The sequence below is a fragment of the Pipistrellus hanaki genome (genome assembly GCF_964339955.1).
Source record: "Pipistrellus hanaki genome assembly, contig: scaffold_41, whole genome shotgun sequence".
Lineage (NCBI taxonomy): Eukaryota > Metazoa > Chordata > Mammalia > Chiroptera > Vespertilionidae > Pipistrellus > Pipistrellus hanaki.
This window is the reverse complement of record NW_028182292.1, coordinates 160,061-280,212: the sequence shown is the minus strand read 5'-3', so window position 1 is coordinate 280,212 and position 120,152 is coordinate 160,061. Positions and strand designations below refer to the sequence as shown.

Here is a 120,152-nt window from a genome sequence, read left to right as displayed (position 1 = left end):
TGCAGGGCTGCGGCATGGGCACGGTCTGACCCTCCCGCTGGCTCCTGTGGAGAGTTGCCCAGTGTTTGGGGACAGGATAACCCGAAGCTTGGACAACGGGGACTGGTGGGGAGGGCTGGGGGAGGCGACGGACTGGCAGCAAGCAGCCCAGGCAGTGACAGGGAGGGGCGGGGGCCTAGGGGGCTCTGAGCAGGGGCCCTGAGTGTTTTGGGGAGACACTGGCAGGACGGAGGCACATAGGGACAGCGGAGAGAAGGTGTTGGGGGTGAATGGGGTTCCCTGCTCCATGTGGTCAGTACTTACAGGATCCCTGTGTGTGTGTGGGGGGACTCTCAGTGTTGCTGTGGGGTCATCTCTGTGCAGAATCCTGTGGGGAGGGTGCCGTGCAGAGTGGGGGACCCCTGTGTGTGTGTGTGTGTGTGGACTTTGGGGGGCGCCTGGCTGATAGGCATGTGCGGGGCTTGGTGTGCACGTAGGGTTCCTGTGCTGCGAGGTCCCAGGTACGTGGCAGAGGGTTGGAATGGGCAGGGGCGCCCTGTCCATGTGGGGGTGCAGAACACCTGAGCCTGTGTGTGGCCGTGGGGGCCAGCGAGTGGGGCGTGGTTGGTGTAGGTGTGGGGTCCCCTGTGCGCGTGGCTCCCTGTAGCTGTGGGCATCTGGGGGGACGTGTGTGCCAGGGTCCCTGAGACCTGCAGGGCCCAGGTCCTTGCAGGCATCGGTGTGCGGGGGTGCGGGGGGCGGGCCAGTGCGCTCCCAGTCCCCGGGCCCAGCCCCGCTCCGGGTCTGCGCGGTGCCGCGGCCTCCGGGGCCTCCCGGGCCTCACCTGCCTCACCTGCCGCACCGGCCCGGCCTCGGAGCCAGACCGGAAGCTCCGCCCCCCGCGTCGGGCGGGCCCGTTGCCTAGCGACCGAGCTGGAACTCACCCGCCGCCTGGACTTCCGGGGCGAGGGTGAGGGGTCAGATGGGGCCTCGGCGCGGCCTCGGCGGGCTGATGGGGGCGCGGGTCCCCGGCGGCCGCGGCGCGCGGGGCGGGGGGGCCCGGGGCGCGGGCCCGGCGGGCGCGGGGGGCGCGGGCCCGCGGGGCGGCGGGCGGGCGGCGGGCGGAGGAATGCGGGCGCGCCGCGGGTGGGGCCGCCCCGCCCCCAGGTGCTGCCCGGGCAGGCCGGCGCGGGAGCGGGCGGGGCGGGGGCGGGCGCGTGAATCAGGCCGCGCGGCGGGCGGGCCGCGCCAGGGAGTGGCTGCCGGACCGACCGGACCGCGAGGCCGCTGGGCGGCGGTCGGCTCCTGCTGTCCTCGTCCCGAGACCCCGCGCACCTGGCCAGGTAGGCCCCCCGCGGCGGGCGGGGCGGGCGGGGGGCGGTGCGGCCCCGGCGGCCTCCGGGGCGGCCTCCCGGCACCTGTGCGGGCCGCGCGCCCCGAGCCGAGCCGCGCGGGGCCGGGCCGGCGGGGCGCCGCTGGGGACGCCAGGCCCTTGCCCGATGCGGCCCGGGAGGAGCCGAGCGGGAAGGCCGGGCCCAGGTGGACCTGCCGCGTCCCCACTCGGTTCCTGGCTGAGGTCCGCGGCCTGGCTGGGCCGCGCGGCCGGGCCGGGGACTCTTCCCCGGGCGGGGCCCTGGCCGCCGGTTCCCACCTGGCGCGGGGCGGGCGAGGCCGGGCAGTGGGACGTCGCCCAGGCGGCCGCTAACCCCGGGGGTGCACGGCCCGCCCGCGGGGAGCACCCCGGAAACCGCACCACCCTGACCTGCAGGCGGGAGCCCGTCCTCTGGACCCCTCCCCGCACTGACTCCCTGTGCCCCCCCCTTCCCTGGGGACCCGCCTCCGGCCCCTCCACACCGGCCCAGGCCCCGCCCTCAGCCCGCACTCCCTCCTGGGGGGGCGCCGTCTGGCAGTGGACTTCCTGCCGGTCCGGGTCCTTGGGGCCTGGGCACCGTCAGGGTTGTGTCAGGGGTCAGAGGTCAGCCCGGAGCGGATTCGCGCTGAGTCACGGCGGGCGTGGGAAAGAGCCCCTCCCTCCCTGAGGGCAGGCGTCTGCGGCAGGTGTGGGGGGGCACGCGGTTGGGGTTCCCCATTTCCGGCTGGGGAATGACCCCCACTGTCCCCAGTTCAGGGGTGTGCGGACCCCAGAAAGGAGCAGGTCCCTGAGGCTGGGGGATCGCTGTGAGGCCGAGCAGGGGGGTTGAGGGTCCCATGGGGGTCATCTCCCAGCCAGTCCTACCTGATGAGAAGGTCCTTGACCCCATGGGACCCCCAACCCCTCTGTGTGCGCCTGGACAGTCTGTGATGTGTCCCCCAACAGGGACAGTGCCACCAAGCCCAGCAGGGTCAGGCCCTGCGTAACCAGCCCCCCCATACTACAGTACCCCATCACCCACGGTGGTCACATAGAGAGGGCCCCCCACATTGGTCACATAGAGAGGCCCCCACATTGGTCACAGAGAGGGCCCCCCACACTGTGGTCACAGAGAGAGGGCCCCCCACACTGTGGTCACAGAGAGAGCCCCCCACACTGTGGTCACAGAGAGAGCCCCCCACACTGCGGTCACAGAGAGGGCCCCCCACACTGGTCACAGAGAGAGCCCCCCACACTGCGGTCACACAGAGAGGGCCCCCCACACTGTGGTCACACAGAGAGGGCCCCCCACACTGTGGTCACAGAGAGAGAGCCCCCCACACTGTGGTCACAGAGAGAGGGCCCCCCACACTGTGGTCACAGAGAGAGGGCCCCCCACACTGTGGTCACAGAGAGAGGGCCCCCCACACTGTGGTCACAGAGAGAGGGCCCCCCACACTGTGGTCACAGAGAGAGCCCCCCACACTGTGGTCACAGAGAGGGCCCCCCACACTGTGGTCACAGAGAGAGGGCCCCCCACACTGTGGTCACAGAGAGAGAGCCCCCCACACTGTGGTCACAGAGAGAGGGCCCCCCACACTGTGGTCACAGAGAGGGCCCCCCACACTGTGGTCACAGAGAGAGGGCCCCCCACACTGTGGTCACAGAGAGAGGGCCCCACACTGTGGTCACAGAGAGGGCCCCACACTGTGGTCACAGAGAGAGCCCCCCACACTGTGGTCACATAAGAGGGCCCCGCTGCTGGGGTGGGACGGGGACCCTGGCACAGCAGGACCAGCTCACCCCCTCCTGGGCCTCCCTGGTCTGGTCCTGGCGCCCGAGGACACGTGGCCCGGTCTAACGGGGCTGCCGGGGACCGGGCACAGCTCCGCCGCCGATGACGGACACGGCTCCGCCACCTCCCGCCCGGGGAGCGGACCGAGGTGCCCCGGTCGTTGTACACAGAGCGCTGACCCCAACGTGGTCAGGCAGGTGTCACCTCCTGGCCCCGGCCACGCAGCCCCTCACCCACTGCGTGGAGGGTGCGCTGTGGGCCGGCAGCAGAGAGGCCTCCCGGGCACCACACCCTCCAGGCTGGAGCTCGGGCGGAGCAGTGGGCAGGGGTGGGCGGGATGATGGCGGCCACGTGGCTACGGGACGTGAGGTGGGCCCCGAGGGCTGTGAGGTGGGCGCGCCGTGTGGGCGGAGAGGCTCGGGAGCCGGGACGGACGGCCTGCTGGGCACAGCACAGGCTCCGCTCCACCCGGAAGGAAGCCGGGGAACAGGGTGGTGACAGACGTGGCTGGGGCGGGAGGAGGCTGTGAAGTCGCGCTGTGGGGTGGGGTGAGTCAAAGGGTAGGGTGGGTGCAGGTGGGCTGGGGGCTGCGGGTGCAGCCTCGCCTCCCCGGGCTGGACACCTGTGACCGGCTCTGTGCGAGCTCGCCTGGCCAAGCCTGGCAGCTGCCCACGAGGTGGAGGGAGGACGGGGAGGCAGGGGCGTGGCCTGGGGTGTGGCCGCTCGCTTGTCTGCACAGGACCAGGGCCCACAGAAGAGCGTTGTCATAAAGTCAGGAGCAGAACGTGCCCCTCTCAGAGACCCCAGACGGGGTGTTTTCATTAAACCAGCAGCGGTGGCAGTAAAGGGTCACAAAGCAGAAGGTTGGGCCCCCGAGGATATGAGGCGGCCCTGGTGGTGCAGGGGGGGAGGGGGGGTTGCCGCTGGAGTCTGGGCCCCGGGCTCTCCCTGGGCTCTGGGGCAGCAAGGCCCAGGCTGCCGGGCCCTCTGCCGTCCCGGTCTGGGTGCCCGGAAGGCCCCCAGGCCTGGGCGGACGCCAAGCCCAGCCGAGGTCCCTGCCAGCCTTCTGCCCTGGCCCAGCCCTGTAACGTCTTCCCGCCCCTCCCCAGGCCCCCGGCCTCAACATGGCCCGCCGCTCCCAGAGTTCCTCGCAGGGGGACAACCCCCTGGCGCCAGGGTACCTGCCCCCTCACTACAAGGAGTACTACCGCCTGGCCGTGGACGCCCTGGCCGAGGGCGGGCCCGAGGCCTACGCCCGCTTCCTGGCCGCCGAGGGGGCGCCCGCCTTCCTGTGCCCCGAGGAGCTGGAGCACGTGAGCCGCCACCTGCGGCCCCCGCAGCATGTCGCCCCGGAGCCCCCCGAAGGCAGCCCGCCCGACGTGGACATGGACGGCTCCTCGGGCACCTACTGGCCCGTGAACTCAGACCAGGCGGTGCCTGAGCTGGACCTGGGCTGGCCGCTGACCTTCGGCTTCCAGGGCACGGAGGTCACGACGCTGGTGCAGCCACCGCCGCCCGACAGCCCCAGCATCAAGGACGAGGCCCGGAGGATGATCCGCTCCGCCCAGCAGGTGCGCTGGCGGGCGCAGGGCGCAGGGGGCAGGACTGCCAGAGCTGGGCCTCGAGGCCTGGGGCGTGTGAGGGAACGCGTGCACCTCTGGGGGGGAGGGAGAGGCCAGTGGCAGCGAGGGTATCCCAGCGGCCTCCAGGGTCCCTGAGGGCTGGGGCCCCAGGCCGCAGGCTGCCTCTCTGCCTCGGTTTGCTTGTCCGTGGTCCTGGTGGCCATGGCTGGTGCGCAGGAACTCGCATGGTTGGGTCCTCTGCTGCCTGGATAGACAGTGACCTCTAGCCCTGCCCTTGACTGAGCTGGGGGCTTCTTGTCCTCACCGGGCAGGTGGTAAACAGCAAAGGCACCTGCTTAAACCACGGAGACAGGCAGATCAGGTGCTAAAGGCCGTGCCTCTGCCCAAGGGTCAGGAGAGGCCGGCACCTGTAGGGCTTCACTCACCTGCCCCTGCCCAGGAGGCGGCAGCCACCCCAGCAGGACAGCCCTCCTCCAGGAGGACTCCATCATGGGCCACCACTGGCCAGCAGCCCTGCATCCCCTCTGACAGCCCCCTCCTGACCCCACGGCCACACGGGACCCTTCTCCCCTGGGAGACCGGGGCGGTTTTGTGGTGTTTGTGGTGACTCGCAGGCCCCGGGCTTGGCTGGAGAATGGGGGACAGCAGCGGGTTCGCCCTTGGGCCTTTCCCGACCCCCAGGTGGTGGCCGTGGTGATGGACATGTTCACTGACGTGGACCTCCTGAGCGAAGTGCTGGAGGCTGCCGCGCGCCGCGTCCCCGTCTACATCCTCCTGGACGAGATGAACGCGCAGCACTTCCTGGACACGGCAGAGAAGTGCCGCGTCAACCTGCACCACGTGGACGTGAGTGACGCCTGAGGACACGTGGGCGGAGGGGGGCGGGGACACCCTCTACCTAACGGCCTCTCCCTCCGCAGTTCTTGCGGGTGCGCACGGTGGCAGGCCCCACCTACTACTGCCGCACCGGCAAGTCCTTCAGGGGCCACGTGAAGGAGAAGTTCCTCCTGGTGGACTGCGCCGTGGTGATGAGCGGGAGCTACAGGTGCGCAGACCCCTCTCCACGGTCCCTCCCCACGGTCCTCCTCCGGTGGCCATCACAGTCCGTCACCCTTCCTGCATCTTCTCAGACTTGATCCCCAGGCCCTGGCTGTGAGCCCCTCCTGCCCCTGGCCCCGCCCCTCCTCCTGGCCCCGCCCCTCCTGATCATGGCCCCGCCCATCCTGCCCCTGGCCCCGCCCCTCCTGCCCCTGGCCCCGCCCCTGACTCTGGCCCCGCCCCCGCAGCTTCATGTGGTCCTTCGAGAAGATCCACCGCAGCCTGGCGCACGTGTTCCAGGGGGAGCTGGTGTCCAGCTTCGACGAGGAGTTCCGCATCCTCTTCGCGCAGTCGGAGCCTCTGGTGCCCTCGGCCGGGGCCTTGGCCCGCATGGACGCTTATGCCCTGGCTCCGTACTCCGGGGCCGGGCCCCTGATGGCCAGTCAGATGACCGGGGCGCCCACTCCTTTCTCCTTCCCCAAACGCGCGCACCTCCTCTTCCCACCAGCCCGGGAGGAGGGCCTCGGCTTCCCCTCCTTCCTGGACCCTGACCGCCACTTCCTGTCGGCCTTCCGCCGGGAGGAGCCGCGGATGCCCGGGGGCGGCGCCCTGGAGCCGCACATGGGGCTGCGGCTGCCATCGCGAAGGTGGGACGCGGAGGCCGGGCCCGGCGCCGAGCTCGCGGGCCCGCGGGGCTTCTTCCAGGCCCGGCAGCTGGAGATGGACTCCTTCAAGCGCCACAGCTACGCGGCCGCCGATGGCGCTGGCGCCGTGGAGAACTTCGCGGCCGCGCGGCAGGTGTCCCGCCAGACGTTCCTCGCCCACGGGGACGACTTCCGCTTCCAGACCAGCCACTTCCACCGCGACCAGCTCTACCAGCAGCACTACCAGTGGGACCCGCAGTTCGCCCCGGGCCGCCCGCAGGGCCTGTTCGAGAAGCTGCGCGCCGGCCGCCCCGGCTTCGCGGACCCCGAGGACTTCGCCCTGGGCGCCGGGCCGCGTCTCCCGGAGCTGGGCCTGGACGCCCACCAGCGGCTGGACTACGTGCCGTCCAGTGAGTCGCGCGAGGTCCGCCATGGCTCAGACCCGGCCTTCGGGCCCCGGGGCCTGGAACCCAGTGGGGCCCCGCGCCCCAACCTGGGCCTACGCTTCCCCTGCCAGGCAGCGGCGAGGCTGGGCCCGGAGGCGGGGCTGCAGGCAGAGCCCGAGCGCAGGGCGGGGCCGGAGGGGCGGGCGGGGCTGAGGCACTGGCGCCTGGCCTCCTACCTGAGCGGCTGCCACGGGGAGGACGCGGGGGAAGAGGGCCTGCCGGCGCCCATGGAGTCCGAGGCCTATGACGACGACGTGCTGGTGTCCGGGGGCCGGGCGGCCGCCGGGGACCTGCTGCCCTCGTCCTTCCGCGGGCCCTCGGCCTTCCCGGCCAAGGGCTCCGGCAGCGGGGGCGGCGAGGGCGCGGAGCGCGAGGGCCCGGAGGAGGCGGGGCTGGCCAAGCAGGACTCCTTCCGCTCGCGCCTGAACCCGCTGATCCAGCGCAGCTCCCGGCTCCGCTCCTCGCTCATCTTCGCGGCACAGGCGGAGGGCACGGGCGGGGCCGCCACCGAGAAGGTGCAGCTGCTGCACAAGGAGCAGGCGGTGCAGGAGGCGGTGGGCCCCGGGGGCGAGGCCGTGCGCTCCGCGGCCTCCACCAAGGTGGCCGAGCTCCTGGAGAAGTACAAGGGCCCCGCGCGCGAAGCCAGCGGTGCCCCGGCCACGGCCGTCACCGCCTCCAGCCACAGCAAAGCCGTCCTGTCCCAGGCGTGGCGGGAGGAGGCGGGGGCCGCGGGGCCCGAGCGGCGCAGCCTCGAGAGTTGCCTGCTCGACCTCCGCGACTCCTTCACGCAGCGGCTGCACCAGGAGGCCGAGCGGCAGCCCGGGGCCGCCACGCTCACGGCCGCCCAGCTACTCGACACGCTGGGCCGGAGCGGCCCCGGCCCCGACAGGCTGCCCTCCCGCTTCCTCCTGACCCAGGGCCTCTCCTCTTCCCTGCAAGGGCAGGACGGCCCCCCGGTGGACGCGCCCCACTCGGAGCCAAAAGGGAACCCCACCTCGGCCTACCCCGAGCGGAAGGGGAGTCCCACTCCTGGGTTTCCCACTCGCAGAGGTAGCGGGACCGCAGGATTGCCTGAGCGCCAGGGCAGCCCCACCGCCGCCTACCCCGAGCGCAGGGGCAGCCCGGTGCCCCCCGTGCCCGAGCGCAGGGGCAGCCCGGTGCCCCCCGTGCCCGAGCGCAGGGGCAGCCCGGTGCCCCCCGTGCCCGAGCGCAGGGGCAGCCCGGGGCCCCCCGTGCTAGAGCGCAGGGGCAGCCCGGTGCCCCCCGTGCCTGAGCGGAGGGGCAGCCTCACCCTCGCCTTCGCGGGAGAGGCCCAGAAGGCCGGGCCCGCGGAGGAGACGCCCGCCGGCCCCATGGAGGTGCTGCGCAAGGGCTCCCTGCGCCTCCGGCAGCTGCTGAGCCCCAAGAGCGAGCGGCGCGCGGAGGATGAGGGCGGCTTCCCGGCGCCGCAGGAGAACGGGCAGCCCGAGAGCCCCCGGCGGCCCTCGCTGGGCCGTGGGGACAGCACGGAGGCTGCCGCTGGGGAGGAGCGGAGCCCGCGGGCGCGCATGGCCTCAGCCACGGCCAACGCCTTGTACAGCAGCAACCTGCGCGACGACACCAAAGCCATCCTGGAGCAGATCAGCGCCCACGGCCAGAAGCACCGCGGGGCCCCCACCCCCTCCCCGGCCCACAGCAGCCCGGAGCTGGGCCGCCCGCCGGCTGCCAGCGGCCTGGCTCCTGACATGTCCGACAAGGACAAGTGCTCGGCCATCTTCCGCTCGGACAGCCTGGGGGCCCAGGGCCGGGTGAGCCGCACGCTGCCCGCCAGCGCCGAGGAGCGCGACCGGCTGCTGCGACGCATGGAGAGCATGCGCAAGGAGAAGCGCGTCTACAGCCGCTTCGAGGTCTTCTGCAAGAAGGAGGAGGCGGGCGGCCCCGGCGGGGGCGCAGGGGAGGGCGCGGCGGAGGACGACGCCAGGGACAGCAAGGTGGGCAAGTTCATGCCCAAGATCCTGAGTTCATTCAAGAGCAAGAAGTGAGCGTCCCGGCCAGCAGCCCGCCGGGGTCTCCGCACCCCTGCTCCTGCCGGCAGGGCACTCGGTCCTCGGGCACAGAAGCTAGGAACCCGGATGAGCACAGCCAGAGCTCAGCCCGCTGGGGCTCACCCCGTGCCTGCCCTGGCCTCCGCTCTGGGCTGCAGCCGCTCCCTGCCCCCTGCCTCTTCCCGACTGTCTCCTCAGCACCTCTAGCCCCGGGCCCCGCCCCCTCAGGCATCAGCCTCCCCCTCTTTGGGCTTCAGGTCCTCTGAGTCTTCATGCACCTCAGGGACCCACCCCTTTGTGCCTTAGTCCCCACTTCTCTGGGGGCCTCACATCTCAGGGCTTCTATGTCTCAGGGTTCCCCTCTGTGCACCCTCCTGGCTACACATCTTCACTCCGCTGCCTCTCGCCGCTGGGCCTCCCACTGCCTCAGGCCTCCCATCACTTCCCGCGCCGTCCATCTGCCCACTTGCTTGGCGGCCCTTCCTCCTGCAGGGAGGTGGGGCAGGGGGAGTGGGGGAGCAGAGGGGTCCTGGAAGGGCTGCCCTGCCCCCAGACCTGAGCACACCTGGCCACCCCTCCAGCAAGGTCCTCAGCCAGGATGTCAGCTCCAAGCCTCAGCGATGGACGGTGTGGGGCCCCAGCCTCGCGAAGGGTCCCCATGTGCCCTGACGGCCAGTCAGCCCAGAAGGGGCTGGGTGTGGAGTGTCTGTACCTGCCCAGGTGAGGCAGAGGACAGCCTGCTGCACTGAGCCCTGGCCCATGGATGTCCCAGCGGTCCGAGCTCCACCCCGCCCTGCACCCTCTCTCCTCGGTCACCAACGTGCCCTTTTGGCACCAAGTGCTCAGGCAGTCTCCCGCCACAGGTGCTACTCTTGTGAAGTGAGTGTTTCCGCCATTTCTTCTCAAATAGCTTTTGGTTTTTTAAGTGTAAGAAACCCAACTGCCCAGATGGGAAAGGGTTTAAGAAACGGGGCACTGAGCGGAGGCTGCAGTTCCGACGTGGGCGGCCTTCCCACCCCGACAGCTCATGGCCTGGTGACCAAGGCAACCGCCCAGCGAGGGGTGACAGTGAGGACTGGTCCTTGGGTGGCAAAGGTCACGTGGAGCTGGATGAGCTGGCATCTGCTGACAAACGTTCCCGTGCGGCCCGGTGCTTAGGGAGGGCCACCGGGGACCCTCCTGGCCAGCAGAGGCCAGCGGCTGGGGCCCTCTGAGCCTCCTGTCCACACCCCCATGTCTTGCTGAGTGACGCAGCTCCTCAACTGTGATTCTTGACATTTTGATGATAATAAAACACCAGCACAGAACATTCTACCACGTTCCCAAATGGATACAACCGCCTCACTACCTATTGCTCCCTTTAGCCTATGTGCCCGCCCCACAGGCAGGCCCTCAGGTGCCCTGAGCCTTGAGGGAGAGGCTGGGTTCAGGGAGATGGGAGCCGCAGGGTAACACCAGTGTTTGAGAGGACATGGGCTCCAGGAAAGGGGTGCGAGGACTTGGGATCCTCTGAGGAGGAAGGACTGGCCGGCAGGCTGGGGACAGGTGACTTTATTGGAGGTGATGGGGCGGGAGTGGGCGCCTCTGGACAACCCTCCAGGGACTCCCATGGGGCGGGGCAAAGCGGAGGGGGGACTTGGGGGTCAAGTCCTGGGACGCGGGGCGGGGGAGCGGGCAGGGAGAGAGGCTCACACGCGGTGTCCAGGGAGCAGGGGCAGGCGGCCCAGCGCCGAGCGGCAGACGGTGCCGTAGGCCTGGGAGTAGCCCCCGAGCGCGGCCCGTGCGGCCCCCTGCGCCCCCTGCGAGGCCGCGGCGCTGAACATCCTGCGGCCCGGCCGGGCCTCCGCGGGGCGCGCCAGGGGGACCTGCGCGAAGCCGGGGTCCAGGTGAGAAGAAGGGTGGGGAGGGGAGGGGAGGGGAGGAAAGGGGGGGCACGGAGCGGGGAGGCTGGGGAGCCGGGCTCACCCGAGGCGCGCTGGCCGCCCTCGCCCCGCGGCCGGGGTCCCGGTGGCTCCGGACCAGAGCCTGGACGGCCCCCTGCGCGGCGGCCTGCGCGGCCAGGGAGGGCGCTGCGTGCGCGCCGGGCTTCGCCTGGAGGCAGGTGGGGGGTGTCACCGCCGGCCGGTGCTCTGCGCCCAGGAAGGCCCGCAGAGGGTCCCCCGTGCCCGCCCCACACCACCTACCCACGAGGGGGGCTCCGCCGCCGCCCCGGGGGGCCTCTCACCGCTCCCCCCGCCTCGCGGGGGCGGAGGCTGGAGCGGGGGCGCCGAGTGCTGCCTGGGGCTCCGGGCTCCGCGGGGGGCGCCTGTGGGTCGGACACCGCCCGGTGAGGAGTCGGGGCGCGGACGAGGGGGTCCCACACCCGCACTCGGGGCCAGCGCTCCCGTGACGCACCGTGCGCCGGGCCGAGTCCGCGGTTCTGCGCGGGCGGCGGGGGCGCGGCTCCGGGTTGGGGCGCGCACGCCTGGGCCCGGAAGGCGCCGAGCTCCGCCCCCGGGGCCCCCGCGGGCGGCACCGGCGCGTCCCCCTGGCCCGTCTCTCTGGGGGCGCGGCCGCCGGCCCTGCGCTCCAGGATCATCTGCGGAGGGAGGCGCTCAGGGGCGGCCGGGGCGGCGGGCGGGGCGGGGGAGGCCGCGCCCCCGCACCTGGTAGAGGCGGCTGCGGTACTCGGGGGCCGACAGCTGGACTCCTTCGGGCTCCGGGAGCCGCACCTCCGCCTCCAGCGCCCACTCGCGGGCCGGGCAGTGGAACCTGCGGGAGCCCACCAGGCGGGTACGGAGGGGGCGGGGCCGGGCTGCGGCCCACGAGCCCCCGGGCGGCGGCCCCCCTACCTCTGCACGTAGGGGTGCTGCAGGGCCTGCGCCGCGCTCAGCCGCTGGCCGGGGGCGAACACCAGGAGCCGCCGGAGGAGGTCCAGGGCCTCGGGGGGCGTGTCCGGGGGCAGGAGGGTGTCCAGCTCCTGCCGGGGCCTGCGGGCCGAGTCCCGTCCAGTCCGGGTCCGGCCCCCCACACCCGCACCTGGCCCAGCTGCCCCTCTGCCGGCCCCACTAACTGTCTCCGGATCCCCTCCGCCCATCAGGATTTGGGCAGCCTGGCGGGGGAGGGGGGGGCGGGTCCCCGCTGCCCCCACCCTACCACTGGGGCCCTTAGGGGAGCCGCGGTGGCTGGGCTGGGGCCTGGCCTGCTCGGCAGGACACGGAAGCTGCGGGACTTGGGCCCAGCCTGACTCACCCGGCCCCCAGGTGCTGCAGGACGGAGGCCCCGTAGCCTGAGCCGAAAGCCAGGAGGTCTGGGGGGGGGAGGTGAGGTGAGCGCCGTAGGGTGTGAGGTGGGGGGGGATGGAGCAGCCCTGGGAGGCTGCACAGCCTCCCCGAGGTTCCTGGGCCCCTGGCATCCTGCCCCCCAGCCTGGCCTGCCGGCGCCTCCCAGGGCCTGGTGCCCCCCTCCCCCCGGGCCCTGCACGCACCCTCCGGGGCGGGCGGGGGCACGGTCTGCAGGATCAGCTCCAGCTGGTGGAGGGTGGACCTGCCGGGGAACAGGGGCTTCCCCCGGAGCATCTCGCCCAGGATGCAGCCCAGGCTCCACATGTCCACCCCCGGCGTGTACCTGGCGGGGGGCGGGGGGCGGGGAGCGTGGGAGGGGCCGCTCGAGGGGCCGGCCGTGCTGGGAGGGGCGGGAGGGGGCACCTGGGGGCCGGGCCTGAGGCTCTGCTGGGCGGGGGGGAGGGGGGGTCTGCCTGGGAGGGGGCGCCGGAAGGGGTGTCCGTTACCAGCTGGAGGACAGCAGCACCTCCGGAGCCCGGTACCAGCGCGTGGCCACGTACTCCGTCAGGGCCTGGCCCTCCGGGCCCTCGGGGAGGCCGCCCAGCGAGCGCGCGAGGCCGAAGTCACAGAGCTTCACCAGGCAGCGGGCGTCCAGGAGGACGTTGGATGGCTGCGGGCGGAGGTGGCTCAGGGCGGCCGGGCGCGGTGCGCACGGTCGGGGAGCGGTTGCGGGGGTGGGGGTGGGATGGGGGCAGCGGTTGGGGCGGTGGGCCGGGCGCGGCGGCACCTTCAGGTCCCGGTGGATGACGCGGCCGGCGTGCAGGAAGCGGGCGGCCCGCAGCAGCTGGTAGAAGATGTAGCGCTTGTGCACGTCCTTGAGCAGCGAGCCCTTGGCGATGACAGCGTTCAGGTCCGTGTCTGGGGGACGCGAGGCAGTGGGCGTCTGGTCAGCCCAGGTCCTGGGGAGAGCAGCTTGGCCCGCCCCCCTTGGAACCGCTCAGGACTCTGCTGGCCACTGCCCACACCCAGGCCCCGGACATACACCTCCCCTTGGGCCTGCAGGCGGCTTGGGCCTGCTCACTGTTGATTCAGCAACAAGTTTGTGTAGTTATTTTTACTTATTTTGTGCCTTTGCTTTATTTTGATTTTTTTGGATAACCCTCACCTGAGGGTACTGTCCCATTGGTTGTTAGAGAGAATGGAAGGGAGGGGGAGACACGGGGTGGAGCCTGAAACAGAGGCATCGAACTCGGGACCCTTTCAGTCCACAGGCTAACGTTCTTCTACTGAGTCAAACCAGCTGGGGCTGGGTCTCTTTTTTTTTAATTATTTTATTGATTTTTTACAGAGAGGAAGAGAGAGGGATAGAGAGTTAGAAACATCGATGAGAGAGAATCATCGATCAGCTGCCTCCAGCACACCTTCTATTGGGGATGTGCCTGCAACCAAGGTACATGCCCTGACTGGAATGGAACCCGGGACCTTTCAGTCCGCAGGCTGACGCTCTATCCACTGAGCCACACCGGTTTCAGCAGGGTCTCTATCTTATAAAATGAGCAGAAAGAGGAAAGGGAGCTGTGGACAAAGCAGGGGCCTCTGGGATGGAGCCAAGGGGGTCCTGCCCTCAGCCAGGCTGTCCGTCCTTGGGCACAGGACGCCCCACGGTGCGGGTGCTGGCCACCAGGGACCCGGCAGTCGAGGGCCCTTCAGCAGGAGCCAGGCCGCTGGAGGGGGGCTCGGGCTCGGGCGGAGGTGGGGCTGGGGGCTGACGAGGGTCACTCACCCATGAACTCAAGCACCAGGTATAGGTCCCTGTCATTCTCCGCCCGGATCACATCCAGGAACCTAACGATGTTTGGATGGTCCCCAAATTCCTGGGAGAGAGCCAGCAGCTGTGTTCCGGGGCGGAGGGCCCGGCTCCCTCCTTCCGGGGAGACTGCCCCCCGGGGAAGGGGCAGGGGCCTCGGCCACACACCTGGAGCAGCGTGACTTCCCGGAACGTTCTCTGGAACGAGGCAGAAACACACGTGTGTGCCAAGCCAGCCGGGCCGAAGCCTCCTCCCCCACACCCACGGCCTGCCCTGCCCTCGCCCTTGGCCGCCCGATCACCTGGGCATCCGTCCTGTCCCTGAAGGCATCGAAGATCTTCTTGATGGCCACGACCGCGCCAGTCCTCCTGTCCACCGCCTTCCACACGATCCCATAGGCCTGGGGAGGAGCGGGGTGAGCCGCCGGGCCCCACCCCCTCCTCCTGCCCCGGCTGCTGGGAGGGGTGGGAGTACAATGAGGGCCGAGGCTCTGGATGAGGCACCGGCCTCTGCAGGCTGCTCAGGACCCCAGCATCTTTGTAGGGAGGATATGAAGGGGGTGGCAGGCAGCAAGGGGAGATGGAGGCCGGGAGGACTGGGGTCCGGGAGGACCCTCCTCCAGGCACCCTGACCTCTCTCTCACACTCAAATCTTACTGGCTGTTCCTCACACACAGACTCCTGCACAACCCACGTGCTCACTCACGACCACAAACACGCGTGGGCTCACACACGCTCTGGTTCCCAATGCACGTCCACCACGTTTGCCCTCCCAGGCCCGCCCTGCCCTGCCCTGCCCGCTCCAAGCCTGGGACGGGGCCCAGCCCCCAGGGAAGCGATGTGGACCCGGAGACAGAGCCGGGAGCAGGACGGGGAGGGGGGCGGCGGCAGGTGCTGCTCCGGGACCCAGCGCCGGGTCCCTGACGGGTTTCCCGGGCGGAGGCCACGCGGGGGCCGTTACAGGAAACCGAGGCCGCGGGGCTCCGGCGGCGGGGGGCGCGATCAGCCTCGGCCCCCTGAGTCGGGGAGACAGACCCGCCTGGCCTTGCGGGGGCCGCTCACCCCCTTCCCGAGCCGCCGCTTCAGCAGGAACCGCTGCGCTACGTGCGCGTCCACCTCGGCCGAGCACATGTGAGCGGCGGCGCCCGGGCTGCACCAACCGCGGGGCCGAACTGTTGAGCCCCGTTGCCTGGGGAACCGGCGGCGGCGCCTCCAGGGCGCCTGCGCGGCGCCGGGGGCGGGGCCTGCTGCACGAGCCACGCCCCCTCGCCGCCGCGGACCCGCCCGCGAACTTCGCCCCCGGAGCCCCCGCAGCTCCGGAGCCTTCGCCGACGCCGGGCCTTTGACGGCGGCGCCTAGGCCTGCGGGGGGTGGGGGGGGGTCCTTCCACCCCGGCCCCGGAAGGTGGGCTGACAGTTCGGGGTCGCTCGCAGGCAGCCCCTCCGGGCGGAGCTGTTCGGGGTGGGGGTGGAGGTGGTGGTGGGGCCACGCCGTCCCCAGCGGTGCCGCATCCTGGTCTCTGCGCCCCCAGAACCGGAACAGAAACAAACAAAAGGATTAGGGACACTCCCCCTACTCCCCGAAAAGGATGCGGAGTTTCATACAAACCCCCGTGAGGAAGCCGGGCCACACCGATGTGCGGATTGATTATAGCCTATTCTGACCGGAAAGATGAGGAAGAGAGATGATCGGAGGAGGCACGGGGCGCGGCCCCAGCCACGCCGAGAGCGACCCGGAGGCTCCAGATGCTGGTGTGAGGAAAGTGTGCGTTCCCCCGCAAGAAGCTAGAAAGCAAGAAGGAGGAAAGTAAACCCAGCGCAGGCAGAAATGATGAGAAGCAAAGGTAAGAGCCCTGACCTGTGTGGCTCAGTGGAGGGAGCGTCGGCCTGCGGACTGAAGGGTCCCAGGTTCGATTCCGGTCAAGGGCATGTACCTTGGTTGCAGGCACGGAGGTGTGCTGGAGGCAGCTGATCGACGTTTCTAACTCTCTATCCTCCCTTTCTCTCTGTAAAAAAGTGAATAAAATATAGGAGAAGAAGAAGAAGAAGAAGAAGAAGAAGAAGAAGAAGAAACAAAGGTAAGAGTAGGAGCCAGAAATGGAAGGTGTAGGAGCTAGAAAGCCAGTGGAAAGCTGTGTTTGAATTCGTGTGGTGAAGTGCGGCTGGACTGAGGGCCATGAAAGGAGAGTCCGTGCCCACCAAACCCTCCAACCTGACAGGACAGAGAGCCCTCGCTCTTCGCAGCCTCGCGCATGACCCGCGGGTGGAATGGAGGATTCCCTCAGGAGGAGGGTGAGTGGGAAAGCCATGCCACAAAGGCAAAGGGCAGAGGGCAGAGAGGAGGCTGATGGAAAGGAGGGAGGACTGATGGCTATTGGGACAGACTGAGGGAATGAGAGTGGGTCATGGAGACCCCAAGGCCAGGAGTGGGGCTGTGATCATGGCCGCCCCAACCCCTGCTTTCCCGGCCTCCCCCATGCACCCCACGCCGGAGGAGAATGTGGCCAACGAGCAGCATTATCCCAACATCAGTGGATCTCGGCCAAAAACAACCTGCAGAGTGAACGCCATGACTCTTATTAAAGCATATCAATTTTTTAGTGGATATTTGACTCGCCCATTAGTTGTTTTTAAATCTGCTGTTATGTGTTTTATTTAGGGGCTTTATCTTATTTCATTTTATTTATTTTTTATTAACCCTCACCCAAGGATATTTTTCCATTGATCTTTATAGAGAGTGGAAGAGAGAGGGAGACATCAGTGTGAGAGAAACACATCTATTGGTTGCTTCTTGCACGCACCCAGACCAGGGCCCTGGGCCAGGGAAGAGCCTGCAACCAAGGTACATGCCCTTGACCGGAATCGAACCCGGGACCCTTTGGTCCGGAAGCTGATGCTCTTATCTGCTGAGCAAACCGGTCAGGACTAGAGCCCATTGTTTCTACCAAGTCCCACATCCCTGTGCAAATACCCTTGCAGATGTCAATCTTGTCAAAATGTTTTATTTTCTCATTGACTGTTAGTCAAGAATAACTGGTCCTGTGCAGTGGTAACCTTTGGCTTTTTTTAAAAAAAACAACCATATACATATATCTATCTATATCTATCTATCTATATCTATCTACCTATATAGATAGATAGATATAGATAGATAGATTCAGAGAGGAAGAGGGAAAGAGAGAGAGAGACATCAATGAAAAGAGTTATTAATCTGCTGCCTCCTGCACGCCCCGGCTGGAGGCTGAGCCGGAACCTCGGCATGCGCCCTCACAGGGAATCGGCCGCAGCGGCGAGTTGGACAGGCTTGGGCTGGAGGGAACCGTCCCAAATGGCCTCGGAAAGCCCCCACTTGTGGGTTCCAGGTTTTCTGTTTTTCCCTGATTCTAGTTGGTCTTCTGCCAATTTTTTGTAAGTCGGGCACCAATACCGTATTAAAAGTCTGTATCCTTTAAGGCCATCGCTCAGATGCTGTTTTAGGTGACGGGCAATGTGTCTTTTATAATTTTTTAAAAAATATGTATTTTTATTGATTTCAGAGAGGAAGGGAGAGGGAGAGAGACAGAAACAGCAATGAGAGAGAATCACTGATCGGCTGCCTCCGTCACACCTCACACTGGAGATGGAGCCCCAAACCTGGGCGTGTGCCCTCACAGGAACTCGAATCCTGACCTCCTGGTTCACAGGTCGATGCTCAACCCCTGAGCCACGCCAGCCGGACCGTGTCTTTCATATTTTAATGTAAAAATAAACAAAGATTCTGCATTGTCTTGAAGTTTCTGCCATTTTGTCTTTATTTATAAAACAGCTTTTTACACGAAGGAAAATGCCTCCGCTGTGATTTTAAGAGGCGCCGCCGCACATGTCCTGCAGGTGCAGCCGTGGGAGTGAGGTGCTGGGGCCCGACACCAGCCTGCGGGGTGCAGAGGCGGGGCCTCGGGCTACTGCTTCGTCCGCCGGAAGCCCAGGCCGGGTGGGACTTGTGCGGGGCACACCGGTGTCTGGTGTCCACTTTGAGGCGGGGATTTTTGGGGGATTGAATGGGGGAGAGGCTAGTAGGACTGTTGCCCCAGCAACGGGGTGATAGTGGGGGAGGGCGACCAAGTTCTGTCTCCATGGAGACTGCAGGGGCTGAACGCCAACAATACTCGAAGTGGGCGCACCCCGACGGATGGCCACGGTCCCCAAAGAACCCACGAGTAAAGGTTGGCCAACGGGCCCCGATCCCCGACCCATCACACACCCTGAGTTTGCCTCCCCCGACCCTGAGACGCGCCCCACCCGCTGGAGGCTGCGGGGTGAGGGGGACTGCGGGGTGGGGGGGGGCTGCGGGGTGGGAGCTCGGGCTGCGGGGTGGGGGGGGCTGAGGGCTGGGAGCTCGGGCTGCGGGATTGGGGGGGCTGCGGGCTGCGGGGTGGGAGGGGCTGCGGGCTGCGGGGTGGGGGCGCAGGCTGCGGGTTCGGGGGGTCTGCGGGGTGGGGGCGCGGGCTGCGGGGTGGGGGCTCGGGCTGCGGGGTGGGGGGGGCTGCGGGGTGGGGGCACGGGCTGCGGGCTGGGGACGCGGGTTGTGGGCTTGAGGGCTGGGGGCGCGGGCGGCGGGCGCAGGGCCGGGTGGGGGCGCGGGCAGCGGGTTGGGGGGGCTGCGGGGTGGGGGCGCGGGCGGCGGGCTGGGAGCCCTCACTTGTCGCTCTGCCCCAGGCCGGGGCTCATGGCGCCCAAGAAGAAGCTCCCGAGCCGGCCGGCGGAGGGCGCCGAGGAGCGGCTGTCGGAGCGCGCGCAGTACCTGCTGCGCGAGTACCAGCTGCTCACGCAGCAGCTGGACGCCTACGAGAAGCGCGTGGACCAGGTGCTGCAGGAGAACATCCTCCTGGACAGCGAGGCGCTGCGCCTGCGCGACGAGAACCGCTTCTACGCCACCTACGTGAGCACGCACGCGCAGCGCTGCGCCAACGCCACGGTGCGCCTGGAGGACCAGAACCGCGTGGACCTGGCGGAGATCCACAGCCAGCGCGCCGACCTGGAGGCGCTCTACCACGGGCGCGAGGACGGCGTGCGCGCGCAGCTGCAGGAGATGGAGGCGCGCGCGGCGCACATGGCGAGTCAGGTGCGGGAGCTGCAGCCCTACAAGGCGAGTGCGCGTGCGCCACGGCGGGCCAGTGCGCGTGCGCGGGGCGGCGGGGTTAGGGGGCGGGCCGGGCGGGGGGCGAGGGGTGGGCCGGGCGGGGATTAGGGTTAAAGTTAGGGTTAGGGTTAGGGTAGGCTGGTCGCGTGCTCACCGCGCTGCCGCCGCCGCCGCCGCCCCCGCAGGAGCTGCAGCTGGAACAGCTGGCGCGGATCCGAACGCTGGAGCGCGAGCTGCTGCACATGCGCGTCGAGCACACGCAGCTGCTCCACCGCGTCAAGCGGCGCTTCCTGGAGGACAAGGCAGCCTTCGAGCGGGAGGCGCGCCAGCGGGTGCAGTCCATGGGGCGGCGCGCGGAGCGGGAGGCGGCGCGCGCGCTCGTCGCGCACACGCAGTCCATCAAGGCGGACAACGGGCGGCTGCGGGAGGAGCTGCTGCGGCTGCTGCGCCGGGCCCACCTGCTGCACGACATGCGGCGCCAGCTGCTGCTGCAGCGCGAGCAGCTGTGGAGCGAGCACCAGGACACATGGGACCTGGGGCGCGTGCACGGCTGGCTGCGCCGGGGGCCCGGGGGCCCGGAGCTGTGCCAACCGCTGTCTTCCCCGCGCATGGGGTCCTTGGCCTCCGGCACCGAGTCCTCCGTCTCCCCCACGGGCTCCTCGTTGGATGTCTCTAGGAACCCGTCCCAGGTCTCTTCCATCACAGTCTCCAAGGCCCCGTCCATATTCTCGCTGCGTGTGGGCTCCACGGTCCCGTCGCTGCCCTTGCAGAAGGCGGGGCCACAGTTACATTCCCAGGACCGGTCCAAAAAGGACTCCCGAGCGCCATCCTTGGCCTCCCAAGCGCCATCCTCGGCCTCCCGAGCGCCATCCTCGGCCTCCCAAGCGCCATCCTCGGCCTCCCAAGCGCCATCCTTGGCCTCCCAAGCGCCATCCTTGGCCCCCCAAGTGCCATCCTTGGCCCCCCAAGTGCCATCCTTGGCCCCGTCCCGCCCGGGCTTCCGGGCTCCGTCCGGCTTGGGCTTGCGGGTCTCATCCTTGGCCCAGTCCCGCCTTGGCTCCAGGATCCCTTCGCGGTCCTCATTCCGCGCTCCCTCGCAGAGCTCCGCTCCCTCAGCGCACCCTGTCCCTGGGAAGAGCCAGCAGAAGTAGACGGTGGAGACTGAGTCCACAGACTGAACTGCCTGGAAGGAGTTCAGGGTGGAGGAGACCGGAGTGCAGGAAGCAGCTGGTGAGTGCGGTTGTTAATAAAAATGAGACCCCCCCCACACACACACACACCCCTCTGTGGCACGCCTGCAGCTCCGGGGTGCTGACTCCTTTCCAGGCTGCTAGGCGGCCGGATGCCCTTCACCCCATGCCAGCGGATCCAGCATCCCTCCCACCGAGGCTGCTCGCTGCTCCCGCAGGGCCAGGGCCAGGGGAGTCGGGGACGTGGGCCTCCTGCCCACTAGGGCTGCCAGGGGTGGCAGAGACGGGCATGGGGGCATGGGCAGGTGGTGAGGGCAGAAAAGGAGCCTGGGGTGCGTGTGCCTCGTGGTCCTGAGGGCGTGTCAGCTGCAGTGGGAGCACCTGAGAAGCCACCGGTTTTCTGTTTAACTCCTGTGGAGGTTGGGTAATTGTTTTATTTTAATATAATTTCAAATTTAGAGGAAAGTTGCAAGACCAGTACAGCGAAGTCTCCTATACCATTTATGTAGACTCACCAGCAGTTAGGCACTCTTGTGGGGGGAGGGGGTGTGCCGGCCCCCATACATTTCAGATGAGGTTCACCTGGTCGCGCCCCTTCACCTCTACGTCCTATAGTGTGTCCTGCAGACAGGGCCTTTCTCCAACATCCTGCAGCCGATGGTGTGGGTCAGCAAGCCAGTGTGGAGAGCAGTCCTAGCTCGTCCACAGCTGGTGTTGAGGTGGGGTCAGCCGTCCCCACCAGGCCCTTTGGCCGCCCGTTTGCCAGCTGACCCATTCAGTTGTCGGTCCCACTGTGTGCGGCCAGGGAAGATGTCCCTTTGGTGTTGTGCACATTCACGACGGCCGTCCCAGGAGGCCGCCTGGCTCAGGACTGGCCTCAGGACAGCGACATCATCCTGAGAGCGCAGTGTACCAGAGGCAGGGCCTCCAGCCCGGGGATCTGAGGGCCCCAAGGAGATGAGCCCTGGGATGGAACAGCCTGGGGAACTGGGACGGGACCCTGGCCCGCATGGCAGGGGTTGAGAGCACAGGTTTAAGACGCAGCTGTTTGTCAGGAGCAGCTGGGGGGGGGGCGGGGGGGGCGGGGGGGGGGGAGGGGAAGGGGCCCAGGGCTTCCTGTGAGGTAGGAATGCCACTCAGTAGGCATTTGTGTTTCTCCCTGTTGTCACCATGGACTGTAAGAACTTTGGAGCCATTAGTTAGGCCCACAGAGTGTGGTTAGAGTGGCTTGTTGCTGTATTAATAACAGTATTACTTTCCACCCGTTTATCGTTTCTGAATTCTCTTTCCATTTTGTGTTTCAGTTGGACTCCTCCCCCATTTCGCTTGCACCTCTACTTTGTAGAAATCGTACTCGTCTTTCAGAGGCTAGCTGAGAGATGCTGACGTGGACACTTAAGCTCATAATTCGTGAAGATCATATGCCCCTGCCCCCCCTCCCCAAACGCTGTGTCTCCGCTCACCTTCCAGGGTAAGCATCTGCTGGCAGTCACAGTGCCCAGAGCGGCCGGCTCCTTCCTCTGGAAGCTCACCTCCTGGGCAACTGCCATGTGGGGCGGATTTGTGTGTAAGTTACTCTTCAATAGAGTCACTTTGAAAATCTTCTGCTCGCTCCTCGTTCCTCGCACAGCTCTCCTGCTTCTTTCTCTAAACGAGCTGCTCAGGCCCTCGCGGGCTTGGCTCAGTGGTAAGAGCGTCAGCCCGCACACTGAAGGGTTCCGGGTTCAGTGTCGGTCAAGGGCATGTCCCTCAGATGCAGGCTCGATCCCTGGCCCTGGTCAGGGTATGTGTGGGAGGCAACCAATGGATGTCTCTCTCTCTCTCATCAGTGTTTGTGTCTCTTCCCCCTTCCTTTCACTCTCTCTAAAAAACTAATGGGAAAATATCCTCAGGTGAGGACTAACAGCAACAAAAACGTGGGCAGACTTCGTGGACACGTCATGGGGATGACAGGGGTGGTGTGCCCGTGGAAAGGTGCTCAGCCCGCACGCAGGAGGAAAGACACACGCACACACGGGCTGGGTTCCATGTTAGAGGAGTGACAGTGCGTGTGGATGAGGATGTGGAGCAGCTGGGACCCTGGCACTCTGTGGCTGGAGTACAAAATGGTGGTCAGGGTAGAGAAATTTGTTGGCAAAGTTTTTTTAAAATCACCTGAGCACATGCTTCTATTGATTTTTTTTTAGAGAAAGAAAGGGAGGAGGCGAAAGAAACATCAATGTGAGAGTGAAACATCGATTGGCTGTCTCCCACACACACTCCAACTGGGGATCGAACCACAATCTGGGCACGGGTCCCGAGTGAGTCAAACCACGTTGGTGCAGGAAGAACTGGCCGGGAATGTCGATTTTTTTATAAAGTTAAAAACTCAGTGATAACAGCAATTCCAAGTCACTCACCCGAGAGGAACAAAGAGGCATTTACGAATACTTGTACATAAATGTTCATCAGTTTTATTCTCAATAGTCCAAGCTGGAAACTCAAATTTCTAACAACAGAGGAAGAATAAAGGATGGTTTATACAACCGAACATGACTCAGCGAAGAGAAGAGCTACGGAGTCTTTAAAGCATGCCAAAACGGAAAGGATTAGACACAGGATTACATACCGTATGCACCCATTCCTATCGAGTCCTAGAACGAGCAAACGTACCGACGCCGACAGTCTGGAGCTGGGGTGGGATCAACTGAGAGCCGAAGGGAACCCTTTGGGCGATGGGAAGGTTACTTCCCGATTACGGTGGTGGGGACTCAGAGCACGTTAAGACGCTGTACACTTGAAATAGGTGTTCGTACTGAGTGGAGACCGGACCGGGAAGGTGATTGAAATGGGCTGCTGATACCTGAGTCCGCAACGCACGTCAGGTGTGAGCTCCTTTAAAACGCTCATTCCCTCGGCTTCCAGGATTGCCGCCACTGGTTAACTCAAAATGACTCCCTGGGCAAAGCAGCAATTTCACAAGTGGGGGTTTTGGATAATGTTTAGATCAAGGAAATCCAGAGGCCTCACTGGCCAGGTATCCGCTGTGTAGTAAACCCCCTCCTCCTGAACAGCTCCATGCCACTCCCCACCTATGCTCGATTCCCTTCGTTCCATCTCCTCCAGCTGACAAGGGCTCCTCTCCGTGGACAGTTCAGAGGCGACGCCCGCCAGCGCCTTGCTGACGCTCCCACACGGCCAGGAACACGGGTCTGTTTCCAAGCGTCGCTCCCAGTGGGGGACCTGGCCTCCCTACAGACGTGGAATGACCTCAGGTTCTATGGTCTTCCCAGGACTGACCGCTGATCGTTACAGGCTGAAACACTTTCAAGTAATTGACAGGAGCCAGCGAGTAGAAAAGGGAGAGGAGGGGTGAGTTCAGAGGCGGAGTGACGTCGTGTGCTGGGCCCCTGGGCCCGGGGTGAACCAGAGATGCAGACACGGAGTGAGACCGTGCTCCCCGAAGCCAGCGCGTGGCCCTGGCCGAGCTGACAGCGGCAGCGCGAGGGGACGGGCTTCCACTGGCCACGCCTGTGGCTTCGGCTTGAGGACGAGCGGAAGACACTGACTAGCTAAGAAGCATTCCCGCCGCCCAGCGCTGAGCTTCACAAAGCAAGGACAAAACCCAGTGTTTTCAAACAGCAGCAAAGAGCGACAGCGCTGGAGCCGCCCCGTACACAGATGGGGCGGGCTTTTTATTGTCCTGGCTGGACACCGGGGACATAGAAACCAGTCGAATGTGACCGTGTCCACAAAGAATCGGCAGTGCAACGAGACACGCAAACAATTCTCATCTATCGGAGTAAAGGCAGTAGCACGTGCGGAGGGACGGCAGCCGCCCGCGGGGAAGGGGCCGAGCCGGACGTGATGCTGATGGCCTCTGTGTCTTGAGGAGCGGGGCAGGAGAGGGAGAGCACAGGGAGGCCAGGGCGCAGGGAGAGCTCGGACACGAGGGGTGTCGTCAGTGCTGCTGTGGCGCCGAGTGAGGTGGTGGGAGATGAGGCTCCAGGAAGCAGAAGACCTTAGGATGCAGGGAGGGAGCTCGGAAGGTGCCCAAGGACCACAGGGAAGCCCGGCGGTTCTCCGTGCCTCTTCTGACAGATCTCAATCGCTCCATCGCTCTGTTTAGTGAGCGGACATTGTTCTCCTCCAGGGGGCCTTAACCCGGGGTGAACTGCGATTGTGCAGGCACATCTAGAGACCTAGCTCTGGCCCCAAGCTCCTGTGCCTGCTCAGCCAGCTGTCTGCAGGCAGCTCCCCCGAGGACACGGTTCCTGGCCGGCCAGGGAGCATGGCTGCACAGCAGGCGGCGGCCCCACTGACTCTGGGAAACGCTGGTGTGTCCAGAGGCACCTGAGCCACGACACCTGTGCCACCCACGGCCCACATCACGGACGCGGAGCAGAATTACAGTCTGTAGGATCCCCCTGGCTTACAGGTTTCTCACCCAAATGTGCGGGGGTCTCACTCAGGGGAAGCCCCTCCTGAGGAGCACCTCGATGATTTTTAAAGTTGGGGCGACTGTGGAAATCTCTCCCGTACTGACCGCAGTCGTACAGCTTCTCTTCAGTGTGGACCTTCTGGTGCTGAAGGAAGTTGGACCTCTGAATGAACCCTTTCCCACAGTAACTGCACACGTAGGGCTTCTCTCCGGTGTGAATGATCTGGTGCAGCAGCAGCTTGGAGCTCTGGATGAAGGCTTTCCCGCAGTCCTTACACTCAAAGGGCCTGTCCCCCGTGTGGATCTTCTGATGTTCCGTGAGATGAGCTTTCTGCAGGAAGGCTTTGCCACACTCCTTGCATTCGTAGACCCTCTCCCCAGTGTGAATTTTCTGGTGTCGGATGAGGTATGAACTCAGGAAGAAAGCTTTCCCACACTCATTGCACTCGTAGAGCTTCTCTCCAGAGTGAATTCTCTGGTGCTGCGTGAAGTTGGACGTCTGGCTGAAGCGCTTCCCACACTCGTTGCAGACGTAGGGCCGCTCCCCGGTGTGGATCCGCTGGTGCTGGATGAGCTTCGAGCTCCTGATGAAGGCTTTGCCACACTCGTTGCACTCAAAGGGCCTCTCTCCAGTGTGAATCCTCTGGTGTTCGATGAGGTCCGAGCGGTGACGGAAGGCCTTCCCACACTCCTTACACTCATACTGCTTCACTTCGGTGTGGATCTGGTAGTGTCGAATGAGGCTGGAGCTCCTAATGAAGGATTTCCCGCATTCGTTACACTCGTAGGGCCTTTCTCCCGTGTGAATCCTCTGGTGCCGGATGAGTAACGAGCTCTGACTAAAGCCTTTCCCACATTCCTTGCATTCAAAAGGCCTCTCCCGGGTGTGGACACGCTGGTGTCGAATCAGGTCTGAGCTGTGACAGAAGGCTTTCCCGCACTGAGCGCACCTGAACGGCTTTTCTCCGGCGTGCGCGCGCTGGTGCTCCATGAGCTCTGCGCAGTGAGCAAAGTCTTTCCCACAAGCATCGCACACGTAGAGTCCTCCTCCGGTGTGAACTCTCTGGTGCTCAACAAGGTGGGAGCTCTGGCTGAAGGCTTTCCCACACTGGTCACACCTGCAAGGCTTCTCTCCAGCATGGGAAACCTGGTGTCTAACGAGGTCCGAGATAAGCGTCCCGCATGGGTGGGCTTCCCCTTCCATGAGTTCCCTCTGGAGGATGAGGAGGTCTGAGCGCAGGACGGGGCCGCCTCTGCACCCACTGCCCCCCTGGACGGCCTCTCCTGTTTGGATCTTCCAATGAGTAACCGTCACCTGCTTGAAACCTCCCTCCCGAGACGGGGGGCTCTGCCAGTCCAGGTTTCCCAGCAGCCCTCCCAATCCTGGTGCAGAGACCTCCCCGGACTCGGGGGCAGGAGTCTCCGTCACCGTGAGTGTTTCTGACATTGTCCTGGGCGGGTTTCCATTCCCAGAAATTCAGACTCCAGAGTCACCTTCTCACCAGTTCCTGCATCAGAACCTGAAATAAAACAGAGTAAGATCATCATCTGCCTCATTCACAGACAGGAACCGGGTGGGGGTGAAATACCCCTTACTGGGGGGTCAAACCCATAACTCAGGCATGTGCCCTTGACGGGAACCGATTTTGGACAGTCTGCCGGCCGACACTCTAGCCACTGAGCCAAACCGGCTAGGGCTGCATTGACTTTCAGAGAGAGCGGGAGAAAGAGAGAGAGACAGCAATGTCAATGTGAGAGAAGCAGCTTGATTGGTTGCTTCCTGCACACGCCCGGACCAGGTAGGAGCCTGCAACTGAGGTATGTGCCTTCGACCAGATTCAGGACCCTTTGGTCCACAGGCCAACGCTCTATCCATTGAGCAAACCAGCCAGGGCAGTACTTGAGATTTCAGTAGGCACATGGCCACCCAGCCAGCGACTACATTTCCCAGAGTCACCCGAGGCTGGTGTGACCCTGTGACGAAGGTGCGGCAGGAAGAGAGGAACAGCACATGGCCTGTCTCCCCCCGCCCCCATGGGCCCCCCTACATGTGGACGGGGCCCAGCAGCCAGGCTCTGTCGCGCGAGGGGCGCAGCCAGCACCCGCCTGTGGGAAGGAACCGGAGAAATCGAGTTTCCTGTTGGGACACTCGTTCTGAATCCGTTACAGCACGTGAGCCCAGCCGGCCCTGGAGGCAGCGCTCCCCATGACAAGAGGGCTGAACCGAACCCGCTCACGGACCACGCTGCGCTGGGCAGGCCACGGCCACGGTCTGGCCACACAGCTTCCTGCAGGCGGCCCTCGGCCTGGCCGTGACGCAGCCCGAAGGCCACAGCCCCGTGGCGGCTGCCGAGAACGTTTCTCTCCTTAAAGACCCACTGACTTGGTTTAAAAACATCGGCCACCTGTCTCTAAGAATCACTTTAGCTTGTTACTTTTCAAGATAGGAAGGTAAACAATGCTGAGAGAAACTTAAAAACCCTCAGCTGTCCCACAGGTCAGTACTGTTACCTGTTTATACACACTCACCCAGACCTCTCCTTAGTCACCCACTCACCTACACGCCATCTTTAAAGATAAAGATGAGCCCTAGCTGGTGTGGCTCAGTGGATAGAGCATGGGCCTGAGGACTGAAGGGTCCTGGGTTCATTTCTGGTCAAGGGCACATGCCCAGGTTGTGGGCTCAATCCCCAGTAGGGGACATGCAGGAGGCAGCTGATCAAGGATTCTCTCTCATCACTGATGTTTCTTTTTGTCTCTCCCTCTCCCTTCCTCTCTGAAATCAATGAAAAGATTAATAAAAGTAAGTAAATAAAGACGGGACCACACTATGCCCACCCACCTGGGACCTCCCCACCTGCGCCCTGCATTGAGTTCCTCCGATGGATCCTGTGTCCCTGCACCGACCAGGCGCCGAGCAGCACGGCCCTGCACACCCCGTGTCCTGAGGACAGGTGCTCCCTGAGGTGCAGAGGTCGCGACTGAAAGGCATGGGAGCACCTGTAGGCACCCAGCCCCTCCTCCTGGCGGGACAGCTCTTCTGTAGCAGCCTGCAGCACTGGGGCGGGGGGGGGGGGGGGGGAGGGGCAGAGGGGGACCCCAAGGAGAGGCTGCAGCCAGCCGGTGAGTCTAACGGGCACTCAGCCTGGGGAGCTCAGGGCCGCTCATCCCACCTGCGGCCGGCAGAACCGGAACGCTGCTCTTCGCCTGCCTCACGGGTTCAGAACTGGGGGGAAGAGGGGTGCCCCTGGAGCCTGAAGCAGTGATATTCCTTCGCCCGGACCCGCACACTCGCCAACACCCCTCCCGACCTGAAGAGGAGCTGGGACTGTTACTTTATTTGCAGACGAGGAAACGCAGGCCGGGCCAGGAAGGGGCAGTTAGGTCAGGCCCAGGTCTGCTGCCTCCGGTGCCGCGGCCAGGCGGAGGGCTGCTCCCTTTGCGGGTGGCCGGCACCGACGGGGCTGCTTTACCGGCTGGATGGCTATTACTAAAGCAAGCCCACAGTGCAAGCCTCGTCATTGCCCTTAATTTAGGAAATAGGATCTACACGGAGGCGCCAGATGGTTATGCGTTCAGAGATCATCATCTGGCCACTCGGTGTGTATGGATACCTGAAAACAGCTGGCACCTGTGCTGCATCGGTGCAGTTTTTTAACTTCAGAGGAAGTTTTCAAAATCAGGTATACCGGGCTTTGAATAAACACTCAGCTAAACACCAGCAAGCTTTCCATTATGCTCAGCTCCCCTTCTATCAAGAAAAATAAAATTGGTGCTCGAATCCAGGACCCAGGTGGGTGGGCATAGAGTGGTCCTGTCTTTACTTATTTTAAAAATATATTTTTATTGATTTCAGAGAGGAAGAGAGAAAGGGGTGGGGAGGGGAGGGGAGAGAGAGAGAGAGAGAGGAAGAACCATCAATGATGAGAGAATCATTGATCGGCTGCCTCCTGCACGCCCCCCACTGGGGATGGAGCCCACAACCCAGGCATGTGCCCGGAATTGAACCCAGGACTCTTCAGTCCACAACACCCTTCTTTCATTTAAAGAAACCAGATGAGGGGAAAAAAGAGAAGCTAAAGGAAGTGAACAAAAGGAAATAAAAAGACACCATCTGCTGGGTAAAATACACAGGCATTGTACACGCACAGCTGGTGCTCAGGGCGTGGGCAGGCCTCGGAGCTGGAGCGGAAGGAGAGCTGAGCTGGGAGCTCGAACCTGTGAGCAGCCCCGAGCGGCTCGGGTGGCAACGGGAGGGCCTAGAACCCAAACCGTGCCTCTCACCTGGCACTGGTGAGGGGCCTCGGGCTCCCAGGGCCCTAACGAGAGGGAGCAGGAGGTGCGCTTCGGCTGGAGAATAAGGAATACGAGCAGCAGCTGCTGAGAGAGACGTGGGCTGGAGCCGCTCGGACCCTGTGCCCCTGTGCGCCCCCATCAACCTATGCTCCTGCCGCTGCGTGAGGAGGGACCTGTGCGCTGGTGAGTGCTTCCCTGGTTTTCTTTCTTTCTTTCTTTTTTAAATTGACTTATTACAGAGAGGAAGGGAGAGGGATAGAGTTAGAAACATCAATGGGAGAGAAACATCCATCAGCTGCCTCCCCCACACCTCTCACTGGGGATGTGCCTGCAACCAAGGCACATGCCTTTGACTAGAATCAAACCTGGACCCTAGATTCCACAGGCCGACACTCTATCCACTGAGCCACACCGGTTAGGGCTTCCCTGGTTTTCTTACGTCCTTCTCACACCACCCTCCTCATCACCGCCCTCCTCACCACCCCTCCCTGCCCCTCCCCTCCCCTCCCCAACGCCATCCCGCTTCTGCCCCCCGGGCTCTGCCCAGGACGCCAACACCCTTCTTGCTCCCGTGTCCAGTGTCCTTGCACCTGTCACCGTCTAGGCCCAGGCAGCACCGCACAGCCGGACAGCTCCCAGCTCCCTCCCGGCTTCCAGGGCGCCGCCCAGGGGTCAGCTGCTCCCTGGAAGGGGTGCCCTGGCACCGCCCGCCCGCGGGCTCAGGGCTGAGCTGGTTCCGGTCAGGCACCCGCTGCCCGGGTGGCGGCTCCATTCCCCGTGGGGGGGCCGGAGGCGGCCGGTCAGGGATTCTCTCCCCAGGGATGTCTCTCTCTCTCCCTCCTCTCTGACATCAGTGGGAACGTGTACAACGTTACACTGTGATCGGGGCCCCAGCCCCGGCCCCGCGGGAGGAGCGGGGTGTGTGGAAGCTTGGGGAGCCCGGGGGGAGCCCTGGGGAGCCCGGCACCCGCCGCTGCTGTCACTCACCCCCCTGGGCCTGGGGGGCTGCGGAAAGAGGGGTGCTGGGAGCTAGGGCTCGCGGACAAACGCACCTCAGGCCCCGAGGACCCCGCGACCGTGACGTGGCGTGTGGGCCGGACATCAGACAGGGGAGCCTTCAGGGACCCCCTCCCGCACCCGGGCCGGGCCTCCCGCTCACAGGGCCTCGGGGCCCCCGCGGTGCAGCGTCCCCGACAGCTCCTCCGGCGGGGCGGCCGCGGTCCCCGCCGGCCCCCACCGGCCCCCACCGCCCGGCCCGGCCGCGGCAGGGAGGAGCTGGGGCCGCGCTGCCGGGACGGCCGCCGGGAGACCGGCTCCCCGAGGCCCAGGCTCCGGACCCCGTGCAGGGCCGGCCACGCTCCGCCCGCCCCGCCCGATCCGCCCGCCCCGCCTCCCCCGCGGCCCGAGCGGCCACTCACCGGCGCCGGCGAGGAGACAGCGCCCCGCAGCGAGCCCGGCGCCCGCCCGCAGGCCGGCGACAAAGCCCGCAGGCGTCCGCACTCCGCGGCCGGAAGTCCGCCCAGGCCCCGCCTCTGGACTTCCGGGTCGGCTCCAGGCGGCCTCTCGGTGGTCGGGCCTTCCGGCTGGACGAGGCGGGCGGGGAGGGAGGGAGGGACGGAGAGGGGGACGGGGAGTGGGGCGGGGAGGGAGGTCAGAAAGGGGTGCGGGGAGGGTGGGCGGGGAGGGGGAGGGGGAGGGGTCGGGACTGCACCCGGTGCGGAGCGATCTCAGCCTCCGCCAGGGGCGCGGCCCGCCCGGCAGCGGGGAGGGGTCTAGTCTCCCGTGAGCTGTCCACTGAGACGCTGACCCCAGAGGCCCCTTCCTCCAGCCGCCCCGGCCCGTGCGGGCTGCGGAGGTGCGGGGCTGCCACAACTGGTTTGGCTCAGTGGATAGAGCGTCGCCTGCGGACTGAAGGATCCCGGGTTCGATTCCGGTCAAGGGCAGGTACCTTGGTTGCGGGCACATGCCCAGTAGGGGATGAGCAAGAGGCAGCTGATCGATGATTCTCATCGATGTTTCTCTATCCCTCTCTCTTCCTCTCTGTAAATAAAATATATTAATCAAACAAACAATAAAACAACAGGGCAAAGTCAATTATTTACCAGCTTAAGAAGAAGGGTTGTGTGCTGATAGGAAAAAAAGCGCGGAGGTAAGAGAAGTAGTAAGTGAAATGCCTCGATATTAAGCAAAACTGAGCAAATAATTGAAGAAGATCCGCGCTTAACTTTAAAAGGAATTCGTGACAAGTTTTCAAATGTAAACAACTTTGCCTTAAGCCAGCATCCCGGTGAGCCAGGGCGGGTGAAGACAGCTAAGCCTGGGCGCCTGCCCGCGACGGGGCGGGGCCTAAAGATGGTATGGGCGGGGCCTAGAGGTGGTGTGGGGCGGGGCCTAGAGGTGGTGTGGGGCGGGGCCTAGAGGTGGTGTGGGACGGGGCCTAGAGGTGGTGTGGGCGGTGCTTGAGCGATCGTGGGAGGCGGGGTCGAAGGTCGGCGCTGGGGCGGCCTGGAAACGTGCACGTAGGGGGGCGGAGCCTTGAGTAGGGGGGGCGCAGATTGAGCGCATGAGCGGGGGAAGGCGGAGCCCAGGGACCGAGTCGAGGGGCGGGGCCTGGGGGCAGTCCCATGGCGAGACAGGAAAAGGGGCGGGGCCTGCGCCAGGATGGGGGCGGGCCTGTGGGAGGAAGAGGAGGAGCCAGTAGGGAACCCGCCCACCGCGCGTGGAATGGGTCAGCTTGGCTGGCATTTCTTTGTTTTTCTTCTTTATTGATTTAGGTATCACATATGTGTCTTTATCCCACCATTATCCTCCCCCGCCACCCATTGGCTGGAGTTTCTCAGGCGAACTCAGGCATTGGGGTCGCAGCCCCCAGACCAAGACGGGACCACCGTGGGCTCCCGGGTCGGTAGCCAGGTCGGCCGTGGTGGGCTCCACACCAGTCGCGGACCCTGCTCCGCAGTCCGGCCGGCTCTGCGGCAACACCAGGGCCAGTCCCAGCCGGCGCGCCTCGGCTTCTCCGCTAGTAACTGCCGCTCCTCCCAATTGGGGCTGGAGCCTCTCCTCTCGTGCTTCCCACCCTCCCCAGTGGGGTCTCGCCCCGCGCCCCGGTCCGGTTGTAGTCCGAGCACCCTGAGGCCAAGGCGCCGGAATCAGACCCGCCCGCGGATGCAGACCCGGCGAGAACTACATTTCCCAGGATGCCGCGCGGTCCGGGAGTCCACTTCACGGCAGCGCCGCGCGCGCGGCAGGACTCCATGTCCCAGCATGCCACGGGGCACCCGGGCCCGCCCCCCACCTGGCTCCGGCGCGCGGCTGCACACGGCCAGCGCCGGAAGTGGCCACCGGCAGCCGGGCAGGTGTGGTGGAGTGGGTGCAGGTGAGACCCCTAGAACGCCGAGGGGGCGGCGGGAGACGTCGCGAGTCGGGTCTGGGCCCTGGGCGCTCCCTGACTGCCGGGAGCCTGAGGGGTGCTGGGACCCGGGGGCGTGGATGGGTATCCCTGGCGGAGCGGGTCCTGGGGACGGGGGCGGGGGCCCGGCTGCCGGGTCTGTGGAGGGGGCCCGGGGAGGGCTGGGGGCGTGAGAGGGAACCCGCGGGCTCTAGGTGGCTCTGGGCCTAAGGAGGGGTCCGAGGGAGCGGTGGGGCTGGACGCGCGGGGTCTCCCCTCAGGCCTGCTGCTGGGCTGCCTGTGCGGGCGGAGCAGCGGGTGTCTGGGCAGGGCCCCTCCTGTCCGGGCTGGACAGGAGGGGCCCTGCCGCGGGGTCAGGCCTTCCGGTAGGGACTCAAGCCGATTTCCAGGCCCCAAGATAGGGTACTCGAGGGTGGTGGTGCGCCGAGGCTTGGGACAGGTGGAACGTGGGACAGGCGGTCTTGGGTGGGAGGGGAGGAGGGATGACTCGAGCGGGGGGGGGGGGGGGGGCGGGGGGCGGGGCAGCATCCTGAGCCAGCCCTTGGACGGTGGGGGCCCAGAGCCAAGGCAGGGCCCCTGAAAGAGCACCCGGGCGCCTAGGGCTCTGTTGGAGAGAAACACCATGGCCTCACCCTCACACCCTTTGGCTGTCAGGTGCAGCCGCCATGGGTGAGCCCCAGGGGTCCATGCGGATCCTGGTGACAGGGGGCTCCGGGCTGGTGGGCAGAGCCATCCAGAAGGTGGTAGCCGACGGGGCCAGGTTGCCAGGAGAGGACTGGGTGTTCGTCTCCTCCAAGGACGCTGATCTCACGTGAGTGAGCCCATCCCTGGAGCACCCCTCCCCCAGGCCCTCCCCAGACAGAGCTCTGGGCCTGGCGGCCTCCGGTCCGCACCCTCCCCGCCAGGTGGCTGGCGTGGCCTGGGTGTGCACAGCGCTGCTCCCGGGCACACATCCTCCCACACCCTCCCAGCAGCGGGCCCTGACCTGGCACCTCGCCTCGGGGCAGCGCAGCCACCATGGGCCCTGCCCAGCCGTCTGCAGTTCCACAACCTCCAGACGCTGACCGCCCGCTGTCCCCAGGGACGCTGCGCAGACCCGAGCCCTGTTCGAGAAGGTCCGGCCCACGCACGTCATCCATCTTGCTGCCATGGTGGGGGGCCTGTTCCGGAATATTAAATACAACCTGGACTTCTGGGTGAGCTCGGGAGCCAGGAGCCGGCTTCTGGGAACTCCCTGGCTGGCTTCCCACACTCAGTGCTAGGAAGGCCCCTGGGCACAGCTGTGGGCGGAGGGGCAGGCAGGGGGTCTGGGGAGCACTTGGCCTAACAGAACAAGCCGGGGAGCTGCCCTGTAGGCGGGGGAGCTGAGGACACACAACTGGTTCCTGCCCCTGGAGCTTCCAGATGCTCCTGCTCCCGGACCGCTGCCCAGCGGCTCGGAGCCCGGTCCGCCGGGCGCAGCGGTGTGACCTGGGCCCCGGTCTGTGGCATGTGCTCTCGGGGGGCCGGGGGCGCGCTGTAGGGGGCAGGAGGAGAATGGCGCGGTTCAGCCCTGCACCCGGCACTGGGACGGCAGAAGCTCGGACCAGCTTCTGCCCGGGGCCCCGTCGGCCAGGGCCCTCCTTCCAGTCAGCGCCTTCTCTGCAGCCTAGCCACCCTCTCCCTTCTCCCCAGACCAGTCCACATGCCGGGGACCTCATGTCCAATTTCCAGGGGGCAGGTGGGGCCCCGGGAGGGTGGGGACGGGGCAGGAGCGTGGGGTGAGCGCCTGTGGGACGGGTGAGCTGGGCCTCTGAGCTCCTTCTGCCCCTGCCTGGGCAGCCCCGTAGCTGGGGCCCCGTCCTGAGCTGAGGGGTGGGGTCCCCTCCTCCAGGCCCCGGGAAGGGAAGGCAGCCCTGGGAGTGGGACCGCCAGCTCAGGATGTCACAGACGGAGGGGCAGGGTGGCTAGGACCAGCGCCTGTTGGAGGAGCCAGGGTGTGTCCCCACTTCTGTCCCTGGGGGAGCAGGTCGGGGTTGGGGTCCTGCCTGGAGGGGCCTGAGCCTGCCCCCCACCCCCAGAGGAAGAACGTGCACATCAATGACAACGTCCTGCACTCGGCCTTCGAGGTGGGAGCACGCAAGGTGGTCTCCTGCCTGTCCACCTGCATCTTCCCCGACAAGACCACCTACCCTATCGACGAGACCATGGTGAGACCGCGGGCGGGCCGGGGCAGGGCGGGGTGGGGCTGGGCGGGGGTAGAGCAGGGCCTGGAAGCAGCAGTCTCCTCTCCTCCGCCCCTCCCCTACCCCCCCCCCCCCCAGATCCACAACGGGCCACCGCACAGCAGCAATTTTGGCTACTCCTACGCCAAGCGGATGATCGACGTGCAGAACAGGTCCTCCTGGCACCGCCCAGCTGGGCCCGCCATGGATGGGGGAGGGCCCGCGGGTGGGGGGCCCAGTGGGTCCCCCGTGGGGCTCCCAGGCCTCCTCTGCTGGTTGTTCCATCTCTGGGGGGCCCGGGCGGGGTGGAGGGGCAGAGCGAGCGGTGGAGAGCGAGGGCCGGAGGGCATGCCGCGCTCTGCAGGGCCTACTTCCAGCAGCACGGCTGTACCTTCACCGCCGTCATCCCCACCAACGTCTTCGGGCCCCACGACAACTTCAACATCGAGGACGGCCACGTGCTGCCCGGCCTGATCCACAAGGTGCACCTGGCCAAGAGTGAGTGCCGCCCTCCCCACGCGCCCCTGGGGCTCAGCGGGGGAGGTGTGCGGTGACTGGCCCGGCCTCTGACACGCCCCTCCCCGCATGTGCAGGCAGGGGCTCGGCCCTGACCGTGTGGGGCACCGGGAAGCCCCGGAGGCAGTTCATCTACTCACTGGTTCGTGCTGGAGGGCGCCCCGCTGTCCCCCAGAGCACCGCCCCGGCCGGCTGCGGGGTGGGGGAGTGGGTGCGGGGGAGCCTGGGGAGGGGAGGGCCTGGCTGACACCCGGAGGACAGCCACTGGCCCTCTCGGAGCCCCGTGGGGTTTGCTGGGTGCAGCTCTGAGCTCGGCGGGAGGGAGGACTGGATCCGCTGGGGGTGAGCTGGCCAAGGACGGCCCAGAGGGAGGGGTGCGGGCTCACAGGGCTGCGTGGAGGAGGTGACTGGGCCCATGTGGCCGTGACATGTGGCTTTGCCCTGCCTGGCTGCCCAGGACCTGGCCCGGCTCTTCCTCTGGGTGCTGCGGGAGTACAGTGAGGTGGAGCCCATCATCCTGTCAGGTGGGCACGCGGCGGCGGCTCAGGCGGGGGGCGGGCGGGCGGGGGCCGGGCGCGGAGGCTGACCGGGCCCGCCCTCCCTGCAGTGGGCGAGGAGGACGAAGTCTCCATCCAGGAGGCCGCCGAGGCCGTGGCGGAGGCCATGGACTTCCACGGGGAGGTCACCGTATCCTCGGCTCCGGGCCCCCTCTCGGGACGGGGTGGGGGGTCTGACACTGGGACGGGGCTCACCCTGGGAGCTGGAGGACAGAGCCGCCGGGAGAGGCGGGGAGGTTCAGGGCAGGCGGGGCCGGGCGGCCCCTTCTCCTATGGCCTTGACCAGGCTCCCAGTTTGATACAACCAAGTCGGACGGGCAGTTTAAGAAGACGGCCAGTAACGGCAAGCTGCGGGCCTACCTGCCCGACTTCCGGTTCACGCCCTTCAAGCAGGGTGAGCCCCCGCCCCTCACGGCCCTCCGCCCCTGCCCCTCAAGACCTCCGGGTCTCGGCTTCCTGCCCCTGGGCGGCCACTGCCCTGCCGCAGGCCTCGGCTTCCTGCTCCAGCCAGGGGTGGACGCCTGGCAGGGTTGGTCTTCAAACCCTCATTGGGCAGCAGGAAACGGGGTGACTGGGGACCCCAGGAACCCTGCCTCCCTTGGAGGTCGGTGCCGCCCTGCCCTCACCCGCCGCCCCCACCTGCCCCTGCAGCTGTGAAGGAGACCTGTGCCTGGTTCAGTGCCAACTACGAGCAGGCGCGGAAGTGAGGCGGCCGTGGGCCGGCGCCACTGCCCCCAGACCCTGCGGCCGCTCCGCTGGCAGAGCCCAGTGGCAACCCCCTCAGGCCCAGCAGGAGCCCAGGCACTGCCCGCCTCCCACCCCTCCGCAGGGAGGCTCCAGGCAGCTGTCCAGGGGGCCACCGTTCCCGCGTTCCTCAGGGAGACCAAGGCCTGGCCGGGCCCGCACCCCGCTGCTCAGGCCCAGAGCCCAGGTCCTGTGTGTCCACTTCTGATCCTGTCCTCCTGGGAGCCAATAAAGTGCATTTCACTCTGTGCCCGCTGTCCGCCACCCCAGCACTGCCTGTCCGAGCCCGGCCGGCCCCGGGACCCCCCAGAGGCGTGGGCCACAGCAGCCACCTGCGCCCACCTCTCCCCAGGCCCGCTGACTTCCCGCTGTCCTTGTCGCCGCCCAGGCACGGACCCCACGGGCCTCCCCTCCAACGTCAGAGCCTCCCCGTGGGCTCAGCGGTGGGGGTCCTTCCCTCACGCGCCCCCTGCTGTTTGCTTGTCTGGAAACACTGGGAGCTCAGGACCCTCCCGTGTGACCTGGGCACCGGGCTTTCGGGAAGGAAGGCTCTCCCCGTGTGGGGGCTGGGGGTCAGGGGAGGCGCCTGGGACCCGCGCGGTGACAACAGTGGGAAGGAGGCCAGCACCCAGCGGAGGCCTGGACACGCCTGGCCGGATGCAGGCAGCCGTGCCCTGAGCGCCCTGCTTGTCCTGTGTGTACAGAGGAGCGGGCTCCCAGCCCATGCACACAGAAAGGTCCTCACGAGGGTCAGCCGCGTCCTGGCCGGAGCGGGCCACACTGCAGGGCAGTCTGTGAGTCAGGCTGGGGAACAGCAAAATCCACACCAACCGCGATGGCGCAGCTTCAGCCCTACTTTCCCCATTAACGGGACACGCACTGCCAGGCCCGGCCCTGCTCCCGGTTGGTCTCCACGACGGGCCCTGGCCGCCAGGCACTCGGGGGCCCCCGCTCTCCTGCCTCCCCGCTGCCCGGCGGCTCCGGGCTCCGCAGCGTCCCCACGAGGGACACCACCGGGCACGGACCTGCGGGACAGGTCGGGGAGGCCCTTCCCCTTTGAACGGGGCTTCTCCAGCCGCCCTTAGGGAGCAGGGCCTGCGCTGCGCACACCCGCCCGGGCCCCGGCCGCCGCCGCTCTCCTGCAGGACCCGGGCTCCCGCCGGCGCGCTCCACGCGCGACTCCGGGGCCCAGCCGGCGTCCCGCCCACGCCACGCCCACCGGCTGTCTGACGCCAAGCTCCGGCCAATGAGAGCGGAGGGGCGGGACGCTCCGCGAGCTGTAGCGCGCAGAGTCCGACGGGAGGGGGCGGGGCGTGCCGTCCAGAGAGCCAATGACGAGGGCGGCGCGGCGTAGCCATTGGTGGGATGGGGCGGGGGCGGGGCCTGGGGCGCCGGGTCAGTGTGATGGCGGCGGTAGCTGCTGCGAAACCGGCCTCTCGGCGCGTGGGCTTCGTGGGCGCGGGCCGCATGGCGGAGGCCATCGCGCAGGGCCTCATCCGAGCAGGTGGGAGGCCGCGGGCGCGCGGGGACGTCCGGCGCCGGGCTGGTGGGGGAGGGCCGGGCCTGCCTGGCCGAGCTCACTGCCCACGGGGATGGGTCCCGCCGGACCTCCGGGCGGAGCCTGGCAGCCCGGGGCCTGCACGCTGGGGTCCCGGGGCGGATTGGGGCGGGCGGACCTGCCCTCGGACCTCGCCTCCCCGCTGAGAACAGCCGGAGTCGCTGCCCCCACAGCACCCACCAGCCGTGGCCGTGGAGCCCGGAGTGCCGCTGGGCCGGACGGAAAAGTGCGAGGGTAGCGAGTACAGCGTCCTGCGGGTGTGGAGGTTTGGCCCTGACAAAGGAAAAGGGATGTCCTAGTGAGTTATGTGTGGAAGGGCACTCTTCGGGTTAGGTAAGAGACAGCACCCTGACCTTACCTGAGCGGCCTCCTGGCCTCACGTGACAACGAGGCCACGCAGGTCCACGTGGAGCCAGTGTCCTCTCCTGGGGCAGCGCTGCTCATCGCCCTGGCCTCTGAGCCCCGATCCTTTTTCCTGTTTGTACGCCAGCTTCCCTCCCTGTGACCCTACAGGACCTCTACCTCTCCACCAAGGACAGGGGGGCCCGTCATCTCCTGCGGAGAAACTGGTTCCCAGCAGTCTCCCCGCCTCCCAGTCACTAAAGCCTTCTCCTGGGGAGAAGGGCTGGCGCCCTGCCTGTAGCCATAGCCACACTGAGGCCAGGGGTCCAAACCGGCACACAGCAGTTCACTGCGAGTCCCAGGTGTTGTGCCTGTAAGGCCATCCGTGTCACCTGCCCCCCGGGGCGCTCTGCATTCCGTGTGGAGCACAGCGGGCATCACAGCCACAGTGCGTCCGCTGTGGCTCAGGTGTGGGGTGCGCATCTGCGTCTTGTTAGAGGTGACGGACACCAGCCTCCCCGGGCCGCGCTCCACAAACAGGTGTTTTCTATCAAACCAACAGCCTCTGCGTGGAGGTCCCAGCACAGGAGCACCCTCTCCCAGGGCAGCCAACCCCCACTGGGCCTCCCTACCTTCATGTCCCCCTGGGGTCTGTGTCCTCACAGGAGGAGGCCAGCAGGGCCTCTGGACTCGGAGCAGGAGTGCTGGGTCTGCCACGTAGAATGCAGTGCACCCGCTTGCCCGGTCCTGGCTGCACGGAGCACCTCTGCTGAGCACGTGGGTGCGGGGAGAGTCTCAGGCAGCCCAGGGCCATCTGCAGGGAGGGGCGGGCCAGCCCGCTCCTCCCCACCTTCTCCCCCACGCCCCCCACCCCCTCAGTAACACTAGCCCTTCGCCTTTCTCTCAGGGAAAGTGGAAGCCCAGCAGGTGCTGGCCAGTGCACCAACCGACCGGAACCTCTGTCGCTTCCGGGTGAGCCGGGCCCAGCTCTTCTGAACTGAGGCTCCCTCTGGGACCCGGGCTCGTGGCTCCTGCCCCTCTGAGCCCCCCTTCTTGGGGCCAGGGAAGCACGGCCGGCGCAGCTCACGTTTGAGGCAGGCTGGGCTGGGCTGGGGAAGCGGAGGTCAGAGGCCAGAAGGAAAGTCAAGGTTGTGGAGGGCCATGGCAGAGTAAAGGGCAGGAGCGGGTGGTGTGGGTGGGTCGGCATTGGGAGGGACCAGGAAGCCTGGGAAGGCAGGGTGGCCTCCAGCCAGGAGGGCCGGGTCTCGGTAGGTGCCCACTTACCCGCCCTGGTCCCTGTGCGCCCGGTACAGGCTCTGGGCTGCCAGACCACCCACTCTAACCAGGAGGTGCTGCAGGGCTGCTCACTCGTCTTCTTCGCCACCAAGCCCCACGTCTTGCCCGCCGTCCTGGCAGAGGTGGCCCCAGTGGTCACCCCTGAGCACATCCTGGTGTCTGTGGCTGCCGGGGTCTCTCTGAGCTCCCTGGAGGAGGTGAGTGGCCCATGGGGAGGGGGCGATGAGGCGCCAGCCTGGGCTCAGCATTGGGGGGGGCAGTGGCAGCCAGCCTGCGGAATGGCCGGGCGGCTCAGGGCGGGTGAGGGAGGAGGAGGGAGCCTGGCTGTCGCGCCCGGCTCTCTGACCACAGCTCTCTCCCGCCAGCTGCTTCCTCCGAACACACGGGTGCTGCGGGTCTCCCCCAACCTGCCCTGCGTGGTCCAGGAGGGGGCCATGGTGCTGGCCCGGGGCCGCCACGCGGGGAGCGGCGAGGTGGAGCTCCTGCAGACGCTGCTGGAGGCCTGCGGGCAGTGCGAGGAGGTGCCTGAGGCCCAGGTGGACATCCACACGGGCCTCAGCGGCAGTGGCGTGGCCTTCGTGAGTGTTACCTGCCCCTCCCATACACACACACACACACACACACACACACACACACACCCGCCAGCCATCGGCCAAGGCCCTGTAGCCGCTCCTCCCTTGACGTGACGGGGTGCTCCCCACTGCCCCCGAGCTCGCGCCCCCCCCCATCACTGCCCACCGGGGCCTTTGGGCTGGGCCTCGGCAGACCTGGGCGCAGGCCTCGGCTCTGGGCCTGTCCCTGAGGGTCCCAGTCCTCTCCCGCCGGGGGCTGTGCCCAGGAAGCATTGGCTTTGACCCCGCACCCCCACAGGCGTGCGTGTTCTCTGAGGCCCTGGCTGAAGGCGCCGTCAAGATGGGCATGCCCAGTGGCCTGGCTCACCGCATCGCCGCCCAGACCCTGATGGTGAGTGACGGGTCCGGGGACGAGGGAAAGGGCGGGGGCCTGTAGCAGAGGGGCGTGTGGCAAAGCTGCGCGGTGGAGGGAGGAAGCAGGGGCTCCCAGTGCCGTCACGCCCCGCTCCTCTCCCCAGGGGACAGCCAGGATGCTGCTGCAGAAGGGGCAGCACCCAGCCCTGCTGCGGGCGGACGTGTGCACGCCGGGCGGCACCACCATTCACGGGCTGCACGCCCTGGAGCAGGGCGGGCTGCGGGCAGCCACCATGAGCGCCGTGGAGGCCGCCACCTGCCGGGCCAAGGAGCTCAGCAGGAAGTAGGGTCCCCAGAGTCCCCCACGCCCTCTCCCAGCCCCTCTATGGAGGACGGGTCCTCTCTGACTGCGGGAGCCTCGCGCTGTGCCTGCATCCCACACGGGGACGCGAGGGGCAGGACCGGAGGGATCCCTGAGCGCCCAGCCCCTGGCACGGGGTCTCCTGGTGATGGCCACCACCCAGGGGCGTGGGCTCCAAGGCCTGAGCACTGGTGGTGCTGGTCAGGGGCGGGCCTGCCGCTCGGCAGAGGCCCAGCAGGGCCCCGGGCACGGGAGCAGCTTGGGGTGGGACTTAGGCATCTGCACGAGGCCTGCTCCCTCAGTGAAGCCCGTCTGCCCTGTTGGTGGGGGCCCCTTAGGGGGCAGCGTCAGGGTTGGAGGATGGGCCTGGGCCAGAGGGGACCACACAGGCTTCAGCTGGCAGGGCCCTCCCGAGACCCCGAGCTCCGGGCAAGGGGCAGGTGTCGCTGGCTCTGGTGAGCCCTCCGGTCACGTGCTGAGGACCCCTGGCCTGCCTGCAGGACCCGGCCCTCCATGTCCCTGAGCAGACTGCCGGGCTGGGCACGGGCCAGGCGCGCTGTGGGCCTTCGGTGGGGTGCTGCAGCTCTGCCCCACGGCTCACCGACGCCTCCGCACGCCAAGCCCAGAGGCGGGTGCTCCCCGGGCTCCCACCCGTTCCCACTGCACCCACCAGCGGGCTTCAGCCCCCGCGCCTACCTGTCTGCCACCCGCCTCCGGGCAGCCCCCAGGACGGTCCCCCCCCCCCCCATTCCTGCCTGCCTTCGGTCTGCCCTGGGCCTGCCTCCTGCCAGAGGGTCTGCCAGAGTCCGTCTCAGAGGAGGGCTTTCTCTGCTGGAGGGAATAAAGTCTGTCCTGCAGCTCGGAGTGGCCGGTCCTTAGCGGAGGCGGGAAAGCCGACTCCCCATCACCCCCAGCATCCGGCCACGCGTGGCCTCACAGCCCTGGGGCCCAGGGTGGGCTCGTCCTGCAGCCACAACCCCCTGGAGGGCACATGGATTCAAGGGTGGGGGGGCGGCCCGGTCTCCCCTTGTCCCCCCGCTACAGTGGCTTTTCCCAGGAACTGGTGCATTAACGGTTTCTCCTTTGATCCCTGTGGTCCCATTTTATCCCCTTCCGCTTTCTCAGCATAGGAGGTGTTTTATTTTTATAAATATATTTTTATTGATTTCAGAGAGTAAAGGAGAGAGGTAGAAATATCAGTGCTGAGGATCATTCATTGGCTGCCTCCGGCATGTGCCTGACCGGGACTCAAACCCTAACCTGGTTCATAGGCCAACACTCACCCACTGAGCCGCAGCGGCCGGGCCCTGTGGGGGTTTAGGCCCAAGCACTCGGTCAGAGCTGCACAAGTAAGACTAGAGCAGGGATGTGTGACGTTTATTATAAAACCCCCTGGGCTCACCCGAGAGGGTGAACTCCGCCTTCAGCGAGGCCAGGGGAGAACCCTCGAGCAGGCAGCCCACAGCACCCTTGGCTACGGCACCCTCACCCAGGCCAAGCTGCCCCGCCCTGCCCCCACCTGGGCTCTTCACCGGAGCCCGACCTGCACCCACGGGCTGGGTCCCCGGTGATGGGCTCCCGCTGGAGGCACTCCCTCCCTCTCCCACTTCACTCGGCGTCTCATCTGCTGCTGCCTCTGCAGGGCCTCTTCCCAAGCATGGCGCCCCTAGGCAAGCAGTGCCCTCCCTCCCCTGCCCACTGCCAAGCCCATGGAGGGGCTCACCTGACCCGGCTGCTGTGGGAGCAGGCAGTGCTGTCAGGACTGAACGGACGCAGGCTGATGGCTGTCCCAGCGCCTCCAGCTGCAGGGAGCGTGCGATCCGCCAGGCGTTCCCAGCTTCAGGCCGGGTGCGAGGGACTGGAGCCGCTGCAGCCCCGCCCCGCCCTCACGCTCAGGTCGTCACAAACCGGGGCAAGCTGGTGCCCATGGTAAACAGCGAGGGGCAGGCTGTGGAGTGAGGTCACACCTGGGGTTCATTTCAGCTTTAGCTGCCAACCCGGGGGTCCCCACAGGCAGCCTCCGGCAGGTGCCCTATGATGTCACACGGAGCTCAGCCCAGGGCAGACAGAACCACAGGGCCAGGCACCTGCAGCCTCCGTCCTAAGGCACACCCCATGCCTCCGTTTGGGAGGGGACACCTTTACAGGCTCCATGAGGGCATCCCCTGTCCCCCAAAACCACAGCCTCCAGACTCTGCATGGCCTTCAAGCTAGCTTCTCAGCCCCAGGCCAGTGTGGGCCGGCCTCGCTTTACCCAGGACCCCCAGACCGGCCGAGCCGCCTCCTCCTGGGGCGCAGCCCTGGCTCCCACTCAAGAAACCTGCCACGGCCTCATGGGCGCCAGCACCCCTGCACAGGCCCACGGAGGCTGGGAGCCTTGGGGCCTCAGGTGCACCCTCGCCTGCTGCCCTTCTGGGCAGTCTGCCTCCCCACCCCCAGCGGGCTCCCGGCCCCAGGTCCCTGTCAGCAGGAGCCGCCCTCTAGGTGTGCGGCTCCACAGCGGCAGGGACTTTAGTGAAATCTGCTCGGGGGCGCCCTCTGGCGGCCTCCCCAGGGGCAGCCATTCCACAAACACCCGGTCTGCAGCCTCTGGTCACCAGGATGACAGGGCCGCACCAGGACAGGCAGCACCTCTGCGAAGGCAGCTCCCAGGAGGGACAGGGCAGCAGGCCCCATGAGAGCTGGGCTGGAACGCAGGAAGCTTTCCTTCCCTTTACACCGCCGCCCAGAAGCCCAGGTGCTGGCGGGGGCCCTGCCCAGCCGTGCCAGCTGCCAGCAAGGGGAGGCACCTGGGGGTAAGGCACTGCAGGGTGGTTCCGTGTGGCTGTCAAGAGCCTGTTCCGGCCCTGGGCCTGGACAAAGTGGCTGTGGCTGCTGGGAGGGTCCAGCGAGCTTGTCCGGTCATTGGCCAAGTCTCCAGGCCCAAAGCCAGCCGCATGCCAACCCCCCGGAACAAGAGAGCTGCCCGGAGAACGCATGTTCTCGGGAAAGTTAGGAGTCCCAGTGGACGGACACTCCTGCTGCGTCCACATTAGGAGGCCTGCGTGCTGGGCACTGTCTCCCAGACCCGGAGCGAGGCTCGACCCAGGCCGGGACTGACCCCCCCCATCATCTGTAAAAATGGCCCTAGTGTGACAAAAATAAACCCCACTGAGAAGCCACAGGAACCCACAGCACCGAGGCTCAGGGTGGGCAGACAGCCAGCCCGTGCCTTGTGCAGGCATGGGGAGAGCAGGGTGTGTGTGTGTGTGTGTGCTGCTGGGGTCCTGGTGGTCAAGTGAGCGGTGCCGTGTGTGCAGGAGCCAGTGTGCAGGGGAGGGCTCCTGGCTGAGCCCAGACCTCCCAGCTCCACCGGCGGGGAGCGGGAGCAGGGGCCTCTCTTCCCGCTTCCCCGGAGACGGGGGGGGGGCAGTGGAGCAGGACAACCCTTCACCAAGAGCCCACAGAGTCCCTGTAACCCCCAGCCCCGGGTGGCCACTCCGGGGAGGGCAGAGGGGAGACTTGCCTCTCCTTCCAGGTGCGACAGGACCAAGGTCCCTGGGGCCAACAGGACTGGCTTGTCACACCCCGTGGCCGGGGGCTGCGGGGGCGGGCCCGATGCTCCCCAGCCTCCTGGCTGTGCTGATCAGGCAGCGCAGCTGCACCAGGTTCAGGGGCCCCACCTCCCCGGGGTCCTGGCTCTCCAGCCACCGGAGAGCCGTCTCCAGACCCCGAACTGCCTCCCCAGCGGTGGGCGTGGCGGCCGCCTCCTCCTCCTCCCCGCCCTCCATGACGGAGGGTAGGCTGCCCAGGGACAGAGGGGCCACAGGGGCCAGTGTGGGGGGCCGGCCGGGGCCTGCGTCCTCCCCGCAGCCCTCGGGCAGCCCCCCCTCGCTGTCCAAGTGCAGCCACTCAGCCACCTCCTCAGGTGCCAGGCGCTCGTAGGCCAGGGCTGCCAGGCGGCTGAGGTCGCTGAGCACCCTGCTGTGCTCGGCCTGCCCAGCCCGCCGCCCGCCGCCCTCCCCTGCCTGCCGCTCGAAGGCGGCTCGCAAGCCCAGCAGCCAGCACCGCTCGATGCTGCCGGCCTGCACCAGGTCCCAGGAGAGGCCGGCCAGGTGGAGCATGTCCCTGAGCACGAAGCTGCGGGCGAAGTCCAGCGGGGAGCCCCCGGCGCGGGCGGCCAGGCGGAGCAGCTCCCGCCGGTACAGCCGCTGGAACGCAGCCCCCACGCCCTGCTCCAGCGGCGCGGGGCCGAGCGGCCGGCCGCTGTCCTGGGGCAGGAACAGCACTCGCACGGCCCCGTCGGTGGTCCGCAGCTCCTCCGGGGGCCCCAGAAGCTCGGACCGGAACCTCCGGGGGGTGTCTTCCCTCTCCTCCAGGGCGGGCGCCCCGGCCGGGCTGGGGCAGGGCGGGCGGGCCACCAGCAGCACGGCCCTCTGCTGCAGGCAGCGGCGGCGCAGGTGGCGCCGGACGCCGGGCACGAACTCCTCGAAGAACCAGCCCCGCAGCAGGGGGCGGCTGAGCCAGGCCTCGGGGCTGTAGCGGTAGGAGGCCCGGAGCTTGTCCCGGTTGTGGTGCCGAAGGCTGGGCGGGTCTGGCAGCTGCCCGATGACCAGCGGCTTCAGTTTGTGGCTGCCGGTCAGGTTAGCGGCCAGCAGCACGGTCACCCGGTCGCCCCGCCAGCGCCGGCTGCCGTCCCCCGCGCCCAGGGGCGCAGCCTGCTCCGGGAGCGGCCTCCAGTAGAGGCCGGTGACGTTGGCGTTGTAGATCTGCTCGTCGCCGTAGGCGCCCTCGGCCGGGGGCGGCGGGGCCGGGGCGCGGGCGGGCCGGAGGACGGCGCCCGGGGGCGGCGGGGTCTCCTGCTTGACCGGCGGGCCGAGCGCGGGCCCGGCGGCGGGCGGCTCGGCTTCGCCGTAGATGCGCTGGCTGGAGATGCCGTGGCGCTTCTGCCAGCGCCAGAACCAGCCGTGGCTGGCCTTGAAGGTGCACTCGGGCCCGTAGATCTGGCGCGCGAAGGCCTCGGCCTGCGCCTGGATGAGAGGCCCGGACAGCGGCACGCCGTGCCGGCGCAGCGCCAGGAACCACGCGTACACGGCGCGGTCGATCTCCTCCTCGTTGGCCAGGCGCATCTTCTTGCGCTGCGTGCCCGCCTCGCCGCCCAGCTGCTCCAGGAACCAGCGGAGCTTCGGCTCGTCCTTGAGCCAGCCCCGCAGCGTGCCGCCGGGCACGCCGAAGTCGCGGCACACGCTGGCCTGCCGCTCGCCACCCTTGACGCGCTCGATGGCCTGCAGCTTGTCCTTGATGGAGTAGGCCTTTCGGAAGGCCATTTTCACGGCCACGCGGGGCCGCGCGGCGGGGCCCGGGGCGGGGGCAGGAGGCTGCGGCGTCTGCGCCGGGCGCCCGGGCGGGGCGTGGCGGCCGCGCCGCGGGGCCGGGCCAGCCAGAGCGCCCGTGGGGTACATGGAGGCGGCGGTGGGGGCGCGGGAGCCAGAAGCCCGGCCGGCCGCGCGGGGCGGGGCGGGGCGGGGGCGGGGCTGACTGCGGCCCTCCCTTTTGTCTCCCTGGTACGGGAGGTGCGGGGGGCGGTGCAGGCAAGCTTGCCCCGCCCCAGCGTCCCTGGGACACGCCCCCGCGCATCACTCCGGCCCGCCCCCAGCGTCCCTAGGACACGCCCCTTGCGTCACTCCGGCCCGCCCCTCGTGCGTCACTCCGATCCGCCCTCGTGCTTCGCGCTGCGCGCGCAGCCGGTCAGTTCCGCCCCATCCCGACGAGTCCATTGAGCCCACAGCGGAGGGGGGCCGGGTGGGTTGAGGTCCGGTTCCCAGCCGTTTGCTCCGGCTCCTCCGGGGGCGGACACGCTGCGTGGGCGTCTCCCTCTGGCTTCCGTCTCTGCAGCTGCGGGGAGGGTCGCGGGGCGGACCCCGGCGGCGGAGCGGGGCGGGTGCACGAACCGCTTCCCCTGCGTCTCCGTCCGCGTGGCGTGGTCGGTCCCGCGGTCTCATTTCCCGTGCGCGCCCCGGCGGCCTCCTTTCCTCAGCCAGCCCGCCGCGAGCTCTCCCTCCGGCCGCCGCGTCCTTGGCGTGTGAGTACCGTGGCCCGCGCCGAGGCCGCCGCGCCTGCCGGGAGGCCCCGGGGCAGGGGACGGGCGGCCGGGGCAGCTCCGCGCCGTCGCGGGCCCGGGCGCCAGTGCCGGCCTGGGGGCGGTGGGCCCGGTGCGGCTCCCGGGCCGGCGCAGAGGGGCGGGGCGCGCGGCGGGCGTGCGGGGCGCCGCTGGGACCCAGTCCGGGTGGGTGACCGGCGTGCGCCCCGCGTGGCCGGGCCCGTAGCCTCGGGCCCAGCACGTGCTCACGGAGCGCTCACCGTGCCGGCCGCCCTCCTGGGAACCGAGGCGGCTTCCGAGAGGGGAGGAGTGAGGACGTGCCCGCGAGCGGCCGAGACCCACTGGTCCTCCGAGCGTGACCGGGTCTTGGCCTGGACCAGGAGTCGGGCCGGAGGCGAACCTGACGGCAGCCTGGGAGGTGGCGCCTTCCGTGACGAGCGGGCACTCCCCCGTGGGGCGGAGTGGGGGCGGGCCCACGGCGGCTGCAGTCCGGGGCTCCGGAAGGAAGCCGCCCGGCGCAGTGGTTGGTCCCTGCCTGCGGGAGCCGTGCACACGGACCCGGGCCTGGCCTGGGCGTGGGGAGCGCTTGGCCAGGAGACTGACCAGCTGTGCCGGCTGGGCTCCCCGAGCCAGGACGGGGCTGGCTCCAGTGCGAGCCTGTCCTGAGCCTCTGCGGACAGAGTGTCCCAGGACGTGCCTTCTCAGGGCCCTGGCACGCACTCCGGGGCAGGCTGGGCGCCGCCTTCCTCTGGGGAGCCGGCCGGGGCTCCGGCGTTCAGCATAGGTGGGCAAGCTTGCTTGACTGGGGTTTTTGTAAACTGTGGCCTGAAGGCGATGTTTGAAAAAGATTAACAGAAAGAATCCGTCCAGAGCGTCACTTGCTAGCGTCAGCATTCCGGGGGCTGCAGGCAGGAGACGGGCCCGCGCTGGTGTGTGAAGGTGACGTGTGTGTTGGCGGTGGGTGGCAGCCGACATTGATGCCAAGTACAAGCACTGGAGACAGATCCCCAACTCCTCACCCCCTCGGAGCCTTTCCCTTCGCCACTCCTGGCTCGCAGCTACATACGAGGCCTGGACACGCACACACTCGTGATGTGTACGTACAAGGGTGGAAGCACAAGCACGTGTGCCTCCTGGAGCTGCCCCAAGCGAAGGGCCTGGCTGGTGAGCTGAGCCCACAGCCCCACCAGCTGTGGTGGTGGAGCCTAGGGAGGGGGAGCTTGCAGGCACAGTGAGGCCTGTCTGGCGGACGCTGTGGACAGCTCCACTGTGCAGCGCTGGTTCAGCCTCGCCAGCCAGGGCCTCAGGATGGGTTGGCCTTTTTGCCTGGGGCCGAACTGCCCAGGAGTGGGGTCAGAAAGCTTCTGAGTAGGAGTTGGGGCTGTGGAGCGCCCCCAGAGGAGGCAAAGGGCGTCCTATCTGCCTCCTGTCCACACAGTTGCCCCCCTGCTTGGCTGTTCTGGAGCATCAAGGCTCCGGGTGCTCCCTGCGGGGGTGCTCCCTGCCCGCAGGAGGATGCTGCAGACAGCCAGGGCCCATAGAAAGCCGAGCTGCCTGCAGACCCCGCCCGCCACCGCCCCTGCCCCTGCCATTCCCACTGACCCCTGGGTGTGACGGGGGTGATGTGGGAAAGGCTGCCTGAGGCTGGGGAGGGCCCTCCCTGAAACCTTCCTCACTAGCCCAGCGTGGCTCCCAGCACCTGGGCACAGCTCTGAGGCCACGCCCCCGCCTCCTGCCGGACCCTCCAGAGGCAGCGTCCTGGGAGGAGCCGCTCCCTGGCTCCGAGCTGGCACCACAAGCACCGCTTTCCCAGCTCCGCGGAGGCGGGAAGGCCGGGCCCAGCGGTCCCTCTCGGGCAGCCCCAGGCGCGAGAATGTCACCAAGGGGGCCTTCTCTAACCAGGACCAGCTCTGCTGGGGGCACCTCTGCCCCGGGCCTGGCGGCCAGGCGGCGCCTCCCTCTGGGCCTCCCAGGCCGCAGGCCTGCAGGCTCGGGCAGCGTGGCGGGCGGTGCCCCTTTCCCGGAGTCCGTGTGCTCGGGGAGGACAGGACCACAGCGGGGACAGCCAGAGTTCAAGTCCGTCCTCGCCCCGGTGTGGCCGGCATTTCCAGCCGCAGCCCAGCCGGCTCCGTCCTGGGAGTGTAGGGTGCGAGCTTGTTCTCGGAGGGGAGTGTCCCGCCTCCAAGTGGCTATCTGCCCGGAGACATGGCGTTCGGTGGGGGGCCCTTGTGGGCCGCAGGAACGGGTGTTGAAGGAGAGGTGGGCCCTGTGTCGCTCAGCTGTCCTGGGGATCTGGCTGCAGGCAGGGGCCCGGGATGTCCCTCTGGGCGCTCGGCCCCATCCCAACACCGGCTCCATGCCCAAGGGCCGGCTCTGGGTGCTGCTCCTGACAGGAGTGCCCTCTCCCCAGAGCCACCTGCCACCCTCACCTCAGAGGCCGGGCAGTGGGTGTGGCTCCTGCGGGGAGCCTGCCGGGAACGTGCCGTCGCAGGCCAGCTGCCCCCCTTGGTCCCGTTCTTGTCAGTGGGCCCCATAAGGCTCCTGGGGTGTCCCTGCCCTCGGGGACCTGGGTGGCAGAGCATCTTCTGGAGACGGGAGGCCGGTTCTTGGGGCTCTGGCACTGGGGGAGAGGTCTCCTGTCTGTGCCCGAGGGCCTTGCAGAGCTCCTGGGGTGCAGCACTGGGCTGGCTGCTCCCGTCGGGGATGCGCTGACAGCCCTGTCCTGTGCTCAGGGCAGGGAGACTGTCCCCGAGACGGCGCTCTGGTGACTAAAACGCGCGGCCTGGGCCTTGTCCTCTTGTTCCGCACCCTCGGGGGCCGGGACAGGGCTGCGCTGGACTCCCCTCCAAGCTCCAGGTGGACAGTGGGCTCAGGCCCCCGCAGAGCAGACGGGAAGGTGCTCGGGTGCGCCTCCCGGGAACGGCCGGCCCCCGTGTGCGGGGCCTGGGCTGGTAGAGCTGGTCTCCTGGCTGTCGGCGCTGCTCCTCCAGCACCCTCCGCACCCGCCTCGGCGAGCAGCTCTGGAAGGGCCTCAGTCTCTGGGCGCCTGCCTGCCGGCTCTAACCTTGCTGCTTTCTCTCCATGCTGCCCTAGGAGGTCAGAGCGAAAGTAAGTACTGCTCCTGCCCTGTGCCCGTCACCTGAGCGGAGCCCGCGGAGGCCCGCCCTCCACCTGCTCCGCACCCTCGGGGCCTCCCCGGGCAGGTCGGGGTCCAGCCCCCCCAGACCTCGCCTCAGCCTCGTGCCAAGTTTGGGCGTCCAGAGAACTGGCTTCCCCTGCCCTGAGCACAGCCTGGTCTGGTGTCGGGGGCCCAGGAAGTGTGGAGGCCAAGAGCTGTGGCAGGGCTTGGGCACTAGGCTAGAGGCCAGCCTGTGGGCTGTGCCAAAGGGGCCAGGCATCAGAGGTCAGAGGGCACATAAGCCCTGCCTGGTCGTCCTGCTGCCCCGTCAGGGACAGGGCGTGATGTCACAATGCCCTGCCTCCTGGGCGCAGCTCCTGCCTCCCACCACTGCCTCTGCTGCCAGCCTGGCCTTGGTGAGTGCTGGGCAGGGAGGTGCCAGGGGACAGCCCCTGACCTCGCTGGAACCTCGGAGGCTGTGGCATGTGCCGTTAAAGGCCCCCCACGAACCCCTGCGGGGGGAAGGGGCACGCTCCCCAAAGTGCTCGGCAGGTGTGGGGCTTGGTCCGCATGTCCATGGGGTAGTTGAGTCCGGTTTCCGCTTCTGGGTGTTAGGAAGGGCTGTGGGTCCCAGGTGAGGGGGGGAGGGTTTGCCCTCCCGCTGAGAGGCTGCCCTGCCTCTGGAGACCTTGCTTCCGAGGCTGAGGGCCTGCCTGGCACTGAGGGCCACTGGTGGACGGTTGCTCAGGCTCCACCAGTGACCCACAGAAGCAGGGACAGGAGGGTGTCTGAGGGAGGGCTGCTCAGCCCTGGCAAGCTGGCATTGGATGCTGGTCAGGAGGCCTCCCTCTGCTCTGGGGGGAAGGCTCAGAGTGAGCAGGGACCACCCCCCGCCCCCGCAGGGCTTTCTGGGTCTGAGCTGCTCCCGGCGGGGCCCACACCCCTCTGTTCTTGCTGAGTGGGGGCTGCCTCAGGTCTCCAGTCTGGTCCACAGAGTGCCAGCCCCCTTTCCCCAGCACCACGCCCGGCAGCAGAGCGGGGGAGAGGGGATGAGGAGGGAAGACGGGGAGGTCGTTGCCATGAGGGTCACCTCCATGAGGATGGAGGGGCTCAGGGCCCCCACCTGCCCCCCATGTGCCCGTACGCCACGATGGGCCGCCTCCGAGGCGCCCGTGCTTCCTTTAACCCAGCGCCTCGGGGTGGCCGGGCGTGGCACAGGCCGTCCAGTTAGTTTCAGACCAACAGTCACTGCCCCGTGTGAGCGAGCTCCGTGTCTCGTGGGACAGCTTCCTGTGAGGGCGCTCACGCGGGGCAGATGGCGGGAGCGCGCTGGTTCGCATCCTGTCGGGTTCTGGGAAAAGGTATCCGAGGTTCGGAAGCCATCTCCAGGCCCCGCTGGAGAGCGCGGTGCATGCTGGGCTAGAAGTTTTGCGGCTAAAAGAACACAAGTCCTCACACACACACCGTGCACGTCACTCACGTCCTCTTCACTGAGGTCCCGGCGGGTCCGACGGGGCCTGCGTGGTGTGTGTGAGGATTTGTGAGGGAAGCGTCCACAGCTCCTCCGGCGAGGCCAGGCTCCGCGGGCGGGGCGGGCACTGGCCGCGGGCGCTGTGCTCATGCCTTCTTGTGCTTGCTTTCCCTGCTGCGCGAAGATGAGGAGCGGAAAGGCCTCCTGTGCCCTGGAGACCGTCTGGGAGGACAAGCAGAAGCATGGGGAGGCTGAGCGGCGCTTCCACCAGCACCAGGCCGCGCGAGCCCCCGCCGCCCCGCCGCTCCCGGCTCAGGTGCCCGCCGTGAACGGCCCGGGGCAGGAGGACGCCGAGGAGGCCGAGGCCCCGGGCGGCGGCGGGGCCAGTCCCCGGCAGAGCCACCCCGGCAGGCAGCCCCTGCAGAAGAAGAGGAAGCGCTCCCCGAAGAGCCGGCTGGGCAGGCCAGACCTGGCCCTCGTGGGCCTCTCGGCCGACCGCGTGTGGCTGGAGAAGCCGCTCTTCGACCAGGCGGAGAGCTCCTACCGACAGAGGCTGGCAGACTTGGCCGCCCAGGCAGCCCCGCCACCGGCGCTGGCCCCCAGGGGTCCTTGCACCCACGGAAGCCAGGTGGCCTGCCACCATGTGACCTGGGGCATCTGGGTCAACAAGTCTGCCTTTGACCAGGCCGAGCGGGCGTTTGTGGAATGGTCTCAGGCTCTGCTGCTGGCCACCGAGGGGAGCAGCGGGCAGGGGGCTCCTGACAGGGGCCCGCAGGCACCAGCCGTGGCCCTGGCCCTCACCCACCAGCCCTGCTCACCAGCCAACGGCCAGCCCCCGCTGGGCAGCCTGCAGGCGCTGGTGCGGGAGGTGTGGCTGGACAAGCCCCGCTATGATGCAGCCGAGAGGGGCTTCTACGAGGCCCTGTGCGACGGCCACCCCCCCGGGAAGGTGCGCCTGCAGGAGAGAGCCCGCCAGGCCGAGAGTGCCAAGCGGGCACGCAGGGACCGGCGGGCCCGCAACGCCACGGGGAGCCGGCGGGCCGAGCTGAGGCGGGCCGAGGCGGGGCTCCCTTCGCCCGCCCTGCCCTACTGGTACTTCCTGCACAAGGATGCCGAGGCGCCCTGGCTCAGCAAGCCCACCTACGACAGTGCTGAGAGCCGCCACCACGCTGCCGAGGCCCTGCGCGTGGCCTGGCGCCTCGAGTCCACGGCTCTGGTGCACCGGCCCAGCGCCCGCTCTGGCCCGTCCATGTCCAGCCTGAGACCCAAGTAGGAGAACCTTGCTGGACGGGTGCCTGGGCCGGGCCGCGTGCACCCCTCCCTGTCCCACCCCGCGAGCTCTTCCCGAGGCCCCTGGACCCGCTCAGTTGGGTGCGGGAGTGGGTTGGGCAGTGCAGCCTCCAGGACAAGCCGTTTTCCTGTGAGATCGCTGAGCATGAGGCTCCGGGCTGAGTGCCCCCTGCAGGGTGTTCGTGGGGAAACTCCTCGGGGCGTCGGAGGCCCCGCTCCTGGAGTCCAAAGGATGTGCCGGGCGAGGCAGGCTTCCGGCCTGGCCTGATGGCCCGGGGCCGCCTCCAGGACAGCTCCCCTCAGTGCAGCCCTGGTCTGTGGAGGGCGGTCAGAGGCCTGGAGGGGTGGGAGGGGGGAGCGCCCAGCGCCTGGCCAGGAAAGGGGTTCCCAGGCAGGTGGGCAAAGCGACGATGGACACTAGGGGCCCTGTGGTGTAGGGGCTGGGCCAGTGGGACGTGCAGAGGCACCTGGGTCTCCAGGGAAGGGTGCCAGCCTGGCCCCCGGTCCCCATGGGAGCCCCTTTGCTCTGCCCCTCTGAAGGGTTGATCTGATGGGTTGACAGGACTGGCCTCGTGAGGGACAGGGCACGGCCCATCGTGGAGGAGGCGGGCATGGGGCCCGAAACCCAGTTCATGGATCTGGCTTCTCATGGGGGAGACCCACTTCCTCTTGTCAGCGCGAGGCACAGAGAACGGGTGGGGTGGGGTAAGGCGCAAGAAGGCTCTGCGGGCCCAGGTCTGAGCAGCTGCCCACCTCGTCGGGCTGCGGGGACGCAGCAGAGGGGCGTCTGCCCAGGCAGGATGGGCACGGTGGACAACGGCAGGGCGTGGCCCGGCCGAGCTGGCTCGCCCAGGTCTAGCGCAGTAGTTCTCAGCCTTACTGACCTCGGAACCCTGGAGAGCTTTTGTTTGTCTGGCTCCTCCCCACGGGCAGAGGTGCTGCTGGTGTGCGCTGGGAACATGGCGCGCTTGTTGCACATGGAGGGGCGTCGTGAGAGGCCGTTTTCCTGTGAGATCACTGGGCAGGCGTGTGAGATCCTTAGTGTCTGCTCGGTAGGCGGCAGTGGCATCCCGCTGCCTGTGTTCGGGTGTGAGTGTGTTGTCAGGTGTGCTTGGAAAAGGGGGCCTCGGCATCCCCAGAAGTTCATGGCCACACTGAGCCGCTGGTCTTTGGGACGGGCCTGGGCCCGGGCCTGTGCGCAGAAGGGAGCGGCGTGGCTGGGAACAGGTGGTGTGGACGGGGGCTCCCTGCTCTGCCGGTGGGGCCTGGAGACCCTGCACCTTGGGCATCTGGGCTGCGAGAAGGGGCCTGTGCAGTCCAGGTGGTCAGCCTCTCCTTTTCCTCCCAGCAGGAAAATGGCCACAAACTTCCTGGTGCACGAGAAGATCTGGTTCGACAAGTTCAAGTACGATGATGCCGAAAGGAAATTCTACGAGCAGATGAACGGGCCTGTGACTGGCTCCTCGCGCCAGGTGAGGGTGGGCTTGGGGCGCTGGGAGGCTCCTCCCCAGGTGCTGGAGGTGGGGTCTGTCGAGCGCCCGGCTGCTCCTGGGGTGCGGGGCCTGCTCCTGGCTCAGCGCGAGGCAGCACGCGTCTGCTGTCTGTATGAGGCCGCGGGGAGCACAGCACACGCAAGCCTGGGGCCGAGGCCACGCCGCAGGGCTCTGCACCTCGCGCATCTCGCTGCCGCTGAGCTTCCGTCCGCCCGCCTCGTCCTCGCTCTCCACTGGAGGGACATAGGGTTCCTATTTTTTTTAAAAATTATAAAAATTTTTAATGAAAGAAAAGACTGGTTCTTTCTGCACTGTCTGCAGGAGAACGGCGCAAGCGTGATCCTCCGGGACATTGCGAGAGCCAGAGAGAACATCCAGAAATCCCTGGCCGGAGTGAGTACCGCGGCCGAGCACCCAGGCTGGCGCTCCGCCGCCCTCATGCCACAGCGCGTGACTCCCCAGTGCCGCTGCGGGCTTTGCCCTTGAAGCAAAGCCAGGCGAGGCTGCTGCCCGGGCACGGTCCTGGCCCGGACCACAGCAGCCTTCCTCTGCCTCCTTGCTGTGCTGCTCGCCTGCTTGCTCGCGCACAACTGGGTCTCCCTCCTCCTGCTTGCTCTGCTGAGGGAAGCCTCCTTCCCTACTGGGCCTTGACCTCCCCAGGGATCACAGGGATCACAGGGAATGGAGTTCAAATCACAGAATGAGCACCTTCTTGAGTTTGAGGCCCAGGCAGGGCCCTGCAGCCCACCGCGCTTCCTGGTCCCAGATGGGACCATGGCCACTCTGCCTGCCTGGCTGGGAGGTCTGTCCCTAGGAGGCGGCAGGCCTCCTGGTCCACCTTCCTGGCCAGGGGGCCCGGGCCTCTTTCTCCCTCGGACCTGGGCGTGTCCGGCCCTGAAGGCCACGCGTCCGCATAGCTGTGCTCCTGTGGAGCCTCCAGGGGGCGTCATTCCGCATAGCTGTGCTCCTGTGGAGCCTCCAGGGGGCGTCATTCCGCCTTTTCCAGCTCCTAGGAGCTGCCCACTCCTTGGCCTGTGGCTCCTCACCAGCAGTTCATGACCTGCTCCTGTCTCATCTCCTCCCTGCCTTTCTCTCCTGTGGACCTGGGGGTGACGCTGGGCCCACCTGGGTAACCCAGGGTCACCTCCACCTCCCCTACCTCATCACGTCTGCAAAGTCCCTTCTGCCATGTGAGTCACCTGCCTGCACAGCTGGTTCGGGTGCTGGCCACAGGCTGGGCAGCCCAGGCAGGTGTCCCTGGGAAGTGGTGCCACCGCCAGCTGCCCAGCAGGCCCTGCATTGGGCGTGACCCCTACTTGCCTTCTACCTCCCCCGGGTGAGCCGGGCAGACACAGGCTCTGGTGGCACCAAGAGCGCCTCCTCCCCCCGCTCGGGCCTGGCTGTGGGGGCAGCTGCTGGGTCCTGGTCTTGGGGCAGCTGTGGTGTGCTGCTGGGGCTTGGGTCACAAAGCACCACCGACCACAGCGTAAGCGTCGTTTGATTTTCTCACAGTCTGAAGGCTGGAGTCCACGATCAAGGTGTGTGCAGGGCTGGTTCCCTGCAAGGCCGCACTCTTTGGCCTGCGGGTGGCCGTTTCTCCCATTGTCTCTGCATCCTCTCGCCTGGGTGTCCTCTGAGGACACCAGCCAGTGAGCTAGGACCACCCTAATGACCTCAGTGTGACGGTCGCCCCGTAGAGGCCCTGCCCCAGAGCTCCGGGTGTGAGTTCATGCTGGGGTGGGGCGGACGGAGTCGGCGGGGCGAGGGCATAGTCTTACGGAGAGGACTGGTGACGTGCAGGGCTGGCACCAGTGACCTGCTGTCTTCCCACACTTACCTACCACGCAGCAGGGCTCCAGGCACCAGCCTACTGCCAGGACCCCGTTCACTGGCTCCCGAACTAACCCTGGGAGAGGAGCCTGCGGAGCTGGGGCCGGATGAGTGAGCAGGCGCGGAGCGCTGGCTTCCGTCCCTGTGTGACCCAGGCCATCGGAGGTCTTGGAGAGAATGGCGTGGGCCATGGCTAGTGATGGCGGTTTGAAACTGGGCGGCCCAACCGGGGCTGTCCTGCCTGGACTCCTGGAGCCTATCCGTAGAGCAGTGGCTTGTCCTGTGGCTGCCTGGGTGGGCCTCAGGCCAAGGTCTTGATCCTGGTTGGACACTGGAGGGGGGACAGTGGCCCTGGGGAAAGGGCCAGGTGCACTGTGTTCCCAAAGCCGTTCACTTGTGCGTGACTCAGGTGTGAGCTGGGGTGCCCTGTGGGTGAGCTCCCTGGGCAGCTCTGTGTGGGCCGGACGGGCCAGCGCCCCCTGCGCAGACCTAGTGAGCCGGGCACCGTGCGGGCTGGGGGGACCGAGAGGAGGACTGTCCTGGGCTCGGGCAGGCTCCTTCCTGTCCCATGGGCCCCTTGGCTGCTCTCCCCTCCCATTTCCACTTCAAGGCCATGCTGCCCAGTCCTCCTGAGACCACAGGCCAGGCTGCCCCTGGGACTGTCAGTCCTGCTTCCCTCACACCGGGCAGTGGCAGTCATGGCTCTGAGCTGCTGCCCTGGGCCCCTGCTTCCTGCTTGGTCCTGCAGCCACCCTATCCCCACAGGGCGGCCGCCTCCCCTCCTGATGAGGCCTGGCAGGGGACTACTGCCGCCCGGTGTCTCAGGCCTCCTGCCCAGCTCGGGGCTGTGCCGCTCCGTGGCTGTGGGGGCCTCAGAGTGGGGTGGGCCACGCCCTCACCGCCCCCTGCCTTGCAGAGCTCAGGCCCCGGAGCTTCCAGCGGGCCCGGCGGAGACCACAGTGAGCTCGTCACCCGGATCGCCAGCCTGGAAGTGGAGAACCAGAGTCTGCGGGGAGGTGAGGCGCTGGGCTCGGTGGGGAGGGGTGGGGCCGGGCTGCTGTGGTCTAACCAGCATCCCCCGCACCCCGCAGTGGTGCAGGACCTGCAGCAGGCCATCGCCAAGCTGGAGGGCCGTCTGAGCGTGCTGGAGAAGAGCTCGCCTGCCCACCGGGCCACTGCCCCGCAGACCCAGGTGAGCGCCCACACCTGGCCCAGGGGCCTGAGGGGGAGAGCCCGGCCGGGAGCCGCGCCTCACCCCTCCCCTCCCCTCCCCTCCGCAGCACGTGTCGCCCATGCGCCAAGCGGAGCCGCCCAGCAGGAAGGCGGCGCCGGCGGCCGCGGCCGAGGACGACGAGGATGACGACGACATCGACCTGTTCGGCAGCGACGAGGAGGCCGACAAGGAGGCCGTGCGGCTGCGGGAGGAGCGGCTGCGGCAGTACGCCGAGAAGAAGGCCAAGAAGCCGGCGCTGGTGGCCAAGTCCTCCATCCTCCTGGACGTGAAGCCCGTGAGTGCCCGCTCGGCCGCCAGCCCGGGTCAGGGTCGCGGGCTCAGGGAAATGTGGCGCGAGGGGGGCAGGGGGCGGGGGTAGAGGGCGCTGCTGTGCGGCCCCCCCATGGTCTGTGGGCCCCTGACCCAGCCTCTCCTCCCTCCGTTCCCCAGTGGGATGACGAGACGGACATGGCCCAGCTGGAGGCATGCGTGCGCTCCGTCCAGCTGGACGGGCTGGTCTGGGGGGGCTCCAAGCTGGTGCCCGTGGGCTACGGCATCCGCAAGCTGCAGATCCAGTGCGTGGTGGAGGACGACAAGGTGGGCACCGACCTGCTGGAGGAGGAGATCACCAAGTTCGAGGAGCACGTGAGTGGGCAGGCTCTTGGGGGGCAGTCCTGGGGGACGGGGGGCCTCTGGGAAACGGCCTCACCTGACCATGCTCTCCCTTCTCCAGGTGCAGAGTGTCGACATTGCGGCTTTCAACAAGATCTGAGCCCCAGCCCCAGCCCCAGCCCCGGCGGCCCTGCCACCATTAAAGACTGCAATTCCCTGTCTGGCTCCTGTCTGGTCTGGGCCTGTGGGCGGGGCGGGGCGTTCAGTGGGCTGTCAGTCCTCCCCGGGGGCCATGGCCATGCCCCCTTGGCCTCTGCACAGCCTCCCGGTGGCGGTGGCCTCACCCCGCCTGCCCTCTGCTCCGTCTTTGGGCCTGTGTTCACTCACCCACCACGTGCCACGTCCTGTTCAGGCTGTGGTGCCAGGAAGAAGGCCGGCCCTTCTCTCATCCTGGGGCCCAGGAGGCCCCCAGCTCTCCCCTCGCCCTCTGCCTCCTTGCTGTTCCTGGCTGAGCTGTCTCTGTGGGAGCAAAAGTACCCACCTCAGCTGTCCAGGAGAGAGGCCCCAGGCTGGCCTGGCCCTCCTGTGCCCAGGCACTTGCCCAGGTCTGACCTGTGTGAGCCCTGCCTCCCATCCCTGGCCCTCATTCAGCCCTTGGAGGGCACCTTGCCCTGCACACTGCCTGGCAGCTCCATTACTGGTGGATGGCGGCCTGGGGCAAGTCCCATGCCACTGTCCTGTGGGGTCCTGCCTGTTGCCGCACCCCCACCCCCTGCCCCATCTACCGGCGCGGGTGCCACTGGGTTTCACAGGGCTGGCCCATCCTGCTGGTGAGCGCTGCTCTCGGTATCAGAAAGGGCTGGGCTGCAGCTACTCCGGTTGGATCTGCCCCTTGGGGGCCCTGAGGCTCCCTGTATTACAAGGCCCCTGTGGTGCCCGCTGGGGGTGGGCACCAGGCTGGCTGCTTCCTGAGCACAGGACGCGCCACACCTACGAGGAGCCAATTGGAGCACCTCCACCTGCCCCTCCCCAGGCCTGGGTGGCTCCAAGGAGGGGCGGGGACAGTCCAGCAGGGGGTGGGGTCACCTCCGCCTTAGGCGCCCTCCCACCCGGCGCACAGAGCCGGGGGAGGCCGGAGGGGACCGCGCTCAGGGTGCTGAGGAGCTGGGCTCCGGGGACGGGGACACATGGCCCCCTTCAGCCCGCTCGGGCCCAGGGGACTCCGGTCCAGAGACCGGCAGCCCCGCCCCGCCCCTGCGTTGCCAGGAAAGGCGGAGGCTTCCCGGGCGTCCTCGCCCTCCGGGAGCCGGTTCACTGGGGCCAAAGGCGTGACGGGCGGGCCCGGCACCGCTATTGGGGGGGCGGGGTCACGTGGGCCGGCGGGGCGGGGAGTCCAGAGTCCGGCCGGGCGCGATGGCGGCAGAGCAGGACCCCGAGGGGCGCGCGGCGGCGCGGCCGCTGCTCACCGACCTGTACCAGGTCACCATGGCGCTGGGCTACTGGCGCGCCGGCCGGGCGCGCGACCCCGCCGAGTTCGAGCTCTTCTTCCGCCAGAGCCCGTTCGGCGGCGCCTTCGCCCTGGCCGCCGGGCTGCGCGACTGCGTGCGCTTCCTGCGCGCCTTCCACCTGCGCGACGCAGGTACCCGGCCCGCCCGCCGCCGCTCCCCGCAGGCCTCCCGCCCCGCGCGGCCCGCCCGCCGCCGCTCCCCGCAGGCCTCCCGCCCCGCGCTCCCCACGCGGCCCGCCCGCCGCCGCTCCCCGCAGGCCTCCCGCCCCGCGCTCCGCACACGGCCCGGGTGGGGACCCCGGTGAGCCCTTCACTGCGCCCCGATGAGCCCCACGGCCGAGGAGGCGGTGCCGCCCGGGGAGCCGCCTCGGCCGCGCCCTCCCAGCCCACGCGGCTTCTGTCGCCCCCAGACGTGCGATTCGTGGCCTCGGTGCTGCCCGCAGACACTGACCCCGCGTTCTTCGAGCACCTCCGGGCCCTTGATTGCTCCGGGGTGACGGTGCGAGCCCTGCCCGAGGGCTCCCTCGCCTTCCCCGGCGTGAGTGCGGGCTGCGCGGGGCGGAGGGGGGCCCAGGGAGGCGGGGCGGGCCCGCTGACACCCTCCCGCAGGTGCCGCTGCTGCAGGTGTCGGGGCCGCTGCTGGTGGTGCAGCTGCTGGAGACGCCGCTCCTCTGCCTGGTCAGCTACGCCAGGTGGGCCCCGCACCCCCACCCCCGGCGGGGTGGCCCGGAGGGCCGGGGCTCCCGGGAGGCCGGGCCTTTGGTGGTGGACGTGGCATCGCTCGGCCTCCGGGGGGCCGGGTCGTGGGGCCGTCGTGAGCCTCACCAAGGTCCCCTCCTGCCCTCCCGCAGCCTCATTGCCACCAACGCGGCGCGGCTCCGCCTCATCGCCGGGCCTGAGAAGCGGCTGCTAGAATTGGGGCTGCGGCGAGCGCAGGGCCCCGACGGCGGCCTCACGGCCTCCACCTATAGCTACCTGGGGGGTGAGGCCGGGAAGGCAGGGGAGGGGGGCGGAGAAGGACCCCCGCCTGAAGCTGCCTCTGAAGCCCCCAACGCTGCCCGCTGCCACCAGGCTTTGACGGCAGCAGCAACATGCTGGCGGGACAGCTGCGGGGCGTGCCGGTGGTGGGCACCCTGGCCCATTCCTTCATCACCTCCTTTTCTGGCTCTGAGGTGCCTCCGGACCCGGTCAGTACCCTTCTCTCCCCCCTGAGCTCCAAGGGCATCCCCCAAGGCCAGGCCTGCGGGAGGGGGGTCCAGTCCGGGCCCCGGAGCCGCCTGGCAGATAGCTGGTGTGGCCCCGGGAAGGTGGCAGGCAGGCGGCCTCGCCCGGGGTGAGCTCTGAGCCTCCACCCTTCGCTGATCCCTCTCCCCAGACGCTGGCTCCGGCAGCTGGCCAGGGCCCCAGGGTGAACCTGGCCACCCGTGTGGAGGCGTGGCTGGAGCGCGTGTGCGCCCACCTGGGGCTGGGGGTGCAGGACCCGCACCCCGGGGAGCGGGCAGCCTTTGTGGCCTATGCCCTGGCCTTCCCCCGGGCCTTCCAGGGCCTGCTGGACACCTACGGCGTGAGGAGGTGAGCCGGGCGCCCACCCACACACAGGGGGGGCTGGCGGAGAAACGGCAGCACCCTGACCCCTTGTCCGGCCAGGAGCGGGCTGCCCAACTTCCTGGCGGTGGCCCTGGCCCTGGGGGAGCTGGGCTACCGGGCCGTGGGCGTGCGGCTGGACAGCGGGGACCTGCTGCGGCAGGCCCAGGAGGCCCGGGCGCTCTTCCGGTCCGCGGCGGCCCAGTGAGTCCAGGGGCCCGTCTGCCGAGAGGGCCCCTCAGGGTTCGGGTGTAGAGGTGGGGCAAGGAGAGGGAGGGACCCTGTCCCCTGCCCCCGCCCCCGCCCCTGGCTTTCCCACAGTGAGGACATCTGGTCTGGGCCTCCCTCCATGGAGACAGGGCTCTGCGTGGTCACGGCGGCCCGTGAGGCTGAAGCAGTTCCTCCTGTGGGAGGGGCGTGGCCAGGGAGAGGAGTATGGCCAGGGAAGGAGGGATGTGACCAGGCGGGCGTGGCCGGGGAGGGAGGGCGTGGTCATGAGACGGGCGTGGTTATGGAGGGAGGGCGTGGCGAGGGAGATAGGGTGGGGCCGGGAGAGGGGCGGGGCCGGGGAGGGAGGGCGGGGCCGGGGAGGGAGGGCGGGGCCGGGGAGGGAGGGCGGGGCCGGGGAGGGAGGGCGGGGCCGGGAGGGAGCCCCGGTGAATCAGGCACTTCTGAGCCCCGTCCCAGGTTCCAGGCACCCTGGCTGGAGTCAGTGCCCATCGCTGTCAGCAACAACATTGATGAGAAGGAGCTGGCGCGGCTGGCCCAGCAGGTGGGGCGGGTGGCCCAGCAGGAGGGCCTGGGCCTGCGGAGGGGCTGAGCCCACAGCCCGTCCTCTCCCCCTTCCAGGGCAGCGAAGTGGATGTCATCGGCATTGGCACCAGCGTGGTCACCTGCCCCCGCCAGCCCTCCCTGGGCTGCGTCTACAAGGCAGAGCCGGGACGGGGCGCGGGGGCGGGCGTGGGCGTCCTGGGGTGGGGAGGGGCCCGGCTCTCAGCACCCTGTCCCTGCAGCTCGTGTCCGTGGGAGGCCAGCCTCGCATGAAGCTGACCGAGGACCCCGAGAAGCAGACCCTGCCCGGCAGCAAGGCCGCCTTCCGGCTCCTGGGCTCCGATGGTGAGGCCCCCACCTCTGGGTCCCCCTCCACGCCCAGGACCCCCCCATCATTCTTGGTCCCCCCCCCAACCCCTTACAGGGTCTCCGCTGCTGGACCTGCTGCAGTTGGCGGAGGAGCCGGCGCCCCAGGCCGGCCAGGAGCTGAGGGTCTGGCCCCGGGGGGCCCAGGAGGCCTGCACCGTGAGGCCGGCGCACGTGGAGCCACTGCTGCGGCTCTGGGTCCAGCAGGGCCAGGTGACGCCGCCGCCGCTTAGTCTGCACCTGCGGCCCACATCCAGCCCTGACCCTGACCCTGACCCCAGCCCCTTCTCTCCCCTCAGCTGTGCGAGCCCCTCCCGCCTCTGGCCGAATCCCGAGCCCTGGCCCAGCGCTCCCTGAGCCGGCTCAGGCCCGCCCACCGGCGGCTGGAGCTGCCCGCCGGGTACCAGGTGGGTGCAGCGCCAGCCCCGGCTCCCGGTGCGCCTCCGCCCCACGGCCGCCAGCGCTCCTCTCCCCCTGCAGGTGGCGCTGTCGGAGCAGCTGCGGGCGCTGGTGCAGAGGCTGAGCGCCGGCGCCTCCCCTTGAGCCCCGCGGAGCTGCCCGAATCAACACGAGTCACTCTGTCCCCACAGCGTGTCCCGTGTCATTTCTTTTCTCTGGGCCTCAGAGGGTGCATCAGAGGAGCGGCCATGCTCCCAGGAAGGCCTGCTGAGGCCGGAGCTAGGCCTCCAGAGCTGGGCCCCGGGGGGCCCGAATGAGGCTGCACAGGGCAGGGCGCAGGGAGCTGGGGGAGTTCCTGGGGGGCTCTGGTGTGCCCCGGGAGTTGGGGAGTTCCTGGGGGGCTTGGTGCCCCCCCGGGAGTTGGGGGGTTCCTGGGGGGCTTGGTGCCCCCCCGGGAGTTGGGGGGTTCCTGGGGGGCTTGGTGCCCCCCCGGGAGCTGGGGGGTTCCTGTGAGCTTTGATGCCCCCCTCCCCCCCCGGGAGTTGCTGTGGAGGCCTCACCCTGCTGGAGGCTCAGCAGCAGGGGCCAGGGGTTGGGGATGAGCTGCCAGGTTTCCTGCATCAAAGGGTGGCCTCGGGCTCCCACACGTCTGGGGCCCCACCCCCGGCTCTGGGTCAGCGGGACCCACGCTTCCCACGCCAAGGAGAAGCCCAGCGCCTCCATCATGGCTGCGCCAGCCCCCACCACTCTGCCTGGGCGCCCTCTGCCTGGCCGCCCTCTGCCTGGCCGCCCTCTGCCCGGGGCTCTGGCGGCCTGCCTCGGCAGGCCAGTGTCGGTCCTGCTGGCTTTGCAGCTTGGACTCCAAAGAACTGCTCAGGCCCGGCTGGCGAGACGCGGGGGCTGGTCATCCTCCTGTGACCCAGGAGGGCGTGGTTCTGTTCCCGGTCCGGGCACAGGCCCGGGTTGCAGGCTCCATCCCTAGTGAGGCGTACAGGAGGCAGCCGGTCAATGTTTCTCTCTCCCTCTCCCTCCGGAATCAATAAAAGGATAAGAAAAACACAAAGGGCCAAAACCGGTGTGGCTCAGTGGTAGAGCGTCGGTCTGCGGACTGAAAGGTCCCGGGTTTGATTCTGGTCAAGGGCATGTACCTTAGTTGTGGGCACATCCCCATTGGGGAGTGTGCAGGAGGCAGCTGATTGATATTTCTAACACTATCCCTCTCCCTTCCTCTCTGTAAAACATCAAAATATATATATTTTTTAATTTAAAACACACACACCCAAAGGAACTGCTCAGGAGTGGGTCTGGCCTGCAGGGCACAGGGAGGCCCAGGCCTCGCCAGCCTGGCCAGCAGCAGGGGCACGGGCGGGCGGGCGTGGGGAGTGCTGCCGCTGCCAGGTATTCAGCCCAACCAGCTCCGCCGGCTCCGGCTCACTGGGCAGTGCCCGCCCTGTCGCTGGGCTGAGGTGACAGGGAGAGATGGAGACACAAACAGCTGAACCAGGTCCCTACAGGTCACCACTGCCCGGCTGTGCGCCCACTTCCCAGGACCCTGAGGTCCAGCCCTGGGGGAGGGGCACCTCACTGTCCAGGCCCCTGAGGGTCACCTGCCAGGCGGGGGAGGCCTGCCCCCTTCCCTCTGCCCAGGGCCGTGCCCAGCTCCGAGGCGGAGGCCGCTGTCCGTCCCCCTGTCCCAGGATGTCCAGCTGGGTCAGAATGCAGTGATTCAGCCGGACCTGACTCCGCCCGGGGCTGGGCCTCCGCGGGGCTGTTCACACCTGCCGGTCCCCTGCCCCTCGGGCTTGAGGTCAGGGCCCTCCCCTCCAGAGGGACCACCTCCTGGGAATCAGGGCCCTCCCTGGGCCCCAGGGGCAGAGCCAGACCCACCTGCGCAGGCTTTAGGCCACTCACTCCGGCGGCCGGGCCACTGGGTCTGTCCTGGGGCGCCACGCCCGGGGACACCGGGTGGCTCCCCACCCCCCACATACTTGGAGGAGGCTCACACACCACGCCCCCGGCCCCGCCCGCCGCCCCGGCTGCTTCTAGGTCAGCTCGGGCATGACTTCCTGGGAGCACCCTTGGCAGGTGCTGTGGCCGGGCCTGCTGAGGGCTGTGCGGCAGCCATGGCCGGGGGGGTGTGGGGCCGGGGCCGGGGCCGGGCCCGGGGAGGCCCCGTGGGGGCCCTCACCCTGACCGCTCTGGCTGAAGGGATCCAGGCCAACCAGGGGCAGCCCGCCAGACCCCCTCCCAAGGGCCCCGAGCCCCGGCCCGAGCCCGAGGCGCAGCCTGGAAGTGCAGCCGCAGCCACCCCCACGGCCGCCCCGGAGCCCGGCTCCCCTCCCCAGGGGCAGGAGCCGGCCCCTGAGGGGCCCCGGCAGGTGAGCGGGAGGGAAGGAAAGCTGGGGGCTTGGGGGGCAGTTGGGAGCAGGCATGGGGGCTGCCCTGTCTGGGGGGTGCAGGGACTTCATGAGGTCGAGGTGGGGGGGTGGGGGGGGCCGGGAGGAGGGCTGGGAGAGGCGAGAGGACTTCATACACACACACACACACACACACACACACACACCCCCGCCCGCTCCAGGCCTCCCCGAGCGCCTGGGAGCAGGGGGCCCTCGCTGACCTGGCGCTGTACATGGCGGCCTGCCTGGAGGAGGCGGGCCTCTCGGGAACACAGGCCACGGCGCTCACTCTGTCCTCGGCCCTGGAAGCCCGGGGGCAGCGGCTGGAGGACCAGGTGAGCCCCCAACCCGTCCTGCCCCCAGGCTCCCGCCTCGCCCCCTCGGGGGGTGGAGTGGGCAGAGTGGGCGTCCGGGGTCACAGGCCCGGTCACTGACATGCCCCTCACGCCAGGTGCAGGCCCTGGTGCTGGGGCTGCTGGCGCAGGTGCCCAGCCTGGCCGAGGGGCGGCCCCGGCGCGCAGCCCTGCGGGTGCTGAGCTCGCTGGCCCTGGAGCACGCCCGCGACGTGGTGGTCGCCCTGCTGCCCTGCTCCCTGCCCCCGGACCGGTAACCCCGCCCCCCAGGCTGCAGCTCGAACCCTCCCCCTGGGGCTTCCTCCCCTGCCCACGCGCCGGCGGAGTCTGGCCCCCGTGGGCGGCTGTGGGGGGCTGGGGGGGAGCTCACCCACCCCCACTCCGCCTCCTCTATCCGTGCCCCCCCCTCGGGCCTGGGCACGGGGCCCCTGGCTTGCGTCTGGACTTTCCCCCTGGTTGGCCCTGGGCCCTGGGGTCAGCGGGCTGAGTGCCGACTGTGCCCAGCGCCCTGGCCCTCTGCTCTAAGCGGCTCCAGAAGGTAACTGGTCACAACTCTCCACGGGACTGCGCTGGTTTTTCTAAAAACCCTCACGTGAGGGTATGTTTACAGATGAGAGGGGGCGGAGAGAAACATCACTGTGAAAGAGAAGCATCGACCGGTTGGTTGCCTTCCACCTGTACCCCAGCCGGGGGCAGGACCCACAGCCTAGGCTGTACCCTGACCCGGGATCGAACCCTCAGCCTTTCCCTGGTCACAGCCCGGGGGATGCTCTGTGGTGTCCAGGGCGCAGGAGTCTGTCGCCGCAGGACGGCTCCCGCTGCCCCGCCCCCGCCCGGCGGCAGCACAGATGCCACCGAGCTCGTTCCTCTGGAATTGGGGCGCACGTGGGGCGGGCGGTTTATGGGCTCCTCCCCTGCTGGCCTCTCAGGGGCCACCCCAGGCTGACCTGGTGCCCCCGCGGGGACCCTGCCTCACCAGCCCCGTGCCCGCAGGGCGGCGGCCGAGCTGTGGCGCAGCCTGAGCCGGAACCAGCGCGTGAACGGGCAGGTGCTGGTGCAGCTGCTGTGGGCGCTGAAGGGCGCGGCGGGACCCCAGCGGGAGGCACTGGCAGTAGGTGACCCCAGCCGGCACCGCGGGGCCGCCGGCCAGGCGGCAGGGGCCGGGGCTGAGGGGTGCACATCTGTAAGGAGCCTGGCACCGGGCCGGGCTGAGCGGGCGGCCTCTTCCACAGGCCACGCGCGCCCTCGGGGAGATGCTGTCCGTGTCCGGCTGCGTGGGCGCCACCCGGGGCTTCTACTCGCACCTGCTCCTGGCGCTGGTCACTCAGCTGCACGAGCTGGCCAGGGGCCCAGGCTCCCCCGGCGCCCACAAGGGGTGGGCCGCCTGTGACCGGGGACCACCGCACGGCCACTCCAGGTGCGGGCGCGGGGGACGGGAGGGCTGGCCGCGCCCTCTGCCCGCCGGCCGCCCGCCCGCCCTCACCGCCCTGTGCCCGGCCTCCAGCTGCGCCGTGGAGGCCTTGAAGGCCCTGCTCACCGGGGACGGCGGCCGCATGGTGGTCACCTGCATGGAGCAGGCGGGAGGCTGGAGGCGGCTGGCCGGAGCCCACACCCACCTGGAGGGAGTCTTGCTGCTGGCCAGGTGCGGGGCGGGGGCGGGGCGGGGGGAGCCGGGGGTGCGGGGAGCTGCTCGGATCGAGGACAGAGAGGGACAGTGCCCATTGCCGCCCCCAGCGCCATGGTGGCCCACGCGGACCATCACCTGCGGGGCCTCTTCGCTGACCTGCTGCCCCGGCTGCGCAGCGCCGATGACACCCAGCGTCTCACGGCCATGGCCTTCTTCACCGGGGTGAGCCTGAGTCTAGGGGATGGGGGGACGTCGCCTTGGTCGCCGGCACCGGCCCGCCAGTCGCTGACCCCGCGCCCCTGCCCAGCTGCTGCAGAGCGGGCCCACCGCGCGGCTCCTGCGGGAGGAGGCCATCCTGGAGCGGCTGCGCGCCTGGCAGCGCGACCCCGAGCCCACGGTGCGCTGGCTGGGCCTGCTGGGCCTCGGCCACCTGGCGCTGAACCGCGGGAAGGTGAGGCCGGGCGGGGCGGGGCGGGGCGGGCGGGCGGGGCCTGCGGCTGCAAGCTCCGCCCACGACCCCGCCTCCGCAGGTGCGGCACCGGCGGGCGCTGCTCCCCGCGCTGCTGGGCGCCCTGGGCGAGGGCGACGCGCGACTGGTGGGCGCCGCGCTGGGCGCGCTGCGGAGGGTCCTGCAGCAGCCGCGGGCGCCCGTGCGGCGCCTGAGCACCGAGCTGGGCTCGCGCCTCCCGCCGCTGCTGGACGACGTGAGCGCCACCCGGACCCGGGCCCCGCCGCCCGGCCTCTCCCCCGGGCCCCGCCCCCGGCCCCGGCCCCGGCCCCGGGCCCGCCCCGGGCCCCGCCCTCCAGGCCCCTCCCCTCCCGGGCCCCGCCCCCGGGCCCTGCCCGCCCCAGACTCCCCCAACCCCCCAACCCCCACCCCAACCAGGCCCCGCCCTCGGGCTCCAGGCCCCCGGACCTCGCCCCAGACGCCGCTCGGAGACCCTGTCCCCGCCCCGCCCTGACAGCGCCCTCCCTCGCAGGCCAGGGACCCGGTCCGCGCCGCGGCGGTCGGGCTCCTGGGGACGCTGGTGCGGCGGGGCCGGGGCGGGCTCCGCGTGGGCCTTCGAGGGCCGCTGCGGAAGCTGGTGCTCAGGAGCCTGGTGCCCCTGCTGCTGCGCCTGCACGACCCCAGCCTGGATGCTGCCGAGGTCAGTCCCCCCAGACTGTCCCCGGCTGCCGCCCCTCTCAGCCCCATCCAGTCCCACCCTCCTACCTCTCCCAGCCCCTCCCAGCCCCACCCTACTGCCCCTCCCAATCCCACCCAGTCCCACCCTCCTACCTCTCCCAGCCCCGCCCTACTGCCCCTCCCAGGGGCAGGGGGGGACTTCCTCACGGACCTGGGCGCAGGTTCCTGGGCTCCCCGTTCCTGGGGCTCCTGCCCTGGACTTCTCCAGCCCTGGCACTGGCCACACCCAGTGGCCTCTGCCGCCTTTCGGACCCTCCCCGCCTCCCGTCCCAGAGCTCCGAGTGGACGCTGGTGCGCTGTGACGGCGCCCTGCGCTGGGGGCTGCTGGAGGAGGTGGTCACTGTGGCCCACTACGACAGCCCCGAGGCCCTGAGCCGCATCTGCCGCCTCCTGGTAGGTGGGGGGCGTGGCCCACTCACCCCCCCTCCCCGCCGGGTGGCGGCAGGTCTAAGCCCCCCGGCCTGACCGCTTGCGGGGCACGCCCCGGGAGACGCAGCCCGGCCGCCCTGCCCCTCTCCGGCAGAGCTGGCCCTCCTGCCACGAGCCCTCTGTCCCCAGGTGCGGTGGTACCCGGGCCACGTGCCCGGCTTCCTGAGCCAGACCCAGGGCTACCTGAGGAGCCCGCAGGCGCCCCTGCGCCGGGCCGCGGCCGTGCTCCTGGGTGAGCACCGGGGCGCACGGTCCCTGCGGCGGAGGGGAGGGCGGCGGGCGCGGGGCCGGCTCTGCCCGCCGGGCGGGGGGCACTCACGGGTTTGCCTTCCCCAGGCCTCCTGGTCCACCACAGCAGCCCCCACCGCTTCAGCCAGGACCTGCTGGACTCGCTGTTCCGCGGTGGGTCCCCGCGCAGGGTGTGCGCCCGGAGCGGTGGAGGTGCTGGGCGGAGGGGGTGCCGGCGCCAGGGTCCTGGGCGCGTGTGGCCCGGAGAGCCCCCGCCCCGCCTGAACCCCTGTCCCCCCCTCCCGCCCCCGCAGACCTGGGGCAGCTGCAGAGCGACCCCGAGCCGGCCGTGCTCGCCGCGGCGCAAGTGTCCTGCCAGCAGGTGGCGCTGCTGGCCCGCGCGCAGGGCCGGGGGCAGGGCCCGCGCTTCCCCCGCCTCCGCCTCCGCCTCCGCCTCCGCCGGCGCCGCGCCCGCCCCGCCCGGCCCCCGCCCGTCTACCCCGACAGCCCCTTCCAGCGCCGCAGCCGCGCGGGCCGCTGGGGCTGCTCCCCACCCGGCTGAGCCGGCCCCAGGCCCGCCGTCCTCCGGAGCGTCTGGGCATCTCTGTGGGCAGCCTGGGCCTGGGCCTGGACGCGGGTGTCACCCCCACCCCAGCCCCTGCAAGGCCTGCTGCACCGGACTCCTCGGAGGAGCTCCCCCCTTTACCCCTCCCCATGGCCGCACTCCTGAGGGAATCAGCGCCATTCACCCTCAGCCCTTGCACCTGGGGCCCACCTGTCCCTCGGGGCCCGGTGCTCTCCCAGCCCCAGGCCCGGACCACACCTGGCCGCCCCACTGGGCTCTGGTGGAGCCGAAGCAGCCCCGGGAGCTGCTGCCCGCGGCGCTGCCTCTTCCTGGGCCTCCCTGGCCTCCACTCCCTCCTGCGGGCCCAGCTGGCCACCCAGGTCCCGCCCCAGGTCACAGCGTCAGACCCCACCGAGCTCCTCCAGAGGACGCCACGGACATCCCAGGCAGGGTGCTACCCCGGGGTTCCCGTGGGGCGCTGGCCTCTGCACCCGGACCAGACTGAGCCCGCTGGCTGGCTGCACCCGGACCAGACTGAGCCCGCTGGCTGGCTGCACCCGGACCAGACTGAGCCTGCTGGCTGGCACCCAGCGCCCTGCATGGGCTGAATGAGGGAAGCAGGGCGGATGGGCAGGGAACCCTCTGGCTCTGGGCAGGGCAGGTCCCTCCACCCAGATTGCCCCCCCCCCCCAAGCCCCTGCACCGCGCTGAGCTGCTGCCTCAGCAGGCCTGCGACTCACACAGCCTGGCCAGCTCAGCGGGCCTGCGACTCACACAGCCTGGCGTCCGGGAGGCCTGGGGCCTGGCCCACCCCGACGGAAGGTGTCTGAATTAAACACGCGTCATCAAAGGGGTCCCGTCCGGTCCCCTGTCTAAGGCCGGGTCTGGGCCGGCGGAGATGGGGCTGGGGGGGTGGGGAGTAGATAAGGCCACGTGTGGGCAGGACGGGCGGGGGCTTGGGGGGCTTTCCCCCGGCCTCAGGCAGCGTCCCGGGCCCAGATTCCGAGTCTGCAGTGCTCACCCACGGCCCTCCTCACCCACCACTCTCCTCACCCACAGCCCTCACCCACCAACCCCCCTCACCCACCGCCCTCCTCACTCACCCACCGATCCCCTCGCTCACCGCCCTCCTCGCCCACCGCCCCCCTCACCCACAGCCCCCCTCACCCACAGCCCCCCTCACCCACCGCCCTCCTCACTCACCCACCGATCCCCTCGCTCACCGCCCTCCTCGCCCACCGCCCCCCTCACCCACAGCCCCCCTCACCCACAGCCCCCCTCACCCACTCACCCACCCACTGCTCTCCTTACCCACGGCCCTCCTCACCCACCGCCCTCCTCACCCACTGCTCCCTTCACTCACCCACTGCTCCCCTCACTCACCCACTGCTCTCCTCACCCACTGCCCTTCTCACTCACTGCTCGGAGGCCTGGGCTCGGCCCCGCCCTGGCTTTTTGCCTTTGGGGTAGCCCACAAGGGTTCCCGGGGGGCCCCTGGTCCTGGAGGGACAAACGGCCGGAGAGGCCTCGAGCCTCTTCGTGTGGGTCCATTTCCAGGGGCTCCTGTCCCGGGCCTGGCCTGTTGGGGGCGCTGTCTTCTGTTCTCATGTTGGTGCCCCTGTTGGGTTGGACCCCGGGGTTGTGTGGGGTTCCTGTCCCAGTGGAACCCAGGGCCCCCTCGTCGGGGGATCCTGAAGCCTCAGCCGCGCGGAGTGCAGGCCCGCGAGGGGAGGAGGGTGCGCCCCGCGGAGGGCAAACGCCCGGCCGACCAGCTGCCATCTGTCCTCACGGCCACTCCTCCACGCACTGGCCCAGCGCCTGGGCCCTGTGACCTCAGCAGGTGTCCCTGAGCGAGGCACAGCCGGAGGCTCTGCTCCCTGCCTACCCAGGGGCCTCAGGCAGCCCCAGGAGTGTAGGGTCTGTGCACTGCTCACCACACACACGCACCCCAGCCCCCTTTGGGGCCCCTCAGGCTGAGGATGGGCCCCCTGCCTGCAGTGGTGTGTCCTCAGGTCCCTGAGGCAGGGGGAGAACTGCCCCCCACCCACCCCCATCTTCTCGGCCCGCACGCTGGGGAGGGGCCAGGGCAGCACGGGCAGGCCCTCCTCGGCCCCACGGCCACCGTGTGAGGCCTGGGAGACGCCTGGTCTGGCCCCACATCCCTCCCTCTCCTGTGTGAGCAGGTCCCCACCGCTGCCCTCTGGGGTCTGAGCCCCTCAGAAACTCGACGACCACCTTCCCTTTGTGAGTCACCTTTATTGACTCCCCCCAGCCCCCCAGCCCCCAGCCCCGTGGGGAGCGGCCTCGCGGGGCTGGGCTCCATCTTCCCTGCCCAGAGCTGCCGGGGGGCAGGCCGGCGGCTAGCAGAGCCGGCTCAGCTTCAGCAGCAGGGCCAGGCAGGCGTAGAGCGCGCACGTGGGGCCCTGGGCCTCGGGCCTCCAGCTCGCCTGGGGGGCGTCCGCCCGCAGCTCTAGGCCGCACTCCTCCAGCAGGGCCCAGGTGGGCACCTCCGGGCCCCAGCTGCTGCCCAGGAGCTCCGGGGGCAGGGACAGGGCCACGGGCTCCTGCCACGGGGTGGTCTGCTTCAAAAGGCTCTCCACCTGCCGGGACAGGATGGGAGGGGTCCCTGGAGGCCCAGGCATCACCCCCTCCAGGAGGTACCCAGGCCCCACCCAGCCCAGTTCGTGTCGTCGTCGTCGTCGTGTTTCCCCCCCCCCCCTCCCGCCCCGGCATCTGGGCCTCTCACCAGCTGGAAGGGCTCTGACAGGGCCTTGGTCTCCAGCGCCTGGGCCAGCAGCGCGTGCTGGGGTTCACTCAGCACTGCGGAGAGACCGGGGTGAGGGGCGCCGGGAGGCCCGCTGGGCAGCCCGCACCCCTGCCAGCGGCCCGCCCGGGCCCTCACCTGCCAGGGCTCCCAGCAGGTAGGCGACGGGCCTGGCCAGGTCCTCCACCAGCTCCCCGGAGCCGAGCACCAGGCACTCGAAGATGTTGCCGAAGGGACCCTGCAGGGTGTCCACCTGCCCGCAGCTCAGGCCCTGCTCCAGCTGCGGGCACAGGGGGGGCGTGAGCCTGCCGGCCAGGGCAGACCCCGGCCCCCGGCCCCCGGCCCCCGCCCCAGGGGCTGCTCACCGCCTCCTCCAGGGCTTCCAGGGCCTGCTCGTCCCGCAGCACCCGACTCAGGGCGCCCAGCAGCTGCTGGCACAGCGGCCTGGCCATGCTCTCCAGGTCCTGGGCCCAGGCCCGCACCTCCGCCTGCAGGCCCGGGAAGTCCTCCGAGGGCGCCTGCCGGTCCTCCTCCAGCCCGTCTGTGGGGACAGGGCCGGACTGCCTGGGCGCCACGGGGCCCAGAGCCCTGCTCCGCACGGGGGGCCCCCGGGAGGAAGAAGGGGAGCCCACCAGGTGCCCCCGGCTGGTCAGGGAGGTACTGACCTGATAAGAGCTTGAGGCGCTTAGCGATGGACCTTAAGAAGCCGGGGGACGGTTCCTGGGGCTGGCCGCCTGCTCGGCGGGGAGAGCGGTCAGCACAGGGAGCGGCCCGAGCCCACCCCAGCCCTCTCCCCCAACACGAGCCAGGGCAGGGGGGCGTGTGTGTGTGAGTGTGTGTGTGTGTGTGTGTGTGTGAGTGTGTGTGTGTGTGTGTGAGTGTGTGTGTGTGTGTGTGAGTGTGTGTGTGTGTGTGTGTGTGTGTGAGTGTGTGTGAGTGTGTGTGTGTGTGAGTGTGTACATGCCCCCTCAGCGTGTATGTGTGTGTGTGTGAGTGTGTGTGTGAGTGTGTGTGTGTGAGAGATGTGTGTGTGAGTGTGTGTGTGTGTGTGAGAGTGTGTGTGTGTATGTGTGTGTGCAAGAGTGAGTGTGTGTGTGAGTGTTATGAGACTGTGTGTGAGTGTGTGTGTGTATGTGTGTGTGCAAGAGTGAGTGTGTGTGTGAGTGTTATGAGACTGTGTGTGAGTGTGTGTGTGTGTGTATGAGTGTGTGTGTGAGTGTGTGTGTGTATGTGTGTGTGCAAGAGTGAGTGTGTGTGTGAGTGTTATGAGACTGTGTGTGAGTGTGTGTGTGTGTGTATGAGTGTGTGTGTGAGTGTGTGTGTGTATGTGTGTGTGCAAGAGTGAGTGTGTGTGTGAGTGTTATGAGACTGTGTGTGAGTGTGTGTGTGTATGTGTGTGTGCAAGAGTGAGTGTGTGTGTGAGTGTTATGAGACTGTGTGTGAGTGTGTGTGTGTGTGTATGAGTGTGTGTGTGAGTGTGTGTGTGTATGTGTGTGTGCAAGAGTGAGTGTGTGTGTGAGTGTTATGAGACTGTGTGTGAGTGTGTGTGTGTGTGTATGAGTGTGTGTGTGAGTGTGTGTGTGTATGTGTGTGTGCAAGAGTGAGTGTGTGTGTGAGTGTTATGAGACTGTGTGTGAGTGTGTGTGTGTATGAGTGTGTGAGTGTGTGTGTGTGTGAGTGTGTGTGTGTGTGTGTGTGTGTGTGAGTGTGTGTGTGTGTGAGTGTGTGTGTGTGCATAGCTCTGGCTGCCCCATGCTATGCAGGAGGTGCCTCAGCAGCCGGGAGCCTGTCCCATGCCCAGGCCGGGCTGGGGGTCCCCAGGCCTCACCTTTTTGGGGCGGCTGGAAGGTCCTCCTCTTATTGTCAGGCTGGAAGAGGATGTCTGACGGCCAGGAGGGAGCAGAGGGGGTGCAGGTTGGCCGAGGCTCTGGCCTTCCCTTCACCCCCTGGGGCTCCCCTCCCAGTCCCTCAGTGCGCCCCAACCTCCCACACACCCGCCCACACACCCGCCCAAGACCCCCGGAGACCCCCGGAGACCCCCAGAGACCCGCCCCGCCAGACGCCTGCACCCCGCAGCCGGCGTGGCTCTTCCCGGGCCTCCCTGCGTCTTCGCCCCAAGCCCAGCTCACCCCATTTCGACCCGTCGATAACCAGCTGGGCCACCTGGAAGGCGAGGATGCTGCCCTTGGGGATGGTGACGGTCCTCTTCCGGCTCAGGTGGCCCTGGCCCTGGCCCTGGGGGCAGAGCTGGGCTGAGAGGCCGGGGGAGGGGGGCGGCCGGATCCACCTGGACCAGGGCCCTGCCCCCCCCCCGCCCTCCCCCGCCCCCCCCCCATGGGCCGCGCCCACACCTGGAAGCACGTGGCTCCAGGCACCGAAAACCTGCCCGAGCCCTCCTGCCTGCGGGTCCGGGTGACCTCCACCTCCTTCTGCGTCTGCAGCACCTCCGTCACCACAAACACGTCCACCCCGCGGCTGCGCAGCTGCTGCAGGACCTTGTGCTCCGGCTGCCGAAGGCGCCTGCGCCGAGGGGTGGGCGGGGGTTAGGGTGCACCCTCTCCGCACCCACCGGGACCCGCCTGCCTCCCCGCCCGCAGCCTCCTGTCTCCCTGCAGGATGCCGGGTCCCGGTGGCTGAACTCCCTCCCTGGGTGCTCCCACCAGAGCTTGGGGGGGGGGTGAAGGTGCCGGGAGGAGGGACATGGGGACACCCCTCCCCGGGCAGCTCACGCGCTGCTCTCTCCCCCAACCCCCTGAGTTCACGTCAGTCTCCGCTTTGAGGTAACAGCCTCCCGGTGTCCCCGTGTGGCCCCGTATCCGCTCCCCCCAGCAGCCCTGCCTCCTCTGCCGTCCCAGCAGCCCCTGCCCGCCCGCCCCCCGTGATCCCAGGCCACGTGGGCTCCCCAGGGCCTGCCCCAGGTCTGGGGCTCACCTCTCCTGGAGCATGTTTTCCCAGACGTTGGGGTTCACTTGCAGCCCGCACACGTCCATGGAGGCGCTGGAGCTGCCGGACATGGCGGCCCCGCCCGAGAACCCGCCCTGCCCCGGGCCCGCCGTCAGCTCCACATGGCCCTGCAGCTGCCCGTCCACCGCGTCTTGGAATTGGAAGCAGCCAATGCGCTGGATGTCTGGAAGGAGACCGAGCTGAGGCCCTCTGCCGGCCTGCCACCGGCCTGGGACCTTTCTAAAGGAGCCGCCCTCTGGGGACGCAGAGCCCGAGGCCCGGGCGGGCGGGCGGGTGTGTGTGTGTGTGTGTGTATCCGCCATGGGTACTGGCTCGGGGTCACGGCAGGCGGGGAGGGGGGAGGTATATCCGCCATGGGTACCTGGCTCGGGGTCACTGGGCTCCAGGATGTCCCTGAGGGACAGGTTGATGCCCCTGTAGTGGGACCTCCAGAACCAGGAGCTGGGCGGCCTCCGGCCCAGCAGGCAGTAGGGCTGGAAGCTGGTGGAGCTCCGCAGGCTGTCCACGGGGACCAGGTCCCGGCCCTGGTCCAGCTCCTGCACCACGCTCTTCACCACCTGCTCGAAGGCGGACGCCATGCTCCTGGGCGGGGGCCCGCGGCTCGGGGCTGGGCGAGGGGAGAGGGGGCAGTGGGCGCTCGGATGCCTCCAAGGACCGAAGCCGCCCGCACGGTCAGTCCTGGGCGTGCTGACGGGCAGGACCCGGCACCGTCCCCTCCATCCCTCCAAGGAGCCGGGGCCCTCCGGGGACCGTTTCCCACGTCCCTCAGCGGGACGCCCAGGAAAGCCCTGGACGGGCAGTGAGGAGCGGTCAGCTTCGGGCCACACCGCCGGCTGCCACCACCAATCCGCCCAGAGTGGCTTAGGGCCACCCCGGAGGGCGGGCAGGGCAATGCTCTGTCTGCTGTAGCCACGGTCTCCCTGGCTGGGGTGTCCAAAGGGTGGGGGGTGGGGAGGGGAGAGGGAGAAACAGAGTCTCTGCTGCCGAGATGCGGCTCAGGGGCCAGCAATCCGGCTCCTCTGTGTCCAGAGCCTCACAAGCCCCTGGTGGAAGGCTGAGGCTCCAGGGCTCAGAGACCACGGCAGACCTGGGCCAGGCAAGGGCCCTCCAGGACCCCCACCCCCGCGCTCTGGCTGGTGAGGGGCCACTCTCCAGGGCCCGGGCTTCCCCAGGTGGGCCTGAGATTGGGGGGATTCCTCGGAGGGGGCTGGGGCCAGGCATCCCCGACCCAGTGAGAGCAAGCAGGGCCCGGGGGTGCCAGGGGGCGCAGCTCACCGTGACCTTGACCTTGGCGCCTAGGTTCTGGGCGCAGGAAGCCTAGTCGCGGGGGCCGGGGTGGCGCGGGCCGCGCTCTGGGGCCGCCAAAGCGGAGCGCTCCGCGGGCCGCGGCGGCCGCGGGGCTCAGGACCCAAAAGTGAAACTTGTAGCCGCGCTGGGACCGCCCAGCGCGGCCGGAAATGACCGGCCTCGCCCCGCGCCCGCCGGCTGAGCTTCCCGGCGCGGCCTTTCCAAACCCCGGGGCGCGCCCTGGAGGCGTGGGGCGCCGCGGACACCTCTCCGGTGCTGTGCGCGGCCAACGGCACATCAGACCGGGGAGGGCGCGCACGGGGGCGGGGCGCCGGGGTGGGGGTCCGGGCTGGAGAGGGAGCAGGAACCGGGCGGGACTTGCCTCTGGCGGTGGTTCCCCAGCAAGTGAGACCGTGCCCCCGCCCACCAGTTCCTCCTCGGGGGTGTGTAGCCTGGAGATGAACCGGGAGATGAACCCGTCACCTCGGCCTGCACCCAAGGGTGGATAGCAGCCGCCCGCCCGCCAGCCAGCGCACCCGGAAAGGAGCGAAGTTCTGGTGCCTGGACAGCACGGAGAACTCAAAACACCACCCTCACCCCCGGCCGGTGTGGCTCAGTGGGCAGAGCGTTGGCCTTCGGTCTGAAGGGGTCCTGGGTTCGATTCCCGTCAAGGGCGCATGCCTGGGTTGCGGGCGCCATCCCCAGGGTGGGGCATGCAGGAGGCAGCCAATCCATGATCCTCTCTCAACATTGATGCTTCTATCTCCCTCTCCCTCTTCCTTCCTCTCTGAAATCAATAAAAATGTATTAAAATAACAAAACAAAAAACCACACCACCATCCTCAGTGAGAGAAGCCAGCTCAGAAGCCAGCAGAAGCCACACACACAGCAAGAACTGGGGGTTTCCGGCGGGGGGTGTGTGTGTGTGTGTGACAGCTGTCGGGGCGCGGCTTCTTCGGGGCCCTGCAATGTCCCAGCCTGCGGTGAGGGTTGCACAACCCTGAGGATGCCAGCACCCACGGAGTCGGACACTCCCCAGGCGTGAGCGGCGGGGCGCCGAGTGCCCTCCTGAGGAGGCTGCTCTGAGACCAAGCAGCCGGTGGCACGCTCCAGGCCCCACAGCCTCCTCGCACCCTGGCGGTGGTTCCCCAGCAAGTGAGACCGCGCCCCCGCCCACCAGCTCCTCCCTGGGTGCGAATCCTGTCTGGTGCAAGGCAGCGCCTGCACCCCTCTGCCTGCTCCACCCCTCGCCTCTCGCCCCTAAGCCAGGAGGACACTGGGGAGCCCGCACGAGGCAGCTGGCCTACACTGCTCTGCCCTGTGCTAGGTGCCCGCCCCCCCTGTCCCCCCCGCCCCCTCTCCCCCAGGGCGGTTGCTGTGAGCCAAAAGGTGCCGTCCTGCCCTGGCCTGTTGCAGTGACTGGAAAGGCTGATTCAAAGGGGATGCTGTCGCCTTGCTGGCGTGGCTCAGTGGTTAAGCTTCAACCTAGGAACCAGGAGGTCACGGGTTCAGTTCCCTGACAGAGCACATGCCCGGGTTGCAGGCTCCATCTCCAGTGGGGGGCTTGTGGGAGGCAGCTGATCGATGGATGTTTTTCTATCATCATTGATGTTTCTCTCTCTCTGCCTCTCCCTTCCTCTCTGAAATCAATAAAAAGGTATTACCCGCCCCCGCCCCCCCCACCCCCACCACAATGTGACATTGTCTTGTGCAAGCAGAAGTCTGAAACTGCTGGGTACGCTGGGCAGGACAGGGCAGGCGAGGCCCTGGGGGTGGGCGGGCAGGCGGCTGGCCTGCTCCGACACCTGCCTGTGGTTTCTCCTCCTGCTGGGGGCCCAGGGGAGCAGGCCTGGGGCTGAGCGCCGCCAGCTGAGGGCCTCTGGGGCCGTGGGTGCCCCTGCAGCCTGGTGAGGGGCTCCCAGCTCTGGTCCAGCCCCTGGAGCCCCTGGCGGGTGTGAGAGGACATCCTTGTGGTGGTGACAGAGACTCCAAGAGCCTGAGGAGAGCTGAGTGTGAGTCCACAAGTGTGTACAAGTGTGAATGCTGCATGCACACATGTGCATTCATATGTGTGTTGCATGTGCATGTTTGCGTGTGTGTGTGTGTGTACCTGTTGGGGGCTGCATGCTGGATCCACCGGAGGGTCTGCCTCCTCCAACCACACCTGCTTCTCCCTGTTTCCCGGGCACGGCTCCGGGTGGCCTGGGTGCCGCGGGCAGGAGGGGCAGCCTTCTCTGGGTGGCCTGGTCCGGCTTCCAGCAGGGCTGGGACCAGCCGGTGGTTTTTCTGCCCGGCCTCGGCTGTGGGAGAATTGGGTGGAGCGGGCACAGAACAGCGTGCCAGGCAGGTGCCATCCACTGCCTTAGGCGGTGACCCCGGCTGCCACTTATGGTGACAACCCAAACAAGAAGCACCGCGTTGGCCGGGGCGGTGCTGCCTCCCCCCCACAGAGGACAGCCGTAAGGGGGCCGCTGGGGAGGAAGGGAAGGAGGGCGGCTGGGTGCGCTGCCATCCCTCCCAGGCATGCAGGAGGCAGCCAGAAGCCCTGGGGCACCCCGTGTGGTGTGAAGGTGGTGGGTTGCCCAGGGTGAGGTCTGGCCATCTAGGTGGGGTGCGGAGCTGAGGAGACACTGTGTGTGTGGGGGGGAGGCTGGGAGGCTGGGAGGGGAGCTGGCTCTAAGGGAGAAGCCACTGCCGCCGGCCCCTCTCACCGGCCCCGTAGGGCGCTGGTGACCGGCCAGGCGCGCTGGGAATGGGGCCGGGCGGGCAGGGACCTGGGAGGGCGGGCAGGGCGTTCAGATCCGGCGATAACCCGGTGCGCTGGGGGGAGCGCGGGCCGCGCCGCGGGGAGGAGGGACAGCGCTTCGGAGGGGGGTCGCCCCCGAGCCCGGCCGGGACGGGGCGCGGAGGCCGCAGGCTGAGGCCTGGCGGCGGGCAGCCGGCGCCCGGAACCCCGTAAGCTTCGAAGGAGCGCCCGGCGGGCCCGCCCCGGACCCGGACTCGGAGGCTCGCGGGCCGGGAGGTCCTGTTCCGCGGGGCCTCGGGGCGGACGGAGCTGCGGGCCGCGGATTCCAGAGCGGCCTCGGGAGCCCCGGGAGCCGCAGGGGCCGCCCCGCCCCGTCCCCCGCCGCCGGCGCCCGGTCTCCCGGCCCCGCACGCAGAGCGCCCTCCCGGCTCCGGCTTCCCGGCCGGCGGTGGGCGCGCGGAACCAGCCCGCCCGCTGGGCCCGGGCAGGGGCTCCCTCGTCCCGCCTCAGGGCCGGGCCCCGGCTCCGCCCCGCGGAGAAGGCGCTGCGGGCACCGGCAGGGCGACCACGCTTCGCCGGAGGAAGGATGGCGGAGGGTCCGGTGCGACTCCCGCCACCCTCCGTCCTGGTCCTCAGAGGCCGTGGGAATGCCCTGCCGACGGAACCGCTGGCTAATAACATTTTCTATAAAAACATATTTTTATAAATTTCAGAACGGATGGGAAAGGGAGGCAGAAACATCAGGGACCAGAGAATCGCGGACTGGCTGCTCCTGCACGCCCCCGGGGGGCCAGCCGGCCGCCGGGCACGTGAACCCTGACCTCCGGTTCACAGGTCGGCGCTCCGAGCCCCGCCCGCGTCTTCCAGGAGGAGCTCGGGCTGAGTTACGCCGGGCGGCGGGGGTCGGTGCGGCAGGAGATGCTGGGGTGAAGGACCTGCGGGGCCTCGAGGGCAGTTCTCTCCCAACCGCCCCCGGCTCCCGCTCCGTGCGGGACGCGGGCGAGGGGCACCCGTCAGGAGCGGTCCCAGCCTGCCCACCCCCTGCCCCTGCGAGCCCGGGCGCGGGCTGGGCTGGTGAAGGCGGAAGTGCAGACATGGGGGCAGGCGGAGGCCCGGAAGGGCTGCGCTGCGACTCGTCCCGGGCCCGCGGCGAACGAGAGCCCCTTCACCGGTGACCGCCGCGGCCTCTCCGCCCCCGCCCCGCAGGGCCGGCTCCCTGGCCTTTGCTCTGCGCATGCGTGGCCTGCAGGCGTTGCCAGGGCGACGGCGCGTCCCTGGCGACCCGGAGGCGGCCGGGCCTGGCTGCAGTGCGCAGCCTCGGAGCCTCTCGCGCCCCGCCCGCCCCGCCCGCCCCGCCCACAGGGAAACGGTCGCGCGGCGATGACGTCGCGGGGGCCTGGCCGGGCGTCGCGGACTCGGGAGATGGAGGAAAAGGAGCTGTTACGGCAGCAGATCCGCCTCCTGCAGGGTGAGCCGGGCCGGGCTGGGGTGGCGCGCCCCTCTCTTCCCCTCACCTCAGCGGGGATGTTCTCCGCCCGCCCGCGGTCTCACAGCCGGGCCGGGCTGGGCCGGGCGGGGCGGGGGGCGGGGACCCGAGGGGCTCCGGGCCTGCGGGGTCAGCCCCTGCCCCGGCTTCGTCAGGCGGATAACGCGAGCCTCTCGGGCGCTGCGGCGGGGCGGCGGGGCGGCCGCCTAGTAACCGGCGGGAGGCGGCCCCCCATCCCCGCGGGTGGGCGCGTCCCGGCGCCGACAGTGGGCGGAGGTGCCGGTGGCAAAGTCGCTCCCGCGAGGGCGGGGCCCGGTTTCCACGCGCCTTCCCTCCGGACATCACTCACTCCAGATCCGGCCGGCCCTGGCCTCGTTCTCCAAACTTTTGAGATTTCAGACCCAGGTCGGGCTTTTTATCCCTAACCCCCTTCTCCCCGCCCTCAGGCTGTTTCCACAGAGAAGACTGAAGTGTGTATGGGGGAGTCTGGGTGTGCTGGCCTTTGTGGGTCGCCTCTTGGGCTTCCGTCATGCCTGCCGCAGGCGTCACGGATCTGGGAGGGAGAGGGTGGTGCCTGGGGCCGGGGAGCCGGCTGTTAGCTGGGCTGTCAGCCCCGAGCCCCCGGCTGCCTCCTGCACCGGACAGTTGACCAGGGGCCTCCTTGGAAGGGCCGTGTGGTGGTCAGCCCACTGCCCTGGGTTCTCCCCGCTGGCCAGGCCTCACGTCCCTTGGGGAGGGCGCTGTGACATTCCTGTCGGGTGTTGAGTGCCCAGCGCTGTCCGTCATCTTCGCCCATTGTCCTGTGTAGCCGGGGGGAGCTTGTTAAGGGTCTTGCCCCAAACCCCTCTCCACCAGCGGGCAGCCAGGGGGCCTCTGTGGCTGGCCGGCCCTTTCTTGCCGAGGCATTGCAGTATAGGCCTTGTTGGTCTTTTCATACTAAGTGACATTGCTCTTTTTTTTTTTTGAAAAAAAATATTTTTATTGATTTCAGAGAGGAAGGGAGAGGGAGAGAGAGATTGAGACATCAGTGATGAGAGAGAATCATTGATCGGCTGCCTCCTGCACACCCCCTACTGGGAATCGAGCTCACAACCTGGGCATGTGCCCTTGATTGGAATTGAACCCGGGACCCTTCAGTCTGAAGGCTGATGCTCTATCCACTGAGCCACACCAGCCAGGGCTTCAAAGGATTGAGGACCCAGAATAATATTCCCAGCAAAGAGGGAAGGTGATGCCACAGGGGCGCTGGCTCAGGGTGGGCAGCCGGAAGCAGGACTGAAGCAGATCTGAGGGGAAAAGGCTCATGGGAAAGACAGGCCCAAGAGGTTCAGGCTGAAGTGTCGGTGGGTCTCCGCCAAGGAGGGGCTCGGGAGAGATGGGGGTCTATGAGGTGCCTCTCCAGAGACTGAGCCTCCGGGTCAGCCTGCGATTCTGTCTCCTAGGTCTGATTGACGACTACAAGAACCACCACGGCAATGCCCCCGCCCCAGGCCCCTCCGCCACCTCCCGCTGGCAGCCGCCCGTCTACAACAGCAGCAGGGCCTTCGGGGCGCGCTACCCTCGTCCGAGCCGCAGGGGCTTCTCCACGAGCCACGGGCCTGCGTGGCGCAAGAAATACTCCCTCGTGAATCGGCCCCCGGGCCCCCTGGACCCCCCTGGCGACTCCCTGAACCCGCCCAGTGATTCCTTGGACCCCCCCGGGGACTGTGCCGCGCAGCCCCCCCTCGGGGCTGGAGGCAGCCAGGACCCCACGCCCCAGCAGTATGTCCTGGAGAGGCAGGTCCAGCTCAGTGCTGACCAGAGCATGGTCATCAAGATCAAACCTCCGTCCCAGCCCAGCGCGGCTGGTGCCGCAGGTGCCCCCCGGGGCTCCTCGGCAGAATATGAGGACCCTCCTTGGAGTGACCGCCAGCCTCGGGGAGGGGAGGGCGAGCCCTCTGGCGGGCAGCGTCCGCCCGCGAAGCCGGGAAGGGCCAAGGGGGCCTACAGCACCGAGGACTGCCAGCTGGTCTGCCAGAAGGAGGCCGGCAAGCCCCGGGTGGTGAAGTCCGTGAGCAGCTTGAGTGACTGCCCCTCTGAGTCCCGGCGCACGGTCAGCGAGAGCGCCATCTCCGTCAGGGCCCGCCCCCCGCCCCCCCACATGCCCCAGCGCGGCGGCAGCGGGGCCCTGGCCGTGAAGGCGGGCTCTCGCCCTGTGGCCAGCTGTGCCGCCCAGCTCCTGGGAGACCGGAGAGCCGACGCCGGCCACCCAGACCAGCCGGCTCCCTCTGGCTCCGCGGCAGGCCCCACCAGACCAGCTTCTGGACTCAGGGAGGCCCCCGAGGCCTCGCTGCTTGTGTCCTGTCCAGCCAACAAGTTCCGGAAAAACAACTACAAATGGGTGGCTGCTTCGACGAAGAGCCCCCGGGCCCCTCGCAGGGCCCTCAGCCCCAGAGCCGCTGCGGAGAACGTGTGTGCCACGGAGCGAGCCGAGAAGCTGCAGCCCAGAGCCGACCCGGAGGCCAAGCCCAAGAAGCCGGCCGCGGGCGCCACGGGGGCCCTCCGCAGCAAGTACAAGTGGAAGGCCTCCAGCCCCTCGGCCTCCTCCTCCTCCTCCTTCCGCTGGCAGGCCGAGGCTGGCGGCAAGGACCGCGCCCCCCAGCTCCCGCCAGTCCCTTCCCGGTCCCCCCCGGGGGACAAGCCGGCCGTGGGGCCCAGGGGCTTGAAGCCCCCCTTCAGCGAGACCCCTGGGCTCTCGGCTTACAAAGTGAAGAGCCGCACCAAGATCATCAGGAGGCGGGGGAGCGCCACGTACGTGTCCCAGCGCCGCGGGCGCTGTGTGGGCAGTGGGCTGGGCTGGCACCTCCCTGCGGTGACTCAGCTGGTGGGAGGGCCGCCTGCCCTGATGGAGGAGGGGAGGGAAGCATCACTGCCCCTCCTGGTCTCTGCTTGGCTGAGCCTGAGTGAGAGGGGAGCTTTGTTGGTAGGGATGAGGCCGGGCTATGCTGAGTGCGGGGGCTCAGCAGGGGCGGGACTTGCCTCAGGCCCCAGCCAGGCAGGGCACGTGGAGGCTGGTGCCAGCAAGCCAGCCCGCCCGCCCTTCTGTTAGAGGAGGCTGCTGGGCAGCTTCCGGTCTGGCACGGGGTCTCTGGGCAGGAGGCTCTGTGCCTGGCCGGTGCTGGCTAGACAAACGCAGGGTTGTTGTGGTGTGTCTGCAGGAGGAGCTGTCCCCACTGGGCGGAAGGCTGCCCCACGGTGGCCACGTGTCCCCTCCCAGCCTTCACCAAAGATGGCACGTGGCCTGGGGTCAGGTGGCTGCTGCTGGCCATGCAGAGGGCCTCCCTCTGGCCATCAGACATGGCGCTGCCCCCCCCTCTCTGAGCACCCCTCTGCAGGTCCTTCTTACCGTCTGACCTTGGTCTTTGACCCCATCTGGGTGGTGGTGGCCTCTGTCAGGATAGACAGGAGGGAGCTGTGGGAATGGCGCCTCCTGTGGAGAGGGCTGGGGATGCTGTGGCAGCTCCTCTGGACACCCCGTCTCCTCTGCCCCCACCCCAGCTCCGCTGGGGGCTCTTGGCCTGCGGAGGGGAGGAGGCGGGGCCCAGGGATCGATCCTGGGATCCTCCTGCCACGGCTGGGAGCCTGCAGGCCTGGCTCGTGCTGAGGTGGGAACAGGGAGCTGGCCGGGCGGGCCTCCCGGGAGTATCCGAGTGGGCGGGGGTCGTCCTCCGTGGGGGCCTGTTGAGAGCTGCCGGCTTTGTCTCCGCAGCCTTCCTGGGGACAAGAAGAGCAGCCCCCCGCCAGCTGCCGCCGCCAAGAACCAGTTCAGCCTGCGGAGGAGGCAGGTCCTGCGGGGGAGAGGCGGGCCCGTCCCGAAGAAGACGCCCCCCAAGGGCCTGATGCAGGTCCCCCGGCACCGGCTGTGCTGCCTGCCCCCCGGCCGCGCCCCGCTCCCCACCAGGGAAGGTAGGAGGACAGGAGGGGCCCTGCGAGGGCTCCGGGAAGCCTGAACGGCCCCGCTGGCCCAGGTGCATCCCTGTTGGTGGAAGGAGGGGGAGGTGGTGAGAGGTGGCCGCCCAGCCATCCTGAAGGAGGAGCGGGCCTGGAGGGTCGGCTCTGCCCTCTGAGTCACTGGTGGGGAGTGGCCAGCCTGAGGGAGGTCGTGGGCGTGGCCCGGCTGTGAGGTGCTGGCAGTGCGGCGGGGGTGGGGGGGTGGGGGGGGTGGGGGCTGCTGGCACGGCGGGGCTCGTGGTGGAGGTCTGGGGACGTGGGGAGTGGGCAAGGGGGAGGCAGGGTCACTGGATCCGCCCTGGAGAGCCCAGGCTGCACCTGGTCCTGTGGGTCCCCTTCCCCACCTTGGAGCAGCGGGGAGTGTGGTGTGCTTGCCAGGGCCCAGTGGTCGGCAAACTGCGGTTCTTTGGCCCTTGAGTGTGGCTCTTCCACAAAATACCACGGCCTGGGTGGGTCTGTTTTGAAGAAGTGGTGTTCGAAGAAGTTTAAGTTTAAAAAATTTGGCTCTCAAAAGAAATTCCAATCGTACTGATGGTATTGTATTTGGCCCTGTTGACTGATGAGTTTGCCGACTGCTGTAGCCAGGCTGATGCCTGTGAAATAACGGAGGCAGCAGGGTTTGGGCCGAGCCGCGTGGCCCCAGGGAGCTCGATTGGGACCTTCGCCCACTGAGCGGTGGAGGTACCCCCCTCAGGGCTGTGCTGTGCCACGCCAGCCGAGGGCTTGACCTGAGCTGAGGGCCCGTGGGGAGCTGCCACCAGAGGGCGGCGTGGGCCCCAGAGGGAGGTGAGGGCAGGCTGCGGGGCTGGTTGCCCACCTGCCCTTCTTTGGCTGCCACGCCGTGTGCTGTGGCGAGTGTGGACTCGGTGGCAGGTGAACGGGCACAGGGAGCCCATGTGGTGCAGGTGGGGAAGCCCAGCCCCAGCCCCAGCCCCACGGCCTGCCTGCCGTGCGGCCAGGTGCCCAGCAGAGGGCGCACTTGCCCCTCTTATCCCTGGGTCCGTCTTTTTTCTGGTAATTGATTGCCTAATTTCCTATTTATGTGAAAGAAAGCAGATATCAAGTAATTTGCAGCAATAACCTGCTAATGCGGGGCCAGTATCGAAACTCCCCTGTTCATTTCAAGTGGCAGATAAAACACGAATCCATAATTATCCTCGCAAATTGGATTGTTTTAAATAACCAAAAGGCTGCGGCCGGAGAAGGCCGTCCCATCTCCCTGGAGCTGCTGTTGCGGTGTAATTGCCGCGTTCAATCAGTTCCCTGGCATTAGAGATTCCATCACAATCAACATTAAGCTTTATTCATTGTGATGGCTAAGAGCCGGGCCATTTCTCCTCTTTTTCTTAACTGGCAAAATTAATCAGGGAAAAGATTTTAAACATTTACCCGTGCGAAAGAGGTCAGCTCTGCCACTATATTGCTCAGCAGATAAGGGGCTAATAAAAAGAAAATTGAATTACTAATGATCACCAGGAACAGAGTGTATAAAACCTGGCAATCGCCGGTTCAGGGAGAGGGAGAATCAATTTTCCTGGGACAAGGTGTGCTCATTTTTTATTTTGGCGCATATTATCAGCAGTTTAATTTGAGAGGGCATAAACAGGAGGAAACAGTTAGGGAATAATGAGCCCGGAGGTGCAGAGCTGCAGGATATATGCTGTACACAATTTATTTGGCACAACAGATAATCACTTTAATTGAATTCAAAACTGCATTGTTCAGCAGGCTGGGCCGGGTGGTGAAGGTTCCCTCCCTCGCTCCCCTCGCTCCCCGCCCTCCCGGGGCCTGGCTCCTGGGCTGAGGGCTCAGTCAGACTTGGTGGGGGGCCTGGGCCACCACGTGCTCAGGGAGCTGAGGGCCTCTTGCCTTCCTCTGGTCAGCTGGCCTCTTGCCTTCCTCTCTCCCTTTCCCCTGGGCTGTCCCCTGGCAGCTGGGGGCGGGAGTGGGTGCCCGAGGCGGGCCGGGCGCTTGCTGACGGCGGCACAGGGGCCCGTGGGCCTGCCTCGGGTGGGCAGGCCGGGAGGAGGCAGGAGAGGAGAGCCTCTCGGAGGCCTCAGCAGCGGTTTCCAATTGAGCACCCGTGTGACTGTGGCCATCAGCACCCAGCCAGGTGCTCGCTGCCTCCCAGCCCCACGCGGGGCCGACGCAGTGCGGCGCCCAGGGCTTCAGGGCCCGCTCCCAGCGCCCCCTCTGGTCTCGCTGGGCCCAGCGCTGTCCCTCGGGCCCCTGATGGCACAGCTGCCCCTGTGCCCTGAGCCTGGCTCCTGCTCCCAGGACAGCCCGAGAGCTGTGTTCCCGCCGCTCCGTGGGGCTGGCGCCCACCGGCCCCTGGGCCCCCGGCTCAGGCCTTCATGGCGACTCCTGCAGCCAGTGGGCGGCGCGTGCATGGAGGCCACGGAGAAGCCACGGTGGGCAGTGTCACCAGCTCCCAGAGGCCCCACTGCCCCAGACAGGACACTGGCCATAGCCACCCTCCTCCGGCCCCTGCCTGTGGTCTGTCCACCGGCTCTCCTGGGCCCTCCTGTGGTCTGTCCACCGGCTCTCCTGGGCCCTCCTGTGGTCTGTCCACCGGCTCTCCTGGGCCCTCCTGTGGTCTGTCCACCGGCTCTCCTGGGCCCGGCCCTCCCTCCTGTGGTCTGTCCCTCCCTCCCCCAGGCAGGGCTGGTGTGGCCATACCTCCACGTGGCTGTGGGTCTTGGTCCCCTGGGGACAGCGCAGACGTGACTGGGTGGCAGGGAGAAGACGGGCTGGCCGGGAGGCGGGGAGGAGTGCCAGGCTGGCAGGGCTTCCCGAGGCCCAGAGGAAGGAACCTGGGTGCGGGCGGGGCTCCTGAGCCGGCGCAGGCGAGTTCCGAGGTCTGGGCAGGTGTCCACTGAGCGGGACTGAGCCGGCAGGAGGGCCCCAGGTCGTCTGGGGCCAACTTCCTGCCCCACCTCCCACAGGCTGCCAGGCCTCCCCGCCCCCGCCCCCGCCCTCTGCGCTCTCTGCTCCCTCCTCTGGCGGCCTGGGAGGGTCTGTATGGACCCTGCACTGTCGCATCAGTGCTGCTGCTGGGCTCTGGGCTCTCGGGAGGCGGGGACAGAGAGCCACGCTGCTGGTTGAGTGATGGCTGTGCCAGACCCTGCGCCCAGGCCATCCTCTCCCTGAGGCGGAGATGAGGCTGCGGGCCCTGGGCCTCCCCGTGTGGGCAGCAGCCTGCATCTAGGTGTGGGCCTGTGTGCCCTTGTGTGGCTTGCTGGGCACTCCTCCGGGGCTGTGCCCCGCCCCAGGCTCCCTGTCAGTGCGGGCTGAACACGGGGCATCGGCACTAACGGGGCAGGTGGGAGCAGGGGCGCTTCTCTGTGTCCGCGAAGCCCTGGTGAGGCGGCGGCCCGGGGGGTGAGGGGGCGGCCCGGGGGGTGAGGAGGGTGAGGCAGACCCTCTCCCTGCCTGTGACCGAGGCTCCGGGGCCAGCTGCCTTTGGGAGCGGGAGCGCAGAGCTGGGGCCGGCTCTCACTGCAGCGTGCTCTGCCTGGGTCCCCCTCGCTTCCCGCCAGGCCGTCACCTGTCTTTGGGGTACGCTCCTGAGCCTGGGCGTGCTGGGGCTCCCTGCTCCCCCAGTGTGATGGGGAAGAGGAGGGCACCCACCCCCACAACCTACAGCGGCTGTCGGAGCAGACCACCGTCTACAAGACGGTGCGATCTGGGGTCGGGCGTGTGCGGTCCCGCTCCTGCTCTGACCCAGGCCGTGCCGCTGGGGTGGGTGCGAGGGGTCTCCATCGCCCGCTGACAGGCCTGACAGCCGCGGCCGCGCGGGCTGACAGCGCTGTCGTTAGACTCCAGGTAGCGTGGGAGCGGCTGACACGTTGTTTGTCACGGAGCTGCCTGCCGCCAGCCTGCGGTGTGGGGCTCAGGTGACGCGGGCCCGTCGGCTGCCGCTGTGACTTGATCATCGGTAAGGGCTGTCAGGCTGATGCCGGTCGGTGGGACAGCTCGGCTGCAGGAAGGCGGTGCTGAGGGCCTCCGGCTTCTGGGCAGCGGGTGGGCGGGAGGAGCCGTGAGGGCGAGGCCCGGGCCGGGCAGGCTGCTCCTCGTCCTACCCTGGAGGCCCGGAGGGTCCCCCACCCCTCTGGGAAGCTGTGTCCCCTTCGCCCGCGGGAGCCGGGTGCCCCCTCACCTGTGAGCCGGGTGCCCCCTCACCTGTGAGCTGGGTGCCCCTCTCACCTGTGAGCTGGGTGCCCCCTTGCCTGTGAGCCGGGTGCCCCCCTCGCCCACGGGAGCTGGGTGTCCCCCTCACCTGTGAGCCGGGTGCCCCCTCCTGTGGAGCCGGGTGCCCCCTCACCTGTGAGCCAGGTGCCCCCTCGCCTGTGAGCCGGGTACCCCCTCGCCTGTGAGCCGGGTGCCCCCTCGCCCGTGAGCCGGGTACCCTCTCACCTGTGGAGCCGGGTGCCCCCTCACTGGGGCAGCCCCCAGGCACAGGCCAGAGGCTCTGATTGCAGCAGCGCTTTTCCGTTTGAAGTGCCGGAGCCGTCGGCAAGCTCAGGAAAAGCAAGTGATTTATTAGACTCATAAAAATTCATGCTTGCGATCCCAGTCATCCCGTCTGAAGCTTGTTAGAGCGCGGTCCCTGGCAGCTCCCGCCGTGTTAGCGGGCGGGGGGGGGGGGGGGGGGGGACACACCACGCCTCCTGCGTTGGCTGCCTTCGAGGCTCCTTGGGAATGGAGGGCCGTGCAGGCTCACTCGGAGTGACTGGAGGGGCGGGCGGCAGGGCTTTGCTGTCAGCGGGCTCTGCTCTGGCAGGAGGGGCGGAGGGCAAGCCCTGTGGCCTGCGTGCTCCGCCCCTGCTGCCCCTGCTGCCTGGCGGGGCCCGGAGCAGGGCTCTAAGGCTGGCGGAGGGCAGCAGGGGAGGCGAGGTCCGCGGTGTGTGCCCGGCGGTCTACAGGTGTGGCCAGGCTGGGTCCGTGGGAGTGGAGCCCCGCCCTCTGGGCCTGGCGGGCAGTCCCTCTCCTTGCCTGAGCTCCGTGTCCAGCTGTGCACCCGGGAGCGCCTGCCAGCCCGCCTCAGCCCCGGACCTGAGTGACGGGGAGCATGTTTACGGGGCCGGGTTCGGTGTGGCCTCAGACCGGGCTGAGCCGGACAGCCTTTAGAGCCCTGTGGCGGTGAGGTGGGCAGTGGGCAGACACGGGGCCCGGCCAGGTGGCTGTTGGTAAAACGCGACTGGCAGTAACTGGAGAAAGTGGAATGGTGCTGGGTGGAGGCCACCGCATTGGCCCGCCCCCTGGGGGACCGGCCGGGCACCCCTCCAGGCTCTCCATGCCCGGCCCCATCGGCATGTGGGGTGACAGCTGGATGCGGGGAGACTCGCTGTGGCGCCCCGCTCAGCTGGTTTGGGAGCAGTGGCCACGGCAGCTCTCTGCACCGACGCAGCTCTGGGCTCTCCTCGTTGAAGACTGGGATCAGTCATTCCTTCTCTCCCGTTATTGCCCTTGAAGCTCCACGAAAACCTGGACTCCCTCTCGGCTCCCGCTCCTCAGGGAGACCCTGAGGGCCGCGGCCTCCCTCTGATGGCTGTGCCTCTGCCCAGTGCGCTGGGGGCCGGGACCCTGCCACCCGGGGCTGGTGAGAGGGCAGTGAGTGCTGGGGGCCACACAGACTGCCTGGGCCCTGGCGCCGGCCGGCCGGCCTGCCTGCCGGTCCCAGCGGCTGCCCCGTGTGGGGGCTTCCGGGAGCTGCAGGCTCCTCCCGCGCCCAGGGCGGGCGGGCGTGGGAACCGGGGCCGGCGGGGCGCGCGGGGCGAGGCCCGCTGATGGATGGGCTCATACTCCGTCCCACACGGTGCCAGCAGTTTGTGAGGCTCGTCTTCCACTGCGGTAGTAAAGTTTTTAATTAGGAAAGCTAATGAGATCGATCAGTCATTAGAAGTGACCTCTGCGCGGCGGGCGGAGGCGGTGTGTGCGGGCCTGATAACGTGCCGGCCGCGTCGGCAATAAAGGCGCAGAGGGTTTGATCTGAGTGAAACGTGCCACGGGGATACATCATGCGGAGAAAAAAATTAGAGCCCTGGGAGTCTGTGATGAAGGGAATTAAACCAGCATCCTATCTAAATAACATGATTATCTACACAGACCCTCAGCCGGCGGGCCGCGGGCGGGAGGAGGCCTCGCCTGGCACAGATGCCCCGCCTCTGCCCACCTCTCCCCACCGATGGGTGCCCGGCCGAGCTGCCTGGTGTGGGCGTCTCCGGGGAGAGCCCTGAGGAGCCCTGTGCTGGGGTCTGGCAGGGAGCCCCTGGAGCAGAGCCCGAGGTGCTGTGCAGGCAGTGGGGGCCGGGAGAGCCACCTCAGGACAGCTGGGCATTAGCTTAGTGGCCTGGCAGTGCAGCGGCACCCGAGGCCGTCGGCCACCAGACGTGCTCCTCGAAGCTGTGGGGACATCGCCAGCATCAAGTGGAAGGGTGTGAGCCTCAGCAGGAAGGAAGCCGGTGTACGCACCCTGCATCACCCAGACGCGGCCAAGTACACAAACCTGCACCCCCAGCCTCCCGGACCGCCTGAGGGACCCTGGGTGCAGCCTGGGCTTAGGGACATGGTGGTGCTGCTGAGGGCACCAGCCCCCTCCCCCCCCCCCCCCCCGCAGCATCCCGGGGGCCGGCTCAAGGTTGAGGCCTGCGCCCAGCTCTTCCTGGAGCCCAGCTGCTGGGCTGTGGGGCGTGCACAGCCTCGGGCGCCGGGCTGCAAAGTCCCTGCCGGCCTCCGCTGACCGCCTGTCAGTTTTCTCCGCAGCCTCCAACCTGAGTGCCCTGCCGGCCCCGGCCACCAGCAAAGTGATCAAGACTCGATACCGCATCGTGAAGAAGACCCCGGCGTTGCCGTTCAACACAGTGCCCTTCCCCCAGTCCCTGCCTTCCTGGCGGACCCGGCGGCTCTCCCTGTCCAGGTAGGAGGTCCTGCCTGGGCTCCTGGGGCCGGGCGGGAGGGGCTCAGGGCTGCAGGGGGCCTGAGGCCGAGGGCACTGAGCTTGCCATCAGTCTCCAGTCTGCGGCTGGCGAGCCATCTGCTGGCCCTGGAGGCTGCGGTACCCCGCAGGAGGCACTGGCGGTGAGCGCTGGGCCCTGAGCAGCCCTTTGGGACCCGTGGCCATCTTGTCGGCTGTACACTGACTGCTGAGGGCGGAGGGAGGCCTCAGCCCGCCCACGCCACCCGCCTCGGTTGAGTGTGGTGTCTGCCCCTCTGAGACCGCCTGGCTCGGGCTGTGGCCAGAGGGTGCTCCCTCGGCCTGCGCAGATGTGGGCACACAGCCTGCCCTAGGCACGGTGCCCGCGGCACCCATGCTGCCCACGGCCCTCCTCCCGCCCCGCCGAGCCTCAGGGCGCCTGGCCTTGCCTGCGGCTCCGGGGCCAGAGCTGGGAGTATATTTTAAGTTAATTTTACTGCACTTTTTGTAATATTTTTGTTTTAAATAGATTTATAAGCATCTTGGGGGCTATTTCTACAAATTTATGAAGATAATTTTCACTCTCTCGATAAGGTTAAATTTACACCTGCTATTTCCATATTAATTCACAGTGCTAAGTGGGTCTAATTTTCTTCCGTTCTTCTGTCTGGTGCGCATGGCCTTTTTCCTAATGCAATTTCCCCCTCACTAAATCACTGTGATCGGGAGTCAGGATCGAGCTGAATTACCTTAAATTAATTTACTTAACAAGAGATCGTCGTGAATGAGGTTCAGATTTATTGGTTCTTCCTCCTGCCTCTCCTCGGCCATAGGTATTCCCGCCCACCTGCTGGCCAGGCCCCGCCTCCGGGGTGGCCCCGGGGCCTCTCCTCCCAGCCTCTGAGCACCAGGAAGGGTTAGGCTTTGGTCCAGCTGGGGCCTGATGGGGGTGTCACTGAGTAAGTGGCCAGCTCAGTGGGTGAAGGTTACTGGGGGAGGGCGGTGGCCTCGGGCACCCCAGCAGTGCTGCCCTGCTCCTCAGCGGAGCTCCAAGCCCTGAGGGTGGCGAGCAGCCTGGCCCCGAGGAGCCCGTGTGCCCTGCGGGGAGGTGTGTGGGGTGCACGGGGAAGGTGGATGGGGCTCCCGCCTCAGTCGCCTTGCTGTCTGGATGCCCTGGCTCCTGCAGCCTTGGCGTGGCTCTCAGGCCTCAGACCCACCCCTGTGGGAGGAGGCTCAGTGGGCCTCCCTCGCCCTGATTGCCTCCCCAGGCCTGTCTACCCATCAGCAGGGACCCGGGACACAGCTGAGCGCAGAGCCCGGGCCTGCAGGGTGGGTAGTGCAGGGTGCCAAGGACTGAGTGCTGCCAGGGGCTGGGCTTCTTTCGCCAAGGTCACCTGCGTCCTGGCCGGAGCTGCCTGCTCAGCACAGCGGCTGCTCGCCAGCTGCCCAGCCCGTCGGGCGCACACCAGGCTCGGCTCGTCAAGGCAGCAGGAAGGGCCTTCTCCAGGGCCAGTGGCCAGTCTGATGCCCACCTACCACTGCCTCAGCTTCACCAGAGGGAGGCTCTGCAGCTGATCGGCAGTGGCCCAGTCCCCGATCCCTTCCCTTGACTGCTGCCCTGTGCAGCTGCAGGCCTGAGCTCTCCAGGCAGCCTACGGCCCGGATCCGGGGCCACAGGAGCTGGCCGGGCCCCCAGGACTCCAGACCACTGCTGCCCAGACTGGCCCTGGTGCTTGGGGTCTGCCAGGCCTGGGTCCGGGGGGCAGCAGAGGGCACCCCAGGGCTGAGGCTCCTGAGCGGGGTTGCATGCTTCTGCTGTAAGATTTGTGGGTTTGCCTGCGTCCTCGCTGGCTCCGGCAGGTTCATCAATCTGACGGAGGCTGAAGTGTGACTTATATCCCTAAGCCGCCTGTCGCTTTCTTTCTCCTCAAATCCATCTGACGTGAAAGTGGGAAATAAGCAGCGCGCAGGAGCCGCGGCGCCCGAGCTCTCCGCGGGCTACAAATGGGCTGTCACGGTGCTGCCTCGCCGCCGCTCCGTCTTGTCCCACCTCGTGTCTGTGGGGGTCGGGTCGGGGCTCTGGCCCGAGGGTTTGGGCTGCCGTTCCGAAGGCTCTGAAATGCTTCTCCACAGTGGCGTCTCGTTAAGGAGGAGCTCAGCCAGGGACGTGCAGGTCCCCCGGAGCCAGGTCCCGCCCGCCGGGCCGGCCCCTCGCCGGCATGCACACCCCCTCTGGCGGCCCGCGAGGCCGAGCCGGGCGCCGCTCCACCACGTGGGGGCCGGGCGCCGTCACAGGCCCAGACCGGTGGCTTCCGGTGCGTCTCTCAGCTGCGCAGGCTGGAAGCCTCGGGTCGGCGCCAGGCCAGTCCTCCCGGCTGCACACGGCCACCTCCTCGCTGGGCCCCTCCCGTGAGGACCCTAAACCTTCACGGCCCACTCACCCCCTCATCCAACCCTAGTCACCTCCACGGCCCCACCTCCAGATTCCATCACCCAAACAGGAGTTTGGAGACACCAGTCCGTCCACAGCAGGGTGTCCTGTGGGGATCAGGCCGTGGAGCTGGCTCCCACCGCCCGCTGCCTGCCTGGAGGCGGTGTGCACGAAGGCCCAGCAGCCCGCCGGGTCCGTGGGAGTGCCAGGCACAGAGGGCGGCCCGACGGTGGAGGCACGTGGCTGGAGAGCCCAGAGCTGCAGAAGGCAGAGCAGGGTCGAGTGCAGGGGCCGGCCCAGCCCCGGAGCCTGCTGGAAGCCACACATGGCAGTGCCAGCCACCTCATGGGGCACCCGGCTGCCCATGGGGCACTCGAGGCAGACCTGCTCTATGGCTGCTGGCCTCAGTGGACCCAAGGCCGCCCCTCCCCGCTGCAGTGCATTGTGGGCAGTGGCTCCAGGAAGAGCCACCCAGACAGCGAGGCTGCCCGGCGGGAGGGCACGAGGCGGAGCCAGGGCCGCTGCCAGGGGGAGGGGAGGAAGGATGCCTGTGTGCACCCTGGGACTCCGCTCAGGCCCTGTCCCTCTCCTGATAGTTTGTGCACTTAACTTTTTGGGGTGACTGTTTTGATGCACGTTTGCACTTCACTGGGGTCACTGACCGGGTACACCTGGTCCCCCTGCTCCTCACACCCCCTCTCTGTTCGCCCGATTTCTGGGGAGAGTGGAGACTCGGTGCCCCTTGACCAGCACTGAGTGTGGTCCCGATCAGGAGTGCTGCCCCACCGCTGGGGTCATAGTCACGGTCACGCCTCTCCAGCCTCAGCCCTCTGTCTTTGGGGAGCAGAGCCCGGTGCTCCGTGCAGTGCCTCTGGGCTGTGGGCATTCTGGTGGCGCCGGTGTTCGCGGTGTCGGCCCAGCCCGGCCCTCCTTGGGCGTCACCGGCCAGCCCGCCTTGGTCGGTGTCTGTGCGCGATGCTGTGACCCAGAGCCCGGTGTACCCTGCAGGGGCACCGCGTCTCCGAGCCCCCCCTTCCCTCCCACTGCACCAGCCACTCCACAGGGCCTGGCCGCAGCCGGGCGCTCGTGTCTGCCCCTGTGTCTGTCCTCTGCGTGGTCGCTGGAGCTGCTTCCGTGCTGAGTGTGGTGGACGGGCCGCCGCTGTGTGCACAGGCTTCTCTGCGGCTGCGCGGGGCCGAGCGCAGGCCTGCGGCCGCCCGTGCGAGGTCACGTGGAGCCGCCGCCCCCACGGCCTTGGAGCCTGTCCCGCGGCGGCCGGTGCTGCTGCCCCTCGGTGCCGCCTCCACTTGCTGTGGCGCTCGTCGGGCTCAGTTTGCATCCCCGGGGACCTGTGCTGTGCACGTGGCCGCTCTCCTGGGACAGGCCTCGGCCTCTGCCCAGTCCAACTGGGCGGGCGGTTTTGTTTCTGGCAGGAGCGAGCTCACCATGAGAGCCTGTGCCTCCATGTCCCTGCCGAGCCGGCCTCCTGCTCGGACGAGGCCTTGCTTCCTGGCAGGAGACTGCGGTGGGTGTGCCCGGGCTCAGCACCCCGGGGCCCCTCCCTCAGGGTCTCACTTGCCTGGTCTCTGCTGCGTCCCGGCCTGCTGCGGGCCGTGCCCTGGGACCCGGAGCCAGCGGGGAGCCTGCCCCGCCCAGGGCGCGTTGGTCCCTCACCAGCCCCGTGCCCGGCCTGGTCAGAGCGTGGCTTGCTCCCGCCGCTGCCGATGGGGAGCCGGCCGGAGCACCTGTCCAGTCCCTGCTGCCCTCGCGTGGCGGATCGTGAGGGAGCAGGAGGGGACTTGGAGCGGAGCTGACCTGAGGGGACGGGGGTGAGCGGGGTCTGAGCTTCGGGAGAGCCGGTGGCGGGGTGACCCCGCGGTGCTAAGGCAGGTCTCCGGGCCGGCGGGACGGCTCCCCAAGTGCCGTCAGAGCTAATGTGATGGCCTCGTGCCGTGCCCGTTTTTATAATTCTTTATTTTATGGAACAGGACAGGGAACTTAGTGACTTATTACTATTCATTTCGCTTCAATGCAGTAAATATTGATTCAGTTGGGGGTTTTCAATTTAAACTGCTCGGCGATTATATAAAATATTACCGCCTGTGAGATTATGCTTACCGATCCCTTCGGCTGCTCATTAGGGAAGGCGTGCGCGGCAGCCTCTGCCTCCATCACCCTAATGGATGGCCGCGCCGCCATCCTGCGCGGAGGAGCGGCTGCCTGCGGGGCCTGACAGCCGGGATGCAACTCTTCATTTGGAAGCCGGTTCAAAGCGCCCGCCGGGGTTTATTATTTCTGTCGGAGGCGGGCAGGCCTCTCCTCACCTGCCTGGCTCCTGCAGGGCGTGAGGGGGCCGGGCTCAGTGGGGATGTGGGGCCTCAGCCTGCACCCCCTCTGTGGTCTGGAGGGGCGGGAGGGGACAGCCCTGGGGCCGGCAGGGGCCGGTGGGCGTTTCCTGAAAGGAGCAGGTCGTCCCGTGGTTTGCCCGGGGCAGCAGGCTCTGACCACAGGAGCCTCGGAGGTCCCTCTAGGTTGTCCCCGCGGGACACCAGGCCTCGGCTGAACCCGGGCCCTGGCCACGCCGTGCCAGCACCGAGGGCCTCGTGTGGCCACGAGGGTGCCCCCAGTGTCCCTGGGGATGATGAGCAGATGGCGCTGAGAACACTGCCGCCTCACAGCCCAGCACCATCTTCAGCTCCCCTCCTGGTCCAGACTGAGTGTGGTCCCGTCCACGTCAGCCTCCAGCCTGATTGCCCAGCTCCTCTCCCCTCTCGAGGTGTGTGTGTGTGTGTGTGTGTGTGTGTGTGTGTGTGCGCCGCGCCCAGGGGCCTGGGGACCATGCCAGAGGGCTCCAGCAGCAGGGCTCCCCGGCCCTGGCAGCCTCAGCGGCCTGGCCACTGCCTCGTCCCAGTGTCACTCTAGGGCTCTCTGGCCCCGAGGCCCAGGAGGTGTGGCAGCCCCCAAGGAGGCACTGGGCCTCGGCCGTGTCTGTCCCCTGTGTGGCTCTAGTGCCCCCCCTTCTGTACCTCCCCCTCTCCCTGCCGTGTGTCCGTGTCCTCCGAGACGGGGCTCTGGGTCCCCTCTGCAGCTGCAGATACCCCGTGGGGGCCAGGCCAGGTGACCCCTGCCTGCCCTTCCTCCGGCCACCCTCAGCTGGTGGGCAGCCCTCCGCCAGTGGGACGGCCCGGCTCCTGCTGAGCCTGGGGGGGGAGCCGAGCCAGCGGCAGGTGCAGGTTTATGTTCCTGACTTTCCCGCAGTCAGCAAGGTCCCCGCTGCCGCCCACGCCCCGAGCGCCCCGCGGTGTAATTTGCGGCGAGTGTCTGCGGGGCCGCGTCCACTTCCCCAGTCAGCACTTAATTGGCAAGGCCCTGATTTAGCAGCGTGGAGCCTCCGCCGGAAAGATGCGTGGATAAATCACAGCCGACGCCAGAAAACAGATATAATCTCAGCGTTAACTGCATTAATAGTAGCAGGAGCCGAATTAAAAAGGCCATAAAGCACCGGCCGGGCATAAATGATGGCCGGCCTCGTCCCCTCTGCACTCCCGCTTCCAGCCCCTCCCACCCTCCCACCAGAGGCCCCGCCCACCCGGTCCCAACCCTGACACCGCCCCCTCCATCCCCAGTGGTATGTAGGGCTCCCTGGAGAGTCGGGCACCTTGCACCGCCAGCTGCCACCCACTCTGTGCCCCTTGGGTGGCCCTGCCCGCAGGTGCTGGCCGGCCACGGGCCAGCCACAGCAGTGCCGCCTCCGCCTCCCCTAGGTGGCCTGGGCCCTGCCTCCGTCCGCAGCCGGGAGACTTCTGGAGGAGGGGCGTTGGGTGTCTGTTAGGTTGGCACCACTTGACCACCACGTAGGTCCCAAATCACTCGCCCTCATTTTTGGGGTTTCCTCCGGTGGGACCGCCCCTCCAGGACAGGCGGTTGGCCGGCAGCGCCTCCGTGTGGCCCCAGCTGGAGCTCTGGGCAGCTCCGCGGGCTCCCTGGCGGGGGGGCGGGCGGGCGGGCGGTCCGTCGGTCCATAGGTGCGTGGCGGTCTGTCTGTCCGTGCTGGCGTGTTTGTGCTTCCTGGTCACCAGCCCGCACCGCCCTTTTACCTTCTCTTTCTTCGGCTTCTGCTTTGCCTGAGAATTTTTAACAGGATTTTTACGTTTCTGTCTGTCATTCTTTTCCGCCGGTGTATTGATCTGCTTAGAACAGAGGCACCTCCTCAGGGTTCCGTGGGTTCCGTTGTGTTTCTTCCAGTGCTGTGGCTCCATGTTGACCTTTAAAACTTTAACCTGCTGGGAATGGGTAAGCTGAAGCTCACCCGGGCCGGCTGCATCCTGACCTCGGGGTGACTGTCGTAGGGGTCACGGGGGAGGCGGGGGGGCTCCAGGCGGAGGGGCAGGGCAGAGCAGATGGTGGCTGTGGCTGGGGGTCCAGCCCAGAGGGAGCTGGAGAAATGGGGTGCAGGCAGCGGGCCCTTTCTTGGAGCCCAGCAAGGGAGGGGCTTGTCCCGGTGGGTCAGGCCTGGTGGCACCTCAGCAGACCCGGAGGTGAGGACAGAGCCCAGCGAGGGCCCAGGGGGCGGGGAGCCTGTCCGGGCAGCCGAGGCGTCTGCAGACAGCTCGCTGCCTGGCTTCTCGGGCCGTGACCGCCAGGGCTCACACCTGTGGGCTGGGTCCTCGCATCCTGGGGTGAGGCTCGGCCCGCCCGAGGCATCGGGATGGAGGGTGAGGGTGCTGTGTGGATGGGCTGCAGGCCTGCGGGCTGGCTCCTCAGGCAGCGCTGTTGTGGGAGGGCCGGTGCCGATCCCACCGGGACTGTCCCGGGAGCGGGAGCGGGAGCAGCCGGGGCCTGGCCTCCCGGGAACCTTCCGTCCCCGGCATGCCCGCGCGGAGCCCTGCCAGGTGCTGTGGGCTGGGCCTGGCGGCGGCGGCCTCAGGAGCTCCCTCCGGAGCAGGGGACGGTCAGTGCAGGCCTGGGCTGGGACAGAGACAGAGGGTGGAGAGGGAGCGAGGAAGGGCCACAGGCTGAGGGGGTGACACTGCCCCAGCCCCTCTGTGCGGCCCCTCGCGGGGCCATTTCGGCCAGTGATGCCTGGTTCTGCAGCTGCCACACCAAACACCGATAGCGCCGGCTGGAATGGACGTTTAAAGTGTCATTTTGTGGAGAATTTTGCTTTCCGTCTGGTTGTTTATGAGGCTCTTACAGGGGGAGCTTGTAATGCTCCATCGATCGGAACACCAATCGCGTGGCTGTGAGCACACGAGCCCAGCCCTCGGACGGAGCCCAAGAGTGATGGACGCAGGCAGTCCGTGTCGCCCGCCACGGCATGTGGTGTGGCTGGCAGGGAGCCCAGAGGCTCCTCCGCTCCTCACCTGGGAGAGGTGGGCCTCCCTCAGGAAGGAGCGGCAGCTGGGGGCCTCCCGGTGACCTGCGGGGCCAGCTCCCAAGGTCACACAGCCCCATGCTGCTGTCCCAAGGTGGCGAGAGGGCGGAGGCGGCCCAGAGAGCCAGGCGGCTGCAGGGGCGGCCCTCACCTCCAGGCTGCAGGACCTTCTGCCAGCACCGCCCCGCAGACCACCCGCAGGGCCTCCTGAGCGAGGCCTGAGCCGCTGGCTGAGGGGCTCTCCGAGGGGTGCGGTTGCTCCGAGCTCCAGCCACTCTGCCGGGCAGGTGGGCACAGCTGCACCGGCCCTGAGCGGGCCCAGGAGGGGCGGGCGGGCCGTCAGCGTTTCTGGGGAGCTCGCTAAGCTGCAGCCGTCACGGTGGCGCTGCCTGACCTACTTGGGATTTGCTGTGCGGAGCCGCCTCCGCTTCTGCTGACGGCGCACTCCCTGCGCCTCCACCACGCGCTCCATTTCCTGAAACTGCTTCCCCGCCTGTTTTCTCTGCTCCCCGCCAGCCTGCCCCCCATCACCACCGCCTGGGCCGCCTGGCCACTCCCTGCCCCTGCCCAGCCCAGGGCCCAGGGCCCAGGGCCCAGGGGGGTCGGAGGTCACATTCCCCCTGGGAGCCGGCTGAGCCCCTGCCAGCACGCGCCCCTGCGGCCCCGGGTCTCCCTGTGTGCGGCCGGGCCTCCGCCCACCCGCCACCACGCTCCTGTCCCTGTTCCCGGGGCAGGCCCCGCCCTCGCTGCCCGAGGAGGGTGCCAGGTGCTGATGGGGCTGGTGTGCTGAGCTTCGAGAGGCCTGGGGACCTCGGGGTTAAAGGAGCAGAGCCCAGTGCCCAGGCCCGGCCGGGCAGAGCGGTCCTCCCGGCGTCTGCCTGAGGTGAGCCTGCACACCCTGCCCTGGTCCCTGGCTTCGCAGCGCAGCCTCCTGTCCTGCCCGGCCCCTTCGCCCTCCTCGGTCCCTGCCCTGGCGTCTCCCACTCCGCTCCCGGCACGGCCTGGCTGTCCCCGTGCTCATGGCGGGCGCCCGGGGCCAGCGGCCGGAGCTTCCCCGCTGCTCCCAGGGAGGGCGCGTGGCAGCTCTTCTCTTTAGCCCTGCGTTGGTGGTGTGTCTGCTCCCCATTCCTGCCCGTCTTCACTTAAAATGTTCTCTCCCCCCACCCCTTCCTGCCCCCGGGGTGAGGGGAGCCCAGCCTCACCGGTGTAGTCAAGGTTATGGTGATAAATCCTGGGCCATTGTCACTTCATTCGGAGTAAATTGGCTGCCGCTTTCGGGCTGAGGGAAAGATAATTTGCTGTAGTATTTCAAATGGATTAGAAATGGATTTGAAGGGGAAGTTCATGCCTCCTATTACAAAGGCGCGAAAGAGGACCCTCTTAAGGCACAGCTCCCTCCCTGGCCTTCATTATCCACGCTTAATACCTTTCCTATTTCCCAGCGTTAATGAAATTTCCCGGCGGCGTGGCCGGGCCGAGGGGGAGCCTGAGATGTGAGGCTGCTGTTGTAGAAAAGGAATTACGGGCCCTGGGCGAGGGCAGGGGCGCCGGTCCGCGGCCTGCTATTATCTCGTTAGCTTCCTCTCCGCAGCCTTCCCACAGGCTGTCCTGGCCATCTGGCCACCGTCACTGCGGCTGACGCCCGCCCGCCCCCGTCCCAGCCCAGAGTCAGGGACCCGCGGGGAGGAAGGACACAGGTGGTCGGGCACGGGCAGCTGGGCTTTCCCCAAGGCCCTGGCCAGCTCTCGGCCAGTTCTGGGTGACGCCCTCCTCGGGGCAGCCTCCTGGCACCTGCAGGGACGCCCTTCCCCAGACCCCGCCGGCCTGGGGCTCAGCCGAGCTGCCCTGGGACGGGCCCCAGCTCCTGCAGGGGTCTGCAGGCGGAGAAGCCTTCCCTACGGCTGCCCTCTCCCCTCGCCCTGGGCCTGGCTGAGGCCTCAGGAGAGCCTGGAGGGCTGGCTGCCCCCCAGAGGGTGCCCACGCGCCCGCCCTCCCCACCCATCCTCGCCTCCGCGGGCCCCTGGGCCGGGCCGGTCCCTGCACGGCCGTGTGGGACTTGGTTTAATTAAGGGAAACGGGGTTAAGTGCTCCAGGCGGACAGCCTCCGAGCCTCCGCCGGAGCTGGTACTTACTCCGCAGCTTCGTCCCGGTGCCGGCCTCTCCCGAGAAGCCCCCAGCTTGCAGACGGAGAGGGGCGCAGGCTGCATGGGGGGGTGGCGGCCACACCCAGGAGCAGGGCTGCTGACCCAGCACCTCAGTTCTGGGTGCTCGGACGCCCCCAGGCTGCCTGCCCGCCCACACTCATCACATCCCCTGTAGGGGCGCCCTCCCTGGCTCCTGCGGCCCCCGTGGGTTGGGGTCCCTGGGCGAGTTGTGGGGCCTCAGCAGGGCTTGAGCCGCACCCTCACCCTCCGCCTCCTGGCTCCCTGGTGGGCTGGGGCCTGGGGGGAGAGGCTGCGCATGCTCCTTGGCCAGGAGGCAGGGGTGCCGTGTCTTAGCTGATGTGGAATTAAGCTCCATTTGCGTAAATAGTTACTGTTGGGATTTGTCCTGAGGCAGGTCAGCCAGGACGCTGCAGGCCCCGCGCCTGGGAGCCCGTGGCCGATCCCTGCGGCCGTGGTGCCTGCGGGCCGACCGCAGTGAGGGTGTCAGGCCTCCTCCCAGGGCCCAGGCGGGCCTGGCTCGGGGTGTGCGTGCTGGGGGGAGGCTGTCCCTCCCCGCGACCCCTCTGGCTCAGAGCCTGCTTGGTGGGTGGGAGCAGGGCACAGAGGCCTCCGCCTGGGGCCTGGGGCACTGCTGACTGGCATCTCCCTTGTCTGCAGGTCCCTGGTGCTAAATCGCCTGCGCCCGGCCCGCGGGGGCGGCAGAGCCCAGCTCGGCTCCCCGCGCTGGCGGGACCGAGGCTACCGCTGTATCGGAGGCGTGCTCTACCGGGTGACCGCCAACAAGCTCGCCAAGACGCCCAGCCGGCCCAGTGCTGAGGGGGCCAGGCCCCTCCTGCGGACAGGTAAGGCCCTGAGGCCCCCCAGCCCTCGCTCCCAAGATGCTCCTGGCCCCCTTCTGAATGGGTGCTCCCTTCTGTGTGGGTGCTCCCCCTTCTGAGTGGGTGCTCCCTTCTGAGTGGGTGTTCCCCCTTCTGAGTGGGTGCTCCTTCCAAGTGGGTGCTCCCTTCTGAATGGGTGCTCCTTCCGAGTGGGTGCTCCCTTCTGAGTGGGTGCTCCCGAACCCCAGCAGCATTCCCCACTGCTCAGTGCCCACAGTGCCTCATCGCTGCCCGATGCTGGGCGAGGGGAGTGGTCCCTGACGCCGTGTTTGCTCCTGGACGCGGGCACGAGCAGGTGTGGTGGACAGGGCGGGCGAGGGAGCACGGGGCGGGCCTGGAACCACACTGGCTCCGCCTCCCCCACACACGGGCCGAGCGGGGGGATGCTTCGCTTACTGTGCATGGTACCTCGAAAACGCCTGGGTTTTGTCCCACTTTTACCTTCTGCCAGAAGAAAGGGCAGGATTGCAGGCGGGTGGGGCCGCAGCACCCACGGAGGGGGCCCTGCGTCCAGCCCCAGGGAGGCCCCAGGTGCCACCTGGGGAGGCAGGCAGAGCCCTGGGGGGCCGGCGCCGGGGCACTGGGGTGCTCCCTTCCCCCGTCAGGCCACCTGCGGGATAGAATTGTCGCTCCTCACAGCATGGTGGCCACACTGCGCTGCTCCCCAGATCGGCCCTCCACCCTCTCCCTACCCCCAGCCTCGGGGTCTGACCACCGGTCCCAGAGGCCCCTCCCCACAGAGCTGCCCTGCAGGCTGCGCTGCCACCTGCTGTCCAGCCTCTCGGCCTATGAGGGGCAGGCCCTCGGGCAGCTTCTCGTGTGCCAGGAGCTTCGGCTCAGCAGGAAGGAGCAGCCTCCTGGCCCTCCCCCGGCCTCTCCTGTCACCGTGGCTTCTGGCGTGCAGACCCGCCCGAACCCTGGGGCCAGGCCCTTCCTTCCTGGGCCCAAGGCCTGCCCTCCACAGGGCCCAGCCCCAGGGCCGCTCCCATGTGCCCTGGCCTGAGACCTGGGTGCACCGGTGTGGCTGTGACGGGCACCTGGCTGGGCCTCGTGCAGTCCCGGCCCCAGAGCCGTGGGTCCCTGCGGTGGGGCAGAAGCCCGTCCCCTGCCAGGGCCACCGTCTCAGCCAGGGCTGCTGGCCAGCCCCAGCCCCAGAGCAGGGCAGCGTGGGCAGGCTCCTCCGGGGCAGGTCTCAGTCTGCATGCTTCTCACCCATGACCTGTGACCTGTGGCATGCCAGCCGCACGATAGCTGCTTTGAGGTCACAGAGAGCCTGACTGGGCCCCGCACCCCACCCCTGCCTCCCTCCCTCCCAGACGCCACTCCCTGGGGCTCCCCCGTCACCAGAGCCAGGCCAGGGTTCAGTCTTCCCCCAGGGGCACTGTGCCGGGCGCCCTCTGACCCGGAGCCGGAGCCGCAGGGCCCGGAGGGGGGGGCTGTGGCTGCCGCGTCTATTTGGGGAAGATCCTGGGAAGCGCGAGTTCTCTCGAAGGCTCCGCACCTCCTGCTCCCAGGTCGGGTTTCAGTTGAACTTTTCAGCCCTCGCAGCGCCCCCGGCCCTCACACCAGCCACTTGATGTGCATTTTTAACACCCAGAGCTCTGCGAAGGTGCCTCCTGTGCCTGGCAAAGCGCCGAGCCCGCACTGCCTCCCCGAGAGCAGACGTGGGGGAGTGAGCCTGCCCTCAGGAGCCAGCCCGGGCCCGGCCGGGCGCGGCCCGAGCCCGCAGCGCTGGCAGGAGCAGGCTGTGCCCGCGGCGTCGGTGCAGCCTGGTGGCGGCCCGGACGCACCGCCCCCGCCCCGGCCGGTGCACACACCACGTGCCACGCGGGCCGGCCGCAGCCCTCAGGGCGGTGTCCCAGCCTGGGAACCGGCTCCACTGGGGCCCTCGGCCCCTGTCCCCCTCGCCCTGCCCGCCCCCTGCACCACCACCAGCCCGCTGCCGCGCAGAACGCTTCCCCTCATGGGGTCCTGCTGTTAGCCTTGGAGACACCCCTTTATTTTTTTATTTGCAAACGTTTCCATCGATTTTAGAGAGGGAGGGAAGGGAGACATGGGTGTGAGAGACAAGGACCCGCTGCTGCCTCCCACACACCCACCGGGATGGGCCGGGTGCCTGACTGGACTCAGACCAGCAGCCTCCAGGTTGGCCCAGCGGCCAGGGCACAGACCCTTTAGACTGGAGGAGACTGATGCGCGGCGGGTGTGTGTGTGTGTGTGTATGTGGGGGCTGAGGCGGGGCACTCGGGCTTGCACAGGCTGAGTGGCAGTCAGAGCTCGCATAGTGGTGGGGCTCAGAGCTGCAGAGGCGGGCCGTGGAAGGTCTCCGGGAGGGCACCTGGGGCAGCCAAGCCAGGAAGCAGCCCTGGTCCTCCCTCCGGCCCTAGGCTTCCTGCGGCGTCCCTCTCCCCCGCCGGTCATGTCAGAGCTGCCCCGAAACGATCTGTCTGGGAGGGGACCCCGCAGGGCGAGCCCCGCCCCCGCCCCCGCCCCCGCCCCTCACACGTCCGCTTTGGGGGCAGCTGCCCTTTGGGAGCCAGGCCTGTTGTCGGGGCCCCTCACGGTGGGCCCGCTCCCCAAGCCACAGCCACGCCCCTCCGTCTGTGTTTCACTCCCTTTAAGTACACAGCCAGGGCATGTCCAGAGCCCCGGACAGAGGGGCCAGCGCCAGGATGGCCCTGGGGAGGCGGGGCAGACCTGGCCGGAGCCCAGCCTCGGGAGGGGGTCTCCAGAAGGGACTGAGCTGGGGGTGGAGAGCCAGGGGCCTGTGCCCAGCTGTGGAGCGGGCAGAGCCCAGGGGGAGGTGGGCCTGACCTGCCTCTTCCACAGGCCGGCTGGACCCTCCTGGCAGCTGCAGCCGCTCCCTGGCCAGGTACGTCCCGGGGTGAGGTGGGGTGGTGGGGCGGGGCTGTGCGCCTCGGTCGTCTCACCGCTCCCTGTCGGCAGCCGGGCCGTGCAGCGCAGCCTGGCCATCGTGCGGCAGGCCCGGCAGCGGCGGCGCCGGGCGGGGCAGGAGTACTGCATGTACTACAACCGCTTCGGCAAGTGCAACCGCGGCGAGCACTGCCCCTACATCCACGACCCCGAGAAGGTGGCCGTGTGCACCAGGTGAGCGCCTCTGGGCGGGGGCGGCCCGCCAGCCTTCTCCGCCCGCCCTCACCCTGTCCCTTCTCCACAGGTTCCTCCGGGGCACCTGCAAGAAGACGGACGGCACCTGCCCCTTCTCCCACCAGGTCTCCAAGGAGAAGGTGCGCCGCTCGGCGGGCTCCCCAAGGGGAGGGCTGAGCCGGGCGGCTGGGAGCTCGGGCTGGCAGTGCTGGCGGGGAGCCGGGAAGGGCCGAGGGGGCGGCGGCCAGCGCTGCTGCGGCAACAGCTTTTCCCCTTGAGGAGCTCGGGAGAATCAGCGTTTCCCCTAATGGCGCCCCGGGCTCTGCGAGCGATCTGGAGGCTCACATCGAGTTTCGGGTTCATTAGCTCGGCTGCACAGCCGTGCGCCCGCTGGCTGACGTGGCCGCGGCGTCTGAGCTAATGTTCTGTGCCTCGTGTGGGCGCTGTGGGTGCAAACAAGGTTAATTGAAACGAGAAGGCAGTTTCTTCCGGATAACGGCCGAGCTGACAGCGAGGCGGAGCTCCGCCTGGCGTGGAGCTGGCTTCATTATCCTTTTTATTAGAGCTAATTTGGGCTCTAGATCAAAAGCCACATTAAGGGATTGTCTGCAGCCCCCACCGCCGGCCCTCTCCCCTCCGCGCTGCAGTTAAAAGACAATTAGAAGCAAATTCGCACGCACCGAACGCTTTGTTTCTCTGCTCTCCTTCCTCAGCCCCCTCCCGCCTTCCCCAGGAAAGTGGGGAGCCAGTGGTCTGCCTGGGGTGCTGGCCTGCCCTGGCAGAGACCCGAGGGGGGACCCCGAGGCCTGTGTGGCTCCCTCAGGACAGCGGGCAGCAGGGGGTCCCAGAGAGGAGTCACTGGAAACGTGGCAGCTGCCAAGATCAGGGGGGTCAGGCCTCAGTTTCCCCAGTGGGAAGCAGGCGGCTGTGCATCTTCCTGTCCCACCGTCCGTCCACCCTTACCCAGGAGGGCGGGTCTCCAGCCCAGGACCCCGGGGTGTCACTCCTCAGGTCACTGGGAAGCCTGGGACTGGCAGGTGCTGTCTGGGCGGCTCCGGAGGCCCCGTCTCGGTCCTGAGCCCCCTGCTGGCCCTGCTGTGGCCGCACCGTGTCCCCTCCTCCTGGGCCAGGACCTGTGGAGCCCCCGGCCACAGTCGTGGGGCTCATCCCTGGCTGTGGAGCACATGGCAGGACCCCAGAGTCAGGTGTTCACCTGAGAAGTGGGGTGCAGGAGCTGTGGCCTCGGCCCTCACTGCCGCCCCCTCCCCACAGATGCCCGTGTGCTCCTACTTCCTGAAGGGGATTTGCAACAACAGCGACTGTCCCTACAGCCACGTCTACGTGTCTCGGAAGGCGGAGGTCTGCACCGACTTCCTCAAAGGCTACTGCCCGCTGGGCGCCAAGGTGAGCCCACGACCCGCAGCCCACGCTGGCAGCCCGTCCTCTCCCCCTCCTTCCCGGTGTGGGCCTGGGGGGGAGGGGCTGGTCACCGGCGCCCGCCTCGGCGCCTGCTGGGCTGAGAGGCGGAGGCTCCGGGCAGGGCTGGGCGTGGGCCAGGGAGCGTGGTCAGAGCTGACCCTTCCTGCCAGCAGGCCGAGACGGTCCTGACCGCAGTGGACAGGGCACCGGAGGCTCCGGTGTGGGGTCGGCGGGGGGATGGTCGTGAACATTCCCGATTCTGCGGAAGAGCTGCTGCTCCGCAGGAAGTGCTTACGGAGCCCCTTTCGGCGCGGGCGCCGCGGCCCATGATGGATAGCGGCTCGTAATTATAGATGGGAAAGCGCTGAGCAGGCCGCGGGCGAGCCGGGCCCGGGAGGGTTAACTCGATTCTCTAAATAATATGAGAAGTGCTGAGTGGGCACCTCCCGCTGCAGTGCCAGCCCGAACGGGCCCCAGAGAGTCTGTAATATTCCCCGGATCACGGGAATGTTAACCTTGCTTCCTGGAGCCGCGGCGTGTTAAAGAGCCGGCCCTTTTCTGGGAACGATTCCGGCTGTGCGGGCTTCGCTGGGCTGGGCCCCGGCCACGGGGCAGCTGACCCGCCCTCCACGGTGTGCCCTCACCCGTCACTCAGTGTGCTGTCAGCCTTCTGCTCCTGCGTGTGTGCGCGCGCGTGCGCTGCGTGTGGCGGGGAGACTCCGCAAGCCACTCCACCACTAGTTCCACAGCTGCTGTGCTTGCCCTCTGTGTGCAAAGCCGTCCTCCGGTCCCTGGTTTGTGGTGGCGCTCGCTCAGGGAGAGCTCGGCTGGGTTTGCATCCGTGTGGGCTCTGCAGGTTACATCCATCACCGCCCTGTCCACTTCAGGCATATGACCCCGCCTGGCGTTTGGGGCACTGCAGGTGCTGCAGGCTCATCTGGCTCTCCCACTGCAGCCCTGCCCCCTCCAGCCCTGCCCCCTCCAGCCTGCACCCTCCAACCTGCACCCTCCAGCCTGCACCCTCCAGCCTGCACCCTCCAACCTGCACCCTCCAGCCTGCACCCTCCAGCCCTGCCCCCTCCAACCCTGCCCCCTGCAGCCCTGCCCCCTCCAGCCTGCCCCCTCCAGCCCTGCACCCTCCAACCCTGCAGCCCTGAACCCTCCAGCCTGCACCCTCCAACCCTGCCCCCTCCAGCCTGCACCCTCCAACCCTGCCCCCTCCAACCCTGCCCCCTCCAGCCCTGCCCCCTCCAGCCTGCACCCTCCAGCCCTGCCCCCTGCAGCCCTGCCCCCTCCAGCCTGCCCCCTCCAGCCCTGCCCCCTCCAACCCTGCAGCCCTGAACCCTCCAGCCTGCCCCCTCCAGCCTGCCCCCTCCAGCCTGCACCCTGCAGCTCTGCCCCCTCCAGCCTGCACTGGCCGCTCCTCCTGGGGCCTGGCTCCTTCCCTGTGGTTAAAGCCCTCAGTCTGGGTGCCAGGTGTTCCTGCTCCCCGGTGCAGAGTGGGGACATAGCCGTGTGCGCTCCTGTGAGTGATCCCATGGCCCCTCAGCACAGAACTCAGGTGGCACTGCCACTGCCGCCGGCCTCCCCCCCCGCGGCCTCCCCAGACCGCCCTGTTCCTTATGCTGCCTGGGGCTCCCCGCGGTGAGCCCGCCCTTCTGCCTCTGGGCACGGTCCTCTGGCTGGTGCTTGCTCTCTGCCTTGGCCCGTTTTGAATTGGGAATGAGCATGTTCTGGAATCATCCCTCAGAGACACGATCTGCGAATCTTTCTCTTGCTCAGTGAGTCGTCTCGTCATTCCCTGTGGCTCCTCCTCTGCCCCCCCCCCCGTCCCCCTCCCCCGGCCCCGGGGTGCCCTTAGATGCAGTCTGTCTGTCGTTGCTTGTTTTGGTGCCAAATCCCAGGAGTGCTGGTCAGACTCAGCGTCCTGCAGCTCCCGCCCTGCCGTGTGAGGGTCCTCGGCTTTCTCGTTGGCTTTGGTCTGTGGTGTGGGGGCCACCTCGCCTGCCTGTGGGGTCCCGTTGTCCCAGCACCGTTTGCAAAAAGACGGTCCTTTCCCGCTGACATGGCGCCCTTGTTGGGAGTCCGTCGGCCGTTGGTGTGAGGGCTTATCTCCAGGGTCTGTTGTATCCGCTGGTCTGTCTGTCCTGATGCTGGAGTTTATTGCTGCGGCTTGATAAGAAGTTAGAGATCAGAAACGTCAGTCCTTCCAGCAGTGTTCTTTTCCCCGAAGGCTTTGCCTCCTCCGGATCCTGAGGCTCCCTGTGGATGCTTTTGGATGAGTTTTTCTGTTTCTAAAAAAGCAAAAATACAAGACGGCCTTTGGGGTTTGCAGGAACTGTGGGTTCACCGTGGGTGGCATCGTACAGGAGCAGGTCTTCCAGTCCAACCGAGGCGCGTCTGCTTTCATCGCTCAGCAGAGTTTTGTAGTTTTCAGTGTGCAAGTCTTCGGCCGCCTTGCTCAAGTTTATTTCTTTTTTCTTTTTTCTTTTTTTAAAAATATATTTTATTGATTTTTTACAGAGAGGAAGAGAGAGGGATAGAGAGTTAGAAACATTGATGAGAGAGAATCATCGATCAGCTGCCTCTTGCACACCTCCTACTGGGGATGTGCCCTCAACCAAGGTACATGCCCTTGACCGGAATCGAACCCGGGACCTTTCAGTCCGCAGGCCGACGCTCTATCCACTGAGCCAAACTGGCTTTGGCTCAAGTTTATTTTTAAGTATTATAAATTCATGGGGGGGGTGGTAGTGTCCCTCAGCCCTGTACCCTCTCCAATCTGGGACATCCCTCTCACAATCCGGGACCCCTGGCTCCTAACTGCTCCCCTGCCTGCCTGTCTGATCGCCCCCAACTGCCCTCCCCACTGGCCTGCTCACCTCCAACTGACCCCTCCACCAGCCTACTTGCCCCCAACTGCCCCCCCCCCTTGCTGGCCTGTTTGCCCTCATGGTTTTGTCCAAAAGGTCTCTTGGCCTAATTACCATATTATCCTTTTATTAGTATCGATGAGAGTTTTGAAATTTCCTTTTTACATTGTTTGTTGCAAGTATGTGACAACGTAATTATATGTTGGTTCTATATCCTGGAACGTGGCTGAATTTACTTACTGATCTCACAGTTATTCTGCGGATTCTTCTCTGCTAACAGAGATAATTTCTTTCCTTTTTATTTGGATGCCTGCTATGTTTTAATCTATTTTTGCCTCATGCTCTGCCAGACTTGCAGTACTATTTGGAAAAAAAGGGGCAGAAGGGGGCGCCCTTGTCCGCTTTCTCGCCGCAGAGGGAAAGCTCCCAGCCTGCACTCTGGGCGTGGGCCAGTGAGGCCTTTGGAAGGCCTTGGTCGTGGCAGGTGCTCCCTTCCCAGATTCTCGTGTGTTTGGTGTTTTTACCATAGAAGCGTGAGTCCTGTCCAGTTGTTTTGCTTCGTTGAGATGAGCCTTGAGCTTCCTCCTTCCCAGCTCCAAGGCGCCAGCCAGCCAGCACTGAGGCGTGGCGGGATTGCTCTTTGGGTGGTGAGCCGTCCTCCTGGGAACCGAGGGGATGGGTCGGCTCGCAGATTGCTTGGGCCGTTCAGGGTCGGCCAGCGTTCCTCAGACCATCAGTCTCAGAACTGGGAGTTCCGTAGGATTCACCCGTGAGGCCGGCTGGTGGCCTTTCTCTGCTCAGAGCGGCCTCCTGACCTCAACGCCTCTGGAGCGCTGTGGCTGCGCAGCGGCTGGCGCAGTGAGCACGCCGTCGGGCCGGGGAGGAGAGAGGCCTTCTCGCTGCAGTGTCTGCGGGGACGGCTCTCCAGCGTTCACGCGGTACTGGGGACGGATGCTTGTCTCTTCTGGGTCTGATTTGCTGGAGGTCGGTTCAGGCAGGGCCTGTGGGCTCTCGCCCCGTGTGATGGCTGCTGGTCCTGGTGCCGCGGGGCCCGTGGGGGACAGGAGGCCAGTGCAGAGGTTCTGGGTGGACCACGGGTCTGCACTCGGTTCTGGGCGGGCTCGGCCGGCCCGCAGTGTTCTCCTCCAGCCCATCTCTGGCGGGTCCCGCTGCCTGCCACCACGTGAGGGGCAGTGGGGTGCCCAGGCTCGTAGCATCTGCCCTGCCCACAGAGCCATCTGCAGGGAGAGGGGGGAAAGGGCCGCTCAGCTGGAGGAGGGCCCACGGCAGGGCAGGCAGGTGGCCTCAGGGTATACGTAGCCGCCCTGACAGCCGAGGTGGACGGTGTGCGGCGGCCTGGGGACGCCTCCCAGGCCTCCAGCCCAGGTCCATCATCCCATTCCTCACCCGCCAGCCTTCCTCCAGGAGGGCGGCTCTGGTCGGGAGGAGGGGTTCGCACCCCGAGAACCCCCACCCAGCCCAGCAGGGCCCCCAGGCCCTCGGTTCCAGCAGGGCGGCGCCCTCGCCATCCGGTGCTCAGGGCATGTGGAGAGGCTGCAGCTGGAGCCCGGCCAGGCTCGGAGCGGGAAGGCTGCCCGCCGGCGAGGCCCCAGCTGTGCCCTCTCCCCCCAGTGCAAGAAGAAGCACACCCTGCTGTGCCCCGACTACTCCCGCCGGGGCTCCTGCCCCCGGGGCGCCCAGTGCCAGCTGCTCCACCGCAGCCAGAAGCGCCCCGGCCGCCGGGCAGCTGCGCCCCCGGCCCCGGAGCCCAGCAGCGCGCCGCCCAGGAGCAGGGCCTCCACTGGCCACGGGCCCAGGTGAGGGGTGCTGTGGGGAAGCTCTGGGGGCATTCGGGACCCCTGGGGAGCCCTACATCCCGCCAGCTCTTCTGGCTCAGGCCCTAAAGGAAGCTCCCGGCTGGACAAGCCAAGGCATCCCAGCCCCGATCAGCTAGTGCGGTGCTGCCAGCCCCCGCCCGCCCCTGCCCTGCCCCTGCCCCCTCCCCACCCCCGCCCCCGCCCCGCCCCGCCCTGCCCGAGCCCCAGGGAGGAAGGTCCTCAGCCATGACGCCCTCTCCCCGGGGGAGGGCAGGCCAGGTGGGCCTGCTGAGGTGGGGCCTGTGGCTCGCCTGCCCGAGGGTGGGAGCCTTGCGAAGAGGAGGGTGATACCTGGTGGCGGGGGAGAGGGGGGGACAGGGGAGGACGGGGGGCGGTGCTGGGAGGGACCTCCAGGTGGCGCCTGGCAGGGCCTCCAGACGCCCTGCGGAGCCGCCCTCACGCCCCTCTCCCTTCTCCCCAGGAAGCCCGCGGCCGCCCAGCGCCCCGCCAGGCAGACGCCCAGCTCCCCCGCCTCGGAGGCTGCTGGCCCGGCCTCCCCTCTCCCCTCCGCTTCAGCCTGCCCCCTGCCTTCGAAGGCCCCCTCCCCCTCCCCCTGCCCCTCCCCCCCGCCCTCCCCCTCCCCCTCCCCCTCCTCAGACCGGGAGGAGCCGGCACTGCAGGAGGAGGCCGCCCCTGCAGGGAAGGGCCCCGGGGGCCTGTCCAAGCTGCCCTCCTTCATCGCCCTGCAGTCCTCGTCCAGCCCGGGCGGCCAGCCCAGGGCCCCGGCCAGCAGGAGCCGCCCCGCCAAGGACTCAGGTAGGCCGGCCCGGCCAGCTCCGCGCACGGCCAGGGTCTTCGGTGCCGCAGCTCCAGCGCGGCGTGCCACCTGCCGCCACGGGCGGGCGGGCCGCGGTGGGTGCGCAGGCCGCGGCTGATTTAATTAGGAAGCACCCATTCTGCTAATTTGTTCTGGAAGCTGGCGCACGCTCCGGAGCCAACAGATGCTCCGCTCCCCGGTGAGCACTTGGGCCCGGTAATGGCTCCACTCAGCCTTGTTGAGGAGAGAAAAGAGGGTTTTATGGCTGCAAACGGCCCTTCTGTAAACATCTTACAGCTCTCCGCGCGTCTGAGTGACGATAAACCCCACGCAGCTCGGCGGGCTGCAAATGTGCGACCATACGGCCGTCATTTCATTGTCGTATTTCACGGTCGTAACGTTAATGGAAGATGCTTGCCGCAGCCTCCCTAGCAGCTCCGTTGAGCACGCTCAATCGCGGATGCGGAGGAGGGGCCGCTGGGAGCTCTGCCACTTTTATTTTGTAAATCAGGAACCGGCAGCCCACCCAGAGCCCAAGGAGGCAGGCAGGGCGCCCCAGCGGCCTCTGCTCTGCGGAGCTGGGCGGGGAGGCCCGGGCAGGAGGCCACCCAAGCTGCCACAAAGCAGTGAGGCAGAGGCCCGGGCCCACGGCTGGGCTGACTCTGGCTGGCGCTGGGCCGAGCAGGTGGCTGGGGCCTCAGCCCTGAGGGGCCACCGAGAGGCCTGCCCTTGGGGGCTGCGGAGGCGTCCGGTCCTCAGGCACAGCCGAGGGGCTCATGGGAAGGGAGAGGCCCCGCGGACGACTCTCCGCCCTCTGGCTGCTTCTCCTGAGCACAGGCTGCCCCGTCCCTGCACGGACCTGGTGCCCTGCCCCGCCCAGCCCGCGGCTCACACACTCCTGGCTTTTCCCGGAAGGTGCAGCCCGTCTGGGTGTGCCCCCGTGCTCCAGCTCCGCCTGCCCCTCCCCCCCCCCTCCCCCGGCCGCGGGCACTGCTCCCCTCTCCGGGGCCACAGGGGCCAGGCCTGCCCCCGAGGGACAGCTGGGTCCCAGGTGGCCTGTCGGAAGCCGCTGCCCCCGTTCCCAGTGCCCCTCTGTGCCCGCCCTCTCCGGGAGCTGGGGGCTGGCGCCAGTCAGGGGCTCTTGGGCCTGACCTCTGCCCTTCTCGGAACAGGGAAACCTCTGCACATCAAACCCCGGCTGTGAGCCAGGTGCCAGCCCACGCCTACCTCCACCCCTGGGCGGACAGGAAGGGGCTCCCCGCCCCCGCCCCGGAGGGCTGCTGCCACGAGACGCCCTGGGGGCCGCAGGGCCATCGTCCGCCCACCCAGCCCAGGCCTCCCCTCCCTCGGCTGGGCCCTGCCTGGCCGGCCCCTCTGTACCCCGCACCTCCCACCCAGCACACGCCCCCGCCCTCTGAGGTGGGGCAGTGGTCACTGCACCCGAGCCTCACCCAGGACTCCCGCCTGGCACGGGGCCACCAGCCAGCTCCCTGGCGGCATTCACGTTCAGCAATAAAGGTTGTCCCACGTCTGCTTGGCTGCCTGTCTGTCGCCTCACCACAGCTCTCGGTGGCCGCTGCCCACGGGGCCCTGGGAGCCTGCGGGACGTGGAGCCCTGGAGAAGGGGCTGGCCACAGACCCGAGGTTCAGACCTCCCGGGACCACTGCTCCGGCCCTCATGGCCACGCCCCTGTGCCCGGGGACAGGCCCAGGGACCAGGGCCGGGGCTGCAGCAGGCTGGGGTGAGCCCCCCGCCAAGCCCTGCAGAGGCCCCGGCAGCTCGGGGGGGGCCGGGCCGGGCAGGGGCCGGGCAGGTCGGCAGCCTGAGGCGGAGGCAGCTGGTGCGGCCTGCGCACTCCACGCTGCTGGTCATTGGTGGCTGTCCCTGGTCACGGCCGGGACCCGCCTGCACCCCTTCCTCTCCCCACGCCCTGGGGCGCCCTTGAGCTGTCCTTGAAGGGCGAAGCCTTGACAGTGGGAGGGGCCGGGTAACTGCTTCCTGCCTGGACAGACGAAGGACAGACGGCTATTGGCTTGGCCATCTCTGCCCCCTCCTCAGTGAGGGCAGGGTGCGCGTGCCGCCCCCAGGTGCCAGGTGTGTCCACTGGGCAGCTGACCTGCCTGACGGACGCCTGACCCCCCACCCCCCACGGCCCTGCTCCCCAGGCCAAGGCTTTGGGACTGCCAGTGGGAGGCCTGGACAGAAGGGGGACCCAAGACCCCCAGTCAGGCTGCCCGCGGACAGCATGGAAGGCTCTGGAAGGCCTGGGCACTCAGTGGGAGATCCCGAGGTGGGCGGGAGCGCAGGAGGCAGTGCCTGGGGAGGAGGCGTGCAGCTTTCTGTACAACGTCCACGTCGCCTACCCCCGCCCCAGCTCGGGAGCTGCGGCCCAGAGACCGACATGCCCTCCTCCCCAGCCCCTTCCCTGGCTGCTGGCATCACAGCCCTTCCTGGCGGAGCGTCACATTTCGGGTGGACCCTGGGGGCCACTGTCTTGGTGGAAGCTGAGCATGGGCCTCAAGGACCTCGGGGGGCGCGGATGGGGGCTCAGCTGGTCCGCCAGCCTGACCCCTCAGGACAAGGGGAGGCACTTGGGCAGACTGGGGGGGGGTGGCCCCAGAGCCCAGCGTGATGGGGGTCCGTGCCCTCAGCTGGAGACCAGGAGCTGGAAGGAGACCCCGGTGGGCCTGGGGTTGGGCTCCTCCAGCCCGGCGCCAAGGGGCAGCCCAGTGCCAGCCTCTCCCCGCCAGCCGGCAAACACTTCGCTCCTCTGAGTCAGGGGCCTCCCCCTGGACACTGGGGGCTCTAAGGGGCGCCCCAGGCCCTGTGATGCTTCTGTGTCCTGGAGTCTAAACACCTGGCTTGCGGGCTCCATCCTGCCTCCCTTGCTGGGCCATCCCGCTAAGGGGGCTGGGCCACCCGTGGTCTATTAGGCGTGGGTTTCAGCCCCAATGGTGGGACATCTTTATTATAAATTACAGATGTTTGAACAGAACAAGGAGCAACTCCGTAGCTGAATGCCTCTAGTGGCTTTCTGCCTGCGTCCCTCCTCACTTTTCTTCTTACGCATAAATACTTGGAGTTAGTGTTGCCTTTTTACACAAGTCATACAACAGCCGGAAAGAGGATGGGGAGCCGGTCACTCCCAGTCAGGCCCCTCTCCCCCATTGGCCCTGGGGGGGGGGGCAAGGGGAAGGGACCCTCACCCGCTAGGGCGTCCCTGGGCCACCGACTGCACCTTCAAACCTCAGGCCCCCGCGCCCTGCTCCAGACCCCGCCTGGTGGGCAGCTGGGGCCGGGTTCCTAATTGCCGAGCCCCACCCCTGAGCCGCCGGCCCCGCCCTGGCCCTGGAGCACCCGCTCCTCTGTGCCCGCACCCTGTCCCCGGAGCACCCCCTCGGCGGTCCCCTCCCCGCCTGTCCGCACCCTGGGTCCCGCCGCCAGGGTAAAACTTGGTGGACGGAATTCCTGAACCCGCCTGGACCGCGCGCGCCCGCCGGGCCCGTGTCCCGGCGTCGGGAGGCCGGGAGGTCCCCGCACGGCCACGCCAGCCGCGGGACGCTGCCTCCGCCATCCGGGCAGCGCCGGGAAGGGGCAGCTGGGTCACGGCCAGCGGGGCTGTGCGGGGACCGAGGCACCAAGGGGCACCTTCTGCTCCCCGAGACTCCCCGGGCGCCCCGTCGCGGACGCGAGGGCCCAGAGGCCGCAAACCGGTGCCCACACCCGGCGGCCCTCTGCCTCGCGCCCCCGCGCCCCCCGCCGCTGCAGTGCCCCGCGGCGGCCACCAGAGGGCCCTGCTCCAGCCCTCGGCCCGTCACCACCCTTTCCCACAGCTGTTCCCCGCAGGAGATTGACAGCTGGGATCCGGGTTGCCATGGGGATAGGCAAATGAGGGCGGCGGGTCTGGGACTCCTATTGGCCCGAGGGCGCGCGTCCCTCCCAAGGAGGCGGGCCCGGGCGCCGGGCTCTATAAAAGGGGAGCGCTCGGTGCGGCGCTCGGCCTTGGAGGCGGGGCCGGCCGAGCGCGGGCGGAGCGCCCGGGAGTCCCTGCAGCCCCAGGCGGCGGCCGCCCCGCCAGCCGCCGGCCACCTGCCCGGGCGCCGGAGGGGGACGGGAGCGCGGCCGGCCTGCGCCCGCGGTGACCGGGGCGCGCTCGCGGCCCGCGCCGCCCCAGGACCCAGCCGCGCGGCCCCCGCTGCCGAGACTGAGTTGATCGCGCGCGAAACTTTTACACGCGCGCCCGGGGCCGCAGCCGGGAGCCGCCCGTCCCTGCCGCCCGCGGCCGCCCCGCCGGGACCCAGCGCCGTGGCGCTCGGAGCGGGGAGAGGCCCGCGGCCCCCCCACGCCCTCCCTCGGGGCACAGCCGGGCGGGGCCGGGCCCCGGGCGATGGCCGCGGAGCTGGCGATGGGCGCCGAGCTGCCCAGTAGCCCGCTGGCCATCGAGTACGTCAACGACTTCGACCTGATGAAGTTCGAGGTGAAGAAGGAACCCGCCGAGGCCGAGCGTTTCTGCCACCGCCTGCCTCCCGGCTCCGTGTCCTCGACGCCGCTCAGCACGCCCTGCTCCTCCGTGCCCTCCTCGCCCAGCTTCTGCGCGCCCAGCCCGGGCGCCGGGGGCGGCGGCGCGGCGCAGGCCGGGGGCGCGGCGGGCGCGGCGGGCGGGGGCGCGGCGGGGAAGCCGGCGCCGGAGGAGCTGTACTGGATGAGCGGCTACCAGCACCACCTGAGCCCCGAGGCGCTCGGCCTGACGCCCGAGGACGCGGTGGAGGCGCTCATCGGCAGCGGCCAGCACGCCGGGCACCACGGCGCGCACCACCCGGCGGCCGCGGCGGCCTACGAGGCCTTCCGGGGCCCGGGCTTCGCGGGCGGCGGCGGCGCGGGGGACGTGGGCGCGGGCCACCTCCACGGCGCCCACCACCACCACGTGCGCCTGGAGGAGCGCTTCTCCGACGACCAGCTGGTGTCCATGTCGGTGCGCGAGCTGAACCGGCAGCTGCGCGGGGTGAGCAAGGAGGAGGTGCTGCGGCTGAAGCAGAAGCGGCGCACCCTCAAGAACCGCGGCTACGCGCAGTCCTGCCGCTTCAAGCGCGTGCAGCAGCGGCACGTCCTGGAGAGCGAGCGGAGCCGGCTGCAGGCGCAGGTGGAGCAGCTGCGGCGGGAGCTGGGGCGCCTGGCGGAGGAGCGGGACCGCTACCGGGAGAAGTTCGAGAAGCTGGCGGCCCGCGGCGGCCCCGGGGGCGCGGGCGGGCCCGGCCTCCCGCGGGCGTCCTCGCCGCCGCAGGCCGGGCCCGGCGGGGCCAAGGGCGCGCCCGGCTTCTTCCTGTGAGCGCGGCCCGGAGAGGCCCAGCCCCCGGGGCCAGACTCTCCCGCCTCTCCCCGCGCCCCCGGGAGAGGCCCAGCCCCCGGGCCAGACTCTCCCCGCGCCCCCGGGAGAGGCCCAGCCCCCGGGGCCAGACTCTCCCCGCGCCCGCCGCCCGGAGAGGCCCAGCACCCGCGCCATACTCTCCCCGCGCCCGCCGCCCGGAGGGGCCCAGACCCCGGGGCCGGCCCCGGGCGCCCGCTCCAGGCCCTCCGAGGGCGGCGGGCCGAGGCCTCCCCGCGGCGCGGCCCCTCGCCCCGCACCGGCCCGGGGAGCGCAGTGACTTGGGGGAAAGCGGCTCCGGGGCCCCACGTGCACGCCCGGCCCGGCCCGGGGACCCGCCCTCCTGTCTCCCCTCCGGTCCTCGCCCTCTTTACGGCCGGAAGCGCCTGGTTCCCACGGGTGTGTGTGTTCCGCTCGGTGACGGGGGAGAAGGCCCCGCAGAGGCTCCTGCCCGCGGGGCCCCCTCGGACTCCGCTCCCCGCATGTGCCCCTCCCGCCTGCCCCCTCCCCTCCCCCGCCCGCCTGCCGCCTCCCCCGCCTGCCCCTCGCCCTGTCCCGTCCCTGGGAGGTGGGCCCGGAGCCTGGGCTGCACCCCGTCCCGCCGCCCTCGGACCCGCGCCGCGTCCCCCGCACCAGGGAAAGCATCCTGTTTACCTTCGGAGAAGTGCGAGAATGGCCGCGTTCCTGCAGGGAACCAGAGGTTTGGCCTGGCCTCCCGCATGGGGTGGGTGAAGTGTCTGTTTTCACTTGTTTCCTTCAGTTTGTGGGGTTAAGTCTGGCCCTGGGGGCGGGGAGCGCAGGGGCCCCTCCGCCCGCTCCGGCCGGGGTCACCCCCGGGCCGGGCCCCTTTCCTGGGAACCGCGGGCAGAGGCCCGAACAATAAACCGCTGAGACCCGAACGCGCCCGGAGCCACTTCCTTTCCGCCGCGTCCGCCGTCGGAAGAGGCGCCCCGCCCGGCGCGGAGGGGCCGGCGGTGGGCAGAGGCCGCGGCGCGGAGGGCCCGGGCGGTGCCCCGCGTGCGGTGCCCGGCGCCTCCGTCCGCAGAGGCGGCTCCGTCCCCCGAAGGCCGGGGCGGCGGGGACCTTCCCGGGCGGCACCGGGAGAAGCGCTCGGCGCCCGCCCGGTGGAGGGCTGCGGTCCCGGGTCCGAGTTCTCCGCGCGCGAAGCCAGTTTGTTCTCATCGGAGCCGCGGGCGAAGGGAGGCCAAGCTCCGAGCGGCCCGGGTCCGAGGCGGCGCCTCCCGCCGGCCGGTCCGCCCAGCCCGCCGCGCGGGGGGTGTGCGGGGGGCCAGGGGGACGGTACAGGGACGAGCCAGACGGCCCTCCGGCTCCGGTTTGAGCCCTTGGTTTCCACCGTCGCCGCGGGGGGTTCGGGGTTCGGGGGGTCTTCCTCCTGCAGAGAAAGCGCGAGTGGGTTTGGGGAGGGCGCGTCCTATGCTCCTGGTGCGACCTCACATCCCTCCTCCTCCGTTCATCCTCACGTCCCGCCCCCCTTCCTCTGCCCCGCCCCCCCCTTTCCTCTGCCCCGCCACCCCTTTCCTCTGCCCCGTCCCCCCTCCCCCCCTTTCCTCTGCCCCGTCCCCCCTCCCCCCCTTTCCTCTGCCCCGTCCCCCCTCCCCCCCTTTCCTCTGCCCCGTCCCCCTCCCCCCCTTTCCTCTGCCCCGTCCCCCCTCCCCGCCCCCCTTTCCTCTGCCCCGTCCCCCTCCCCTCCCCTCCTTTCCTCTTCCCCATCCCCCCTCCCCGCCCCCTTTCCTCTGCCCCGTCCGGCTCCCCGCCACCAGCTCCCCCGGAGAGACTGAGGAGCAGGCGGCCCCTCTGGGCGTTTGGAGGCGCTTTTCCAAACGCCTTTGGGGGACCACGGGGGGGGGGCGGGGGGGCAGCAGCTGTGGGAGGGCTGGCCCCGCCCAGAGCCAGAGCGAGGCCGTCCTGCTCCTCTGCTGCCAGGTGCCCGCTGTGCCCGCTGTGCCCGCTGAGCCCCCGCCGCCCCCAGGCAGCCCGGCCTCCCTCCCTCCCAGGTCCTGCAGCGCCGGGACCTGGGGGCGGGAGCTGGGGCGGGGCCGCCTGCTCAGCACTAAGGCCCATCCCGGCCCCAGGTCCGGCCAGAATCCACACCTGGCCCCCCAGCACCACCCGCCCCCACCCACCGCCTCCGGAGGGAGGTCCTCTGGGGCCATATCAGGTTGAGGCCCTTCTCTCTTCCTGCCCCGCGGAGGGAGGGCCCGGCGGTGTGCCCGCAGGGAGCGACCCAGGGTCTGGGCGGGAGGAGGGCTGGGGTTGGGGGGGCTGAGACAGAGCGGAGGGGGTGCCCTGAGCGCAGCCTGAGGACCTCCATCCCAGGAGCCGCCCCTGCAGGTCAGGCCCGATGGGTGG

General features: G+C 68.3%; 13 protein-coding genes across 34 annotated transcripts; 9 read left to right on the top strand and 4 right to left on the bottom strand.

Moving 5' to 3' along the window:
* Window positions 1-1,111: 1,111 nt before the first annotated feature.
* FAM83H (family with sequence similarity 83 member H) lies at window positions 1,112-10,174 on the top strand. Its single transcript, XM_084907217.1, has 5 exons — window positions 1,112-1,322; window positions 4,235-4,696; window positions 5,390-5,554; window positions 5,629-5,753; window positions 5,995-10,174. Exons 2-5 carry the CDS (start codon window positions 4,250-4,252, stop codon window positions 8,855-8,857), a joined length of 3,600 nt encoding a protein of 1,199 aa, XP_084763343.1. The 5' UTR covers window positions 1,112-1,322; window positions 4,235-4,249; the 3' UTR covers window positions 8,858-10,174.
* Window positions 10,175-10,405: 231 nt separating this feature from the next.
* MAPK15 (mitogen-activated protein kinase 15) lies at window positions 10,406-15,128 on the bottom strand. Of its 3 annotated transcripts, XM_084907239.1 has the most exons (14): window positions 14,993-15,128; window positions 14,233-14,331; window positions 14,099-14,128; window positions 13,907-13,997; window positions 12,911-13,041; window positions 12,630-12,793; window positions 12,327-12,466; window positions 12,092-12,149; window positions 11,692-11,829; window positions 11,506-11,611; window positions 11,255-11,438; window positions 11,044-11,165; window positions 10,826-10,951; window positions 10,406-10,725 (listed from the first exon to the last, which is right to left on the bottom strand). In XM_084907239.1, exons 1-14 carry the CDS (start codon window positions 15,059-15,061, stop codon window positions 10,549-10,551), a joined length of 1,635 nt encoding a protein of 544 aa, XP_084763365.1. In that variant the 5' UTR covers window positions 15,062-15,128; the 3' UTR covers window positions 10,406-10,548. The 3 variants fall into 3 exon arrangements, with proteins under 3 accessions (XP_084763365.1, XP_084763364.1, XP_084763366.1); XM_084907238.1 differs by having other exon boundaries at window positions 12,630-13,041; XM_084907240.1 differs by lacking the exons at window positions 12,092-12,149; window positions 12,327-12,466.
* A 271-nt stretch (window positions 15,129-15,399) lies between these two features.
* CCDC166 (coiled-coil domain containing 166) lies at window positions 15,400-22,547 on the top strand. 3 transcript variants are annotated; one of them, XM_084907200.1, is made up of 5 exons: window positions 15,400-15,773; window positions 18,625-19,054; window positions 19,234-20,278; window positions 21,543-21,709; window positions 22,427-22,547. In XM_084907200.1, the coding sequence occupies exons 2-3, from the start codon at window positions 18,635-18,637 to the stop codon at window positions 20,197-20,199; spliced, it is 1,386 nt and encodes a 461-aa protein (XP_084763326.1). In that variant the 5' UTR covers window positions 15,400-15,773; window positions 18,625-18,634; the 3' UTR covers window positions 20,200-20,278; window positions 21,543-21,709; window positions 22,427-22,547. The 3 variants fall into 3 exon arrangements, with proteins under 3 accessions (XP_084763326.1, XP_084763327.1, XP_084763325.1); XM_084907201.1 differs by having other exon boundaries at window positions 18,625-19,030; window positions 21,543-22,547; XM_084907199.1 differs by having other exon boundaries at window positions 21,543-22,547.
* A 121-nt stretch (window positions 22,548-22,668) lies between these two features.
* On the bottom strand, window positions 22,669-30,505 carry ZNF623 (zinc finger protein 623). Of its 4 annotated transcripts, none has more exons than XM_084907196.1 (2): window positions 30,373-30,505; window positions 22,669-26,178 (listed from the first exon to the last, which is right to left on the bottom strand). In XM_084907196.1, the coding sequence occupies exon 2, from the start codon at window positions 26,103-26,105 to the stop codon at window positions 24,606-24,608; it is 1,500 nt and encodes a 499-aa protein (XP_084763322.1). In that variant the 5' UTR covers window positions 26,106-26,178; window positions 30,373-30,505; the 3' UTR covers window positions 22,669-24,605. The 4 variants fall into 4 exon arrangements, with proteins under 4 accessions (XP_084763322.1, XP_084763321.1, XP_084763324.1 ...); XM_084907195.1 differs by having other exon boundaries at window positions 30,369-30,491; XM_084907198.1 differs by lacking the exon at window positions 30,373-30,505 and adding an exon at window positions 30,007-30,171.
* A 1,224-nt stretch (window positions 30,506-31,729) lies between these two features.
* Window positions 31,730-36,633, top strand: GFUS (GDP-L-fucose synthase). 2 transcript variants are annotated; one of them, XM_084907202.1, is made up of 11 exons: window positions 32,189-32,330; window positions 33,018-33,174; window positions 33,445-33,559; window positions 34,424-34,552; window positions 34,667-34,740; window positions 34,932-35,065; window positions 35,161-35,225; window positions 35,541-35,607; window positions 35,691-35,770; window positions 35,935-36,034; window positions 36,292-36,633. In XM_084907202.1, exons 1-11 carry the CDS (start codon window positions 32,219-32,221, stop codon window positions 36,345-36,347), a joined length of 1,089 nt encoding a protein of 362 aa, XP_084763328.1. In that variant the 5' UTR covers window positions 32,189-32,218; the 3' UTR covers window positions 36,348-36,633. The 2 variants fall into 2 exon arrangements, with proteins under 2 accessions (XP_084763329.1, XP_084763328.1); XM_084907203.1 differs by lacking the exon at window positions 35,691-35,770 and having other exon boundaries at window positions 31,730-32,330; window positions 35,927-36,034.
* A 1,125-nt stretch (window positions 36,634-37,758) lies between these two features.
* On the top strand, window positions 37,759-41,718 carry PYCR3 (pyrroline-5-carboxylate reductase 3). Its single transcript, XM_084907257.1, has 6 exons — window positions 37,759-37,888; window positions 39,192-39,256; window positions 39,598-39,777; window positions 39,946-40,158; window positions 40,451-40,543; window positions 40,671-41,718. Exons 1-6 carry the CDS (start codon window positions 37,789-37,791, stop codon window positions 40,851-40,853), a joined length of 834 nt encoding a protein of 277 aa, XP_084763383.1. The 5' UTR covers window positions 37,759-37,788; the 3' UTR covers window positions 40,854-41,718.
* Window positions 41,719-44,427: 2,709 nt separating this feature from the next.
* On the bottom strand, window positions 44,428-46,308 carry TIGD5 (tigger transposable element derived 5; the record flags this gene model as incomplete). The annotated part of the gene is made up of 1 exon (XM_084907129.1): window positions 44,428-46,308. The coding sequence occupies one exon, from the start codon at window positions 46,306-46,308 to the stop codon at window positions 44,428-44,430; it is 1,881 nt and encodes a 626-aa protein (XP_084763255.1).
* Window positions 46,309-46,591: 283 nt separating this feature from the next.
* EEF1D (eukaryotic translation elongation factor 1 delta) lies at window positions 46,592-58,190 on the top strand (the record flags this gene model as incomplete). 11 transcript variants are annotated; one of them, XM_084907229.1, is made up of 8 exons in its annotated part: window positions 46,621-46,928; window positions 54,174-54,297; window positions 54,640-54,711; window positions 57,065-57,164; window positions 57,240-57,340; window positions 57,429-57,656; window positions 57,812-58,006; window positions 58,095-58,190. In XM_084907229.1, the coding sequence occupies 7 exons, from the start codon at window positions 54,181-54,183 to the stop codon at window positions 58,131-58,133; spliced, it is 852 nt and encodes a 283-aa protein (XP_084763355.1). In that variant the 3' UTR covers window positions 58,134-58,190. The 11 variants fall into 11 exon arrangements, with proteins under 11 accessions (XP_084763359.1, XP_084763355.1, XP_084763360.1 ...); XM_084907230.1 differs by having other exon boundaries at window positions 46,764-46,928; window positions 54,177-54,297; XM_084907232.1 differs by lacking the exon at window positions 46,621-46,928 and adding an exon at window positions 47,113-47,364 and having other exon boundaries at window positions 54,177-54,297.
* NAPRT (nicotinate phosphoribosyltransferase) lies at window positions 58,148-62,788 on the top strand. Of its 2 annotated transcripts, XM_084907221.1 has the most exons (13): window positions 59,308-59,612; window positions 59,891-60,018; window positions 60,090-60,172; window positions 60,332-60,462; window positions 60,552-60,667; window positions 60,856-61,052; window positions 61,128-61,268; window positions 61,752-61,836; window positions 61,914-61,994; window positions 62,078-62,180; window positions 62,260-62,414; window positions 62,501-62,608; window positions 62,682-62,788. In XM_084907221.1, exons 1-13 carry the CDS (start codon window positions 59,387-59,389, stop codon window positions 62,742-62,744), a joined length of 1,617 nt encoding a protein of 538 aa, XP_084763347.1. In that variant the 5' UTR covers window positions 59,308-59,386; the 3' UTR covers window positions 62,745-62,788. The 2 variants fall into 2 exon arrangements, with proteins under 2 accessions (XP_084763346.1, XP_084763347.1); XM_084907220.1 differs by lacking the exon at window positions 59,891-60,018 and having other exon boundaries at window positions 58,148-59,612.
* A 1,668-nt stretch (window positions 62,789-64,456) lies between these two features.
* MROH6 (maestro heat like repeat family member 6) lies at window positions 64,457-69,897 on the top strand. 2 transcript variants are annotated; one of them, XM_084907205.1, is made up of 14 exons: window positions 64,457-64,978; window positions 65,179-65,331; window positions 65,448-65,602; window positions 66,343-66,460; window positions 66,582-66,766; window positions 66,854-66,991; window positions 67,084-67,198; window positions 67,284-67,427; window positions 67,507-67,680; window positions 67,957-68,124; window positions 68,436-68,555; window positions 68,721-68,823; window positions 68,928-68,993; window positions 69,134-69,897. In XM_084907205.1, exons 1-14 carry the CDS (start codon window positions 64,724-64,726, stop codon window positions 69,379-69,381), a joined length of 2,142 nt encoding a protein of 713 aa, XP_084763331.1. In that variant the 5' UTR covers window positions 64,457-64,723; the 3' UTR covers window positions 69,382-69,897. The 2 variants fall into 2 exon arrangements, with proteins under 2 accessions (XP_084763331.1, XP_084763330.1); XM_084907204.1 differs by having other exon boundaries at window positions 66,582-66,991.
* Window positions 69,898-71,625: 1,728 nt separating this feature from the next.
* On the bottom strand, window positions 71,626-76,546 carry GSDMD (gasdermin D). Of its 2 annotated transcripts, none has more exons than XM_084907236.1 (11): window positions 76,388-76,546; window positions 75,474-75,719; window positions 75,080-75,275; window positions 74,500-74,668; window positions 74,278-74,383; window positions 73,977-74,030; window positions 72,814-72,885; window positions 72,514-72,689; window positions 72,287-72,428; window positions 72,131-72,204; window positions 71,626-71,984 (listed from the first exon to the last, which is right to left on the bottom strand). In XM_084907236.1, the coding sequence occupies exons 2-11, from the start codon at window positions 75,688-75,690 to the stop codon at window positions 71,745-71,747; spliced, it is 1,446 nt and encodes a 481-aa protein (XP_084763362.1). In that variant the 5' UTR covers window positions 75,691-75,719; window positions 76,388-76,546; the 3' UTR covers window positions 71,626-71,744. The 2 variants fall into 2 exon arrangements, with proteins under 2 accessions (XP_084763362.1, XP_084763363.1); XM_084907237.1 differs by having other exon boundaries at window positions 72,814-72,882.
* Window positions 76,547-80,472: 3,926 nt separating this feature from the next.
* ZC3H3 (zinc finger CCCH-type containing 3) lies at window positions 80,473-113,964 on the top strand. Its single transcript, XM_084907219.1, has 12 exons — window positions 80,473-80,613; window positions 82,074-83,421; window positions 84,380-84,576; window positions 91,387-91,540; window positions 102,165-102,349; window positions 105,215-105,257; window positions 105,332-105,493; window positions 105,564-105,633; window positions 106,766-106,897; window positions 111,418-111,602; window positions 112,084-112,418; window positions 113,592-113,964. Exons 1-12 carry the CDS (start codon window positions 80,526-80,528, stop codon window positions 113,621-113,623), a joined length of 2,931 nt encoding a protein of 976 aa, XP_084763345.1. The 5' UTR covers window positions 80,473-80,525; the 3' UTR covers window positions 113,624-113,964.
* Window positions 113,965-116,379: 2,415 nt separating this feature from the next.
* Window positions 116,380-118,673, top strand: MAFA (MAF bZIP transcription factor A). Its single transcript, XM_084907256.1, has one exon. It carries the CDS (start codon window positions 116,808-116,810, stop codon window positions 117,744-117,746), a length of 939 nt encoding a protein of 312 aa, XP_084763382.1. The 5' UTR covers window positions 116,380-116,807; the 3' UTR covers window positions 117,747-118,673.
* The last annotated feature ends 1,479 nt before the right edge of the window (window positions 118,674-120,152 follow it).

Bases quoted from the DNA above. Each gene is read 5' to 3' on its own strand.
- FAM83H (XM_084907217.1), top strand. From the start codon at position 4,250: ATGGCCCGCCGCTCCCAGAGTTCCTCGCAGGGGGACAACCCCCTGGCG. The intron at 4,697-5,389 runs GTGCGCTGGCGG...CCCGACCCCCAG, and splicing joins TGATCCGCTCCGCCCAGCAG to GTGGTGGCCGTGGTGATGGA. The intron at 5,555-5,628 runs GTGAGTGACGCC...CTCCCTCCGCAG, and splicing joins TCAACCTGCACCACGTGGAC to TTCTTGCGGGTGCGCACGGT.
- MAPK15 (XM_084907238.1), bottom strand. From the start codon at position 15,061: ATGTGCTCGGCCGAGGTGGACGCGCACGTAGCGCAGCGGTTCCTGCTG. The intron at 14,129-14,232 runs GTGATCGGGCGG...GCCTCGTTCCAG, and splicing joins GGGACAGGACGGATGCCCAG to AGAACGTTCCGGGAAGTCAC. The intron at 12,467-12,629 runs GTAACGGACACC...GCCCCCCGCCAG, and splicing joins GTGCTGCTGTCCTCCAGCTG to GTACACGCCGGGGGTGGACA.
- CCDC166 (XM_084907200.1), top strand. From the start codon at position 18,635: ATGGCGCCCAAGAAGAAGCTCCCGAGCCGGCCGGCGGAGGGCGCCGAG. The intron at 19,055-19,233 runs GCGAGTGCGCGT...CCGCCCCCGCAG, and splicing joins GGGAGCTGCAGCCCTACAAG to GAGCTGCAGCTGGAACAGCT.
- ZNF623 (XM_084907196.1), bottom strand. From the start codon at position 26,105: ATGTCAGAAACACTCACGGTGACGGAGACTCCTGCCCCCGAGTCCGGG.
- GFUS (XM_084907203.1), top strand. From the start codon at position 32,120: ATGCAGACCCGGCGAGAACTACATTTCCCAGGATGCCGCGCGGTCCGG. The intron at 33,175-33,444 runs GTGAGTGAGCCC...CGCTGTCCCCAG, and splicing joins TCCAAGGACGCTGATCTCAC to GGACGCTGCGCAGACCCGAG. The intron at 34,741-34,931 runs GTCCTCCTGGCA...CGCGCTCTGCAG, and splicing joins ATGATCGACGTGCAGAACAG to GGCCTACTTCCAGCAGCACG.
- PYCR3 (XM_084907257.1), top strand. From the start codon at position 37,789: ATGGCGGCGGTAGCTGCTGCGAAACCGGCCTCTCGGCGCGTGGGCTTC. The intron at 39,257-39,597 runs GTGAGCCGGGCC...CGCCCGGTACAG, and splicing joins GGAACCTCTGTCGCTTCCGG to GCTCTGGGCTGCCAGACCAC. The intron at 39,778-39,945 runs GTGAGTGGCCCA...CTCTCCCGCCAG, and splicing joins CTCTGAGCTCCCTGGAGGAG to CTGCTTCCTCCGAACACACG.
- NAPRT (XM_084907220.1), top strand. From the start codon at position 58,266: ATGGCCATGCCCCCTTGGCCTCTGCACAGCCTCCCGGTGGCGGTGGCC. The intron at 59,613-60,089 runs GTACCCGGCCCG...ACCCTCCCGCAG, and splicing joins CTTCCACCTGCGCGACGCAG to GTGCCGCTGCTGCAGGTGTC. The intron at 61,269-61,751 runs GTGAGTCCAGGG...GCCCCGTCCCAG, and splicing joins TTCCGGTCCGCGGCGGCCCA to GTTCCAGGCACCCTGGCTGG.
- MROH6 (XM_084907204.1), top strand. From the start codon at position 64,724: ATGGCCGGGGGGGTGTGGGGCCGGGGCCGGGGCCGGGCCCGGGGAGGC. The intron at 67,681-67,956 runs GTGAGCGCCACC...CCTCCCTCGCAG, and splicing joins TCCCGCCGCTGCTGGACGAC to GCCAGGGACCCGGTCCGCGC. The intron at 68,125-68,435 runs GTCAGTCCCCCC...CTCCCGTCCCAG, and splicing joins CCAGCCTGGATGCTGCCGAG to AGCTCCGAGTGGACGCTGGT.
- GSDMD (XM_084907236.1), bottom strand. From the start codon at position 75,690: ATGGCGTCCGCCTTCGAGCAGGTGGTGAAGAGCGTGGTGCAGGAGCTG. The intron at 74,669-75,079 runs GTGAGCCCCAGA...CCCTCGGCGCAG, and splicing joins GAAAACATGCTCCAGGAGAG to GCGCCTTCGGCAGCCGGAGC. The intron at 72,429-72,513 runs GTGAGCAGCCCC...CTGTGCCCGCAG, and splicing joins TGGAAGCCCTGGAGGAGGCG to CTGGAGCAGGGCCTGAGCTG.
- ZC3H3 (XM_084907219.1), top strand. From the start codon at position 80,526: ATGACGTCGCGGGGGCCTGGCCGGGCGTCGCGGACTCGGGAGATGGAG. The intron at 84,577-91,386 runs GTAGGAGGACAG...TTTTCTCCGCAG, and splicing joins CCCGCTCCCCACCAGGGAAG to CCTCCAACCTGAGTGCCCTG. The intron at 105,494-105,563 runs GTGAGCGCCTCT...CCTTCTCCACAG, and splicing joins AAGGTGGCCGTGTGCACCAG to GTTCCTCCGGGGCACCTGCA.
- MAFA (XM_084907256.1), top strand. From the start codon at position 116,808: ATGGCCGCGGAGCTGGCGATGGGCGCCGAGCTGCCCAGTAGCCCGCTG.